Source organism: Micropterus salmoides, unplaced genomic scaffold (genome assembly GCF_014851395.1).
Source record: "Micropterus salmoides isolate LMB-PRFRI ecotype aquatic unplaced genomic scaffold, ASM1485139v1 Ms_hic_scaffold_2, whole genome shotgun sequence".
In the NCBI taxonomy this organism is placed as follows: Eukaryota; Metazoa; Chordata; class Actinopteri; order Centrarchiformes; family Centrarchidae; genus Micropterus; species Micropterus salmoides.
The window spans coordinates 27,215,740-27,349,088 of NW_024041150.1; the positions used below are offsets into that span (position 1 = coordinate 27,215,740).

A 133,349-nucleotide genomic window follows, 5' to 3' on the forward strand; every position below is an offset into this window, starting at 1 on the left:
GTTATATGTGCTTTCTTTACTTTGTTACCGAGAGTTAGATTGATACCACATGTCTGATATGAAGCTGCAGCAGGAGACTGTTAGCTTAGCTTAGCATAAGAACTGGAATGATAATAATTAACATTCTATATCTCTTTCTTTAATCTGTACAAAAACCGAAGTGTTAAAGAAACAAGTTGTGGTGTTACGCAAGCTCATGTGTTTCCCATGACAGTCTTCCCGCTAAGCTAACAGTCTCCTGGCGATTCATAATTAACAGACAGATAATAAGAGTGGTATTGATCTTGAAATGAACCAGTTCATTTAACTATTTATTGATATGGTCTTTTATTACAACTTTTGGCAACTCTGTTTCTGAGTCAAAGTTTCATCCGGCTTCTTTCACGGGAGAAAAAATGTTTTTAAAAAATGGGGAAGCAGTGAAGTGAAAACAGAGATGGAAAGCATTTATGCGGCACCACTGGCCGTATCTTTGAAAATGTCTAGAAGGGCTCTAATTTGCATTTGATGTGTCACATTGTTGTCATGTTTTGTGTCTTTGCCAGAATGTGAGCCGCCATCCTGTCAACCGCAGCCAGAGCGGAAAAAAATACCTCCTGTGTTTTCCAATGATATTCTGAGTATTGTCTCTCCTAAAAGCCTGAAAATGCTCATACCTCCATGCACAGTGGTGGGGAAACTGTTTATACATAAAAACAAGGTAACACACATATTGTAGCCAGACAAGTTATTCCTCTGGTTTTTCAGTTAAAGGAAAATGTCACTTAATTCATGTAAGTTCAACTTTTAAGGACAACCCAGGGTCAAATATGGACAAAACCTAACTCATTTCATCACATTTATGTTATGGTAACATGAGAGAGCACCAAATAAATTCCAACTGCAGCAGGATACCATTCGTAGATAAACTGTTTGCCTGTGCATCTGTAAACACTTAAACCGGTTTTTCAGCTGCGTATCATCTTACAAAAACGGTCAACTGCAAAAACAAAATAAAACATTGGTTCATTTCATATCTTCTACAGAGTGTAACTGAAGTGGTACAAAGCACCACTTCAGTTACACTCATACAATACAGATGAATATTGAACATTTTCTCAGATCCTGTTATTTTATTGATACTTAATGTTTGATCGAGAGCACTTTTGATCGATAATTCCTGAAAACAGATAAAACAGAGTATAATAGATCATACAGTGGAATAATCTTAATTTGCCAAAACATGGCCATTTATTAAATAACAATAACTTTTAGTGTATTTTTTTCAGTGTAAATGTTGGATGTGACTCACAGCCGTATTGTATCTTCGCTTTACTGGGCAAGTTTTGTTAAGTGGTAGCAAGTGTTAAGAGGCGATTTCATTGTAATCGCATCCAAGTCATATGATCAACCGGGAAACTGTGAAAAGGCAGGTCAGGATCAGCTGAGTCAAGCTAGACACAGGTCGTCAGGTCGAGACAGGATGTGAGGTAAATAAAAGCCTCATATGGTCTCTAGATGGTGTACTGTAAATGTGAATGTGGGGAAGTTATGACCTCACATGGTAATTGATATTGGGCAGACATTCACCAATATAACTAAAAAATCAATTTAAAAAAAATACTCTCAGTTAACATTCATTTGTTTGAAACTATATCAAGGTTATAAAATGAGTCCCAGCCTTTTTTAGTAATGAGGACATCAATTGTGAGCAGTTGAATAAAAGTGTGCTTTTTTTATTTATTTTTTTGTCTCAAATTATAGCATAGGTTTTTCAGAAGCTTTAAAATGTAATAGTACCAAGTATTTCATCAAAAAACGCAAAAACAACTTACATAGGTGAGAAAAAATAGTTTTCTGTAACAAACAATCAATTTAATCATCTTTTGACCCTTCAGATTTATCTTAGTGGGTTCCTACCCAAAGGTTGGGAACCACTGTCCTAAAAAGATCCTAAAAAGGTCTATGAAATCTGTTCTTCATAGATAAAGGTATTGTCGCAGAAACTTGATTTCATACATCTACTTTGTACATTTATATTCATGTACATGGTTCTGCTCAAGGTTTATAGCCTACCTGTTTAAAGGACGATTTACCTTTTACCTTTTGCTCTATGAAAAGTGGAATGAGAGAACTTCTGTTATGAATTGGGGCTATATAAATAAAATTTAATTGAACTGAATATGAATTAAAATCATTAAGATTTCAAAAGGTGTATGAAATATGTTATTCAAAGATAAAGGCACACTTTATGTTAAAACACTATGTCTAAGAGGATATAACATTGTTAAGTTTATTTTAGGCTATTTGTTGTGTTTAAACTTCTTTTTCCCCTTCTGCTCCTTGTAAAGCACTTTCACCTTATGATAACAGCTACGTTAAGCACAGTTTAGTGAATTATAATGGGACGTGGGTTTGTTTTATTTTGAAAGTTGTGACAGGACACGGTGGTGTTACACTATTTGTGGCTTGACGGCGGTCCACTGGTTTCCCAGGCTGACTAACCAGACCGCTGTTCAAACAGGAGACATGGGACTGTGGAGACGCCGAGGGGGTGGGGGGACTCTTCATCACAACAACTCAAACCAAAGGAGGGAAGCCATATCCAGCTCAAGACGCTGAATGGAGCCTTTACTTTTTCAACTTTATCTGTCATTTCTACACAGTGAAGGACCGGAAGTGAAACAACTTAAATGACAACTGAAGTTATCCGTGCATTTTTGATACCTAGGGCAAAGTGCCACACCTTCGCTTAGCGCAACAGGTACGTTGAAACAGCTTTTGGTTACTCTGATAGTCTTTTTGGTGTGCTTACATGAAGAAAATAAAATGATGTTGTAAATTAACTTCAAAGTGTGTGAAAAGGGTTGTTGACGCGTTGTTAGACCAGTTATCCATAGCAGCAGGTGGACGTTGGTTAGTGAGCCATATGGCCAGTGGCGAGTAACAAAAGCCGTGTTACAAACACTGCATATTATACAAAACAAGATAGTTATAGGAAACATGTATGTACAGTTAATGAAAATATAGGACAGTTGTGGACAATTGTTTTGAGTAGTCTAGGCAAGATATCAGGCAGTATAAAGGTGAGTGCACACTTGTTGCACATAATGACACACAGGCTATTTACACATTAACTATAAACTATTTATTGCATGTGTATAAACTGTAGGAAGGAGTAAGTAGAGGTAAATGACCGCATTTTTTTTAAAGATCAAAAAAACTAAAATAAAGTCTTAAAGATTTTAATTACTTGGATTTTTCATATATAAATTATAAGTATTATAAGTGTTTCTGTAAATATGATTTCCCAACATACAGGTCTAAATGCGACCTGAAACAAACTCTGATAAGAGAATTGCAGAATTTAGAAAGAAAATTCTTGGCCTACAAATACTGGCATTTAAAAATAAAAAGTCACTGGTATTGGCCTGTAAAAATACCTGCCATGTGTGAGTTTTTAATTCTTGTTGCTAATTTCTCTTATTTGATCAATTTGTTAGTCCATTGTTTTGTCTGTAGAGTGTCAGAAAGCTGTGAAAAATGCACATCATAGAGCCACCTGTAGTACGACTGACACTCAAGAAACCCAAAGATTTACAAAGATATAAAACTGAAAGAAGAAACAAATCCTTACATGTGTAAGCTGGAAACATTTGGCTTTTTTTTTTGCTTAAATAGTGACTCAAACGATTAATCAATTTTCAGAACAGTTCCCGTGTGTGTGTGTGTGTGTATATATATATAGAGAGAAAGAATATATGTATAGTGTATGTGTGAAAAAATAAAGCTGAAACCCATTAGGTTTCAGTGTGTCACGTACTGTGCTGTAAATGAGCCACGCTGTGTGGCAGCTGAGCTGAAAGAAATTTCCATCACACCTTGAGCACACTGCTCATGGGCAGGTGAAGTTAATGAGTGAATGCCCGCATGTTATTGGGGACATTTGTTCTTTGATGGGATGGAGCGGAGAGGTGGAGGAGGAGTGGTCTCAACCAGAACTCATGTACACGGCCTTGGGCTTTGTTTGCACATCTAACACGGAGCCTCACTAAACCCCGGGTCACTTTAAAAGGCATGCACACTTTACGTCTGAGCCCGAAACTGCCATGTCTGTCATTTATCACATGCAACCCTCTCAAGTGTGACGTTTCCAGCCGTGTAGAGCAGCTGTCACACATCAGTGTGTGTCTTCTGACCTCTTTTTTAAGCTGAAGGTAGGCAAGAGTCACAAAATCATGAGGTTTACACACTATGCTAAGTTGCAGTTTGCTAAACCCCATTTTCTTGCCCTTTGTGGCCGACTCAACCCATGCGCCTTTCAGACAAAACGAGCCATTAAAAGTGTATGCAAATAATATTTGCCCAAGGTCTAGTTTGCTTTGCACCCGGGCTGCTACTGCTGGATGACTCGACCTGAAACAGGATATAAACATGGGAACAGAGCTCAGTGCTGTTGTTGAAATGGAAAACAGATTGTACACAGTGTTCTCTTTTAAAACTAAAGGATTTGTCGTGTGACAGTGTAGGGAAACCATAACCCCTTCAATCCCTTCGTGGAGTTTGGCTGTTGTTTTAATGACAGAGGAGTGTACTGTGGCAATAAACACACTTGTTAGATTAAAACAAGAAGGAATAATCCAAGACCACTCAAATAAAAAGACTTTAATATGGCGTGACTGACACTAAGGCCTGCAAATCTTCATTGTTGATTAATCTGCCTTTTATTATTTTCTCAATTATTCAAATAGTTGTTTAGTTTCCATAAATACAAACTGCAGCTCATACCACCCTGTTGTAAATATGAAATAAATTAACCCTGTAAAATGTCAGAAAAATGTGAAAAATGACCATCAGTGTTTCCCAAAGCCCAAGACGACGTTCTCAAATGTCACCCAAAGATATTCAGTTTGCTGTCACAGAGGAGGAAACCAGAAACCAGAAAATATTCACATTTAAGAAGCTGGAATCAGAGAATCTTTCTGACAAAAATGACTCAAACCATTGTAGCTCTAACTGACACCAAAACCTTACACCCAATATACTGAGTAGGCCTGCAAGTATGACTATTTTGATAGTCAAATAATCAACTATTCAAATTAGGAATTGCACAATTACTCTCTGGCTTTGTTTTAGCTATCAGCTTTTAAATGTAGCTTGAGTTTTTTTTTAGGCATCTAAATCTAAATCTAAATGAACTTCTGTAAGTGACAGAGTAGGCTATAGTTACTAGAATTATGGTAGAGACAAATTAGGGCGGCAAAAACCTAAGAAGTGTCCAAGAAAAGTTTCTGACGTTCCATTCCTGCATGACCCCGCAAATCCAGCTGCGTTGCAAGGTAACGTGATCTGGGCAGCAGGACTGCCTTCTAGGGATGAATGAGTAAACCACTATCTGTATCTGTATCTGTTCATAATATTAAAGTATCTGTATCTGTACTCGGAATCGGTGGAGCTTAACCCGGACGTGGGCATGACTAACCGGAAGTTAGTTATTTAAGCCTGAAATAGGTATGGGTTGATCAAAAGTTGCTAAATTTATTAGAAAACTGTTTACATAACAGCCTCAGAATTGCACTTCAAAACGATGTTTTTAATTACAATAGAAGAGAACTGTAAAAGAAAACAGATATAGACACATTTAACTCTGACGATACTCGTAAAAAGTACGTTTTATGTACCGGATACTCATTTCAACCGAGTACTTGCTCAACCCTACTGCTTACCACGCCAGAGCGATAGTTGGTGGCGGCAATGCACCTCAAAGTTGGTTTGCCAGAGAGTAACAAGAAAACAGGGAGGAAAGTGAAATTGTAAATACAGAGCAAGTGGAGTTGTTTTTGTTTATATGGAAGAATTTACAGAACAGTCACTGTACCGTTATATATACCATTTCCATGATAAAAAATTACATGTAGTCTGCCGCAAGAGAAGATTTTGACTTTGGGTGCCTGCAATAGTTCCTTCTTTGCATTTGTTGAGGTAAATGACTCCAAGGACATTTTCCAAATATTAAAACCAACTAATAATTTGATAATTTCTCATGTAGTAAGAAAGTTGCTTGTTTGTCTCCATTTCATATCATCATAAAATGAGTCTTCGTGGAGTTTGGCTGTTGTTCTGACTAGCTAATTAATTTGAAGAACATGAGTCATTATTTTTGACAATGAATCAACAGGATGATCAATTAAAAACAAAACCCAACTGATAACTGGACTGAAACGATAAGTTGAATGACTTAAAATAATGAGCATCAACTATGACAACCACTATAATTGTTTTAGGCATTTATCAAGCTAAAATGCCAAACTATGTCTGGTCTCAACTTTTCAAATGGGAGGATTTGCTGCCTTTTTTCAGCTTTATATAATTATTAATTGAATATTTTGTGGGTTTTGGACTGTCGATCAAACAAAACAAGCAATTTGACTTCACCTCAGGCTCTGAGAATAATAAATGGATGAATCTGCAGTATGGTGAAAATAAGTGAACAAGTGATTTGAAGACATCACCTTGGGCTTAATTAATGAAAACGGAAGTGTGAAGTGAAGTAGGTCTGCCTTTTTCTGATATAAATTCATACTAGCTGTACTTATTATATCAAACCTGGGTAAGATATGTAGGTGTTTTGTTGCCAAAATGGTTGTGTGAATGTTCACCCTCCTTTTTTATTCGCCACTGCATTACCAGCTCTGCATCATTTTGAAAGTGCTCTCTTCTCAGGCTCTTCGTAGGCTTGTTTACTCCCTAAAGTACAATTCTTAGCTCCTGGGTCAGAAGGATCCGCAGGAGGAAAAACAGCAGCCGGTCTGTTTGCAGTGTGAGAGAGGGAGCGTGAGGTGAGCAGGGCTATTGATAAGTGCGGGCAGCTGGGTAATAGAGAGGAGAGACAGGACCTGTTTTCATCAGCCTGCTGCCCAAGGCTGTCTGGAAAAGATGTGTGGACACAGCACATCATATTACACACACACAGAAGCAGACGTGAACACACACACTTCAGGGTACCACCTGACACTTCCAATTGGAGCAGCTGATCAATGACCATAGTCATTTGATTGAGCTCCCGCATTGTCCCATCGTTTGGTTAATGTGACTGTGTGTCAGCATGAATATGAAATCAAAACAAACGCGCTGCAGATTGTTCCTTAACAAGGCCTGGCTTTATAGAAATTGGTGGCCATGGAAACTCACCACACTTGCCTAATCACGTCCTGGCTTCTTCAAATCAGCCGACTGAAGGTCACCTCGTCAAGCGCACGTGTGTCAAGCACTCAAATCAAAAGTTGTAGTGTCTTATTTTGAACTGATTTGACTCTCCCCCTCCTTCCCCTTAATAGCAGATCTTTCTTCAATTTCTTCTCTTTGTGCGAGCCGTAATTGAAAAAGTCACACAGTAACATCACTCAGCTAAATCGCCGGGGCTCTCTCATGGGAAGTGTTATCAGGTGTGGGAGGTTATCTCTCATCTACTGTACATGCAGGTTATTAAAAGCAGGATAAAGCAGTGGGTGAGACGGCAGCACTTTCCTTTCTTTTGTCACTGCACCGACTTAAAAATCGCGTGTTGACATTTCAGCTGGATTTTAAAAGCCTCAGAGCTGATAAGAAGCCTAAATTGACCACCTTATCGAACGCCATTGTTCTCTTCCAGCCGAGAAATGCAAGAGGGTCACACCGTCCGCCAATGACTATGAGGAAGTCCTGCAATAATTACTTTGTTTCCTTGAGCACACATGTGAGATAAAAGCCGGTTGCAGCTTGATGAAATGGAGTTTGGTTGTAGATCAGGTTTGATTTAGCACCCAGAGGGATGAAAGATCACAAGAAGAACGAGGCTGGATGTTGTAATTCAGATGATATTAAGAATACTGGCGACCTGTCCAGGGTGTACCCCGCCTTTCGTCAGCTGGGATTCGCTCCAGGCCCCCCGCGACCCTGTACGCAGGATGGATGATATTAAGAATTGATTGAGCATGTTTAGTGATTCATAGCTTGGGAAAAAAAATATCTTGGGAAATCTTGAGGGTAGAGATTAATTGTAGACCCACATATTCATACGCACAAGGTTCACTTTCTTAGCTATTTGCAGAGCTTTAAACCATATCCCCATGTCTTCTGGAGATACAGTTAAAAGGTCCAGGGCAAAGGTGGCTTTATTTGCATAGCACCTTTCAAACACAATTCAAAGCTTTACATAAGAACAGCATTAAAAAACAAAAATTAATTAAGTAGAATAAAATTGCATGAATGAGAATTAAGTAATTTTTAGGACGAGGCCACTTTTTGAGCATTACAGACAGAATTTAGGACACCAAGGCCAAAACCAGCGGTGCGGACCCTCTGTTGCCCTCGTGGTGGTAAAAACCGAATGAGCAGATTTGCGGTAAAAAGCAGCTGCTCAGATGTTGGTTCTGTCTCTATGGCGCAAACAGGCACCAGCAGTTCCAGTCCAGTGTTCGTGTGTGCACATGATGCGTTCAGGCACGCTACTGTGTGCAGGTCAACCACATTTTGGCAGTGCTAGAGGCCAGCACATATCACTTCCTTATTTAACAGATTATTATTTAGTTTTGCCCATCAAATGTCAGAAAATAGTAAAAAGTGGTGTCTTAAAATTGCTTGTAGTAGCATTAAACAGAGGTTTGTGAAGAGGTCATTATAATTAAATGCCTTGTCAGTGGAGATAGGCAGGGTGCGATTTGCCAGGGGGGATGCGTTGGATTTCCCCCTTTCTCATTTCTATGTCCCTGCCTCTTCTCCATCCATCCATCCATCGTCAACCGCTTATCCTGCGTACAAGGTTGCAGGGGGGGGGGGGGGGGGTTGGAGGCAATCCCAGCTGATATTGGGCACAAGGCGGGGTACACCCTGGACAGGTCGCCAGTCCTGGCTCTGCTCAATATTTTTTATCCCCCCCTCAGAGTTACTACTACTTCTCCAGTGATGCAACGGATCACAAAACTCACGGTATGGATCGAGTTTTGTTAGGGTTTGCTGTGTGTCGAAGGGAAGGCAGTCGATATTACTGAACCTGCAATAAATGTCACAATGTGATGGTCTGTTTCTATGATGACAAGCAGCCCAGTGTCCCTGTTACACCAGTGAACATACCCGAACACACAGCTACGGGGTTTCACTCAGTGACAATCTTGAAGGCGACGGCTTTTAAATCAGTCGCTCTCCCCTTACCCACTCACTGTCTTTTCTATCTTTTCACTGCAACTCTGCATCGCTTTGATAAACTATGAGAAAAGTTTTCTCATAGGGGGGTATTGTCATGAAGAAACCCTCCCCCCTCAGAGAACTTGGGCGGTGGCACCTTTTTTTCGTCACTATTTTAATTCTACTTCATGCTCCACCATATTTTAGTGTTTACTGTCTACTTCAATCTGCTCCCTTTCCCTTCAGCAGCAGGTGCTCCTCATGTGGAGGAGGTTGGTTAATGACATAGCCCATCGAAACGAAAGCAACATGGTAGTTAATGAATGACATCTGAGAGACAACTCTCTCTGTGGTTGTCTGCAGAGTGCTAAAATGGGCCCACCCAAGAAAAGTCTATATGTGGGAAGCACTGGATCGTAGCGTTGTAAAGTCCCGCCGTGTTTCTGACTGCATTGACATGATAGCGCATGATGTGAAAGTTCAAATTTCAAGAAAACTGATGTGTTTGAAACACAAGAAAAAGAGCAGTAAGCAAAAACAACAGCCTGTTAGACTGACGGCTGACCAGTTAGCCCACTTTTCCATCACTGCACTCCTCCTGTGTCACCCAAATGAACACGATCTCCCTTCTCACCATCCCTCCACACACACACATACACCAACACAGACACTCTGACCGGCCCAGAGTAGGTGTCAAGAGATAAATTACGACTTTATAATGTAACACACAGCTTACATACGCCAACCGTTTCACGAATCAGGTAACTGAGCTGAGTTGTAACAGCAGGGTCAGACACTCAGGAGAAATATTCATACCTACACCTCAGGGAACAACTCTCCGAATGTGCATTCAATTACTGCCAGTAGATAAGAGAAACATTTTTTTAGGGATCTACTGGCAAGCCTCTAACGTTATTCAAGCTCTCTGTTTTTGTCTCTAAACCTCTTCTACCTGTATTTAATTGATAGTGTTGGAATGCACAGTGTTTAGACCAGGAACTCAAACCCACAGATATACAGAAATGGTTGTGGATAGATTTCACTCACCCAAGGGCACAACAAAAAACAAGCGGTATCAGATATGCAACAGAGTATCTCAAGGAGGTGACTGTGTGTTTTTGTATTTTGAGGTGATATGAGAGTCCGGAGATCTAATCACTACAGTAACTATCACAAACAAACACCTGGTTCTACATTTTCCACATTAAAGGTGCCCTGCTGAGCTTTCTTGTAAACAAAGTTTACATTCAGTGTTCCTCACCAAAACACATTGTTTGTATCCATAGCCTGTATAAAAGAAGTGGACGTAGCCACTGTGATGTTAATCATTTGTTTGTGTACTGCTGTTTTGAAGCCTCAAGTTTGGTAATTTGACCGTAGCCATCTTGTTTTTTTTCTAACCAGACGTGACCACATTCGGACGAGAAGTTGGAGCTAACTAGCTTGGTTGGTAAGATGCATCTGTAATTCATGTTGCAGTATTATTTAATGCGAATTTTGGCTAGCGAAAAAAAATGTACTTACTGGGGGAAAAAATTTAAAGCCGACTCCTCAGAATGAAAAATATTAATATAGATAGTACAGATAAAAGTACCATAGCAACAGAAAAAAAATTATCAAATAGCTTGTGAAAAATAAGGTGTAAACATAAGTAGGCAACTGAGTTAACAAGAAGTGATTATTACATATCTCCGTGTTTCCGGCAGCGTTTTATAGTGGAGGTGCCTAAAATAACATCTGAGGAAATTCTTACATTTTTATGAAATATAATTTCACAACAAAAGCTACGTATTATATGAGTGAGGTGATTGTTTAACTCGTAATCCAGTAACTACATTAAACAGGAGAGGGTTTAACACCTCCACTAACCACCAAACTCTGAATCATATCATATTTTTAGTTATTTCTGACTCTAGTCTATTGCAAATCTTGAAAGTTAAACCTTATTAAGATTTAATAAGGGATTGGTTAGATTAAGATTAGCTAAAATGCTATTGAACCATAATCTCAATCTTGACTTGGTAATCGTGTATCCATTTAAATTACCGTTTTGCAGTTTTTTTCTAAATGTACAGATGAAACTTTAATGGTCTTTAAAAATGTATTCAGCTTATTAACCGAGGAGTAGAGGTACACACCAACCTTTAAAACTAATAACTAAAATTATTTTTTTCCTTTTCTAATGTTATCCTCATTTCAGAGACTTTTTCAATTGTTACACACAGTAACTCCAGTTTTCAAAACAAACTCTTAACAGGTAAAAGTCAGTTTCAACCAGACTCTTTCCAGAGGAAGAATTATTTTAAGCCTTATCTTTCCTGATGAAATTTTTTCACCTGCAGCAATCTTTCAAAAAATGGCTCTGACTGCCATTTCCACGGGTATCCCCTGGATTTCAATCCAGCCCACATTTAGGGGACACACTACAGCAATCTCACTTTTATTGCACCCGTTTCTCCAAGATGAAATGTTTCAATTTCCTCTGGGGGAAACTCAGAAAGTGAAAAAATGGGAGCTCGGCCAAACTGCCAGCGCTGAAATATCTCTCCCTTTCAGTAATCGTCCTACAATCTTCCCTATCTTAAAAAACAGGAGCAATATATAATATATTGAATGGCACAGGGAGCAGACGAAGCACTGCTATTGCCAGCCAACAATGGCCAATATCTGAATGAATGATAGTCATTTGATGCACAGATTGAATCCTTGATCTCATTATGAGTTTGGAAAGTTTCCAGGGGAACGACACCATTGGTCAGCTGGATGTTCAGCTGTTGGTTACTGTAAAGCCTGAGGGAGGCTTTAGAGGCCCGAGGGGAAAGCCTCATTTCTGACATCTTAGTTTATTGTGAATCCTCTGATGTGCTTTAACGCTTACAGCTCAATCTGCCTTCTTTAACCTCCGTATATCTGGAGACATTACTCTATGACCTCATGTGTAAGGTGCATTCATGAAAAGTTTTATTGCAGCTCAATTAAAGCAACAACTTAACTTATTTTTATACAGTTGTGGAAGATTTAGATCCTTACAACCCAACCATATTAAACACGGTAAGTACAAGTTAAAATCCTGCATTTAAAATTTTACTTCGGTAAATGTACTGCAGGATAAGCAGAATTTACTCAAGTATCAAGAATTTATGCTGACTGTGCCCTGTCAGAGTGAATATTATTATGTCATTTATTACTGATGTATTAACTTGTTAGCAGCATCTTAAGGTTGTAATTGATTGATTGACTACTTAATATACACTGTTTGGTATTTTAATCATAATATTTCGATGCTTTTGAAATAATAATCAGAAACAGTTTTGATAATTGAACAATCATCAAAGCAACTTTATAAAACCAAAACATTAATTACTCTTTTCCACCTTCTAAATTGTGAGGAGTTGCTGCTTTTCTTTGTCTAATGTGATAATACAGAAAGTTGCAGATGAACATTTAATATCCAGGAATTCCCATCAGCTACACGGCAGGACAAACCTGAACTATAAGTGAAAACAAGAGCTGATGTTGATTTGATTTAGATTTTAAACTTGCTGCTTGTTAACTGTAAATTAACACAATAGCTTTAATGTTGTATTTAATTTAATGTTGAACAGGGCCCCTTTTATTGTTTTAGAAAATATGCTTAAAGTGAAAATTGTCATTTTCTTTGAACTCTTAAAATATGTTGTGTATAAAAAGTGTTTGCTTGAGCCAGTTAAAGGCACGCTACGTGCACGGTGATCAGGGTGATACCACCTCTGCCTCATTTTGAGCCAGTAAAAACCCTGGTGTTCACAGCACTAGCATGCAGTTTGCTGTTTTTCTCACTTCTTTATAGCTATTTACTCTACAAACACAGTGAGATGACAGCTGTGAGTTGATACACTGGAGCCAGCCAGCCGTGTTAGTCGTGTTTGTCTTGTCATTTTCTTCCAGCAGAGCTCTTGGCAGTTGTCTTTGACTTTTAATGTCACTTAGTTATCAGTACATTGATGTAACTAGCTAGTTACTCATTGGCCACGGCTGCTTGGAGGAGTGTTGTTAGCTGCTGGGGCTAAGATTCATTGCGTCATCTCTGCCCTGCAGGACTAGTTCCCCTCTGACTGAGAGGTTGTTTTTGCTGACCAGCAGCAGAATGGTTGGCCGGAGGCAGGTAACACTACAATCATATTGTCTGCCAGCCCAGAATTTTGCCTTGCAAATGTGCAACCCAACTTCATGCCGATGCAAAACCAGCCTTTTCCAGCCCAGTCAGCCAAACTTGTTTTCCATCTCGTCCAAAGCTTTTTACATTCCCATGATTTGACACATGAGAGGGAAAGTCATGAGATTGACCTCGGGGGGAAATATTCTTGAAAAGGTCGTGTTGTACCATCTTCTCTTTTACCCTTGTTGGTTGATTCTTATGTCTTTGTAGTGGTCTTAGCTGTGTGATTAATCAACATTTTGAAGCATTATCAGCCAGATAACACTCATAGTTGTGTGTTGTATGGGGAATAAATAGTTTCTTTGCTAGTTTCTTCTGTCTTTTCACTATGTTACATGAAATGGATGGATTCAGCAGATCTTCATGTAACGTGCAGTTAAAAAGCATTAAAGGTTCAAAATCTTATATAGGGGTTATAACAGAACAGGTTAACATGGTTTCGTTATTGCTTGATTACCTCCGTCACAACAATTAATTATCCATGTACTGTCATACAAGTCGAGTTTTTAGTGGTGAAAACATGGTGCCAAGAAAGAACTAAACATATTCAAACTCATGATTAATTTATAGCCATTCACTCGGAGACAGTCATGTCAAAGGACCATTTTAGGACTGTTCATTGCAACAAACAGATATGCAGTCGTATTTGGCAGAGGAGGCTCTGAGCTCCAAGATGCTCCCCTAACGGATCCAAGCAGCCTGCACGACTCCGAGGCCAGCACATTAAAACACCCCCGGGGGTGCAAAGAGCACAAAGCAACAGACACATATCGCTGAGATATGAAATATACATAATGCACAAGGCACAAGGCAAGAAATGCCACCAAGTAACAAGAAAACAGGAGGGGGAGGAAGCTGCTGGCAGCGGCGGAGGGAGGAATGCGGCTGAGCAATCAGAGGATTCAGAGTTGGAGCTTGTCAGAAGATTACTGACCCGCTTGAACGTGACTAGTAATTGTAAAAGTCAGCCGATAGTGACTTCAGAGGTCTTTGGGGACTAATGCTCCATTAATGTGATAGTTCCCGATGCCCGCTGGGAAATTACCTCCTCTCTTGCTCCCCTCCTGGAAGATAAGGGACACTTCAGCTGGGCGGGTGCTTGCCAATGCGGCAGTGTGTTAAATCAGGGTCCTGTAGTTAAAGCACAGCCGGTCGAACCACTGGGCCTCTCAGCCGCTCTGAGGTGCACTTGGCGTGGTACACCCTCTTGGCTTTTTCATGAGTGGCTGTGGATGTGTCGGAGGTCCCAGTGAAAATGCAGACGAATGTGTGGTGGTGATCGTTTCAGCCGGTTTACAGTCAAGCCCACGTCAAATCACAAGAGAAAGTGGAGGGCACACAAAGACAAGCGGACGCTACTCTGTCCAAGTTGACTTTGTCTGTGTCATCTGTGGCTTCACTCACCTCTGGCTCTGGACTCTTTTTATGTGCTGGCGCACAGCAGCAGCCCGTAGGGGGATAATTAGACGCCTTGGGATAGCTAAGTCATGCTTTGCTTTGGCACAAATAATACAGTCTTTCATGTCTTTAAAGGCATTAAAAAGCCTTTAATGCTAACTCGAGGAGCACTGTACATCAAGAGTGTATTCGTTGGTGCATTTTTCAAAACCCACGTGTACATCGTTCCCTCCAGGACTTTGCATTATTAGGTGTAGTCCCACAGCATAACTGAAGGCTGTTACATCACAGTTGCCTGGCTTCGCTACATCTTGAAAATTTACACGACTAATGGGTTCACAAATTAGTGAAGAAAAGGAATGATTACAAGAGCTATGGCACATTCCTTTTTGAAATGATCCAACTAACAAGTATTGCCTGTGTTGTCAAAGCCTGATATATCTTCAGTTGTATATGTGTACATATCCTCTGTGCCGTGAAGCTCCGTTGATGTCCAAAACGTCAATGAGCCACACTGCTGCACTGGATAATATGTTCTTTAGATAAGGTGAACAAAGTAGTGCAGCTCAACAAGTGGCTGAATCAGATATGCAGACCTCAGTGGTGGCAGTAGGCCCGATTTAAAGCATGCAGGCAAAAAGATGGTGCTGATGTTACAAGTAAATGTCCAAGAACAATGCTGCTGTTCCTCAAATCACAGGAAAACTCTAATTGCCACCAGAATTAGATTCTTCTTCCCTGAAAGCAGTATTAATGCAGATTTTACATGAAACTGCATTCCATTAAAAAAAATGGATGAAATGATTCTGTAGATAGGGAGTAGTTAGTGTTGTTAATTCTTTCTAGGCTTCATGATGAATTACCTGCAGTTCTGTTCAAAATCAAACTTTATTTAGTGTGTGGCTAGAACAGCAAGATATTCCTGGGAAGTAATCACTTAAAATCACAGGAAAACTTTCAACACTAGATCCTGCTGTTGTAAATACTTTGTACTTGTAAATACTACTGAAAATAGTCGACAACAAATGCGCTTTTTACTCTCGCTTGAATCAAAACCACAGTGCCTATTTATTTGAAGTAGTAACTTTTAATAACCTTTTTTAAGAGACTCGTTTATAGATTTACACCCTCATAGGTACAAATGGGTAGGGAAGTTAGACATTTTTAAGAGAAATCTTTTAATGAAATATAGTTGCGATAGATCTGCTTTTATTTGAAGCTGCACTCAGAATGTGTTGCACTAGTCCTCTACTGTTCTATAAGTACTTGGAAAACTGTACTTTCAACTAAATGTACAACAAAAGACCTACAGGGTCAGAGAGCTAAGGTTAGGAATAGAAACTGTTTTGTTTCGTGGACACACATCCTTCCTTTTATTCCACAAGATACTGTGTCCTCTACCTCTGTCGTGCTCTCTTTCTCCTTCGCTCGCAGACAAAACCATTCAAGACCCAGTGATTAATTATTTACCCGGGCAATGAAATGCCAAAGCCTAGAGAGACACACCACCAGGAGAGAAAAGGTCGCTCCCTTCGTGCTCATAGATACACACACTATGATACACACTCATACACACACAACAGTGATGGATGGCAATAACATCTTTATCGGTGCTTCAGGTAGACAGAGTTTTCATCCTCATGTCCAAACGCCGTCGGGACCAAGGGCAAAGCAAAAACTTGACTGATGAGGTGAAATCTTCAAGCGAGCCCAGAAAAAAAGCTCTCATTTAAAAACCACTCACATGTCAGAGGTGCTGAACTGTCCGATCAATAGCAGTCTCGGACTCTGTCAAAGTGTGTGTGTGTGTGTGTGTGTGATGATGTGCAGGCCGGCGACTGTGGAGCTAACTGTAACCTTTCCTTGATGAGCGAGCGCAGATGCAGATGGGAAAATGTCACCCGCTGAAAAAACAATAAATGTGCATGTTTTTAAAGAAGTTTAGTCGCTTTCAATTTTGCTGTTTAGTGGAAGGATGTTTGCGTGATTAAAGTTTAATTGCTTTCTTAATGTCCCTCCACAGCTCCACAACACAGCTGGCCAAATGGGTTGCCAATGCTGCAGGATGATCAAAAGGTGAGAAATGTGTCTGCGGTTGTTTGTTTGGTGCCACTTTTTTCTGTCTTACAAGTGAACGTTGCCAGGACACTATCTTATTATTGTTAGATTTCAGTGATTTAAAGGGTCGGTTCACAAGAATTAAATGTTTTTTCCCACATTCCTCTAGTGGTAATTAGCCAGTTTTGGTTTTATGTTTCAAGGACATACGTGTCTCAGAGCCTCTAAAAAAACGTGGAGGTGATTGGAAGGTAATTTGTGACGTCCTAAACAGCGGCCACACTCATTCAGTATATGGCTTTTACTGTATGAAACAGCTCCTCTGCCCTTTTTCTTGCTGGTTAATGTTTTAATTCGCACAAGGGTATAAAGTTTTTATGATGTTATTGGAGGCAGTCTTTATTTCAGGCGGTGTGGCCCACCTGCACTATAAAACCCTGCTGGAACAGGACAGAAATCAAATCGCTGGTTCAGTATACATTCACACAACATACATTTTATGCTATGTCTGTGTTGTTTATTTCTATTTGTGTATTTTGTATTTCTTTTTTTTTTAAATCCAGTGCCATAAACCGGTTTATTTTTTTTATGGCAAAATACGACATTCCCGTCAGGCTCAGCTGTGCTTTGTTTAGTGCTAATAGGCATATGTGAGCATGCTAACACGCTAAATTAAGCTGGTAAACATTAAAACTGCTTATCGCCATGCAGTGGCGGCCCCTGCCATATCTCTCAGGGGGGGCAATTGTTGCAATAATGGCTAAGATGACCAGCTCAATGGTCTAAGTCTGCTATGAGACAAAGATTGTTCCTTAGTCTACATACTGTGCCGTATTTGTGAACAGCTACATCCTGAAATTCACTGTCAATGTCTACAATCAATGAACAGTCCACTGTGAAAATCAACAGCCATTTTTCAGTTCACCCTCAAAGACCTTTAGATATAAAAGCAGCTACTTTAGCAATAATGAAAAAGAATGACTCTCACAATCATCTGATTTAGCTGTGACAAACCTTTTATTTAGGTACAACAAATCCAGAATAAAGCGCAGTGGCACTGGGCTGATGATGTGCAATGAATAAAATTATTTACAATTAATCTTGCATTGCAGCTAAGGAACCCGTCTCAAGTAATAGGCTACAGTGTAATAATGTCACATATATTGTATATGAAGGTGGATCAAACATTGCTATTCTTAAATGTTTAACGGGGAACAGAGGAGCACAGTATTAATTTTCATTCCTTACATTACACAAGACTAATAAGGTAAGCAGAGAGTTGTAAAAATTCTTGAATGTTCTCCACTTGTTATCCTGTAGATACACAGTATTATTAGGGATGTGGGCTGTATTAAAAGGATCCACTGTTACATACTCTATAATCACACAGTAACAACGAGCTATGTGCTGTTCTTAGCTTAGCCTATGGCATTTTACAATCTGAAATTAGCCTAGTGGCTAGCCTACTTTTCCTCTCCTCATAGCTTAACAAATTACATGAATTAGGCTATACTGTATCTTAAGTCCCTGCATCTCCCGACACAACACCTCGGTTAAATTTTCAGCCTGAACGGACATTTTGTACAGTAGCTGATCGTAGTGAGAGCAACAGGCTGGAGGACCGCCAAGTCTTTTACAGGTGGCAGAAGCGAAGCTCTGCTGCTGGGCGCATGACGTAAACACGTAAGTAACCCATAGAGATTGCTTTGCAGCGCCTGCAGTTCGAAAAAAACTGCCTTTACATGAAAGTGAGAGCGATCTGGACGAATTACAACCAGACTGAAATTGCCCAAAAGAAGCGGGACTCCACGGAACACGACTTGACGCTGATTGGAAACGATATTCAGAGACAAACTGTCTGTCAAAAACAGTAACAGCTAACTAACGGTGTGGTAGAAAGTGTGAGAAATATCCCCTGCCTTTCCCGGCTTGGCGGCGCCCTAATGAACAAACCGCCCCTGTCAACATGTTAGCATGCTGATGGTAGCATATAGCTCAAAGTACTGCTGTGCCTTGGTACAGCCTCAGAGCTGCTAGCAAGGCTGTAGACTCTGGCTCTGTTCAAAACGGGAGGCAGCTGCCTCAGAAGGCATCACTTCCAAGTGAAGGCATCTCTTTTAACATGGGTTTCGATCAGCCTTCTATGGCAGCACTTACGCCAACGCACAACGTCAGCTAGCCTTAGCATCAGCTAACTAGCCAAATGGCTAACAGATGCCTCCAAAATCATACTGAACAAACTTGGCTGGTTACAGTCACAGGCTAATATGATAGTTCAGTGTTAAGTTCTCACTAGCTTTTCAAAACTCGAAGCGAGAAAACTACTAAAAACTTTGAAAAACGTATATTTGTATACAAATTCGGCTTGTTTGTCCGTCATCTTGACCGGTTTTCGTAGGCTGCCGCAGCCACACTGGATTGTGGGTAATAGGTGGCGTCAAGTCACCATCAATGCTGCCTTCAAAACTGGCCATTACAGGGGCAGTTTGAAGGCATCTTACGAGACAGGAAGAGATCGTTCGAGCCGTTTGGAACAGCACTTGATGACTCGCTTTCCTGTTTCTGAGACAGCAGTTTAGCCCGTTTTGAAAACAGCCTCTTTGTCTTGTTATTAAATGAATTGTCGGGGATAAAAATGATGAGTCAGTTATTTAAATTGTCATTGTAGATTTCTTTATCTGCAGCTTCGCAGTGCCAATTCACATGTCTCCTTGTCCACATCATTATGTGGACAAGGAGCATGGAATGTCTCGTTCCATGCAGATAGTGAGAGGTTCATTTATAATATGTCTGCACTCTCTGCCTCACGTGGCCTCTTTGTACAAACTGTGAGTCAATATGCCAATAGCCATCACCCTTGGTTACTGTATTTCTTTGCAGGACTGTCTATTCATTAAAAACCTATGAGGCATCGTTGTCAGGGCTCGACATCGCTCTGCTTTTTGAGGTGAACCAGGAGACAGAACAGGGCCGGGGAACAAGATTTTGATTGCAGATTAATGAAAGGGCACGTTGTGATTCGCATACCAGAGTTGTAATCCCCCTCCCCTCGGCACTTTTTTTCTTACCCATGTCAAAGACACACAAGTGAATGCTTGTAGCACACATACACATACCTCCCTAATTGTCTGGAGTGTCACATTTCTGGGCTTAGTGGTGTTTGGGGTTTGGCGGGGCGGGGGCGTGTAGGTTACTGGGTCAACACCATGGCCTCAGTATCAGCAGGCTGACTCTTGCGGGTTCCCAACAATCCAAGGATTTTATTTTGAAAACTGGTACAAATTGAATAAAAGATATCAGATTTTTGTTTTATTACTTATTTAAAGGGACTGTGGGACATGATCAGAAGTTCATTTTAGATTTCTCAAATCTCTCTTTACTTATGCATTTTATGAGAAATCAGTGTCACAGAAGGCAACATTTACTGTAGATTACAGTGCAGCAGGAAACACAACTTCCCAGGTATATTTAATTGGACATCCATAAATGAGTTAGGGGTTCAGTATGCTTCAAATGAAGTAGTTTGTGCAAAATGTGTTGTTTGCGTCTAAAGGCAGAGGTGTTTATACCTGCTCCTCATGGCCACAGGGCAAAAAGCCAGTCATCACTGAGAAGGCAGAGACGTGAATCAACTCAATGTGTTGCATTGTGTTATAGTAAAAGTTGAGATAGGGTTAACTTCTTTGTCAGATGACCCTGAGTTTTTGTCATAGGCACCCCAATTGAGCTCGTGCAGAAGTCCCATTCAAATATTATGTGTTGTACATTATGTTTTGCCACTTAAAGGTGGAAATGTCCAAGAGGACAATGTGCCTTGCATTAAGACAACTAAAGATTAGGATGTTTATCAGAAGCCTAAAAGTTGTTGGTGGCATAAAATCCATTAGCAGCACTGCACCATGCATTATATTTGAAATCAGTATGATCAGCTTAAATCTGTGTAGTGAGTTGGTATAGCAGACACACACTGCAGATGTGGCTAAACAACGAGGGAAACATCTTGTCTGGTGCACCATCGGTGTTGAGAATGGCGTCTTCCAGGATGGAGGAGCTCCCTAAAAAAATCTCAAAAAACAAAACAAAACACAAAACAGAAAGGGAATTCCGACAGAGAGGGCAAAGCAGGAACTCCCCAGATTAAATTGCACCTGCTTATATGCAAAATCATTAAAATCAGAGCTTAAGCCTGAGGAGCTGCTGCTCCTCTCTTTCTGTGGGACTTTCTGTGCCTTTTTTGTCTGTTTTGACTTCATACATTGCAGCAAAAAACAAAAACTGAAATGTTTGCTCTTTGAAAATAGCTTGGAGATGAGAGCTGATGAAAATACAGTTTCTCACACAGCTTTTGTCCAGCTTTATGAATCATTGGTGTTTTATATATATATATATATATATAAAAACACCTTGTGTGTGTCTGGCTTCTCTGAAAGCAAGCTTCAAATTTCACCTTGGCAGCCAGGACTCAGCGGCAGCGCTGCCCAGGAGTGAGAGAAATGGAAAACATTCATTTTCTCAGCTCTCCACTGCAAAGGCAGACAGAGGGAAGGATGCAGGGTGAGGTAGAGGTGCTTAAGTCAGAAAGGGTGAGCATGTGTGTGTTAGCTTGTGGCTATAAAGGCGTAGGCGGGTGATGTGTTTGTGTGTCTGCTTGCCAGGAGGTGAGGAAAAAAAGCTGTTATTGAATCAGTCAATACATCTGAAAGTTATGTCCTTAATTCTCAGGTTCTTGCTAAGTACGTGAATACTGAAGAGGGTGAGATAAAAGCACAGAATAAGGAGCACAGAAACAAGAGTGGAGGGCACAACTTGAGAAAGAAGGAGGAGGAGGAGGCAGGAGTGAGACAGTAGATGGAAAAAGCTCGAGGGAAGGAGCTCAAATCAAGGAGAAGTCAAGTGCAAAGGGATAGTAGATTAGTGAGCTGCGACTACATTACAATGACGCTGAAAGAGAGACGAGGAGGAGGCTTGTGAGGAGGGGAAGGGGAGAGGCACCTGGAGAGGTGTGAGATAGAGGGGGCTCTGCTGGGGTCATGAGGCTCGCATGGTGGAGGAGAAAACAAATGTAAGGAAGAAGAGATGGTAGGCGCTCGCAGCAGGTGATGTCTGACACTATCTTCAAAAAAAAGCCCCCCTGCCAACACTCTGAATACCTTTCCAGGTGCATGTGTGAGATCTGTTGCTTATACCGTTGTAAGAAAACCCTCCAAAATTGGCTATCAGACAGTCATTACAGCCTACAAGGGGCTATTTAAGGCGTAGAGCTTAAATGAGCATTAATTAGCCTCTGACCTTTCAGGAATTGGGTCATGTTATTAAACTGAATCGACAAGTCTCTGGCAGAGCGCACGGTGGCTTGTAATTTACACAATATAAGACTTGCACAGCAGAGGAGCGAGCAGACGACAGCAGGGACTCAACAGAAACACCAGGAAATACATCACACCAATGCTAAATAATGGATCAGTGCTGCTTTATCTGATTGAGAATGGGAGCTCTTATTATGCTGGTTGCAGTTGAAAATGCCCCTTGTCACTCATATTAATGAGCTGAACTATGCGGCATAACTAGGGCTCATTATTTTCTTTAACAAAATGAAAAACAAAATGTGAATTAATTTGTGTTTCTTATCATTTGTTGTTTTTTTTCTTACTTAGACTTAGGCCTATAATCAGCTGCCATTTTTTTTGTCTCTGTTTGTTCCTTCAGTTTCTGTTATCGAAAAGTATTTTCTGAGCTGTAAGACCGTTAACTGTAAACTGGTGATCAGTATCTTCTCACAGCAGGAAACAGCTAATTATGTGTAGACATAAATCTGAAAATCAGTGAAGTATATCTTGGTATTTTTCAGTGACAAACTATGCTACTAACTACTACAATTATTTCTGTGAGCCTAAGAGATAATCTAGTATCATTAACTTCTACCGTAAAAAAAAGTTATCTGACATTTTTAGCATAATGCTGAGTAAGCTAGCATCTAAGAGCAGTCTGATTTAAAGCAGGTAATTGTGGAAAGTATTTGCTTTATTTCTGAGAGTTATAGCAAGATGAGAAGACTGATACCACTCTCACACCTGTGTGTTAAGTATGGAGCTAGAACCACTAAGCTGTTAGACTAGCTTAGCTTAAGCTAGGCTAACTGCCTCTTTCTCTGTACCAAATGAAAATCAAAAATTGATATCAATCTTCTCAGCTAACTCTTGGAAAGAAAGCCAGTAAGCGTTTTCCAAGATGTTTAATCCATCCATCCATTGTCAACCGCTTATCTTGCGTACAGGGTCGAGGGGGGCTGCAGCCAATCCCAGCTGACATTGGGCGAAAGGCGGGCCATACGCCATAGACAGATCGCTAGTCCATTGCAGGGCCCCAAGATGTTTCATTTTTCCTTTAAATGCTGCCGATTGTTTAGCTTTACTTATTTTCCTTTTCTCATTATTTTCCAGCCTTTTTGGCTAGAGCTAGGCCAATAAATAGCCAGGTATCAGTGAATATGTCGGACATAAAAAAACAAGAAATTGAAGTACAGAAATGCCAAACACCTGCGTTTGTGTTCGCATTGTGTTTCATCCTCTTCACTTACATGAATTTTTTCCTGTGGTTCCCTCTGCTCCGTGGAAGTCAGCAACACAAACAAAACATCTGACAGTAAAAATAAGCATTTCGCTGAACCAGAATTGGAGAGAGAAGAGTGCAGTCAGAGGCCTTTGTACAGTCTGCATAATATATCTGACATTCATATGAGCAGTGCAAATATTACCACAGCCACGGCCTGAATGCAGCCAGTATAAACATCAGGTGCATGCATGACTTAGACGAAACAGTGGCATTTAGAAAGGTACAACAGTGTATAGTGTGTGAGGGTGTTTTCATTGATTTTCACGGGATCATCTGACTCCTGGAGCCCAGTCAGACGGACAGAAATAGTCCTGTCTGTCTGCCGCCAAACTGATCCAGGAAATCAAACAGTGTAACTCAACGCCTTTGGAAGTTAAAATATATTGCAAATGCATCTTTCATTCTGTCTCGTCTCTGTAGCAGGTTTGATTCAAAGTCATTTGTGTTGAAATTAGAAGATGTAGGTGTATTTTCTGAACTACTGATTGTTTCCATTGCTTTTAAAGTCTAGAAAATGTTGGAAAATAGTGAAAAATATCCAGACTCTTTTTGATGTGGTCACCATGGGCTATGGTGACCACATCAAAAAGAGTCTACAGCCATGCTAGCATCTCTGTCCGGCTGTATTTAGGTACAGTGAAGGTTTTAGTTAAATGCTAACATGCTCACAATGACAATGCTAACATGCTGATGACCATGTTCTCCTTCTTAGTATTAGCATGCTAATATTTGCCAATTAGCACACAAAGTACAGCTGAGGGTGATGGAAATATTTGTTTTGCTGGCAGGCTATTTGGTCAAAAAAGTACAGGACAAATAGAAATTTTGACTGTATGATGGTGCCAGATCTAAAGTCAGGGGATCATCAAAATAATTCATCCTGAGGTGAACATGAATGTCTGAGCCAAATTTCTATCAAATAGTTGTTGAGATATCCAAGTCTGGACCGAAGTGTCCAACCAACATTGACAGTAGCTACGTACAACATTGTAGTAGCTACGCTGCTACCGTTGATAAAAAAATGTTTTAAAAATATCAAATTACAATTATACAATTACATAAAAGCAACAAATCCTCACATTTTAGAATTTAAAACAATACAATTCTTACTTGATAAATTACCTAAAAGACTAAGAAAGTATCGAAGTTATTCACAATTCGACGATCTGATAAGTCAGCTAATGGTTTCAGCACTGGATGTAACACTCGCTCCATCTGTCTCTTTCCCAGCTACATCTATGACCCCTCTGTGGCGGTGGATGTGAGGAAGACTGACTCCGCAGGCGCCTCGCTCTACCAGCCCCAATACCTCTCAGATGCGGCCCCCAGCAACGACCCGCTCAGCAGCCACAACAAGCAGAAGCAGGGCTTCCGCAACATGGGCTACAGCAAGTCCAATGACAGCACACTAAAACTAGAGGTGGACAACAACCATGTCAACCGCAGGCTGCACGCCGCACCCTCAGCCAATGAGGTGCACAGGCAGGGGAGCGAACCACTTCCAGAGGTGTACATCATCCAGCCAGAAGCTCTGGCACCGAGATGGGGGATGCAGGAAAAAGGCCCGAGCCAGGTGCCCATTTACCCCAACATAAACAAGTACGAGAACCAGACAAGTTATGGTGAGCAGGATTACCGTGCGACAGCGATTGGATGGGACAGCTCCATCACTCAGTGTGTGACTGGCAACGAAAGCCTGTCAGCGGACGAGGTGGACGAGGGCGTGGGAGGGACGCCCGAGTATCTGTGCGACACGGGCGACGAGGGTAGCGTCCTGTCAGTGGACATCCACACCAGCACCACCAGCCTGTCCTCAGCAGACACCAGGGACGAGCTCAGACTGCCAAAGACTCTGGACGTTTCCACTGTTGAAAGCGGGATCTCGGTGATGAAGAGCGAGGATGAAGAGGAGGCGAGGGACAAGAAGGAGGAGGTGCAGAGCGTCACAGACTCGATGGTGGCGGAGGCTCTTGCTGCTTTGGAGGCCGCCACCGCTGGGGAGGACTGTGAGTGACAGACCTCTGCGCTGCCTCTTGCTCGTCACCCAAAAACTTGTGACTTGATGGAGCATTCAAAACCACCATGAAACTTTGCCACGGTTCTGAACAACACCCCTTTTGTTTGGAACAAATGAAGGAAAACTGTGTTTACAACAAAAAAGTACAGATTTATTTTTGAACTCAAAGTCTTGGATATTTTTTTATTTTGCTCACACAGACAGAAGATAATGTCTGCCTTGTGAAGGAGGCGACTTTTCCAATGCTGCAAGGTTTGTGTAAAGCCACAAATGAAGAGACATCAGTTTGTAGACTGTGACTATCACCTTCGGTCTTATCAACCCGTTAGCCCTTTTGAATCTAGTGTATTTAACACTCCACCGCCCTTATATGCCTGTACAAGCTCACACACTGCTTTGCCACGTCCATACTTCCCTTGTACAGGTGCTAGTAAAAACAAACACGTTGCTTTTATCACACTTTTGCCTCATTTCGGGGCAAAGCTATGCTTATTGCTAGCATAGAATCAATATGTCCATTGTGAACACACAGTCCTTGCCATAACTCCCTGTATCTTCAGGAATCTCACCCTCGTTTCACTGAGAGGGTGAAAAACAAAAGGTCATCGCATATTTTTTATACACTACCCATGTTTTTTGTTTGTTCTCTTGTTATTTATAATATCTTTACTCGCATCGCTGTTGATTTATTGTGAGTAGAGACTGGACGTTGCTATAGTCTGAAGCAGAGCAGTGAGAGAGGGAGGATGAGAAGCGATCCTTATTTATAGCTTATTGTGTTGATTTCATCAGAATAAAACAAAATGAATGATGTATGTAGAAAATTAGTTTACACACTGTTCTTACATCATCAGACACATGTACACTGACAATTCTCACTGTTTATTTTGTTAATTCATGTAATTTATCAGAAGATCTATGCACACTTGAAATCTTGAGCAGGTTACCAAAGGATAAAAAAGAAAACATGTACATGTCACTAATATCGCCTTAGTTTCTGCAGCCTTTCAACCTTAACCAAACTTTGAGCTTGACAAGAACAGCTAAGGCCAAATCTTTGCTGAATAAAGGGGCCATCAATTCACCCTACTAGCTCTGTTTTTCTTCTTCTATTTTACTGGTCAGGCTATGTGTTTCTGTCTCAAAATATGTTTTATTGAGCCAAAGATTATACATACAGTATATTGTTGTGTCAGTGCTCATTTTCAATTATGTGAAAGATTTATAAAATGATGTTCATGCACATGTAAAGGCTATAGGATCGTATTTTGGGATCGGAACAATATTAAAAATAAGCAAATTAAAAAGAGAAAGGAACATTTTCAAAATAAAGGAAATGTATTTTTTATTTTTGAATGACAGGGTACCCAGTAAAATAGACATAAAATAAATGTAAATCTAAGAATAGGAAAATAAGTCAGATAAGGCAGTCTAGGAGCATTAATTTCCTGCCTTTATCTTCCCCCTTAGTCTTCCTTATCTTCCTAAACCTCTCCTGTTTCCCTGTCCCCTCTCGCACTCATTTACTCATTAAATAGAGTTAAAGTGCAAAAATATAGACAACAACTCAGGAACTTCTATGTGCAAGGCGTGATATGAGTGGTTGCCAAAAATCGTATTATATTGTGGTAGTCTGCCCTTTTCGAACATAACTTATTCTTCCCAGATGTATTGTGTTGGTTAGATCACGTAGCCACATTTTGGAGGAGGGACGCCGTTGTTTCTTTCCACGATTGTAAGTAGTAGTTTTTAGTTTCTGCTGTGAGGACAAATTGTTGTTGGGCTGTGGTAAAGTCTTCTTAAAGCTTCAGACACACCAAGAAGAATGCAAAAATGCTCGGGTTCTAGTGGTGTATTAATAATTTCTGAGATGTTGTTGAAGATATCAGGCCAAAAAGCGGCAACTAGTATACACCTATAGTACAGCGCTATAAAAAAAGAGTTGCTTCTGAGGAATGGCATTTATCACACATGGTTGATATGTTTGGATGTATGCTTTGTATTTTTTACCCCGGAGTAATGGAGTCTATGTAGCATTTTAAATTGTATAAAACAGTGTCTGTCTTTGTTTGAGACTTTGTGTTCGAGACTTTCTTCCCATATGTAATCTGGTAATCTTGAATACTCATTTCTTTTTTCCAGCTGGTCTTAAAACTTTCAGAAGATGGCGAGGTGGTAGGGTGCCCTACAGGCAGGAGATTAAATTGTCTTGTTGACGTTTTAAGGCAGTTGTCTGTTGTTGATTGTCTTTCAATTTCCAATCCTATTAAATATTAATTTGAAATACCGAAAAAAAAAAAAAAGACATTTCTTTTGCAGTTGTGTGAAGGAGCACTTTCGCGGTCTTTGACACTGTGGATTCCTGAGTAATCTCTTAAAGAATGACTTTGTCAGAAAAATAGGGATGTTATGAATTAGTTATAATATTTGAGGAACTCTTAATGGTGTTCTCTTTGTCGAGTAGTGGGATAGGGAGTTTTCCAGAGCTGAATTTTACTTTTTAATTTGTCCACTAGGAAGGGTGGAAGTTGGCCCGCAGAAGAGAGAGAAGTGTTGTTTCATAATCTCAACATCTAGACAAGTGATTTTTTTTCGTCCTTAAATGGACAGTGTTGTGCGGTATTTGGAGGGATTGAATGGATCAATATAATTTTATTCCCATTAATACTGTACCTTGAAAATGTTCCAAATAGGTTAATTCTTGGTTTGTGGATTTGTTATGTCCAGGAGTATATCATCTGCATACAGGCTGTATGGCCTGTGACGTTAGTTCGACTACTCCGTAGATTGCTTATGTGCCTAATAACAAACTAATTGAGGCCAGACGGTGCAGAGGAAATTACACGTGTTTTTTTAAAGAGTGTGTTAATGATAAATAAGGTGTTTTATTCAATGAAGTTTTAAACTTGTTTCACTGCAACTCCCCTTTTCTTTGTTTTTTTTGCCTGCCAAATCATTTCTACTTATTTTATTTGTATCATAAAATAAAGGAATATACTTTAAAAATTGGAAAACTGTGATGTACTTTTTTATTCTGATGATGATTTCAGAATAAATTTCAGGGGTATACATAAAATATTGTGACTTATTAGCTAGCCTTGAAGGAGAACACCCTAACCTAGGTCTGTTCACAATGTTCAAGACAGAAATACTTGGTGAATAGGCCTACCCTCGCTGGGCTAGTGAAAATTCTCTAGCTGACAAGCTAACCGCTAATTTGCTAGATGGCCGGACTAGCGCTAGTCAGTCACAAGAGCTCCTTGAGATTCTTTCTTAAAATAAAGAAATAAAGCTCTCCGTCATTTAGCGATACTTGTTAGAGCCGTAGCTTAGCTTGGTCACTACCTACACAATAAGTTAATAGGCAATATACAATAATAAAATACAGTAACAATAGTATTTTGAGATTATCTTCCAAACATTATAGTAAATGTTTAAAATGTCAAAAAGCAAATGGACCTTCTTGGAGATTCTGTGATGCTGCAGAACATCAAATGCTTGTTTGGCAGTGCTTCCTCCCTCTCTTGTTTCAACATAAACAAGTGCGATAGCTGTGGGACTTCCGTGTATAAACCTCGCCATCGCAGCAGTTAGAGCCTCGGCGGGTGGCGTCCAGGGCCCCGGGGCCTCAGCTAATGAACACCTCAGGGCATTTTCTTTGCTTGAGCCAGGAAGAAACACAGAGCACCTTGGAAACTTCCACAGCAGCAGTGACTCAAGAAAATCCTGATCGGCTGACTGACTTGGGCTCCTCGCGGCAGGAGAGGCTGTTAGTGTGTCTGTCTCCGTGTCTCTGTCAGTGCAGGAGGTGGAGCAGAGCCCCAACGATACCGAAAATAGCCCTTTCTTTGGATATTTATCTATTCATTTCACCCACCCCCTTCCATCTCCGTCCCTCTTGCTCTTCGCTCGCCGCTGTAATTGCTCGCTATGGCTCTCTCAATTATAGTGTGCTCTTTTCAAAGCTAGAAACTTGGTTCTCCCAGTAGTTGGACTTTGTTCAGGCATGGTTTTTACAAGAGCTCTAGTTTTAATTTTACTGATTTACAGAGAAATGCATGTGTTTTGAACACTATTTGGTCAAGTAGCTTTTGCAAATTATTATTATTATTGTTTTTACTTGCAAAATATTTTCTCTAAACTCCCTCACGTGTGTTTAGTTTAAAACATCACAGCAATACTACATAGGGCCTACAGCATGAGGCCCTATGTAGTGTGTGAATACATTCACAGTTTAGCTGAAGGTTGGATTGGAAGGTGTGTCTCTCTCTCAAGGGGGCTGTTGTGGTTTTATTTTCACTTCTCCCCCATGATGGGCAAAATAAACTAATATATACAGCGAGCGGCTCTTCAGTCAGCAGGGAAAATCACAAGCTGGAGAACAAACAAGCTTGTTCTTCTGCACTGACTCCTTCCAAAAGAGCAAAACCGCAATGAAAACATGTCTGATTTAACAAGTAGCCTAACTGTATCTACAGTATTTACAGTCGTACCACTTAACACTGAAGGAAACAAATCTTGTCAAAGATGATTTGAGGAATCAAATCACACAATCACACTGGTTTCTGCTCCAAAAACTGCTCAAATAACAGTTTCCAGAATTAGATTTTGTCTTTAGGAAATTCTGAATGTCGGTGTTGAGAAATAAGTCACACCTGCACCAAAGAGAGAGAGTGTGTGTGTGTGTGTGTGTGTGTGTGTGTGTGATTGTCTGGAGAAATGAGAAAAGAACATTTCCATCTATCTGTGGAGCGTGATGGCAACAGGATCTGCTGTGGAGTTCCTGCTTAATCAAACCAGTGACTCATCTTTTCATCAATGCACCCTTAAACAACAGAGCCAAGCTCGGTTTGTGCGTCACCAGATTACTTTGATCCTTTCAATCACTTCAAGGATACGCAGAAAAGTAGATTATGTGTAGACTGATTGATAGATAACAGCTGGGGATTTTTTTTGGCACAAATAGAAAATGTATGAAGTTGCAAAATAAGTTTCGGGATAAGCATCAAACTCAATATGCGCCATGAATAAACAACTATACTTTGGTCCCTGTAAACCACAGTTCCATGAGTCCCTATTTTAAGCAAAACATGAGCTTAAAATGAAAGTTTTGCATATTGTTTGTTCATGAATATATATCTACATGATCACGTCACTGCTGTCAGGTTGAAATCCTCGATCTCCAAAAAAGGAACTTAAACCCATGTTTGAGCAGGTTTTGTAAGGATTTGAAAACATTTGAAATGAAAAGCTATATCTTAGGTCACCGTAAGCTCCACATCAATACTGGTCTGCAATATCTTCAAAGTAAAATTCCCTTGTAGTAAAACATCAGCCTAAATACAGATTTTGCATAATGGTTTGTTGCATGACAGTGCATTATAGGCTTTATCTGAAGGGGTTTTAAAGTTTTATGAGTCAATAACGGTAAAAATAAAATGTACCAACCAATGGAGAAGTATTTAAAGGATAAGGCTCTATATTTTTCTACTATCAACATCGCATGAAACGACCAAAACCAAACTTGTGTCTGCCTGTCAACACAGTTTCTGCCTGTGCTTGTTTATTAGCATAAACAAGCACAGGTGCTCTCATGAGCCTCTAAAGACAGACACCATGGCCTTTTGGTTAAATACCTGGATTGGATCAAAGAATCCAGACTAGAAGCTTACTTATTATAAGACTGGATGTTTTTGGCCTTTTAGCATTGCGTTGTGTGTGTACAAAAAATTCTAAAAGCACATAAACAGTGTGCACCAAATGTGTATTGGTACGCCGCTGAAAATTGTCCCCAACTAATGGACTGTTGACTCCTCTTTGAGTAACGTTTGCTACAACTTACATTGCCCAGCTGTTACAGGAAATGTTGATCATTTGACACCGTTCAGTTGACTATGTTGTTTTCCATAATAAATGTTACCTCTCGGTATCCTTCACCGTTTCTCTCTACTGTTGTTGTCATCCCAGTGACTCAGTGAATAAATTTGCCTCAACATAACGGCACAAAAGTAGTTTTGCAACAAGGGAATTTGCACCGTAACCTGCTGTGCGCTGTAGATGGAGTGTTTGCAAGCAAACAAAGAGCACTTGTGTGTCAGATTCCTTCATGTTTTTATTAGGTCCATTAGGCAACTGGCTGTAGAGTCCCCGAGGTGTGCACGCTCAGTTAACATGTTTGTTTTTCTCAAGGCTTTGTTGTAGTTAATGATGTCACTCTTAATTGTGGCACACTCGCACTTCCTTGTCTCAGAGGAGCGGGAAGGACTTATAAGAGGAAATATCCCCTTAAAACAGGATTATTGTACAGATTCTGGGTTGTTAACTTACGTGTAAATCTGTACATAAACACAAATCTGAAGCTAGAAACACAATAAGCAGCATAAAGACAAACTGGGATTTTCTCTGAATTTATTTCCTGGTTTCCGTCTAACACAACACAGGCTGGATTTCAGGGTCAGCTGCATGCTAGCCTTTCAGTGTTTGTTGATTTGACCTCTTACTGTACTGAAAACCCGTTAAGCCATCAACACTAAATGGTCTCTCTCACCTTTAAATGTCTGGAAAAGAGCCCCAAAACAGCCCCTCCCCCCCCTGTTTTGGAACTCACCCAACATCCCTGGATGTGTTTCTGGTAATGTTTCACTCTGGTTAAACATTAAATTCCTTACCTGGAAACTGAATTTAATTATTTTCTTAAAGTGAAACTTCAGCTGTCTAGTGGTGACTAGCACAGATTAACAGCAGCAAGTACAGGTGATTCATAAAGTCAGCAACCTAACTTAATAGGGTTGGACAGAAATTTCAAACGTAAACATTTAAAAAATAATAATAATAAAAAGGAAAAAATAGGCACCATACTGGAAGCTGGAGGTCATCCCAGACCAAGTGTGGCTGTAGCGGCAAAACCACTGAGTGTACTGAACTGAGCAAGAGCGAGTTTTATTTCTCATGAGTTCAGCTTTTCATTTGTGAAAGAATTAATGTCCTATTTGTACCTTCAGAAGAGTCATATTGCTCTTTAGCAATGTGTAAGCCGTTTTCCAGTCATGGCTGCCCTCCCACTGTCCACTGGAATCACACTATTTTAGTTAAAGAAAGGTGGGCAGTGAGCCATTTCAGAAGGTCACTGCGTTTACGGCCATGATGTAGTTCAAAGGTGTTAAACATTGACTACACTTCCTTGCTCCGGTCCGAAATGTTTCCCTAAAAAAATGCCCCCTCCAGAGTTCACAGCTCCATGCTCTGGGCCGATAGCCAGGGACAAAGATAAGAAGCACTTAGCCTGGCATCGGCATGGGAACTCTGTCGCCTGGAGGCCTGAATAATTCAGTGCCTGAGATAAATTTACTGCTTATGAAGCCATGCAAAAGAGACTGAACAGAGCTGTATTATCTATACCGTTTTTATGTGCATACCTAATTCCCTCATGGGATTTTGAGTTGCCATCCCTCACCTGCATCTTTCAGACAGGTTTAATGCCCCAAAACCATCCTTGTATATGTGTGTATCTTTATAAACAGGCAGGTTTGCTTTTAGCCTACAGCCATGGGGCAGAGGGTGGGTGATGTCACCTTGTGTGCCATCAGGGTTTCTTTTCCACTGCATGTAAATCTTCCCCGTCAACACTTTGAAAGTCAATCCTCCCTCGGGCGCTGTCAAGTGACACCAGCGGCAGCCATGTGTCACTCAGGAGCCTTGTTTAATCACGTCCCCGCCGTTGTTCAGCGCGGTTAGGCATCGTGTTAATTATTTAGCAAAGTAATAAGGTAAATTAGCAGCCTTTTTTTTTTTTTTTAGCTCTTCTGTGGTGTCTTTAAGATCAGAAACTCATGCATCCTTTATCAAAACCGGGTATGTTTGAGTGAGTGAACCCGATAACGCTCAGAAGGTCAAGAGGAGACAAAGAGCCAAGGATGGTTAATCCTGTCCTGCGCATAGGCTCAAAAACACTTCTCCATCACCATCTCATCTCCATTATCTGGAAATAACATGGTAGAGAGAGCTCTGAGGTTGGCGGACTGCGTACTCGAGATGAATAAGACAAATTTTCTTTTCATTATGGCACGAAACGGGGAGAGAAGGAGCGAGGAGGGAGCAGGGAGGAAAGAAGGAAATGACAGAATAGATTGAAAATTCACTCAGGTGATGGAGGAGAAGGGGTGCTGGCTTTCATAACTGTACTCATGTCTCAACTTGTATACAGTGTAAGATTAAAGGACAACAATGAAGTGAATTATTTACAGCTGGATATGTATTAGTCATCTTTATTTGCTATATTTATTTATTTCATTACAATACAACAATAAAAACCCAGCGAATGGTTCCAACATATGAATAACAAAAGGTATGTTTTAATAAAAAAAAAATTGGGCACGATGAAATGACATTGACAAATCAACAAACACATGTTTAAAAGAACACGTTTTGATCACAAAGATCTGGGATCATTTGTATGATCATGTCTTAAGCTCGCAGGGGTCTTTAAAGGGCTACACCGGGGATTTCGTTTTGTACTTTTATAACGTTGCAGGCCTCGCATAAGAGATTATTTTTAAAAGAGTGATATATTGACCTTTAGTCTCTAGTATGGGCCCAGCAAAAAATAAACAAATACTGGATACTACATTTCCCATAATGCAATGAATGCATCGTTTCATGAGACACTCTCTGCCTGGTAAAACACCTGCGTCTTTCAAACTCTGTAACTCCAAGTTGTAAGAAAGGCTTTCTGTTTTAAATGTGTAGTCTCTGGGACAATATGGCTTGGTGGAGACCAAAGCAGAGCTAACAGAAGAGTGAACGTCGGACTTCATCAGGCAGACGGAAACTTGGACACTCCACGTGACCGCTGGTGAATGTCTGCTCGATGTGTGAAGAGGCAACTGTTTGCCAACACGGTTGCCAAAACAACATTTTAATAATATGTCATGTTGTGTTTACAGCCACACAGACGGACAAAAGAAAAACAATTAATGCAGGTTTAAAGATTTAGTAATGACACGTGGGGTAATTATAAAAGGTAAATTTGGCTTGGCACAGACCGACGTGTCACAGGATGCAGGTTCACGGTTTCAGGTTATGGTCACTTTAAGAGAAAACAGCCTGTATCTGAAAATTAGAGCTAATTTGTTGTTTGGCCCCGAATGCTGCTTTTATCAGTTTGAAAAGCCGACACGTTGACCTGTTACGATCATCCTGACGACGAGGCACACACCGACATCATGTTCCCGCCGGCACAGGATACGTTTAGTGCTGACCTGCCGATGGTCCGGTCTACTTGCTGGCTCCGTGTCACACTGGCTGTACCTGTTTCTGGGGTGTAGCTTTATCGATTAACTGGGTGACAACATGTAAAAACTCTTCTATACGTCATATATGTACATACACCGTGGAACACATCCGCGAGACAGGCTTTCTTGACGTTAAGCAGCTCCCCTCCTTTAATGCTCCTTGAGCAAGGCACTGTCATAAATCTATTTTAAAAGGACACGGAGTGTATCACAAGCACACACACCTTACCCCTCTTCTGCTTGTAAAATAACTGACTAGTGTGACTCTAAATGTTGCTCTCGCCTCCTGCGTCCTCATCATCAGCAGCACTTTTATCTCCCTGCGGAGCAGGAATGTGGAGGGACGACGCCCCAGGTTGAGTCTCTTGCTTGCTTCGCTCCTCCACTGCTGATGGTTTAATGTTCTTGTTTGGGGTTTAAAATAGATGTCCAGATGTCGTTTTCCTCCTCTCTTTGGTGATCTGTACAACGAGGGAATACATGTTGTTAAAACAGAGAAATATGAAGCACACATGTAGCCGATGAAAACGTGACGCTTTACCTGGATTTCTAGCGTTTCTCTTTGTCCAAGTTGTCCATCTGGATTTAATACAGAAACAGGAATAATTAATCAACAAATTCAAGTGTTCTGTTTATTTGATTTTGGGCAGAAGGCAGAGTCAATATGAGAAAGCTGAAAGTCAATATGCGAGCTAACGGTAAGAAATTAAACAAACACGGATGTTAAATGTTGTTCTAAAGCCGGAAATGGATTCTCTGTGCTTGTATAATCTACGAAACGCGAGTGGAAAGTTTCTCCATTCTCCATCCTAAAACAAACTGGGATGTGATATTAATTCAGTCAAGGCAGGCGACTCTAAACAAACTCTAATCTCTCATGTTACCCAGCTTGAATTTCAGAACCTACTCGGGACGTTTTAGGATGCGAAGGAAACTCTAACAGACTCAGGGAAACATACACAAACATCCTTTTTAGGTTTATGTCCTCACCACGTGAGACATACACAGCTTCTGCTGCAGGGTTGCTGGTTTTGTGTACAGATGTAGAATTTACAAACAGACTAAGCTGAACATTAAATGCGTTTATCAAGCAAAAAAAAAAAAAAATAGCCTCTGATGACCTCGATCTGCATAGAATCTGAGAAGAAATCAAAAACAAATTTTCTGGGCTGTTCAATAGCAGCATCAACAGGAAGACTTTCTCTCTGAGTAAACTGAAAATTGTAGGGTTTTGCAGTGTTGGTTGGACAAACTAAGCCATTTAAAGACTTCACCTTTAGAATATTTTAATCAGGCAATTTTCACTTTTTTTTTTGACATTTTAACCAAAACGATTAAAAGCTTAATCAAGAAATTAACCGGCAGATTAATATTTAATGAAAATATAACACAATTAGTGTATCTATCAGAACAGTGGTAATGTTGTGTGCTATCAATCATCAAAACCATAACATTCTCTAGTTTTTGTGATATTTAACAACTTGTCGACCATGAACACACACACACAGACAAATCATTGTGCATTCATGTGCAACACATTGTTTGTATAGACCGGGTGTCTGCGAGGAGGAGCCTGATGAGAGACAGCGAGAAAGAGGGACACGGATGAAGAAGTCTCCAGGATACCGACCTGCTGGGACTCAGACGTCGTCCGGCTCTTGGGCTCCGCGGGAGATGTAGGAACACTCCCATTGGAGTCTGGTATTAGCAGGGTCCGCCTCTCCCTGGGAGGTTTTTCACACTTCGTCACCCGGAACCTGAGAGGAGACAAAAAAAAATATTTTTTTTTTTAAAAACACACAACCCAAAAGGTTTAGAGTTTTATTGCAGCCAAATGAAGAACGAGGTCTCGAACACTGCAGAGTTGGCTCATTAAAACAAACTCCTACGCTTATATAAAGGGCCGCTGGCTGAAATAACAAATACACACAGTATAGTGTTTACTGTTGAACTCTTCTAACAGAGTTTTTAAAGGGTGTGAACGATGTTTCTAGGTCAAAACAGAACTAGAACTTCTCTGATAATCTGTTTCACTTGTTAAATAGTATATTTATATCATAAGCAGTATAAATAAATCACAGAAAATGGTCCTTTAATGAATGACCACAGTAGGGATCAGTTATTCTCATTTGTGCCTCAGCTGGCGGCTGCTTCTGCCCCAGTAGGACTCTCGCTCACCCTAACTACTTTCTCTCTCTCACACACACACACACACACACACACACACACACACACACACACACACACACACACACACACTTTAATTAAATCAGCAAATTAATATTCGTATCCAGGTCATGCTGACCCTCTGCGTATGCGGCCATTCATCTGCGTGTGCAAATGAAAAGCAACCTCTCTGCATCCCAATCAGGTTGCAGCAGGACATTAAGACTGAGGAGAGGGCTGGCCGCGTGACGGGGACGAGGCTGCACACTTTCCTACGTTCACTAGTGGACTGAGAAATGTTCTCTTTACCTTAAACATCTTGGACACAATTTTGTAATGGTGGCATACTGCCAGGGTTAGTTCCCGATGTGGAACCGGAGAGAAAGGAAAAGCGTCCAGGTCCATCTTTTGTACAAAGAAAATTCCCACAAGAATGTTTGTCTAAAGTTGTACTCCGTAAGATTTTCATAAAATCTAATTTTTGTACATTAAAACACTATTAATGGTCGGCGTTTCTTCAGCAATAGCCACTCAGCGTGTTTACATTCAGTAATTATCTCTCAGTTTCTATATAGAAATTGTCATTGTTAGTGGTGGAGTCCGCCATTCACCTGCTGGATTCAAACTGCCTTCACATGCATGAGGGATTCTCTGGAAATTATGCATGTATGTAATCCAGCAGTTTTATCTCATTGACAACAGCCTCCCTGTTTATAATTCGCTCTCATTTCACCGTGTCAGCACTGCTAACTGAACATCCAGGAGTTCCACAGGCGAAACACACTTTTATTGTGAAGCAGTCACAGTCTAGACAGAAAGAGGCACATACTGAACGGCTGAATAAAGACAAATGTCTAACTTTAAAAGTCCAAAAAGCTCAAACAATCCCACACTCACTTGTACTCACGCTTCTGTACAGCTTCACTACTTTGTGTGTTAAACTAATATAAAACCACTTACAGCGCACTGGGTCACGTTCTTGACCTCCAAGCTGCCTACAAATATAAACATTAAAACTTTTGTCATGGACATGGACACGCTACACATCATTCGATCGATTAGATTCTCCACAATTCAATCTTTCTGTTAATTTTATGGAAACAGTGCAGATTTACCGCTACGGTAAACAAGAGAGACCAAATTTTTTATACATGTAATATTCATACTGGTTGAAATAAACAATTTGATAGAAGCCCATTTCCCATCCCTGTTGAGCAAGAGTTTTGTGCAGAAGGAACTAAAGGCCTGTGCCGTATTGATGCCTGTCCCAAATATAGTCAGGGGGGAGTTCAGTGATTCAAGCAAATAAAAGCCCGGGCTATTCCTCCAAGTTTTACGGTAGATTTTCATTGTTTGTTGCTTTGTGATTAACAGCATTTTGTCTTTCTTCTCCTATTTACTGTATACATTTGTCGCGAGCTGCTGCATGCAATTTCCCTCACAAGGACAAATGGTTTGCTGTATATTAAAGAAAACAGGTAGGATGGCATTCTGTGTGCAACGAGATATTCCACGCAGTATTCTGAAAAACAGCAGGCTCTGCTAGATATCACAAATGTCTCTGTAGCTGTCTCCTGCTTGGTGTGCTTTTAACAGGGATCACTGCCCCGGAGACGTGGCTCCACAACACAGTCTGAACCCTGCGGCATCTATTTTCCCAGGCTTCACCCTGATCGTCCACAACAACCTTTGTCTGTTTGTGACGAATACCTAAGAGTTAATGTTTGATGAATGTTGTGTGTGCACTAATATCTAATAGGCCTCTGGGAGAAACTGTTTTGATTCACCTCTGTTAAAAAAAAGCATCTTGTGTGGTATGATTCTGAGAAGTTTTAGTGGTAGAAAACTCATTGTAAAGCAGCAATAAACTCCTTCTTGTTGCTGCTTACTTGCCTTTCTCACCCACACACACACACGTACCTGCCCACAGCCAGGACCGTGACCTCTCCGAGGTTGCTGCGGCGCTGCTCTGCCTTACGTGCCGACGGCCTCCTTATTAGCGGCCATTTCTTCTGGCTGCAGCGGGTGCAGTTGTTCTTGTGGCCGCTGAGGCCGCCGATGGTGTGCAGGTGGTTGCAGGTGTGCTTGGCGGCTGCTGGGGGTGCACCCGGTGATATGGGAGGAGGCGTGTCGGGCGAGGTGGGGGTGAGTGGAGGACTAAAAGGCAAGAAATTAATGATCAAGATGGAGGGTTTGTTTAATTTTACATTAATGTTAAACCCTCTTGCTTCAGAAATGACAATTATTAATATATTATACAGTACAATTAGACATTAATTGCAATGTTAGTGTGTAATCAAGATAGCTGCTGATGACTGAGGCCTATTATTACTGGCAGAGCACTAGCAAAATAATGTAAATCAATCTCTGAACATTAATTAGACAACAAAGGGAAATATTTTATAGGTTAGCATGCAACATGAAAATATTAAATACAATAAAAAGATTCCTTAAGATCAGCTGTCAAAAGTGCAGCAAGCAAGACCTTGAATTCTGCAGCGCTTCCTTTGTCACCGCCGCAGACATGACACATTCATGTTTCATACTTCAACGGGGCAAAAACCAACAACAACCAATTACTGACGAGCTCTCTGAGAACGATCACTCCAAGTGTTTAATAATGTGGGCAGTTTTCTGTGCGAGCAGCAGGTGAGGTGCTGAACTACACAGGACACAACAAGCCTGTATTAAAAAAAATTATATTATTAAAGGGGGGAAAAAAGCATTTTTTTGTATTTATTCATTATTTATCTTAGAAGTGTGTTACAAAAGGGACTAACGATCTGTTTGCTCTCTCTTCTTCTTCTTTAAGACGAACTGTGTGTGTATGTTTTAGGACCCTGGAGAGCAGCTCTTCACATTGTGCAGATGGAATAAACTGTTTTACTACGCGCTCACATAAACACAATATACAGTATATCTCTGCCTGTGCTTGTGCCAAGGGACAGACAGCATAATCATTCAACAATTGATCTGTGCTCAGCACACTGTTGGATGAAAGTATCCTTGTATGTCGTAGCGCTACAGCCGACTTTATACTTTTGACACACAAGGAAATAAGGTGGAACAAAGGTGTGTGTTGTTTAAACTAGTAGGGAAGCCGACAACAGAACCTTATTTTTAAATATTGACAAATGTCCCCACCCCATCCTAATATTGATTCTGGTTACATACACGTGTAACAGGCTTTCCCTATAGAGTTGTATTGATGATTCTTGGCATGACGTGTCTCCTCTTAAAAATGTTTCTGGTTACGTTCAGCCCTGCAAAGTTCTATCCAGATAGCAGGGGCCTTTTTTTTGACTGAATTTGGTTCCTCAGGGTCAAGTTCCTGAGGTTCTCTAAAGTTCTTGGTTCCCTGGGAAAGTGGAAATGCTTCTTGGAAATGCTGTGTACTGGGCCTTGGCCATGTAGTGTAAAACCAGTGGGTCCCAGCTTGGGGGGGTCGGGACCCCACTGGAGGTCGTAAGTTAAATCGGAGGGTTTGCTTTTTTTTCTTGTGGATTGCTGTATCATTTAAGATGTTTTAAAAAAAATAGTAATTAGTTTTAGATGAACTGGTGTACTGTGAAGTGGTGCACATAAGCAACCAGTGAGAGGGGGAGACATCCGGTGTAAACAATGTATGCAAGTGAGATGCAAGGTTTTATAAGAAATGCACCAAAACAACATGAATTCTGCTCATGTACAGCGTGAAGATTTCCAGTGAGCAGAGGTATGACCCATGAGTTAGACCCAGAGAAGGGGGAAAAGGTGGGAGATCGGCTGATGTGAACATCACTTTTTGTGGAAACCCCAAAAGGGAACTGAGGGATGGTGGAGAGGTGGAGGCTGGAGCACTGAGGCGAGGGGATGTTAAGTACCAAATCTGGAGAGGCAGATAGCGAGCCCTGGCCTCACTACAGTCACTCTCCTTCTTGCAGTCTCTCTCCATCCCGCTCTCCTTTTTCCTCCCTCCCTCTCTTTTGCCTTGCCATTCTGTGTGTCTGCCTCCTCCCCTTAAGGGTCCCATAATTTACCCCCACCGATACCCCGCTTTCCCCCTATTCCACCATCTCTAAGTGATCCACTGGCAGACTGCCCAACCTGGCACAGAGAGAGACAGAGAGAGAGAGAAAAAAAATACAGAGAACAGTTTCAACAAAATGAACAAGAAAGTGAAGGGAGACGGGAGAGAAAACAAGGCTGGAAAAAGAGATTTGCAGAGAGAACTGGAGAAGCGAGACACATGAAAGTGACGCCGGGAAAATGTGTGCGATTGCAGATATCAGCTGATTTTTACAGGACACCCAATGTGACTGAACATTATACCTCAAAACCCAATCCTTGGCAGAGGCAACGCTCCTAACATTCATCCACACCGTTTCTTTCCTAACAAAAGAGAACATCTCTCCTCTCTCTTATCTCTCTCCTTTCCTCCCAGAACAATATGTCGGGGGACAAGAAAGATGACAGGAGGAGAGAGAGGGGAAAACACACCCCGCTAACTCGATTTACTCTCACTCCTCTTCTGTCGCGGGCATCTCCTCCTCCAATCTGTCTATCTGCCAAACTCCCTCTCCCCCTTATCTCTGCGGCAGAGCAAAGCGAAGACGTCTAATCTCAGCCTGTACCGCCAGCTCCCGTTCTTATGATGCAGGGTCGTTTCAAAGTGGCAAGCAGGGCGCCTTAGATTTGAGATGTGAATGTCTAAATGTGAATGACCCGTTGAAATCAATTTCAGGGCCTATAGATTCTAGGGCTGAGACTAGTTCGCTATTGACCGTTAGCCTAGGGATCGCTGCAACTACCAAAAACCTTTCCTTTCTTGCATTGCACATATGTAATTCACAATGATTTACCACTTAACATTTATAGCACAGTAGGTTCTTGATTTTACGAAAGCTTTGTGGCTAATTACAGTTGTATGAAATTACCACTCTAGCTAGCTAATTAAGATATCGTTAGCACCATGAGTCAAAATCATTTCTCTTGATGACTTTTTAAAGTTTAAAAAAATGGAAACCCCGTAAAAGCGTCTTGATTATGCTGAGCTGTATACAGGATGCTGTGCTTTGGGCCTGAGGCTAAAGCTAACAGAGCCCAGGTAAAAAGTATGTATTAGACATGGAAATAAAGAAACAGCCTCGTTCTTGTTTTTCAGGGTAAAGCTAGTTAATCCAAGGGTTATTATTACAAAAGGAAACATGTAAGATCAGACTGTTATTTTGTTCCAACGTACCACTGTTCAGCTGCTTAGCTTATGTACAGAAGTTATATCTATGATCTGTTGTTGGTATTCTCAAAAAGCATGTTTAACTTTTAATGTTAAAAGATAAAAGGCCTCTAGGATCGGCACAAGCCAGCGTGTTTGGTGAAGGTACACACTGCCTGGGGTTGCTTGAGTGTGAACCAGTTCAGCCAGTCCAAAGCAAACAGCAGGTCAGAGCTGCTAACGTTAGCCTTCACTGTGATAAAGTAGCTTCGAGGAGCGGCTCCCACAGTGTGCAGAGTGTCTGAGCTATTGTGAATGTTTTGTTTTTTTTAAACATAACCCCACAAAATAATGTCATATGACATTCTCCTTGGCCCTGGAAGTGCCGCCCGGCCCTTACAGTGGGGAGTAAGCTAGCTAGATTAAATTTGAATTTAGTCATTCTATTAGGATATTTATTTTGTTGAGGAAAAAGATTTTACTTAATTTTACTCATTCATATTTGTTAAAAAAATATTTTATCATAATTATTAATTACTGAGTGTTCTACCTCAGATTTGTTAAGGGATCCACTGTTTGGCATCAAGTGTTTGTTCTGACCATAAAGAAAAGTTTAAAATCACAATTAACCATCTGGTTTGTTGAACTTTCACTCAGTAGCAAAAACCTGCCTTTAAACTTGAAATAAATAATGATTTGACATTTATCCTGATAATTATTGATATCGAATGATATGAACGTTTTATCATGATAACATTTTTGTTCATATCACCAAGGCCTATTTAATACATTAAACTTTTAGTCCATAAAAAGGTCAGAAAAAATACAAATTTCCAAATCCTAAATATTATTATTGTACAGTGATATAAAAACAGGCAAAAGGATCAAACCCTAATATTTGAAAAGCTGGAACTGGCACAATTGTTGGCCAATACTTCCTTCTGAAGTAGAGTCATAGACACACTTACTGTATTCTACGACTAAGAATCCAATAAGGAAACATGCCAACAACTTCACTTAATACAGGCCCTACTTTAATAACCCCACAATACAGTGAGGCACAGTGGCATTTTCGGAATAGTCCCCAGCTGCTCGCCCTCAATCAAACCATGCCAATCTGGATAAGTATCAGAAGAGAAATGTGGCCTGATTGCCTTGTGTGTTCATTTCCTGCACTGGCTACTCTGGCTACGGAGTCAGTCGACACCAACAGGCTTTCAAGGAGGCTTATGGTGCCATCTGGTGGTTGAGAAAGTTAATACTTCACAGCCAGGACAACAACATGAGAGGACACTTACCCGTCTGAATCAATGCTAGTTTCATGAACCATGGCTTTCAGGGCATCTGAGTTTGCTGAGGAGGGAGAGAGAGAGAGAGAGAAAGTTACACACATAAAAGAGAGGGAGAGATAAAAAGCTGTGCTGGGTATTAGCGAGGAGAACGCTCCAGCGACTTCAAAAGCAGAGCGCTTATTGAAAGATGGCCACAGCAGATTAACTCCTTAACACAATTAAAAAGCACATTGCATGCAATCACTGAACACAATTACCATACACAACAACCCCCGGGGAGAACGTGACGGCTCACAAAAACCTTTATCGAAGAAGTCACAAACGCCAGAATGTGACCCTGAGAAGTTTCATTTCTGAGTAATGCTCAGGCATTTGGCACTTCAAGTCGCCTTTATTAACGTACACAGCAAATGAACAACAAACTTACACTCCCAAAAGAGGCATCAACACAGAGCCAACAGCTCAGATACAGATTTACATAATTTGCTCCCAGAGACAGATTTCCCTAAGGTCTGGCCCGACGTGTTCACTGACTTTCACATGAAACTCAGATAAACAAATTTGTGCATACCTTAGGAAAAAGGAGGGGGGTTACTGCAGAGACACAGATGACTCGGGTAGGTCAAAGTAGTAGTTTCATGTACATGGACATCAGACTCTGACTGAAACTACTGTGCTCCCTATCACCTCATACCATCACCACCATCATCAAGCACTGTAGGGGGTTTACGACAACATCCTTGGTTTTTTATTTTTCGTCCGTAAATATTTTATGATTTTCCTTTTGCTTTGGTGATTTTATTTGAACCCCAGCCGAAATGGCTAAATGTAAGACTACCAGCCAAAGGAAATTATAAAAGCATTTTAGTTTTGAAAGGCAAATATGTGATCAACTTTTCTCAATGGTTTGAAGTAGGCGGGGCTCAGTTAGAAAAATATGGTGCCACGTGCTGCTGTGCACCAATCAGGACGTAGGAACATTCAAATCAAAATCTTGAGGGATTGTTAGTTATGTTGGGAGTCAACTGTCAGTCCAATCTGATCAAACCACACGGCCCTGATTACCTGCATTGTTGAGTGTCAAACTTCAACTTTTATTAGTGCTTATTAAGTCATAAGTATTTCTTATAGTGCAAAACGTGAAGAAAAGTATTCAAGGACAAGGAAAAATGCTCCCTTAAAACACCCGTTTTAAAAGAACAACTATTTGTAATGTGCTCTTTATTTCTGGATCAATTGTTTAATTTCTTTATCGCCTACAGATACCTGGCCAAAAGTAGACAATGCGACATCACACAGACACCACGATGCAGCTACAATAAATCTTGACAGCAGGACAGTGGAAAAAGTTAGCAATAAAATTTGTTTTGATGTCAGCTTCTCTGGAATCTGCATCTGGAAAACCCGTGTCTGCCTTGAAAAGACCTTGCTGATGCAGTAAAACTACCTTGTGTCATGTCATGTTGTATGACTTTTAAACAGTAAACTGCCTTCAGCAGCATCACCTTGCTAGCTAGAATTTGGCTGTTCCTCACCCAGTTTTATTCCTCCTACTGTGTTTCAACTTACATATTGAACTTATTAGCCCCTGTAATGTATAATTGTTTAATCACACACCTGACGATATGCCGACAAAGCCCCCGACTTTGTGCAAGTGTACCTAGAAGAGTTGATGCTGTTTTGAAGGCAATATTGATTTTTCTTCTGTTCACTCACTTTGTATTTCATTAATTGATACATATAATCTATTAACATGTCTATTTTTGAAAGCATTTCTTACTTTACACCATTTGTTTCCCATTTATTTTGAAGTTTGTTGAGTAATAATTCTACCTGGGCATCAAATGAAAACATGTATGACTGTTTCAACACTGTGACCTTTATTATGCGATTATCTGTAGATGGCAGTCTTTGCTCAGCCATTAAGACTGCTGCTGCTGCTGCTACTACTCATGGTGAGTATTCACTTCTTATGTTTATTTATACACAAACAGCTGCTGCGGATGCTGGAAACATGAAAAGCACAGATGACTTCCTGTGTTCCTGTCTCCTTGCAAACCTGGAACTGAGTAGCCAATAATAAAGCTTTCCTACGTTGAACGTTAGCCTATGTCCCCATGACTGACACTGTGAGGGTGAGTCACAGCTAACGGACTCCAACTCGACAAACATCGTTACTACGAAAGCAGCGATGACTCGGCTCAAAGTTCGCCTCTTGAGGGTGGACAGAAAAGTCAACACAGCGGCGGTCAGACACCAAGACAGGACAGTGCTGACGTTGTGTGTCACATGTTCTCTGGATAAGATAAGAACGATGGTTTAGACTGCTCTGGGGGTCAGAACTCACAGATAAGGTGCGTATGTCTAGTTCCTGTCTTTAAAAACATTTTCAGGATAACAATATTACTTCAACATGCGATATATTTCAAGTAAACTGATCCCTATAATGAATTTTCAAATAAATTAAAGTAGTAAGTCAATAAAAACTGTCAGACTGTAGCTGTGGGTTTTTGTGGTTTTGGAGGGGCATAATCTAAATTCATAAATTACACTTTACTTGAACCCCCCTGTTTTTCATCTAAAGTACGTAAACATATAATAAAGCAGTTATAAGCAGATCTAAGAACATTTTTAAGTGTGTATTTATGTGCAGCATTTTTTAACAATTATAATTCCCCCTGTGAAGACACATTTTAAATGATCATAACTGTTTTTTACTACATTGCCATTAATTATCTGTTTATATACAAAGAGGAGTTAAACTTGTTGACAACTACATCATTAAACACTTAAAAATACCTACTACATTAGTGTTATGAACTTTTAAATGGTTATACACTCCTGTTAAAGATTGTACATGTTACTGCAAAGGTATATGCATGTTTTGTTCTAACTAAATTCAATGAGTCTTAAAGGGAAAGTTTGCAGATTTTCAACCAGCTTTGCATCATTACAATGTGGGTAGTTTATGCAAATGCACGGCTAACCTCCCCCTCCATGCCACCTGAACCCAGAGCTCCATATCCATTTGCAGGCAAAAGTCTGCCAGTTGACTGATGCTGTTGGACGATATGTTCAAAACCAATTTTGTCTCTTTATGTGTAACATGCAACAAAAACAACAAACATGGTCAGTCCAAGCTCTCCTGCAGTAGCTCCAACTCCTCTCTCCTCCTCTTTCACCTCAGACAGTTCTTTTCTCTAGTGTGTTAAACTCATCTCGAACATGGAGACTCAGTCAATAAACAGGTCTGCTGTGTGATGTGAAATATATACCAAGAACATACAGCCTTCAGTTATTAAGCACCTCTCCTGTGGAACCAGGTTCCCGTTTGGGTTCAAAAGACTTTCCTTTTTGATAAAGCTTACAGTTAGGGCTGTACCATCCCCTAGCTACGCTGCTTTAGGCCTAGACTGCCGGGAGACTATCCCATGTTGCACTGAGCTCCTCTCTCCTATTATTATTGTGGAACTTGTGCTGCTGTGTGTTGTCTTTCCTCCTACATTGAATTGAACGTGTATTCACACTAATAAAGTTGTTATTGTATTTGAAGCATTGATCCTTATCTCTCCTGTTGCCACTTTTAAACTCAGCTGAACAAAGAAAAGCAATTCCTTTCCCTCATGAGACTGCGGTTATTGATTATGAATTAGACTTTATGTTGCAGCTCAGGGAAATAATTTTAATTTACAGGAATGAGGAAGTCAAAAAAGAGCTAAAAACATTTCTGTAACTTCAATGGAAAATAGTTACGTAACCAAACTATTATGTAGTCCCACAAACACACCACTGAACAGAAACGGACACACACTTCCTTCCCGAATGGCGTTGTGATAACGTAATTGTCAAAACAATAGCAGCATGCAGGATGTAATAACTTTCTGGAAGGAGGGCTACTAAAGGCCGGACTTGACCAAGGGCGATTCCCCTCCAAGTCACATGTTCAGAAACCCTCAGTGTTAAATAGCAGGAAGTGAATCAGTCATAACAAAACCTGTTCTTTAAATGAAAGAGGCAGAAACAGTAGGGTAACCCTCAAGTACAGTGTGTATCACAGTTAAGTTTATAAAGGTGGCAGACACGTACCTTCATTTTTCATGATGTAGTGGATAATCTGCCCGACGGTGTCGTTGTTTTCACTAAAGGTGTCATTCATGTCTGGAAGATAGGAAGAAAAACACACACACACACACACACACACACACACACACACACACAGACACACACACCATTAATAAGTGTGTAATAAGTAGCTTTGATTTTACATGTTAAAAGAAAGTCACCAATATTTAGGCTACAGGTTAACACAAGACAGAGTAGCAGCAAATACGTCAGTAAAACAGGTAAGGTAAACTTTATTTAAGTAAATGTGTTTTAAGAGGTACTCTTCAGGCAAAGCCTACGGGCCCCATCAGCCAGGGCCATTTTACAGCTTAAATGCTAAACATGATATCCATAAATCATAACTTCAGAGCACTTAAGCTGTTAATACAACAGCTTGTTGATGTCCCTCGCCTCCATGTCTTTACTGTTCAACTGGAGCAGGAATGTAAACAATGGGCTCTAATGGAAATCCACACATCAGACTCACAGAGCACTTTGTTTGACTGTTACCTGAGATTCGAGTTTGGCATTAGTAGATCCTGTTGGCTGTTAAAATATTAGGAAATATTTTTTTTTGTTTTGTTTTCTGGGTTCTTAAAGTTCATGGCATTTTTGGCCACTTGAGGGCAGCGTAACATCCCCCTATTATCACTGTTGTGGTTATGGTGAACTTACTAACAACATAATTATTTATTTGGAGTTGTGATCGAGTATCCTTTTAGCTTTAATAATAAGTTAGTGGAGACTAAATCAATTATTAATAACCGCAGCTTTAGCTCTATTACAGCTGCCAGTGGATAATTAAGAGGCTATTCTGTGATAGTGTAATGAACAACAAACGTCTCTGCCTGTGTGATCATCATACACACACTGCTAATCATTTAGTGTGTGTAAATAAATATCTTCTGCAAACATCAATTTTCATACAGAAAACTGCAATCATTTAATTTAATGTATGTATTGTGTCACTGGGTGACAAATATTGTAATCTTTCATTTTGTTAATATTACTTAGCTCAGACACTCAGATGTGCACAGATCTATTAGTAACTGTCCTCCTTCAAGACAGTGGACTAAACAGAGACAGTTAACTTGGTGCATGAGCCCTTCCACTCTGCACACAGCCCTGTGAGGCACTTCCTGGAGCTTTCTCTTGATTACGTCCGGAGTTTCTCCTCCCTTCTGATAAACATAACACTCTTTCAGCAATTTGTGGCAATCTCCTGGTATACTGCATGTCATGGCCGATTTTACATAGTAACCTGCAGCTTTAAAAGCCAGAGAGGGAGACAAAAGCGGACACACAGAGACAAAGGTGTGTGTGCTGTGTCAACTGTTTCTACTAGGGCTGAACAATTGTGAAAAAAAAAAAAAATCTAATTGCCATTGTTTGACTGATTTTGCAATTGCACTATGATTTGTGAGGGGGGAAATCATTTTATATCATTGAAGTTGAAGATTTGTCTATAATATGATGTGTAGGCCAGGACCTCCGCAGCATGACAATATTTAATTTAAAAAAGGTATTTTGACACACGTATCACCTTTAACAAATATCCTGTGATTTGAAAATTGCAGTAGGCCATGTTGAAATTTCGCTACGATTTGGATTAATCATTCAACTTGATTCAACATTCAAGACTGGTGTCTTTCCATGCTGTCCTCTGAGGTGCCAGAGGAGCTGACAGCAGTATCCAACCAGATCTGGAGCACCTGGGCTAACAGGAAATTAGGGATCCACCGAATGTTCGGCCACCGAAAAGAAGAAAGAAAAAAAAAAACACTTTCTGTGTTCAGCCTAATAAGTCAAAAGACCAAATAAATTTTACAGAATGATTATGCTGGCATGTCGGCAGTGTGGAAGCATTTTAAAGTGTCTGAGAAAGATGCAAAAATCCCCGTTTGCAGACACTGTTCTGCTGAATTGTCTCCTAGCACATCCACCCCCATCTGTGGCTGACTTCTTAGAAAAGGGCAACAGTCTGACCTGCTTTGGGTGTTTCTATCACTCGTTTCTGAGAAAGCAATTAAGCTAGCCGCACCTAAATTTTGAGTGCACACGTATTCATGTCTTTATGGTAACTGACAGGCAGGTTAGTGACTTTATCCTGTCATTGTCTCTCTTTGCAAAGACCAGTGTGGCGGTATGAGAGTCCCACCTGAAGAGAGGCTATGAAGTCTTCATGTTACGCGTATGAGAACCACATACAACATTATTTATCAAATTGGGTCGGACTTGATGAATTTAGCACGAGGATATACATGTGACAACGTCCAGTTTTCAAAATAAGGTGTCAATACAGGATGGAAATAAGATTAATTGGATTATATTCACAGAAAGTATAAAACATTATTTATTTTACGGGACCCTCCCCTCCGTGGCCTATGGGCCGGGTTATGACGAAGACAAGAGGACAGATAGAAACTAGAGAAATATACCGACTGAAAGTCAGAACACACAAGCAAAGTTTATCTTTTCCTTCTCTTTTGTGTCAATGCCTGAGAGAGATAGGGTTGGGCACATTGAGGAAAGACACACAAAGAGGAAGACAAAGACAGCAGGGCAAAACTTTAATGCACTGCTGACATGGAGCTCACATTTACTCCACAAGAGAAACCAGTTTTACGCCTAACCCAAACACTCACCTCCACCTAACAAATTACGTAATTATTAACAGGATTCGACAAAGGGGGTTCAGGGCTTCGGCCGACATGGGGAACAGTTGAGACGTGATGCGAAAGTGACAACTGTCGAGAGGTCCTAGGTATAATAACAGACAAGTGAGAAAGGCTGACAGTTCAGGCTCTCGCTGATCTTGGCAGCACAGTGTAAACAATTCAATCATTCCGCAACATCTCTCGTGTCTGTGACATACAACAGGGCAACCCAGGTGTTCTTATGACGTAAAATAATGAGACAAAGATAAATCATGTCAGAACTTTTTCCACCTTTAATGTGACCTATAATGTGAACAATTCAATAGAAAAACAAACTGAAATCTTTGAGGGGGAAAAATTAAAAATAAAACCCCTCAAATAACCTGGTTGCATAAGTGTGCTCAACCTTAGACTAATACTTTGCTGAAGCACCTTTTGATTTTATTACAGTAGTCAGTCTTTTTGGGTAGGAGTCTATTAGCATTGGCAATATTTGCCCACTCTTCTTTGCAAAAGCGCTCCAAATCTGTCAGATTGCGAGGACATCGCCTGTGCACAGCCGTCTTCAGATCACCCCACAGATGTTCAGTTGGATTCAGGTCTGGGCTCTGGCTGGGCCATTCCAAAACATTCATCTTGTTCTGGTGAAGCCATGCTTTTGTGGATTTGGATGTGTGCTTTGGGTCGTCGTTGTGCTGTAAAGGTGAACTTCCTCTTCATCTTCAGCTTTCTAACCGACGCCTGAAGGTTTTGTGCCAAAACTGCCTGGTATTTGGAACTGTTCATTATTGCCTCCACCCTGACTAAGGCCCCGGTTCCAGCTGAAGAAAAACAGCCCCAAAGCATGATGCTGCCACCACCACGCTTCACTGTCGGTATGCTGTTCCTTGGTTGATGTACAGTGTTGTTTTTGCGCCAAACATACCTTTTGGAATTATGGCCAAGAAGTTCTACCTTGGTTTCATCAGACCACAACACATTTTCCCACATGCTTCTGGGGGACTTGATGTTTGTTTTTGCAAACTTCAGCCGTGCTTGGATGTTTTTCTTTGTAAGCAAAGGCTTCTGTCTTGCCACCCTACCCCATAGCCCATTCATATGAAGAATACGGGAGATAGTTATCACATGTACCACACAGCCAGTACTTGCCAGAAACTCCTGCAGTTCCTTTAATGTTGCTGTAGGCCTCTTGGAAGCCTCCCTGACCAGTTTTCTTTTTGTCTTTTCATCAATTCTGGAGGGACGTCCAGTTCTTGGTAAAGTCACAGTTGTGCCATATTTTCTCCACTTGATGATGACTGTCCTCACTGTGTTCTAATGCTTTGGAAATTCTTTTTGTTCTACTTAGTTTTAATTCTACTAGAACAGCTGAACTTTATTTGTGATTAAACAGAGTCACTTTAAATGATGGCAGGTGTGTAATGACTTCTATTTAACCAGAGTTTGAATGTGATTGGTTAATTCTGAACACAGCCACATCCCCAGTTATAAGAGGGTGTGCACACTTATGCAACCAGGTTACTGTAAGGTTTTTATTTTTCATTTTCCCCCCTCAAAGATTTCAGTTTGTTTTTCTATTGAATTGTTCACATTAAAGGTGGAAAAAGTTCTGACATGATTTATCTTTGTCTCATTATTTTACATCATAAGAACCTGGCATTTTAACAGGGGTGTGTAGACTTTTCTATCCACTGTAGATGTTGAATGCTTCATTATTGAGTCCCATAGGTCCACAGAGAGCGGTACGCCAATGTCTTGTTCCCATTGTAATTTAATAAGAGTTGTGCGGTCAGGTAGTCATAGTATACATAGTATAGTCAACTTGTATATAGCTGAAACAGTTCCTCGCATGGTAGCAGCATCCCTCAGTTACCCGTCAAGGACACTTTTAAATCCTAATTTGATTCCCTGAAGTGTATGTTTCTTAAAAATCTTAATTGTGCATATTGTAAAAAGGAAGAATCATTCAGGTCAAACTGATTTTTCAACTCAGAAAATGCAACAATATCTCCATCCCTTACAACCTGTCCAATCTGTGTGATATTTTTTGTTGCCAAGTGCTCTTTGCCAATGTTATACCTCCTGCAGTGAACACTGGGTTATTCCATATCGGGCAAGAAGGTAAAAATGCAGTTGTTTATGTACTTCCTTTATTATTTCACAAGAGAAGTCGATAATCTATTTTTGCTTTATATTTGGGATGATACCATAATGACTGTATAGAAATTGATTTATTATATTCAAATAAAGCCTTCTCCTCCAGCCATTGCTAACTACTGACTGCATATTGAGTTTGATTGATTTTGGCCCAAGACAACGGATATCTTACATTAAATGCTAAATAATAAGAACAAACATTTGGGCCATTCAAGTCAAATATCTTACTGCTTGGGTATCTGGTACTTTTGGTACATACCTTTGAGTTTCCAAATAAAGGATGCCGAGCCAAGGTGGGCTGCAAAAGTATGATGATTTAAAGGAATAGCCTCACCTTTGCTGCAATTAATTTTATAGCCAGAAAGTTGGCCAAATGCTTCTATGATTTTCAACAAATATGGCAGTGAGCGAGTTGGGTTAGATATTGTTAATAAAATATCAGCCACGTAAAGACTAGTTTTAATATCATAACCGTTCAGATCAATACCAGTTATATTTGGGTTAGCTCTAATGGCACAAGCCCGATTTCTAGTGCTAAAATAAAAATGGCCGGTGAGACTGGGCAGACCCGCCGTGTGGATCTAAAAAGTTGGAAAGGATGAGATATTACAGCATTTGTTTTAACACAAGCAGTTGGTTCATGATATAATGCCTTAATCCATCATATACATGTTGGTGTAAAACCAAATTTAGACAATACCTGAAATAAAAAGGGCCATTCTATTCTATCAAAGGCTTTTTCAGCATCCAACGATACTGCTAACGCCGCATGCTGAAGAGTAGAGGCTCTTGATTACCTTCTCCAGGCGCACTGCAAGGATCTTGGCAAACGGTTTGTAATCGTTGTTTAAAAGACTTAATGGTCAGAAATTACTTATTTGCATCTGATCTTTAACTGGCTTTGGGATAAGAGAAATGATAGCTGATCGCATCATATACTGTTTGGAGATGATATCATTGTAAAGCATAGTAAGAAGTGTCTCCTTGCTGGTCATTCCGACACATTCAAAGTCATTAACGCTTGTCGTTAACAGGCAGCTCGCTGCGTACCACTTGTAACATTTACATTTTAAAATGCTCATTATTATGGCCTACCAGGAAGATCTTTAGTCGGGGGCAGCGCTACTTAAAACATACAAAAATGTAATGTTGCCAGACAATACCACATTTCCAAGACTCGTGATTTCATATTTTATTTTAAAGAGTTTTTGAAGTTGCCTGTACTCCCCTTCCTCTTTTATTCAGATTTTCTTACCTCCGCCCAGCTCAGAATCCTTTTCTTCCTGGCACTCCTCCTCCTCGCCATCCTGGGTCTCAGTGGTGCACCGGTAGCCCTTCCTCTTCAGCACGTGGCAGATCACCACCCCCAACAGGCCCAGAACGAAGAAAACCGGCACCAGAACAAAAGCAATGTAGTTTGGGTCAGACCCCACTGCTCCAGTTTCAGCTCCAGCTTCAGCTCCAGCTTCAGCAGTCTGATTCACTGCAGGATGGAGAGGGATCAAGAAAAAAGTAATTATCTTGCATACTGTTGCAAGAGGACACAGAAAAACACAACAATGGATCGTCATTTCAGTGCCCTTGATGGCAACCTGATATCCACAGTGAGTCTGAGGGTGCGCTTGAGGCTGAGCAGCTGACAGGATTTAAATTATATCAGCTGCAACATGATCCCGTTCTGGATCAATCAAGTCTGCTTCTGTTTCTGTCCTCTATGCTGCTCGAGCCGGTGGAAGCTGCCCCCTCCCCCTTCACATCTTTGAGGACTCATTTGGTGGAGGAGGCAGAGAGAGAGAGAGAAAGGGCAAGATGAACCAAAAATAATAAAATGCAGCCGAGCATTTCAGCTTGCTTCAGCTCTCACATGTACCAGGTTGATTGTATCTTTTTTTAATGACTGACTGCAGCAAAAAGAGCACAAAGACCATAAACTCCAACTTCATTCTCCCACTCCCATCTGCACACAGGACTTTAGACCCATCATGGTGCTAGAGGCAGCTCAACATACTGTGCTTTCAATTCAAACAACTTAAGAAAGATTTAGGGCTGAAACTAACCATTATTTTCCTCATCAAGTCATTGTTTAGTCTATGATATTTAAAGGAGCAGCGAAAACACAAATCAAACCTTCCCAGAGACCAAAGTAATGTCTTCATATTGCTTGTTTTGTCCGACTGACGCTCCAAAACCCCAGAGATATATTCAATTTACAATCATATTACAAAGAAATCCACACTTCTGAGAAGCAGTGACCAGCAAATGTTTGGCATTTTTGCTTAAAAAAACAACTGAAAGACACGATTCATTTTCAGAGAGAGAGAGAGAGCGCAAGCGGAGGTGCTGAGCGGATTTAACGTTATGCGCTGTGGGCAGCTCTGCAATGAATTATGATTTCACTCCTATTTAATAGTCTATGTGGAGGTCAGCGTTGATATTGTGTCGTGTAGCCACAAATAAATCAGTGAATGGGAAACACTGTAGTGTGGTGCAGATTCTAGAGACTTTTTATGTCATCTTAGTAAAATCGCCTTAATATCGGCGCATGAAAAACCAATCGCTGATCATCCCTTTAATCACCGATAGCCGATCCAATCGCCAATCGGAACAAACCTATGACCAGGTCAAAGTGTCGACCGTGACCTGTGGTCAGCTATAGGCGAAAGGTTCCCGCACCACGTGAGGCATTCCAGCGCTACACACAAGACGTCTTTTGTCTGGTTTCCTGTCCGCATCAGAGTGTGTGTGTGTGTGTGTGTGTGTGTGTGTGTGTGTGTGAGTGAGTTTAAATCACATGTTCACGTCATTCTGAAACGTGCCACGGCGCTGTGTGTCTGCGTGTATACAGGCGTGTATTTGCATGTGCCTCCAGTTGCATGCAGGCATTTGTGCTCTCCCACTGTTCCAGTTCCTTCAGACTGAACACACTGATAGAGACTATTGTCTGCTCACTAACCATCCTGTGACCGACTGCTGTGCGTGCGTTTGCTTATATCTAGTTACGGCCACACTAGCAGGCTGTCCTGGCTCGGTCCCATGCCTTACCCAAATGACTCACAAGTAAGCATGGGCCAATTACAGGACTGTATAAAAAGCACTGAGAAAAAAAGTCTAAACTCTGGCAAATGGGTTGAATAGAGTCCTTGAGGAAGAGTAGAGTCATAAATCTCTCAGCAGCTGGCATATATCAGCTGATTGTTTTTTTCCCCTTATTTTAAGAAACGCATGACATAAACAAAGATTATCCCTAAAATTTTGTTATGCTGAGACCATACCAAGATACCATGACATAATGCAGTATAAAAATAATCTTTTATATTACTATAAATAGCACTTTGAACAAAAGCATAACAAAATATACTAAGGTTTTGATAAATAAGAGTCAAATAAAACAACAGAATTTTTTTAAGTACTACTACTAATGAACATTAAAGTAAATAGTGTATTGTGGTGGCCAGCAAAACAGAAACTATAAAAAACAATTCATACTGCTACTACTAATAATACCGTATATCATATCTCATACCCCTTTACCAGCACTGTTAATTCCATCTAAAGCTAGAGAAACCATTTCAGAACCAGCACCTGGGTCTAAAACATACCGTCTATGATACAGTGACCCAGAGGAAACGCTGCTTTTTTAATAAATGACTGTCTAAAACGAGGACCTGCAACTTTTGTGATTACACACTAAGGTTTCTCATTCAAAAGAAGAGGTAACGTTAGAGAACTTTGTTAGGCAGGAAGCCGTGTTTCATTCTTGTTCGGCTCATGTTTATTCTGCTCTGGTTTAGTCATTTCTGACACGCCGACTGTAACTATAGACAAGCCGCTCGCAGATATATTAATAATACGTCAAACACTATAGTTTAATTGCTGATTAACGTTAGCGCTCCTCCACCGCTAAAGACGGCATGGGCTTTGTGGCTAATTTTGACGGGCAGCGTTGCTGTAAGTTACACTGAATAATATTTAGAAGTAATGAACTAGGGAGAAATGAGAGGACCGTTCACTAGAAGTGACGCGCTGTTTCAGAATAAATCTACGATCACGTCTGTCAGCGTAAGGTTAGCCACCGCCACTCACCTGCTGTAACATTAAACATCCTTATCCATCGTCGACCGCTTATCCTGCGTACAGGGTCGCGGGGGGCTGGAGCCAATCCCAGCTGGCATCGGGCGAAAGGCGGGGTACACCCTGGACAGGTCGCCAGTCCATCGCAGGGCCACACATAGACGAACAACCACGCACGCTCACACTCACACCTAAGGACAGTTTAGGGTTGCCAATTAACCTAGACCTAGCCAATTAACCTTGACACTGGTGTTGAAAAATGCCAAAACGATACTCTGGCCTAGATGTAAAAGGTTGTCTAAAACAAACTGGAGAAGAAAAGCAATGTGTCTGAAATTTTGCGGAGGAGAGAGTCAAACTGCCCCTGGATACAAGGAAAGCGAGTCTTACAGTGAGCAGCAGCTGGACTGAGCACTGTAGCAGGTAACAATAATCTGAACAGGACCTCGGCAAGGTGAGTGGTTCCCTGCCAAAGTACAACAAAGCTTAGAAAAAGGTGCTCGCCTTTCGTTTAATTTACTTCAATTTCTGCATGGGATCATGTAGCAGCTACTTCATCCCACTGACATCCAACAATTGAGGTAAATAGCCAAATACTGCTGTTCGTAGTCATTTAAAACTGCATGTAACTACAAAACATACATCACATCACATCACTTGTAGTAAGGGGGCAACTACTTTAAGCTATTAATAAAATCAAAGTAAATTTGTACGCAGCCTGTGTGTGCTGAAATATTGGACTTTGTATTCCTCCTGCTCTTGCCAGCGCTCAGATTTGTTCATGGAAAACTTCCGTTACCTACCAGTGATTAAGTGAGTGACACCACAATGCCAAGGAAAGGAAAGGAAAGGAAAGAGGATGTTAACATTCCTCACTGCTGATATCAGCTGAAAACCTCATGACACAAAGAAGCACACGGCGTGTTTGTTAACCTAAATGATGTTTTCTATTTCAGATCATTTCCAGCTCAGTCAGTCACTTCTTGGCAAATGCAGCATTAAATAATACTAAAACAGGAAGTCAGAAATGAGTTGCGAGACTTTTACCTCCAACCCCTTAGCTACATTCAGTCAGTCTAACCCTTAACTGGATGTAACTGCATTATTCTCCTCCACTTCCTCATCTTAAGAAGGAGAGAGAGTGAATGGAAACTGCTGGACGTCTCCTCCTTGACCAGTATTTGGCTAGTTATTAGCCACTCCCTCCGCTTTTACAACAATGTCTCCACATTAATCTTTGGGCACAGCACCCAAAACACCACAGTGTCTCAGTGCACCTTTGTTCTCAGAGAATCTACACCTGTGAGACCGGGACATGACTCAACCATCACGTCACAGCTCAAACCTTTCTTTTCTTGTCACATACAGTAATTAGAAGGGATGCACCGATCAGATACTAATATCAGACCGATACTGACTCAAAAAGCTGGATTGAGTATCGAAGACAAGGGGGGTGATCTACGGGGGCCGACCTACTCACTTAAATTATGCGTGTTGAAAAACAAGCATTCAGCAGTTGGGAGGTATTTAATTCACACTTGATCGAGCCTGATGTTGCCTTTCACGTCAAAGAATCAAGTCTCTACCTGACAGTGAGCAATACAACTTATTCATTTTACACTGGTTATAGGACTGGTACTTGGCCAATACCCAAAGCCCAGGTAATGGTATCGGTATCAGGACTGAAGTCAGATTGGTGCGTTCCTAGGAATAAGTCAATAAAAACTTACTAAATAGCTGTAAAAAATATATACATATTATATATATATATACTGCATAGCTATCAATCAAGAATGTTTTCTTAACTGTTGAGAAAGTGGCAGTAAACACACAGTAAAAGGGTTTCATCTGACAACAACTACATTTTAGGATGAGAGTTGGTGGCCTTCAGCACAACACTGAGTATTATACGATATAAGTTCAAAGGTTCTGCGGTCTGTGTCCTCCCCGGTTCCACACAGGAAATTATGTGTAGCTAGGAAAGTAAATCTAAAACCCCACTGTTACACTGACCACATCTCATTTCAGATTACGCAAAACAGCCCTGTCCTTTCAGCCATCGGTCCTTCATCCATTTAGTCGCCAAGTGAGCTCACTGGAGATGAAACCGCCCTCTCAGTCATGTTGACTGGCAGACGCAGCTCTGACACTGTGAGAGATGCGAAGGTGTCAGACGGCACATCACGCCAAATATTCCTCCTGTGCTTTGCTAGTAATGCAAAGCACAGGCAAGCGGGCCCTTGTTGTGCAAAAAAGGGCTGCTTAAACTGCATTCTTGTGCTGCATGCTGATCAGCGAGCGGAAAGAATTGAGACAATTACTGCAACCTTTTTTTTTTGGAAGCACAGATTTAGTTTCATGCAGGGACCAACAATCCAGAAATATGGGGCCGTGGTGTCTTAATTACAAGACTGTCACACGTGGGCTGCAAGTAACTTATTTTATTTATTACTGATTAATTTGCTGATTGTTTTCTCAGCCAATCGATATACAATTGGTCTATAAAATGTCAGAAATGGCCATCACAACTTCCCAAGAGGTGACATATTCAAATTGCTAAACAATGCAGATATAGGAAATAAAAATGGGGAATGTTGCTTGAAACGTGACTTGAGCATCAGCATTGTTGTCTGTTAATTCAAGAACAAGAATAGCTTCTTAATTACCAAGAAGACACAGCAGCAGCAGCAGAGGATCTTCTTACTGCGGCATGCTTCACACGAATAATGGCACAGCTCCAGAGCCTTCGCCAGCAACATAACCTCATCAATACCTGTGTGGTTTGGAGCAACATCCGAGTAGCTCAACTGCAAATATGTTTCTGGAAAAAGACAAAGCAAGTGGACACAGAAACTCCCATTCCCCCCCAGATGGCATTAAACTACTCATCTGTATTTGCAAGCATCTCAAATGCAGTCATAGAGCACAAAGCTACCAGCAGGCTCATTCTGGAGCTGTGAAATAATTTTTGGCATTACAGTTAGTGTTAACAGTCTAGCCGCTTTATAAGCAGCCAGTCCACATAGATCAGTGGTATACGTGTGTTTGTGACTCCTCTGCACAGGTCTTGAGACCAGACATGAGCATAAGTTTTCCTCCAAATATCGTTTCATTCAAAGTATTTTAACAAAATAAAGTTTCACTCAACTAAGAATTTAACACAGTTGTGTGCAACATGTTTCTTTTCTTTTCCCTTTAATCATCTTGTGACCCCTCACATTTAACTTTGGACCTGACCTAGACCACAAAAATATATCCTCAGCCTGCAAATGAGTGTCAAGCTCAACTGCACGCATGTTCAGGCTTTGTATGCTGCAGCCGTTACATGAAGTGGTGAAGACAGCTGAAACTAAAGAGTATTCTTGACACCAAACCCACGTACTGGATGACTTGGTCTAATTGAATGAGCATGAGGATTCTGCAAACCACAGACTCCTGCGGACTCTCCATGGAAAATGGAAACAGGCCTCACTCTTTAAAGGTTATGAAGAAAACCAAATCGTGTGGGCATCAGTTGGAACTAAAAGAGCCCTGACTTGAGTATTTCTTGATGCAGAGATGTGTACAGTGACACACAAACAGTCCTAGCAGTATTTCACAGACAACTAACAAGGAAAATACTCATATATACTTCATTCTGACGGGAAACAGATTACAGAAATCACATTCGATGGGGAAAAAATTTGTGCTACTCCAATATTATTACCCCTAGGCCAGGGGTTTTCAAAGTCGGAGATAAACGCTGGGAAAAGGTGCTCCCTTTGCTTTATTTACTTTGCTTATTTTTACTAGTATCTAGCCCAATATTGATTTTTGACATAACTTTAGACAACACCAAATACATAAAAGGTCTGTCCTAAGTAGGGCTGGGGCGATTCGTCGACGTAATCGATTACGTAAATATGCATCCGGTGTGGGATTCTCCCACACAAGCTCCAGCTACAAGACCGCGCCTTTGACCGTCTAAAGTTTGGAGTATTTCAGACAGACACTCAGCAACGTGCTGCTTCGTGAGCTCTCTGAACTGGAAACAGCTTCACTGCAGCACAGCTGCTGTCCACGAATAGTGAAGCAGCACGAACACGTTAAACGAAAGTATCCCGCAGCACTTTGTCTAGACGGCAGCACCGCAAATCGTGTTTCCTTTCTGTCGCCACACAAGCACATTATCAGCACGATAAAATGTTTATTGCCTCCATGTTAAAAGTAAATTCTGTCCCGCTGCTGTCATGGTAACGTAACGTTACACGCGTGTCATCTAATGTTTGGCCGTTTCATATTTTCTGTTTATTTAACGGCCACTTCAGAGCGAGAAAACTGCTGAAACTAACAGTACAGATGATCTGTGACTGTCTGTGAGTCCTTTCAGGTGTTCACTGATGCAGAAATACATTTGATTATCATACTGCATTACTTAATATTGAAATGAATCCATGTCAGAAACATTTAAAGTTTTAAGTAAAGTAGCCTAATTAATGTCTGTTATTATTATCACAACACATCAGTGACGTGGAAATTTGATTCATTTTAAGATTTGCTGCTATTGTCATTGTTCTAATGTGCTTCATCAGGATGATTGAATAAAATATAGATTTATTGATTAGACATGTTTTTGATATTTATTTTGGATAAATTGGTATGTTAATCGAGTAATAGGCAACTTAAATAAACAAAATTAGTCGTCAGATTAATCGACTAATCTAAAAAAAAATCATTATATTAATTGGCTTGAAATGTACATCCCTAGTCCTAAGGCATTTATTATTTCTGCCTCTGGGAAAGTGGGAAAAACAATCAAATTCCTCAAACCCAGTTTACTGTATCTCTGAACTATATCTTTAATTAACCAACTCGCACACATTTAGACTATTCTGTGTGATCTCCTTTTGATAGTGTAATATTTTTTCACTTCCATTTACTGAACCTCCCCTGAAACAGTTTGGAGCCTGCCTGGTAACCAGCCTGCCGCACACTTTGAATAACCCTGCCCTCCTGTCACTTATTTATTTACGTAAGTTAACGTACATTATTTGGACATTTCAAGCAGATAATATGTACGTACACACACACGTATCGTTATAGGCTATAAAGACAGATGTATATATAACGCTATATATATATATATATATATATATATATATATATATATATATATATATATAATATAAACACACAATCACAAACATATGTGTGTATATAGTTACGGTATATAAAACCTTAACGTTAGATAGGAAGTTACACACATATATATGCTAGCTAAGCTAACGTTAGTAGGTTTCCGTTAAGACTGGCATCAATGCCCCGGGACAGCTATAACTTAATAAACTCCGGCCAACGTTAACTACTTTAAAATGAGCGCAAACTTTTCTGAGGAGGAGATGAGAAACCGTGAACGGCTCCGGTTGTGCAGCAACTGTTTTACATGTTTCAGTTTGCACACAGAGGGTAAAACATCTTGGAAACTTACCCGAGTCGACGGGTGAGCCAGCCATCGATAGACAGGACCGCAGCTAGCTGGTGGCGATGTGTCGGCCGTTGAACGCTGTGGTCATCACAAACCACCCGGGGTCAACCTGAAGGAGGGACTTTCTACAAACACACCAACGTATTTCCTAATTCCCAAACAGGTGACACGCCCTGGCTCTCAATGGCTGTCCCCACTCCAACCGAGAGAGCAGTACACAGGAAGCAGAGCGAGATGATTCACTCACTGCTACTTCCGTCCTCGTCGGGCTGGATGCGGACGATCGGCAGAATACGAACAGTTTAGATTGATTTTGTATTGTGCTATGGCAGGCTTAGCAAATTGCACGGCGAATGGCAATCCACAACAACTGTGTGGTTTTCCCATCTTTTCCCAACGATGAACTTTACCTATAGGTAACTGTGGGGGTTAAAGGACGCTGTAATTATTGAAAACAGACTGTGAGTCACAAATGGATATTACAACTTGTAAACACAAAACACAATCTAGAAATAGATTCAAAATCAGCAAACATAAGTAATAATCCACAAATAGGCTAGATTAAAAATCCATAGGAAAAGCCTGTCTGTTGCATTACTTCACTGCAATGTAAGGTGATCCTTGTTATCCTTGCTTCAATCACTGGGTGTCTTTTTATAGGCTAAAACTTGCTGACTTGTGGTAGGCTATTTTTGTTTCTGTTAATGCTCAATGCTGTTTGGCCATATTGTGAACATTCCCGCCTGGTGACAGCTGTAATTCAAGATTACTTTATTTGTCCCCAGGGAAATTTGTCTTGGACATAAAGGCTGTCACACGTTAGAAGACATACAGTCAGTACAATGACAGACATTGCCTAATAACAGACATGGTAGTAGGCCCACACATCAATAACCTACAATTTAACAGGCAAGCAGAGCTGAAGTCAGAAAGACAATAGATAGCAGACAAGACAGTAAAATAAAATAAAAATATCATAGGCCAACCTGTCTGGGGTTAATCTCCATAATGTTGCACCAAGAAGGTGAAGGGAGGATGCCAACAGGACATACTTGTCAAGCTTTCTTTAAGAGTTAGGTAGGGTTAAGTAAAGCAGTTAATATTAATGTTAATGTAGACTCACCTCTATGATTTTAACCCAACAAGGGCATAAAATTGAGTAGGGACGGTAAGGTCATGTCCCTCCCAATAATACTGATCTAAAAAACTGAAAACACTGTTGTCCGTCAGAGTCTTGTCAGTGTAGGCCTATTTGGTACACAATGAACACAAACCGTGAAAAAAACAAACACAAAAACAAAAACTCTTCCTCTCTTCTAGGAGTCCAATGCGTAAAATTTTTAGAATATTATGTGGTATAGTGGTTTTCATACATTTCAAGTCAAACTGTGATCCCACATTACATTTATTTGGATTATGTGGTTACTTTTTATTGGTAATTGTGTTGTTATCTTCCAAAACCATTAGGAGGTCTAACAAGAAAAGCAGCTGTCTCAGAAGTATTTATGCATCAGGTATTTAAATATAATCAATTCTTATACATGTCGACTAAATTGAAACATTTTAGAGCCATTTTTGTAACTTGTTTCCTCTTTTGTTTTGTTTTTACAAATGACTGTTTACAGGCCCGGTGCAGTCCATGATACACGGGCAAAAAACATATAAATACAAAATAATGTGAAGCTGTATACAGAAAGGATCAAATTACAGTTCACACGTTCATGTGACATACATGAAAACAAGATATATAACAATAAAATAAAGAATGTATATGTGTAATTTGAAGATTACAGAATAGGACAAATATTGTGTCAGGTTAGCTTCAGCGCTGACAGAGCAAATGATGGGAAGTGGTGAGAGGAAAATTACACAACACAGAGACAGGAAGTGAAATACACCAGAACAAAAAACAAGAGGACGGGCCTACCAAAATAACAACTGCAGACATGTAGAATGTTTTGCTGCTGATTTTCCATCTAATCCAGACACACATTGCATATAAAGGCTGCAGTGCACCTTTCAATCAAGCATAAAGGCACAAAAAATCTGTTTGTATTCTTCATAAATTTAGATTTTTGGATAAAGAATTTTCCAAACAAAATTAACAACTTAGCTAAATATTGCATAGATGGATTGGAGTCTGAAAAATAATAAGTCAAAGGGAGATAGACTTATATTAAAACCAAATTGTCTGTTTAAAAACATTGCCGTTCTCTCCAAAAGTAGGCGCTGTGTGGACTAAAACATAATTTCCGTTTTCCAGCGAACAAAGCTGCATTCTGCATTTACAATGGGGATATATTTTGAAATATCATTGCAAGGATAATAACAGTGAAGAATTTTGAACGTCTTTGGTCACCATATCTAATTCTTTTTTGGTTGGGCATGAAAGTTGATTTTAAGTGTTAAGTCATCATAATTTTAGATTTGAGTCATTTAAGATTTGGAAGAACCAGTCCTGCATAAAAATGTGTGATTTCTGTGTTTGTCACAATTAGCTAAGTGTGCACACAGGAAAACATGCAGACACAAAGGCTGAGCAGGTTCTGTTTTTAGAGGTTATTAACAAAGGATGAAAATAACTCACAAACAAGGTGTGGCAGGCAGTTCAAAAGGCAAAATACAAAGTCCAAAGTTAATCACACAAAGGGCAGGCAAGTTTGCTGTATGGACCACTCAGCAGTATTTATATATATATGTATTTAACTGTTTTTTGTACTTTTTTAAAGGGATAGTTTGGGATTTTTGAAGGGGGCTGTAAGAGGTACTTATCCATAGTCAGTGTATTACCTGCAGTAGATAGCGGCCAGAGTGCCCCAGTTTGGAAAAGCTGAGAGGTGTACCAGGGTCAGCAGCAAAACGTATTTTACCCACCTAATAGAAGGCCCACCAAAAAAATCTATATCAGTTCAAGTGTACGCTACATTTAGAGTACCTCATACAGCCTCACTTAAAAAATCTCAAACTTTCCCTTTAAAAACAGATTGCAGCCTGTAATTAACAGGATTTATGCTGGATTATAAAGAAATGATCTCTTTTGCAATTATCATTCTTACTCTACATTATTTTACATGCTCTGTGCCAACCAATTCAGTATATTTTACCTGTTTAATTACCTTTAAAGAGCCAATACAACCTACAAAATACAGTTTTGCACTTGCCAAAAAGTGATTACAGCCTCTACTTGTTGACTGAAAGGTTCATTCTGCCTTAAAGTGGTCATATTATGTTCATTTTCAGATTCCTAATTTTTTTAGGGGTTGTACCAAAATAGGTTTACAATGTTTAATTTTGACCATATTTTGTGTCATACTGCACCTCGCTGCGGCACCTCTTCCCCAATCAGAAGTAGAGTAGCGGGTCCTGACAATCTGGTAACAACGCATAGGTTATGTTCCTGAACCAGCTTTGCAAGTGCTATGTTCGCAACCTAGACTAGAGCAAGAGGTTCAGAGTGGTAAGTTATTAATTTGTAACAAATTTATCTTTCATATGTAAAGTTTTAACTGAGCTCTGTCTCTACATCACAGGAACAGCTTTATGTCCATTGCCTAACGAGAGGGTGGGGGAGGGGAGACTGCAGGTGGATGTCTGTCACTGAGTGCTGCAGCTCAATGTGTTTCTCCACCAGTGTTTTTGAGGGCGTGTCTGACCAGCCGCCAAGTGAGCATCATGACAGGTGGACTACAATCAAGCTGTTTTAAGGCAATTCAGGAGCAGAGTTTTCTGTGGGAGATGGGAACTGACTTAGGGGGGGACTTTGGTCTTTTTCACTTTGCAAACCTTTGCAAAACCAAATATATCACAATAAAGGAAAGGGAAGGGAATATGACCTCTTTAAATTTAATTCATGAGGGATATATTTGACAGCCCACCTAGTCTTTTTTATCTAAGACAATTTAGATACATACATACATAATTACAGATGGCTAGTTGTACTTTGTAAGGTACAAAGGGACACCTCAGCATCTTAAGGCAAAAGTGTTGTGTGGCGAAATAGAGGCAAAATTAGTCTTTGTCTTCACGCCAGCTGTGGAGGTGCACATTGTGGCCAGAAAAAAACAAGAGAGGCAATCTCTAAAGATTTTACTGGCCCTGAATGTTATAGGACACACGTCAGTATGCACTTACATATTATATTCATACTGTTGGTCTCACAAAAATGTTGCCTTTCTGCCAAGACAATACAATAAAAAAAGTCACTGTTTAGCTATATTGCAAAGACTAAAACTGTTGTTGATGTCTAACACATTTAATTGAAAATATAAAAAAGAAATCTGCATGAACTTTACAGCATTCAAAATGGCACAGCCAGTGAAAAAAACAATACTTTTAAATAACTTTTTTTCCCTGTCAAGTGAGTGAATATGTGACATGCCAGGCCAGCAATGTAATAATTAAAGAGGAGGTGGAGGACACACCAATAAAGGTAACATTGGATGTGTATTGTCTTTGTGTTGTCTTATACTTATAGATAAAAATAGTCATGAAAATCATGTCCATTGGAAAACAGCAGGTACCTATGATTGACTAAGTGGCCACAGGGAGATGCTCTAAAAGGGAAGGATTCTGTGAATAAAGTAAGCTTAACTAATTATGTAGGTCAGAACATGTTTTAATAAAACTCATTGGCTAGCACAGTTTAATCTTGTTTTACCTGTGACAGTTTTTATTTTTTGTATATTTCTTTTTTTATGATACAGATCAATAAGTAAGTTTGCAAGGTACTCAACATTAAGAGAAGTCTCTGTGCCTCTTACCACCTGCAGACTAATGGGTTAGTTGAGAGGATGAACGGGACGATACAGAGGTATAATTCAATTTATATGTTAAATATATATTATACATATCCTTAAAAACATACTTATTAATAAATGCTTTGTTATTATTAGTCTCTCTCTGTTTTCGAGAGCTCTGTCCACATTGGTGAAAAACAGACTGGACGAATGGGATTGGACGCCGTCAAGTTTGGCTTGAGGACAAAACACTAAATGTCAACAAAACGTTTTCACATATCTTTGTGGTAGAGAGGCCCCTCTCAAATCCCAGCTGAACACAGAGTGAGTTACACTTACAAACACATCTTAGAAATAAAGAAAATGTTAAATTTTGATATAATATAAAATATAAATAGATAGATGGCAGTGTTGAGGACAATTTGTCTGTTGAAGCAGGAACAGAGGACATTCTGAAGCTCAAAAAAGTCCTTCAGACTTGTAATAATACAAGAATAATACAACACAGTCAAAACAAAATAAAAAAAAATGCTACATGAAAGTTTGAGGTAGCTTATCCCTTTGTTTTGCTGTACAAAGACAAATTGAAAGTGAGGTGAGGTGCCAACATTTGCCCAGTGTGTTTTTATTGCAGGTTATTAATGCATATCTGAACCTCCTGGTGAATGAATAAAGAGCATGCAGACAGATCTTTTGCTGTTGACATGTTTGAAATGACCAGTTTGATTTGTTGTTTTATTATCTTACAAATTTACCCGGGGATGTACAGATACATCGTGGGGGTCGTCAATGAAGGTCTTTTCCTTAAATATTTGATGTTAAACTCAAGTATTCTAGTCAACCATGCGTGGACACAATAACATTAAAACCATGACAACTTTACACAGAACAAGTGCAATGTTTTTTGTGTCTGTCTCAGGTACAGCATAGTGTGGGATTCAGAAGATAGGTCATTTCATATCTGTCTATATATATATGATTTAAGAAGGTATAGCATATAAAAGTTAATAAGAATGTCCAGGCGTAACTTTAAATAGTTCAAATCACACAAATAAATACTATTGCTGCAGCTTATTTGCCTACAGTGGGTGGTTCAACGTGTTCCTTCTCATGATAAACCCGTTCTTCATACATGTTTTTGCTGTACATATGTGAAACTTACCAAATAATTTAACTATTGCAGTATTTAGTCAGACAAACATTGCTTCTATATATTAAAAGACAATTATTACCCCCTAGTTTGTAGATGATTTGACTGACCTGTGTCATTAATGTGGGGAGCAGGATGATGACGCTCACTGGACATGCTAAAAAAAAAAAACTTACCTTGGCTGTATAACATGATGGCCTGCTTTGTAATCGGAGTCATTTGCAACCATTACTAACACTATTGTATAACTATTTCACCATTATTTTTTGGTTTCCTCTTTTGTCTTATTCTGATTGCTGACTACTGTGACATTTGCCCACACTGCTACCACAGGAGCTGCACCAAGAGGCCCTACACAAGCAAAAAATAAAAAATATAATAACCACCTGACTACTACTGTTGTGATATACATACACTTACATATATATTGTATATAGTTATACATAGTTTTTATTATTGTGTGTCCTATGTTTTATTTATGAAAGATAAGAGTACTTCCAGAGATGTACCTTTAGGGAGAAATCATATATCCACTGAATTAAGGTAGAGGACACCTGAAGTCTTTGTGGTTATGAGCCAAGGTAAAAATGAACTCTTGACAGTTAAACAACAACTTAAGCAGAGGAAAAACTCTGCAGCCTCACAGCAAGCGGCCACCTACTCTCTTACCAATATAGACCAGTGTCTGGCCTTTTTCCATAAGTGGGACCTACCATCTGCTTAGTTAACCATAGGGTGAGCTGAAAGAACACAAAACTCCTACAGAATAACAAACACTGATTAAGATGCCCCTGTTACTGCTTACACATTTGCACACACATGATGTTGTATGAAACACAAATAAAACTATGTACATAGAAATAAATCAAGCTTGGAAACTACTAATTTAATTTCAAATTATATAATTGCAGTTTCAGTTGTGATTGCACTCCTATATTAGTTTAGCGCTCCATGTTGGTTTCCTTCCTAACATCAATCTTATGCAATGCTACCCTCTACTGGACACTGCTTACACTTAAACCTGCTCGTCCACATTTCTCAAGCAACGTGCTGTATGCACATTATAGTATGTGCAAAGTTTTAGTATGAAGATGTATCTAGCTACATGTTCATTAAAGGATTTTAAATTTAATTGGCGTCTACGCATTGTTTGTCAGAACATTCAGAGGTCGAGTACATTTACATTCTCCACAAACATGACCATGAGTTAGGCTAATATGTTATGTAGCAGGTGAAATGATCAGAACTTGAGTACTCTGCCTAATATTTCAAATAAAGTGCGTTTAAAGTGGCCAACAGCGCAGTAAACTGATGTGCCACAAGATGTGGACATGAGCACCTGCCAGTAGCTGCTGCCAAATGTTCAGGCCACACTATTGGCCAGATGGCTGTGTGTGGCTCAACCAATGAAATGCTGTGAATACAAATGAATATGCAGCCAGTCCAAAAGAAAGACATTGCTGCGATGTAAATCTGCTTGTTAGATTCAAACATAATGGGGAATATACAGTACATTTGGCTTGTCAAAGCAGCCAAACATGAATGATAGATTAGGCATACGCGACTTGAATGGATTTAAATTAAAAATCTGTTGTTTTGCAGTCATCCTTCTCTGTAGTCATTTGACTGTATGTTAAAACATTCGTTAATGAAGATTTCATATTATATTAACACTAGTCACACAAAATCCTGCAGCTGCACATAAACCTAGTCTCAGGGCTCAAGTGCAAAATACCAGCCAATGGCAGAGAGCCCAAGTAAACCAGTGACTGGTGCAGAAAGTGGGGCATTTACACGGGAGAGGTTATAATATTTTAAATGGAGGAGGCAAGGCACCGCAAAAGACCAGGTATTGGACATAGTTGTGCATACACTGATATGTATTTTCATATCTGCAGTTAACTGCCACCTAGCGAACATGTGCAATAAATGTACTTCACACATTGCTCACTGTATGGTGATTATGACTTAATAATTATGAAGAATTAATACTTTCTTATTATTGTTGTTCATGTACATTCTGGCTTAATAAATCTGCACCCCTTAAAGAGTGTTTTGTTATTTACTCCCTGGCATGTGCCCTACATCTGCACTGTTTACAGCCGCTCAGAAACCACCCCGTCGGCCGCGTGCCTTCCGAGAGAGCAGGCTGAGCCAGCGACGTCACCGTGTTGGGATCACGTTGAACTGTGCATGCTGAGCCTTGCCGCAGCCGTAAGTACGACGCAAGCGCGCAACAAAAATAGCCCTGTGCAGGTTTTGGATCAACAACAGATGAGTCAACAAGATAGGGCGGATTTCTTGTGTATCCATGTAGATACTCAAAATAAACTAAAAAATATAGGCTTAGTAGATAAAGCCTATAGTAAATATAGGTCGCCAATTACCTTGGGAATAAATTAATTTAGCATTTACAAACCTGCATTTTGTAAGTATGAACAAAATTGCTGTTACAGGCAATACTTTAAGGAAATGATAAGAGGAATAATGCTTCAATGCACAATGTCTCCGCTGAAAGCTATACAAAGAAAAACATCAACACAAGATGAGCTTTTTCTCGAGTTTTCAGTATCTCACAGTATGGGGGACAAGATGTCCTGAAAAAAATCGAGACAGCCGAAATACGAGCAGTTGTCCCTAATCATATCCTATTAGTCCCGAAAATTAGACTAAACCTGAGTATTGCCTCATAAAGCATAATAGCCTATTGATCATTGTGAAACATTCTTGTGGTGTAGCCCACAGATGGCAACAGGCACTACAGGTTATCGTGGACACCGTGTCAACAGCAACGTTATAGCCACAAAGTAACAGGCGTGCATGCTGTTTTACCTTTTTGTGTACTAGTATGGTGGTTGAAGTTGCAGTGGAGGACACGGGGAGTATGGCTGCATGCAGCCACGGAGAGACTTCTTATCTGGTCACCCTAGCTCACAGTCTTCACCAGCTGCTTATAGTCGGAGATAAAATCGAAATTTAAAAAGTAGTATAATTAGTAGGAGCAGAAACAGCTACATGTAAATAATAAGTATTTGCCCATTAAAGTCAAAGTATAAACTTTATTATTTTACCATGTGCAAGGCACACAGACGATTCAAAGTGCGTTTCTCCTATGACCCACGGTAAATATAAGACAAAACAAATAACAGAAATATAAATTTAAAAGTCAAACAGTAATTAACAAATCATTTACAACAGTTAAACAAATCAAATTCTTTACAATCATTCACAATCAGTGCAATGACAGTAGTCATCAGGGTTGATGAGGAAGATCGACACTTAACATTAGCCTACTAGGTTTAGACCACAAAGGAACGCCTCTGAAACTGTAGAACTATAATAACATTAAATGTCATTGCGAGGCTACTACACGTATTACGGCCAGCCCAAGTAGGCCACATCTAGTGTGGGCTCGCGCCACGCCCTCCAATGTTCCAGTATGTTTAGAAGTGAACTCAGGAGCAGTCACACTGCAACGTGACCACCGAGCCCCGTGCCACTAGCCCCGCCCCTCCCAGCCTATCAAAACGCAAAGTGGGCGTGTCTAAGGCGGGGAAATCGCCTCATGCTGACCAATCACGGTGGCAGGTTCAATATTACTTGCCTGACCACGCACCGGCACGTGTATCCCTGCGTGTAAACTACCGTTGGAGGGGGAACCGAAATGTCTGGAGAGCAAATACAGATCGCTAAGCAAAGACAGTCGACGCTGACGGGATCTGTGCGCTTTCGTTGAGACTTTTCAGTACCTCATCGTGGGAATTTAAAAGCCTTTTGTCATCGTGAAGCATATCTAAGGTAAGCTGCTCGGGCTTGTTTTGTCTGTAGCTGTTGCTTTGTCGCTAGCATGCTAACGTTAAGTTACCCCGCGCTATCACTGCACCAGTGTGTCCTTAACGATACAAACTGCAACCTTTATTCAACTGCCTCCTATTATAGCCTTCGTGTAGTTTAATATGAGCTAAAAACCTTTTGACGGAATTGTCACCATATACAGGTAAAACTTGTGCTCTGTTTTAACCCTTAAATGTTGCGTCGTGCAAACGGACACTACAAATAAAAAAGCATTTATTAACGTTGTTACTTCTTTTGAGGTAGAAGAATTCAACACTACTAAATATCTAGAGACCTCACAACTATTAGTGTTCGTCTTTTATTATTATTATTATTGTTATTATTATTATTATTATTATTATTAAGTGAATTGATTAGTTTTGGTTCCTGTGTGTTAGACATTGCACAATCAGGGCTGACAGGTCCTTACTGTAACGTTACAGTATTTACCTTAAGCTCGCTACCGATTACATTAAACATGTTTTGTTTTGGCTATCAAACATAAACGTTAAAAACATGACATTATTTACCCTATTATTATTATTATTATTATTATTATTATTATTATTATTAAATGTATAAGTCTGGCACGCCACGTTTGATCCATTTGATCCACAGCAAATGTTTTCATATTGTAATCACACCAGTTTAAACTGTTCATCTAATGACTCCTCCTAATATGCACATGATGTGCCTTTGTACAAATTGCATGCCTCTAGCCAATCAAATGATGTCCCGTGATTGACAACTGTTGCGCTAATGCGTTTACTGCAGTAGCTGCATATCACCTAGACATGCTGCATCCCTGCACTCCTCTGTCCCCCCACCTCTGACTGGGTCTGGACTGCTGATGACATGTTGTAACGTTACCTGTGTTGGCCTTTAGTGTGCTCTCAGCCGACCACTTTGAATACGTGTGTTTTTGCACCTAGAGAGTGACAAGTAGGCATCCAAACACCGTCCTCTTGTGATGTACACCATTCAGTGGCATTTGTGAGAAAAGTACGTAGAATGTCCATGCAGCACTGTAGACGCTCTGTGTGGTATATATTCTGCTTTACAGAAAATATGTGGCACAATAGCTTATAGGAATCTGTGCAGATGCAACCCTGCAGGTTCCTGCAGATATCTCACCCTACTGAGTGCATGAGCGTGCATAGCAGCTGCACATCAACATCCAAAAGATTTGCAAAGGAATGTCTTGGACAAGGCTGTAAAAGGAAGATAAAAAGGAGGTCTTCCTCTCCCAAAGTGTGACCCTCTAAGAGTTGTGGGTGTGCATCATAAAGATGACTCTTCAAGTTTATGCATATGCAAATCAAACTTGACAGTGTTGACACTAGTGAGCAGTTATCACAGCAGCAGTTATCAGCAGATTTATGACTGAAGAGGTGAGATGGCTGGCAGCTGCGAAGGTGGTGTGATCCCCAATTAATCTGTGTGATCACATGTATGTCGGGGACTGACTGCGCAGGAGACGGGACAAGTGAACAGTGTATAGTTTCCATCACAACTATACTTTTTAAGTGAGAATGAGTGTACAACCAGCAGGTCTGGGCTTTCATTGGTAAAGTTCAGTGTGCCTCCTGTTTTGGCTTCAAGGGCGCATTGTTTGTGCCTTCAGAAAGTCACACAGCGTTTCCCATTAATCTCTTTTCCACTATAAACTGAACTAAACGGGTGAAAAACAAAAAGCTTAAAGCTAAGGAGGACAGGGAGCTTGGTGATAGAGGGTGTGTGTTGTGTCCTTGATGTTCAGAGACGACAATAAAATAATCAGGGATACCACACTTACCACGGCTGCTGGGAAATAGTAATAAGTGGGGAGTGGGGGTCGTCTGTCTTGCAATTTAAAATGATTAATCCCAAATTTGGTTGCAGGATTTGGAATTCAAAGAGGTCCTAGTCCTAGTTGTACAACTCCTACGATGTTTTTAGCATGAATTACTGTCATATTACTGTGATTTTGATACTCAAATGGAATATTTGGTGTTTCATCCTTCATTTTACTGTGTCAAGAGATGAGTCTGCTGGCAGGCTAACCAGATTGCATTCTTTATCATGTTAAATTAATCTGGATAGTGGATTTACGCTGTTCTGGTTATCTTTTTTTTTTGTTATACGTTGTCTCCCCCTGTTTAGGTCTTCATAAAAAGTCTTGTGAAAAGCATTTTGTCTCCATAATGTGTTATATTTATTGGGGAACACATTTTTAGGGATCAATTACAGAGAGACAATATTATTTCATAGAAGGGTGGGACATGATTCTTTAAAACATTTTACTGGTCGGGATAGTAATAGTTTTTGCTTTTATTACACCTATAACTTTGCTGAACACCAAAACTAAGGTAGCAGAATGCAATTACTAAAGTCTTTTTTTTATGGTTGTGGGTAGTTTTAGCCGAAACAATGAACATTTGTGTCACAACATGAGCCTACTGCCATTAGTCGAAGATCAAGGGACAGAATAAGCTGCTAACTTGTTACAGCTAGATTCAGTGAGAGAGAAAGTTGGCAAATAGTGTGCATGAAATGTGAATATGGTGTAAGGTTGCAATATTACCCGCCCCAAAAAATTCTGGAATACAGGAAGAACCAATAACTGGATAGTGCTGGTTGTGGTCTGCTCACAAATGCCAGTGCGAGTGAGCGTCCAAGCTGCAGAGCTTTGCACATAATCCAAGTTGTTAAAACTTAATGTTACAATAACCCAGTTGGAAGATTATGAACAGAGGGGGGCTCAGCAGCAGTGGAGCAACAGAGGAAGGTTGGAGCATATTCAGAGGTAGAAACTGCTGATTAGACCGTCAACTTGATTTCACTCCACTTCACAATCTGCATGTTTTTAAAATCAGCAAACATATGCCAGTTGGTGGAGGATTTAATCCACCCACCCATGGCAGAGATTGTGGTTGTATCCAGGTTTGTTTGTTTTTTTTTTTTGATCCTGGGGCATCCAACAATCCCCTCCTTTAATGGTGCCACAGAAGTTCATTTAACAAACTTAGACTTTAGAGTAATTGTATTGTAAGACATTGGGGGAGGCTTAAATATTGTTTCAAATTTCAGTTTTATAAATCATTAAAATGTTGTTGTTGGCATGGTATACTTAAGGAAGTACAACAAAGGCAAAGAAAATCACATATAGGCATTTAGCCTGTAATGTAGTGTAACCCTTTGTTTATAACAGTGTAATAACTTAATGTTATGTAATTCTTTCTACCCCCTTTAAGAAGTCATGTGGCCACGGTGTGAAGAGATAGGCCAGTTTTATGTACCCCCTCACCCCACCCCCCCTCGCATGTAAGGGTGGTGTCTTGTATATGTACAGTAGACAGAGTGCCCGGTCTCTCACAGGCCCTGGTCCTGAATCAGCTGGCGCACCTGCCCCCCACTCACATATTTGAGAAGAAAAAACCTCGAGGCAGAGCTGAGACCAGTCTCTGCCAGGCGGCTTTACAGGAGCCAGAGTCCCCCGTCGCAGACGGCGCAGCCTCTACTGGGCTCGCTCTCTCATTGGTCCGGCGAGCCGACCAATCAGCAACCGGCTGGGTTCGCGGAAAGCACGGCCGCGTACACGTGCAGAGGTGTGTACGCAGGGAAAGCGAGGCTGCGCAGAGCTGCTGCGCAAGCACGGTTAATTATAAACGGGACAATTGCCTCGGATGCTCAGGCCGGCGACGGAAATGAAACGGTACTACTTTTTTCTGTAACAGTGGATGAATCATAAAAACATGTCGCGTTGTGGGGCGTTGTGATGGCGCTGAGAAGTAACACACAATTTCACCCACGGAGCCACGCCACACCTTCCTGCAGCCTCCGTCTGCACAGAGCAGTAGGGAAGTGTTTCACATTGTCTTGTTTTGTTCAGGCGTGTCTGTCTTTTTTTGACTTAGTACTTTTATACAGACATGATATCCTGTCATGTGCTCAATGCTCTTAGGCTGTATACTGATTGTTTCTGCTATTGATCAATCTGCGAGCCCATCAGTGTTTCCCAGAGGCCAAGGTGATGTGAATGGTGTGCATGACATGTGTAATAGATTGTAAATTGCATCATGGTGCTAGTTTTTGGCCTGGAGAGTGTGCCTCCACTAACGCAGGTGAAGTTACTGGACACTGACAGGTATAATAAAAACTAGTCTCCAACAAAACTGTTCTGCTCTCAGCCCTAAAAAAGGAATTGATGTCAGGGTTCTGATGAATAAATACTGAGCAGAGTAGAGCTGCAACTAATGGTCGTTTTGAGTATTACTTAATCATTTAGTCTATTAAATGTCTGAAAATAGTGAAATGTAGCCATTAGACGTCCACAGTTACATTTCAGACAACATTTAAAACATCTCAAAATCCAAAGACTGTTTACGCTTTTTCTTTTTCCTTACTGTGCAGTGACAAACTGGAACTAGGAAATGTTTGACATTTTTGTCAGCTGGAATATGACATCGCAACGCAACCTTGAATTCTTTCGCCGTATAGGCTTCATTTGAAGTGCAAAGGTAACAGAGCTAACAGAAGAGTAATTAAACCTCACCAAGCAGGAGGTGTCACAGAGACCCAGGTCTCTGGGGCAAATGTTTTCCCACTGTGTCACTCGCTACATGCATTTCTTCCCATAGTTCAGTTACAGAAGCTGACATGAAAGCTGACATTTCAGAAACAGTTTCTTTGAGTCATGTGTGCTGAGTTGAGGAGCGTACTGAAAAACATCTTCACAAAGTAGCATGCATGTTGGCCAGAGAACGAGGCAGCGCTGAGCATCGTGTAGTCAGTAAGCCACTTTCCACATTCTTTCTCCACACTAAGATAGACTCTGTGTTTCATAATCACAGAGTGGTCTTACTGAGTGCATTTCCTGTGAATGATTTGAGCGAGTGGGCGGCTCAGTGGCTAGCCCCGTTATCTCAGTCATGGGCTCAGACCTGACCTGGCTGGTTAGGGCATGGCAGCGTAGAGTTTACATGCACGTCAAGTGAAACTCTAAACTACCTGTAGGTGAGAATTTGTCCTCAAGCCTGCTGGGATTGGTTGCAGCAGCCGTGCAGCAATTTTACTTTAGTGTCTTAAGCAAATGGCCCACTATAGTTGACTTAGCCTGGGTGGTTAGCACCCTGAGCACAGATCCCTACTACCACCTCCCCCCTGAGCCATGTGTCACCCGCAGAAGTTTGCATGGATGCCAGCCTGCCTCGACGCCCACTCACACCCTGCTTGTATATTCCCAGATCATAATTGCTCCTTCTCTCCCCCACCCAGTTCTTCCGCAGCGCACCCTTGAGTTTGTCATGTGCCAGCGTGCCTCATCCATCTGACCAAACATAATGGTGATTAGCATTTCCATGATGCGAGGCAGCTTAGTTGCACCGAGGCAGCGTCACATGAATTTGTTGAACTGAAACACCTGCAGTTGTTCACCTCTTTCCCCTCCAGTGCTGTTACGTTTTTTTTTGCTTTAGGTATTTACGTGTGATGAGTTACATTTGTCATTAGCCGTTTGCACCTGTTACCTTCTTGTCAGATCTCTGAACGTGGGCGTATTGGGCGGTTGCGTCAGAATAGGAATCAGTCAGTGCAGTTAAACTTGTCCTGAACAAAATCTGCATCTAAAGCGTCACTACGTGCCGGGAGGTAAAAGGGGGTAAAGGTGGTACCGCTAGGTGCATAAAATTGAAAGCCTTGACGACTGAGGACTGGCCTGTGTCTTCTTCTGGTTGCCTCTGCAGGGCTTAAAAGATTATGTTGCATCTCCCTTGTCCAAGGAATAAATAGCCGTAGACTTTTACTTGCGTAGGTGGTGGCCATATATAAACGTGGAGGTACTTATTGACATGCAAACCTTAATTTATAACAACCCTCTGATGGTGAGCTTTGTTTAGCCTCCTGGTGTTGGGTTTGTTTTGACCGGCCTTTGGGTAAAAGAGGACTTAACTATGACGACCAACAAATGTCCCTTGTAATTAGGGCATGTTCACCTGTTCTATAATCAGATGCATTCATACGCACTTGCTGCATGCAAATAGGTATAGGAGATTATTGTCCGTCTGTTCTCAAGATGGGGTGATTGTTTTTTTTTTCTGGATAATCTGGGTAAAAGGCCAACAGCTGGGCAACAGCCACAGGCTCTCCTGATACACGTACACTCAGTGAAAACATTTGAATCCTTCTTTGTGGCCAACATGATAAACTCATGACAAGCGTTACTTTTTTGTTTTCTTTTCCGTAGCTGTTCTCCTCAGGAGATTGCTGGCAACACCATGACAAGTGTTTTGTTATCCCGCAGCTAACATGATTCCTTCTCTCTCTCTTTCTCTCCTCTCAGGTGGCCTTTAGCACCTAGAGCAACACATCTCTGAAGAGGCGAGAAGACCAGATACGGAGCGAAGAGTTGTTGTTTTTTTTCTCTTGCTTTCACCAAGAGCTGTTTTTGTCACGCTCCCTCACAATCTCTCGTCCCATCTGTTGGAGCACTTCTGCCAAGGCGGTTTCATAAGCAGAGATTCATCTCTTGTCTGCATTCTTTGAGTGACACGTTTTCTCAAGATAATAAAAGATAATTGCCGCGATTTTTGGAAAGGCGGCATTTGCTTGTTGCTCATTTGCAGTATTGAAGATCTGCACCCTTTGAAAACCCTCAAAGAAGGGCTCACAGCCCAAAACTCTTTCATTTCCCTGCTTTCCTTGGTGAAGAAACAATGAATTTCTCTCCTTAGTTCTTTTAAACAACCAACAACAACTATGATTCACCTGTGTGTACATAGTAGTCCCACTTAAATTAAAGTCCTTCTTGTTTTTTTTGCCTTGGCTGGCACCTTAATCAAAGCTGTTCCAGCCTCATCCTACTCTAGTATGAGTTATGACAACCCTAAATCTGCGCCCAGCAGCAGCACTCGGGGGCGAGTGGCGAGGGCAGAAGAGAAAGACAACAACCAGGAAGCGGAGTCAGAAGGGTTAAACTCGCCGAAGACTAGCGGTGGTCAGTCTGGCGCCAATGATCCCACTCAGGAGCAGGGGCGTGGAGCCGGAGGCGGCTCATCTCCCGGCCAAGGGTCGGGATCCGGAAGTTCGTCTGGAGGCCGAAGAGGGCCCAACTCCGATGATATGGACGGACTCTCCAGCGGGAACGACTCTGGGGAGAGGGAAAGCGAGAGCGGGATGGAGAGAGAGAGCAGCCCACGCGGACGCCAGTCCACACGCAGCTCCCACAGTTCATCAAATGGCAAGGACTCCGGCATGATGCTGGAAACCACTGAGAGCAACAAGAGGTAAGAGGAGAAGGACTTAACATAACATTGAGACAGATGCCCTTGACATGTGACTGCATGCGCAGTGTCACATGTCATACATGTCACTTCATCTGTGTGCAACATGGTCGTTCACTGTGATCTTAACCGTCTCTTCTTTTCCCAGCTCCAACTCCCAGAGCCTCTCGCCTCCCAGCAGCTCCCTGGCCTACAGTCTGCTGTCGACCAGCTCGGAGCACGACCCCCCCTCCACCTCTGGCTGCAGCAGCAACCAGTCGGCGCGGGTCCAGTCCCAGAAAGAGCTTATGAAGGCCATCAAGGAGCTGAAGCTCCGCCTACCAACTGAGCGCAAAGCCAAGGGCCATGCCAGCACTCTAAATGCACTCAAATACGCACTTCAGTGTGTCAAACAAGTCCGAGGTGAGCGAGGTGTTTTTGTTCGTATCTTCCTTTAACCTGACCATTTAGCCTTTTTTATTTCTGGTTAGTGATGAATTTTAAGCAGCTACCTCTTTCTTCAGGCTTTGGTGCTTGTTTTTTTTCTGCATACATAAAGTTCACTGCAATGTGTAATTCTATCTTGAGGTATATTCACACCCGGACTGATTTTTATTTTATTTTGAACGTTTCCAGCCAACAAGGAGTACTATCATCAGTGGAGTGTAGAGGAGTGTCATGGCTGCAGTCTGGACTTGTCTACCTTCACAATCGAGGAGCTGGACAACATCACCTCAGAATACGCCCTCAAAAACACTGTAAGATTAAACAGTTTTATTTTATTTTTTCATTTAAAGTACCACCGCTGTCTTAGATTGGTGTTTGAGAAACTTTTAATACAAGTATCTTATTACTGCAGTTAGTGAGCCATGGATATTATCATTTTATTACTTTTTCACCCTCGGGTATAAAATGTAACTGAATGCAAAGGAACATTGGTTCAATCACGTGGCCCTGAATGCCACAAAGAGTTCTGAATAACACACATTGATCCTGATTAATCAATGCTGCATTTAATTTGCTGCAAGCTTTGTAGTGAACTGTGATAAGTTGAAAAATACTTCATCCATTTCATTTCATTTTGCCAGCCCTAGCTTTAAAAAAACAAAAAAAACAAACCCTATTTTTACAAGGAGCTTGTGCTTGGCTTGTGTTCAGAAAAAAACCCTCTTCACACCTTCTTAACTCGGTAACAAAAATTTACACCACCGAGCAGCCAAACACAACCGTGTCCAAACACCCATCTCATTGGAAACGTCTCACTAAATATCTCTTCCTTCCTTTTTTTTTTTTCCTTCAGGACACGTTCACCATGGCCGTGTCATTCTTGTCGGGGAAAGTCATATACGTGTCGCCCCAGGGCTCGTCCCTGCTGCGCTGTAAGCCCGAGTGTCTCCAAGGGACCATGTTTTCGGATCTTCTGGCCCCGCAGGACGTCAGCACTTTCTACAGCGGCACAGCGCCCTGCCGCCTGCCTAACTGGGCCTCTTGCATCGGATCAGGTGAGCTGAGTCAGAGAGAATCAGGGAAATGATGGCACTGAAGAAGGTTTCACATAATCCAATCAGCTAAAATGTGTATTCTATGTTCTCGCACTGACTCTTCTTCCAACTGTCTTTCCTCCCAGCCTCTCCGGTCGATTGCACTCAGGAGAAGTCCATGTTCTGTCGAATCAGTGCCGACCGGACGCAGGGCCGCGAGATGCGCTACTACCCCTTTCGCCTCACGCCCTACCAGCTCACCATCAGGGACTCGGATCTCGCGGAGCCACAGCCCTGCTGCCTGCTCATCGCAGAGAGGGTCCACTCTGGATACGAGGGTATTTGTCATATTACTGCCATCTGTATTCACGTGAGCGAAGGGACACCTGACTTTACGATCTGTACAGCATATAACACCCTCTGTCCCAAGACCCTCGGAGCGACAGTGATGTGTCGTGTCAAGTTAACACACATGTTCACCCTCATTAAGTTATAAAACGGCGGAGCTGTGAAGTCCCTTCCTGCTCAAACTGAGCAGTAGTCTGTTATTATTGAGACAGAGAAAAGAACTGAGAAAGCCAGCGCTGTCATAAAGTAGTGCTCCTTGCCATGTTTGTCGTTGTGGCTGTGCAGCGTTGATAATGTTGTGTCAGAGTAACCCAGGCAATCTGACTTGACTTATCTGAGTATCAAGAGGAGATTATTCTTTCACGTAGCAGGCGGACACATAATTATGAACTTTACCTATTGTATAATTTAAACTGGTTGAACATACACTTAGAACTGATGACTGACTGCATCTCACTGCTTTGCTTTGGAATACCATAATCCTTTGAATATGGGTTATACGATTGGATGCCTTTCAGAATTGCAAATAAACTTTTATCATATAAAATGTCTTTTTGGGCTTAGCACTCAAAACATGCTTTTAATCTGTTGGATCTGTGTCCTCTGTGTCCTCTCAGCTCCTCGTATCCCTGCAGACAAGAGGATCTTCACCACCAGTCACACACCCAGCTGCCTCTTCCAGGAAGTTGACGAGAGGTCAGTGATCCAGCCTCTTGATACCACGGTGTCCGCTGTGTTGCCTTCTGGCCACACCGTTTTGAAACGATTGAAATGATCGAATTATACCAGATTAGGGACAGCCAGAATAATGGAAGCCAACGTAAACAGAAAATTAAATTAGTAAATCATTATGCAGTAAATTGGCTCAATGCTTATATGATTTTAAGTCTTTATGACCGTAGTTGTAAACTGATCTGTGTACAGCTCTAGAACAGTAATGAAACGTTTGCCGTGTTAACAGTGTGTGAATATATTGTGTTTGCAGGGCGGTGCCTTTGTTGGGCTACCTGCCTCAGGACTTGGTGGGAACCCCCACCCTGCTCTACATCCACCCTGAAGACAGGCCCATGATGCTGGCTATACATGAGAAGAGTGAGTCTATTTAGCACTGAACTCTGTCTGAACATACTGTAGCGGCTGTTCACACACGCATTTTCTTAGTTTTGTTTTACCATTGAGTCAGAACTATTGAAATGAAAGTATTTTTTGCATCTTGTCCATATAAATCTCTTTATTCCACCTCGTTCTCATATATGTCTGCATTGTTGTCTCCCTTCAGTCTTTCAGTTTGCGGGGCAGCCGTTTGAATATTCACCCCTGAGGATGTGCGCCCGCAGCGGGGAGTATCTGACCATCGACACCAGCTGGTCTTCGTTTGTCAACCCCTGGAGCCGCAAGGTGGCGTTCATCGTAGGGCGCCACAAAGTCAGAACGTAAGCTTATTGTTGTGCTCACTTAAAAACAAAATCCCGCCACAGCATTCATAAACACAGATAAACATGTGCACACTTTAACAAAACATAAATAGATTCCTGAGGTGAGGCTGGAGAGATGTGAAGAAAAGTGGCATAAAATGTTTAGTGTTTACATATTTAGTAATAGCGTAGTTAACTAATCTCAAACCCTGAGAGGCGTTTCTCTTATGCTAAATGGTGCTCCAACGTTATTCCCCATCTCCAGGAGCCCTCTGAACGAAGACGTGTTCACGACGCCGCAGGGCTGCGAGGGTCGGGTCACCACGCCCGACGTCGTCCAGCTGAGCGAGCAGATCCACCGGGTGCTGGTGCAGCCGGTGCACAGCGGCAGCTCTCAGGGCTACAGCTCGCTCGGGTCCAGCGGCTCGCGGGGCTCCCGGCGGTCGCACCAACAGCACCTCAGCGCCTCAGCCGGCTCGTCCAGCGACAGCAACAGCCCCGCCATGGACAAGGCCAACGCCGCGGTCGCTGTGAACAAACCTGTGAGTCTTAGCTACCAGTGGTCTAGCTACATTTTAGTCTCAACAGGTGTTCTCCACATATAACAGAGATACTGTAAGAAGATTTGTAGAGAAACGCAGCAGAGGAAAAAAGCATAATTGATCACATTCTGATGGCTACTTATGTGACTTTTTCCTTAGTCGTGCTACATTGCACTTAAATATCTTGCTAGTTCACCATGAGGAAAATGGAAAATGATCCACAGCCGTGTCTCTTTAACAAGCCTGATTCTGTTTTATTTCTCCAGATGACGTTCCAGCAGATCTGTAAAGACGTTCACATGGTCAAGACTAATGGACAGCAGATGTTTATTGAGTCCCGTAACCGGCCACTACCAAGAAAAAACAACAGCACAGGTAAAATAAAAGGACAGTTGCACAGTATAGTAGAGTTAGTCAAAGAAGCTTGCCTGTTACAGAGGAGTAAAGTGTGAAGGAGAAATTGGAAATACAAAAGCAGAGAACCAGGTCAACTAAAGTTTGTATTTAATGTTCCTCACTACTCTTCATCCAGGCCCAGCAACCGTCAGAGCCGTCACTAGTGACCCAATCAGAGGCTTGATAGCTGACCTGACAAAACCACCCAAAGCTTTGGTTCCTGCACCGCTTGCACAGCAGGATCCCCCTACCGGCTACTCCTACCAGCAGATCAACTGTCTGGACAGCATCATAAGGTGTGTGTGTGCGCAAGCCTAATGCCATTCTGTCTAGTCATTGTTTGGGGTTATTACTTCGTTACTCATCCAGCGACATCGCTCTGACTCTACGCAGGTACTTGGACAGCTGTAACATTCCTAACACGGTTAAAAGGAAGTGTGGCTCCTCCTCTTGCACTTCCACGTCTGATGACGACAAACAGCAGGAGGCCAGCGGCAACAACAACGGTACTTTTTTAAAAATATCTTACAACCGATATATATATATATATTTTTTTTTAATGTAGGATAAGCCAGGTGTTTCTCTGACATTTGCCTCTCACACATCTCTGATCCACTTATTTCAGTCCCACATTATTCCAGTTTTTCCTTTTCTGCCAGTTTTGTATTTACCAACAAAAATACTGATAGAATCTTATTCTTGTTGTTGAATATGGATTTTCTTTGATGCAGCATCATTTGATTTGTCTTCATGAGAGCCTCCTAGCACACCAATAAGCATGCTTGTCCGTGTGTCTTTGTCTGTGCTAGTCCAACCGGTGTGTGCGATCATGACTGCAACTGAACTTGTTGAACTTGTTGTCTCTGCAGGTGGTTCAGTTAGCCTCGTAGGTGAACCACCTTCTCTGCCCCCACTGACCTTGGCCACAAAGGCAGAGAGTGTAGCCTCAGTCACGTCCCAGTGTAGCTTCAGCAGCACCATCGTGCATGTGGGAGACAAGAAGCCTCCTGAGTCAGGTGGGAATCATCAACACTCACACTCTCTGAACCATCTAGTGTGTGCTACTCAGCAGGTTGTTTCTTTTGAAATGGCAAAGGAGGAGGTCCTTGCATGTGTTAGATGTAATTTAAAGGCCTTCACCATAATTAAGGCTCGACTTTGAGTTTAGTCTCAAAATCTTTTTTCTTTGGAGCCCTGCTTTTCATGTTGACCAGTAACACTGTTTTCTTATTTTGCAAAGAAACTGACTCAAAAAGTGTTTTTATTACTTTAAAAATCTCAAGAATTATCTTGCAGAAACCTGTAGCCGCATGATAAAACTACAGATTGGAGGTAATCTGGTTTATGCTTTTTGTTTCTCATCTTGGTTTATCCTGGACATTTCCTTTTTTGAGTTTCTCTGTGCCGTCTCTCTTGCTGTCTGTTGTTTTGCTTTACCCAAAGATGTGTTCTACACCTTCCTTCTTTTTTTAAAGTGAGACTGTACAACCTTTGCTGGATAATGTTAAATGTGAAAATGTAGTGTAACAGAAGAGTCTTAGAGTCAGCAAACTAACACAGTACTGTCTTATCTACTGCTGTCTATCTTAACATTAGCCACCAATAGCTACCGGTCATATCAGACCAAGTAAGGCTGTAGCAACAAAATTCATTAATGTTTTGAACTGAGTGCCGTTTTTATGATTTAAACTTTTCATTTCTCAGAAGAAGAATCTGTCTTTTGTTCATTTCCAAAGTTACATAGTTTCACTTCAACGCTTTTAACACCCCTCCGTATGTCTTCTCTATCACAGACATCATCATGGAGGAGGCTCCGACAACTCCTACGCTTGCTCCTCCTACAATAACGCCAACTCGTCCCACCATCACCCCTCCCCCTCCCCCGCCTCCTCTACCTCAAGCCACTCAGCCGGAGAGGGACAGCCGGAGAAGTGGAAGTGTAGGAGGGCGGATGGGTCTGACAAAGGAGGTGCTGTCCGCCCACACCCAGCAGGAGGAGCAGGCGTTCCTTGACCGCTTCAAGGACCTCAGCAAGCTGCGTGTTTTCGATCAGACAGCGTCTTCAAATCTGCACTGCCACGCCCCGGCTGCCAACCCTCTGTCACGAGGTAGGTGCACACTGCTCCCACCAGTCTAACACACACACACACACACACACACACACACACACACACACACACACACGTGTGTATACATTAATTGATTATTAAAATGTTGCTTAAGTCAGTGTCTCCTTCTCTTTCCCAGGAGTGCGTTGTTCTCGGGACTACCCAGCTGCAGCAAGCAGCTCTGCTCGCAGACGTGGCCGCGGAGGTAAGCGACTCAAGCACCAGGAGTCGTCTGACCAGCGCAGCTCTCTTGGCCTGAGCGGGAGCCGGGGTGACCCCCGAACCAGCACAGGTCCCATGCCCCTCAACATACCTCTCGGACCCCCAACAAACTCCTCATCCTGGCCGTCTGTAGGCTCCCAGGCCAGCATTCCCTCCGCCCCTTTCGCTCCCGGTATGCTTCCAATCTACCCCGTTTACCCACCGCTCGCGCAGCCCTTCCCCCAGGCCATCCCAGATCAATCACGTTTTCCCCCTAGCCAGATGATACCTCCCATGATGGCGCTGGTTCTGCCCAACTACATGTTCCCTCAGATGGGAGCACCCATCTCTCAGCCAGGTGCCACCCCAGGACACTTCTACAATCCCAACTTCCCGTACCCCGTCGCCACCCCGGCCGCTGCCCCCAATGTTCTTTCCAACACTGTACCCATCCCAGGCAACTGCGTCCCGTCTCGTAGCAGCACCCCCCAGTCCTACACTCAGACGCCTGCTGACCGTGAGGGTGCAGAGTCCCCCCTCTTCCAGTCCCGATGCTCCTCTCCTCTCAACCTGTTGCAGCTGGAGGAATCACCGAGCAACCGGTTAGAGGTCGCCACGGCCCTGGCAGCATCACAGCAAGCCACGCCTTCTGTGCAGGGCGGGGCAGGCGGGGGGCAGAGCTCAACCAATCAGGGGAGCTCTGATGATATCTCCAAGGAGAATGAGAATGTAAGTACACAGACGTTTAGGATTGAATGTTTTTAAAAAACATTCAGCAGTTAAAATGTGTCTTAATTTCATTGATTTACATATTTTTTTTGTTTTTCTTTTGTCTCTCATTAGGGTGAAACTAATGAGTCCAACCAAGATGCCATGTCCACCTCTAGTGACCTGCTCGACATGTTGCTGCAGGAAGACTCCCGCTCAGGCACCGGCTCAGCCGCCTCTGGTTCAGGGTCCTCAGGCACGAGGTCCTCTGGTTCAGGTTCCGGCTCCAACGGCTGCAGCTCCTCTGGCACCAGCGGCACCAGTAAGTAGATTTTTAGTAATTTGGGTAGTAATTTGTGAGTCATGGGTTACCCTGACACTGTAAAGCAGGCACTGTGACTCTTAGCTAAATTCAGTTCTTCCAGGATATTAGATGTCAGGAGGCAATCTTTGAAATAAATAAAATATTTCTTTGATAAAAATGAAACAAATGGATAGAAACTAATCACAAAAACAAACCAGGGAAGGAAATGCCACCATAAAATGAAAGATAACCCCCAAAATACACATTTTAATCTTCATCTGCTAAGCAACCAAAAAAACAAAATTGCAAAATTGCAAAATTCATTATTTGCATTTGACTGCAAACAAAACCACATTTTAAATCTTATCACAGTTAATTCTCAATTTTCCCTTCTTTGTCCATCCAGGCAGCAGCCAGGGCAGCCACACCAGCAAGTACTTTGGCAGCATCGACTCATCAGAGAACGATCATTCCCGCAAACAGCCTGCAGGGGGCAGCAGTAGCGCCGGAGGAGATGGTGGCGAAGAGCAGTTCATCAAGTGTGTCCTACAGGACCCCATCTGGCTGCTGATGGCCAACACGGACGACAAGGTCATGATGACCTATCAGCTGCCTGTCAGGTACGACACTGGGCAAAATGTGAAAATTTGTACATTGAATTGAAAGCTTCCCACAGCTGCCATCCAGCAGACATACAACAGCTTGTTGGTCAACCGACTGTCAAGAAAGACTCAATGACCCTTTCACCCTTTGCTCGTACAACAGGGACATGGAGACTGTGCTGCGAGAGGACCGTGAGGCCTTGAGGAGCATGCAGAAACACCAGCCACGCTTCACCGAGGTGCAGAAGAGGGAGCTGAGCCAGGTGCACCCCTGGATCCGCACAGGACGTTTGCCCCGAGCCATCAACATCTCTGTAAGTAGACTGCAACTCAGCCCTGAGCTCTGAGAAGTTCAGAGCATGAATTATTTAGTAGATGACAGCACATAGAAAGGAAAGGAAATAATTAGCTTCTCTCTGTTTTCTCTCAGGGCTGTGCAGGCTGCAAGTCTCCCACCTCCGTGCCTCCCGCCGCTCCGTTCGATGTGGAGATCCACGAGATGGAGCTGTGCAATGTGCTGAAAGCTCAGGAGGAGGGCGCCGGTGACGGGAGGAAACTTCTTTCAGAGACCGCCATGGATGAAGCTCACCCAGACGATGAAGAAGAAGAGGTAGAAGAGAAAGGACAAAACGGCAACCAGGACATGCCAGCAGAGGAGCAGAGAGCGACCTCAGAGGCTGTGAAGGAAAATGAGTCTCGCATGACCCACTGAGAGGGCGGCCAAAGATGATGAACACTATCGTGAACTTTCTACGCTGATATGCAGAAAATTTGCACCTTCAAGGTCTTTGTGCGCAAAACATCTTTACACAGGGTGTAAATTGTTAAAATGGGATTTGCAGGGACACGACAAAAGATGCTCATCGATCAAGACAACTTCCATTTGTTGTTTGACAGGTCAGTTACTTGTTCATGAAGTCTGACGTCGGTGAACGCACACCAGGCATGTTTTATGGCTGCATATTAAACGCCTTGAAAACCACAGGACATCATGTACACTCAGTTTTAGAGAGTGAATTACAACTCGCCCTCACCTGTTGTTGGCATATTTATTTAAAGTTGTTAGATAATCAGAGAGGACTAAGGTGAATGTGTTTTAAAAAGAGGCGCCTTTGCATAAAGATGGATGTTCGTCACCGTTCTCCTTGACATTTTCATCTCTCCTTTTCAGCTTGTGAGGAAAGAAGGGAGTTTTATCTGAAGACTTTCTTGTTGAATGTTTCACAGGTTGTCTGGGGTCCTGCTCCCACCTAGATTCTGTTTCTTTAGTTTTTTTTATATAAAAAGTTTCCCCCGATAAAAAAACAAAAAAACAACTAGGTTTATTTTGTAAACATTGTGTATATTTTTATACTTCATCCACTGCAAATAGAGAGGATTAATGCCCAAAAGAGTGTCCGTACACCGTACATATGTGAAAATCCAGGATGGAAGTCTTATCAGGCGGAAAAAATCATCAGTCTCTGAAACGAAGATGGGGTTTCTCGTGACACATGGACAGCGACGTACAGTTAACCGTGGGGCAGCGTGGCAAAGACACTGACCTGGACTTTTAAGGTTTGTCTTCAGCCACGCATTCTTTAGAAATGAAAAACAATGCCTGTCTGAGAAACAATTCTCTCACAAACAGTATTTCCCAAACTGCCAGCATCCTAAGGAGCCGTGGCAGAGGGAGAGCGTTTGTGTTGCCAGTGCTTGCCCGTGGTGGAACGTGGATTTGGAAGAGGCGGGACTGAAGTCTTTGAAATAAGCCTTGAGAGTTTGGAGAGTGTTTACTATGTTCTCTTTTCCTCTCTGTCCCATTTCTCTTCTCTCTGTGGCACTGTTCTGGTCATGTGATATCCTATGCTTTATGGCGTCAGTGGTGTCTGCAACAGTTTATAAATATTTTTGTGAAATTCTTTGTACAAAAATAGACAATAAAACTAATTCAAATGTTTTTAAATGTGAAGTGTGATGTTTTTTGGGGGTTTTTTTCTCCTGCAGTTTTATGATTACATCTCTTTGCAGTCTATTTTTGTCAGTGGGTGTTTTGCAACAGTTGGCCGGGATACACAGAAATGTCCAGAATGAACTGGTAGCAGGGAGCAGATCGGGGCAGCTACTTTCTTTACCGAACCACAGTCTCCTTAGATTCAGCTGTGGTTTCTACCCAGAGTGGTCACCGCAGCTTAAAAAAGACAGGCATGCCCTCGTTTAGACAAACTCAAAGCAGCAGAGTTGACTTCATTGCACATTGTGATTTTAACAATGACAACAATTATTGTGATTCATGTGGGTTATTTTGTGAGATAGCTGATGTTAATAAAGTACCGTGAAAGCTTCTTTAAAGTCACACCACGAGTATTAAAACCAACTTTATTTTTATACAGTAATGTAGGGCCTTTCCCTGCCAAAATAAAATACATTTTATTGCAGAACAAATGATATATTTGCATTTATAAGTCTGTAGGTCTGTTTTGGTTGAACCTGCTGCACTTTTCATTCTTTCCTGCATTTAAACTGAACACCATCAACTACTTACTTTCCACCACCGTGACTTTTGTGTAAAGGAATTTAATCCTCATAATCAAGAGTAAATTGAGCGTTTGTGCCTAGGTATGTTTAAAAAAAAGACTACAGACATTCTATCAGTGCTGTGAGGCATAGGCATAGCTGCGCTTTAAGCTAAATGCCAACAGCCGTCGCTAACTTGCTCACAGTAACAATGCCAACTGTTAGCAGCTAATTAGCACTAAACACACAAGTTTTATGGTTTATGACTTGTTTAGGCCAAATATATTCAAAGTTTGGGCAAAGTACATACATAATAAAATGGTGGGTGGTAATGGTGCAGTGGATAAACACATGCCTTTGGTAAAAATAAGTATAGAGGGGTAATACATTAACACCATCATAATGTTAAGAGCAGCCATTTGCTTCCATTTAAATAATGAATGCTGACATTGCCTTAATAATTTCAGATGTTATTTTTTGCTGATCTGTTACACATTTTAGGGGTATGAAACAATTTACAAAATGAATCTTTCCAGTTTGATGGTGGCACTAGAGGAAATGCCAGGAGATCACCAAAGTCATAGTGCATTGTAGTTTAATGATACTGAAAGTTGTATATTTTAATTACACTGTACTTGTAAAAACATAAGCAATAGCTATAAATTCTCTGTTCAGCACCTTAGTTTCATGCTCTGTATTGGATACAGTATGTTAAATTGCATTGTCCCTATCGAATAAAATTCTAGTCAATAAAATAAAATGACATTAATGTAACAAATTTCAGGCAAAACCATCCATTTCAACCTCATGGTGGCACTCAAGGAATTGTGAGACCAAAGTTGAGGTGTGATCAGTCTCTGTACATTTTTTGCCTTTATCTGATAGATCAGCAACCAGCAAAAGAGAGACAGAAAATGTGGGAGAGAAAGGGGATGACATGAAGTAAAGGGCTGTGAGCTGGAATCAAACCCGGGTCACTGCGTTAAGCACTTCAGCCCAATAGACCAACATTGCCAAACGCAGATGCCTGGCTTGTAGCTCGTGGTGCAGTGATGAGGTCATTATGCACAAGCGCAACAGTGGCCCTCTGTCTATCAGCACACATACCTGCAGGAACATACGTTTTCCAAATATTCCATTACTCTACCTGTTAAATAGCAACACACAGCTGGAGCATAACAAGCACACTGTACTCTGACACTGTATATACATTGCTTTTGGCCATGGGTCAGTGTACAGTGTAATTAATGTTGTTTTCCCTGTTAGCCTGTGTCAAACAGCCTTCTGTGCTCTCAAAATCACATTCACCTTTTCCTTTCTTCTCCTTTGCTTCCATAACACACCACCTCCTCGGCCATCACTTCCACTTCCCTCCTCTTCCTCTCTCCCCTCCCCTTTTGAACCTTGCGTCTCTCCACGCCTCTGCTTATGATTTTCCTTTCTCCAGCCTCTTCTGCTCCTCTCTCGTCTTTCCTAACCTCAGCAGGATGGAGGACAGGGTGTGGACTGTGTGCCTTCTTGTCATTCTGACACTGGGATGGACCAAGGCTCAGAGTCAGACCAACTTCACCAGGTAAGTGGGAGATTTTAGATATACTGAATGTCTTCAGGTATGTGTGTCAACTATATGACTATCAATGTCCCTCTTGTGCATCTTTTTTTTTCTCTACATCCTGCGTGTGCACATGTGGCATGCCATTTTCAAGCCCACATCTGTGTACATTAACTACTGCGGGTGTTTTTTACTCTCCTGGTTACAGTATTATGATTACAGAAAGCACAGTAGTAATAGAAGGTTGCAGTGTTGTTAGGAAGATGTGGTTGGCATCCCATAAACACAAAATGACAGCATGCGGTAATTGATGTGGAGATTCATCTGGGTAAATCTACAGTAGCTTCTCCTCACGTCAGATGTTTTTGTCAAAACTGGCAATAAATTCAGACTTTTAACATCGGAAATCCAAATTTTAGACTCAGGAAATGTTGAGATTTTCATTTTTTCAAATTTTCTTTTGGAAGCTGGTGTGTGCACTGCTATAGCAACTTCCACAAACACACACACACACACACACACACACACACACACACACATACAGGATGTAAATTGAACATGAGAGACAAACAAATGCCTGTGGGCTGTTCAGCTCCAGAGGGTCAGAAGGGAGGGACACCACTGGGATTTTTTGGCCAAATGTGGCCTTATAGTACCGCGGAAGACACACAATGCATGCCTGAAGAGCACAAGAGCAAAGAAAAGGGACTATAATGGGATGATGATTACAGACAGAGTGCTCACAATGTAAAAGTTGATTCATTTTGGCATTTTCCCCTAAAAGAGATTAGCACAAAAACAACAAAAACTGAACCAAGTCAAGTCTGAAAGAGGAAACAAACTGTCCAAAGTAGCCAACATCTAAAACTAACGAGTGCGAGTGCTGCCAAATTAAAAGTCAAGGCTGGGCCGTCTTTGATCTGTGTTTATCTGTGTGTGAAAGAGTGGGTGTGTCACTAAACTCCATGTGTGAGCTGGGTTGTTGTACAGCATTTAAAAGTGCCTGTCTGCAAAGTCAAAGTGTGTGTTAAGTCTACTGACAACTTTCTTGTAGCACAGTCAGATCGTGGAGAAAGCTCACAGCATATATACTGTATGTTTGACCAAGCTTCATGAAAAAAAACACAAACCCGGAGAGTTGGGAACCTCCCTGGACTCAGAGAACAGAGACAGACTGTGCCAGCGTGGTTTTCAGCGTGTATGTAAAGTGTGTGTTTGTGTGCAGGGGCTCTGCCTCAATATTCTCGGTATAGCAGCGTTTTCTTCCAGTGCTGCGCGTCAAGTTAAGGGGATAGTAAATTAAATAAAGTTTTTGTTAAATTCAGCAAATATTTCCTCACAGTTTTCTAAAAATCTGGTTTTCCTACACAGCTCTGGCTCTGTAAACGGAAAACAAAGAAAGTGGTGTGGACCTTGCCACACAACGTTTATCCAACCAATCACCAACAGGTCGTGTTAGTGCTCAGGAGTGATGGGGGGAGGGTGGGGGCAGTGGGAGAGAGAGTTCTATACATCAGCACATTCGAACGTGCTGGACTCCAGACGCTGTGAAGAAGGAGAGCTGGCCGAGAAGCAGCCAAATAGGAAAAGGTCTGAAGAGTATGAACAGGGAAGAAAGTTATATGACCAGACAAGTGTGAAGGAGTTTCAACACTGAAGAGATTTTAAATGTGGGGGGCGGAGCTTCTGAGGCAACATTGAAGGGATGGGTGTATTTGTTTGGCAGTTGAGTTCAAATATCAACAATCCTTCTGCAGAATCACATACTCTCCCTTTAAATGTTGAACTACATTTGATGGTGGTTGTGTGATACTCTTTCAGGCCCATCTTCCACTGTGGAGGCCACCTGGTCACAGACTCGGGCATCGTGGCCAGTGAAGGATTCCCCAGCCACTACAAACCCAACAGTAAATGCATCTGGTACATCACTGTGAGTCCTTTAAAGTTACTACACCATAACATTGAATCCAAACTCAGTGTGTCCCAAAGTGGCTACTACCATCAAATGTCTCCAGACTTTCTTGGAGTGTGTGAATAATGCGATTATCAAACAAATTTGTCTTTTCTGGTAGATTATGGATAAAAAAACAAAATTCAGTTCTTTGCAATGTGAGTGAAAAGGCAGTAATGCCCTGCACGATGATGGTAGCGACCTCTTCACCTCCTCTTGGGACTTTGTGGGGGTGTACGGACAGTGCTTGATTTACCTTTCCCCTGTTACCTTTCCTTTGTTGCACCGGTTAGGGCAAACAAATTACACCTATATCATCATTAGTATATGGATTTTGCAGAAACTGCTGTCAGTGATGCCGCAAAATGATGATTTATTAGTGTCCGAAGTCTCAATTTACTGCTCACTGTAGGGGAGAACTACTCAGTGTCAGTTTGGAGAGTAGTGAGTGATTAAACTAGGACTAACTCAATAATGTTAGTTACACAAGCTGAAACCTTGTTACACAGCAACTATAATCAAATGTTTAGCCACCATTAGCTACTGGTCATACCAGACCAAGTAAGGCTGGAGCAAAAAAAAAATCCTCAGTGTGTTGAATTGAGCAAGGTTGCATTTTATTGCTAACAAGTTTTTTTCAACTTTTCATTAGTAAAATAAGGAATGTCTGATTTTGTCTTACAGAAATCCCTTTTTCCCCCATTCATGCATACAGTGATACATGGCTTGTGAGACTTTTGTGGGTTGTATTCAGTTCCTGTTTTATCTTCCATTTATTGTGTTGAAGATCCAGAAATGTGTACAGTAACTAAAATGTTAATTGGTGTTCAGTTCTCTTTTACTTAAACCCTTCTCACATACACCTTCCCACTCATTGTCCCTCTTAAGTAGCTTTAAAGGTTAGAAGAATCACATATACATCATCTTGTTGAGACTGTAGTGCCAAGGGGCAATTGTTTTTGTGTGGCACTGAAACAGGAGGTATTTCTTAACATATATAATTAAACCAGAGGCAAAGCTGCCCCTGGGAAGTTCAGCAAAGAGAAAAAAAAAAAAAAAAGAGTAAAACCTGCAGCCTCACAGCAAGCTGCCACTGCTAACACTCTTACTACAGATCAGTGACTGGCCTGAACTGGGACCTACCATCTGCTCAGGTAAACATAGTTGGACTGATGCAAAGCTCTCAAACAGTACAGAACAAATCAAGCATTCATTTAAAATGGCTTTTGTAACTGCTGATCATCACAATTTATCTGTGGGCACAAACAAACTGATGCATGCATCAACTTTAACAGAAAGTTATTTGCTGCAGTTTTACCGTTCCTCCTCCCACAACTTGGCAGTGCCCAGTCACTTACTGCTTAGAGCACCTAATGACGCACACCTGTTTTCACTTTGACTAATTAAGCTGATGATCTGCACTAACATCACAAGCATGACGATGTCTTAAACTATCCACTTTTAACCTTGTTATCAGAGCATAACTCGAACAAGCTTGTATTTAGCTACTTTTATAACCCAGCTGATAAATGAACAGATTAATACAATTTATTAACATTGGGTTCAAATTGATTATGTAACACACAAAAAAACTGTTAGTGCTGGAATAAAGGATCTGGTGAAAAAGGATGGGAGCATTTTTTCTATCTTGTATTTTTTTATATCTGATATATGGAAATTTGGAGATATTCACTAGAATTTAAGCTCTGCTGCTTTGTAAGCTTAATAAGTCTGTAACCCCTAAAGACCATATTTATAACAATTCAACACTTTATATGCAATGTAGGATGGTACAACAAGGTTTATTTTTCATGGAAATGTGTGAAATTAAATGTAATCATAAACCTTTACACAGGCTAGGCTAAAAGTGCTCCAAAAAGGAAATTCCTCCTGATTTCTATTCAAGCACCCCACCTTTATTAAGGTGCGACTCCTGTAACTACTTTTTGTAGTAGTCTTTCCTCAAACATCACCTGTCACTCCCCTCCAGGTCCCAGAGGGCCACGTGGTCATGCTGTCTTTCCGCCTCTTCGACATGGAGGCTGACCCCACCTGTCGGTACGACTACCTGGACGTCTACAATGGTCACTCCCGCTTGGTGCAGAAGCTGGGTCGTTTTTGTGGGACGTTTCGGCCCGGCGCCCTCATCTCCACCTCCAACACCATGATGTTAGAGATGGTGTCAGATGACGGCACTGGTGGGAGAGGCTTTCTGGCTTCCTTCAGCGCAGGGAAGCCACATATGGAAGGTGTGGACAACAAGCACAGAAACACATAGACCAGGATGAACTACTGAATTTGCTGCTACACAGTTTTGTCTTGTGATTTTCTAGTGATGAATGGTAGCACTATTGTTATCTTGGCTTGCACTGGCACAATCTGGAATAAACAAATTAATCTGTCAGGTTTTTTTGCTTCATGGGACATTTGAAAAAGATTTAAGTGTGGGGTATTTCATTTCCTTTTGACTCTGTACTCTTTTTAATGCCCACAGAGAACCAGTTCTGTGGAGGACGCCTGACCAAATCGCAAGGCTCTGTCAAGACGCCCAACTGGCCCAACTCTAATTACCCAGCAGGCATCAGCTGCTCCTGGCACATATCTGTAGAACCGAGCAATGTAAGCCAATTATATGTATTTTGTCTTGCATACTTGTTGTGTCCCTAAAACATTTTCTTTTTATCATCAACAGACTTTTGTCGAACTTAATTTTTAATATATTTTTGCAGTCTATAAATCCTTGGTGTGTGTTTTGACTTGTGTACTTAGTTAAAAAAAAAAAATTAAAATCAGTAGTGTTCTCCAAGTGGCGTGAGAGCAAAACAAATGAATGTCTTTAGTAATGTTAGCAAGCTAGGCTAAATAGCTAGCCTGGTTTTCGACAGGTCCTCACAAATGTTGAATAATGTAAAGGAGCAGACCTCTTAAATTACTAAAGTCTTGCTAGCTAGCTGGTTATCCTAGCATGCTAGCTTTTACTTTTTGAGTGGAATACAAACTCAACAGCACGACGAGTTACCCCAAAGTGACTGCTGATTGTTGTAAAGAGACAGAAGGCTTAAATCTGGCTGATAGCAAACGCTATGTGGGCTTGTTGGAAAAAGGATTAAAAATGTATTGTGTCAACATTCAACAATTTAGAGTCATGTTGTTCTCCAGTCAGTAGCGCGCTACCAAAGTTGACAGTGTGTCTGCTAGCAATGCCAGCTCTCAGATGTCAGTCATCTGCTGAAATGGGAAATGCCCCCTTGGAGGCTTGAAGCACAGACGCGGCTACATGGTTTTATCCTCATAGGACAAGTGGAAAAATAGCCACAATATATCATTATGTTATGTTTCCTTTCACAGAAAGTGAGGAGTATTCTAATTTCAGTTTGAGCTATAATGCAGCAAGGTGTGTTTTATAAGGCTGGTTGGTTCAGGAGAAGGAGGAATGAAAATAGTAGTGAAGGGGCCCATCACAAGGAAATCTTCTACCTCATGTCCCTTATGTAGTGTGTGTGACATCGGCCTTATGACGAAGTTCAAATGAAAGACTTCATTGAGTGTCTGAAGCTGTGTTCATGTGTGCCAAGAGATTGGACGTAGGGAAAGAGCTAAGGAAGCTAGAGCGAGGGAGAGAGTAAATGCCCTTCTGTATTTCAGAAGTCTGGCCCTTCTCCACCAACACCACTACCAATGTCTGCACTGCACTTGATTCATGAGGAGAAAACCAGCTCAAATCATTCCTCGTCATAAATTTTATTGTTTGTGTTGGCATGTTTGTGTGATCGCCACCTCTTCCCCAGGTGATTGAGGTGAAGTTTGAGAAGCTGGACTTGGAGCCTGACACATACTGTCGCTACGATTATGTGGCATTGTTTAATGGAGGAGAGAGGGATAACTCGCGGAGGATTGGAAGATTCTGCGGAGACAGGCCACCAGGGTGAGATTACTGAAATAGGCTAGATATTAAAAGAGGCAAAACACTTGCTAAAGTTGCTTTTCAAAGACATGGCTTGCAGCTAAACTCTGCCAGTGTTTCTTTTGCACTTTCCCGATTGCAATTCACTCCTCCTGATCTCTCTGTTTCCCTTATCCTTTACATAGAACTATAGTGACAAATGGGAACGAGCTCCTTGTCCAGTTTGTCTCAGACCTCAGCGTGACCTCAGATGGCTTCATGGCCTACTACTCTAGTGTGCCTCGAGGGTCTCGGACGCCCACCGCTGGGGGAGACTTCATCTATGGGCCTCAGACCACCTCAACGCCACAACAAATAGCCGTGAAGCCAAGCAAACCCACCAAACCAACCCTGAAACTGCCTAAACCCACCCCCAAACCAGCCAAGAAACCACTGGTGAAGATATCTCCACCACGCACGCTTCCACTCAAGCCAGCTAAATCCAAAACAGCTAAACCCGCACCAGCTAAACCCGCACCAGCTAAACCCGCACCAGCTAAACCCGCACCAGCTAAACCTGCACCAGCTAAACCCGCACCAGCTAAACCCACACCTAAAGCACCTGTGAAAAAGCCTGCACCTAAACCGGGATTTAAACCTGGAGCTAAATCTACACCCAAACCTAAGATTATTAAGCCAACGCTCAAACCAAGCATCAAGGTTAAACCCACACGGAAACCTGCACCGAAGACCAAGCCCACCTTAAAACCTATTGTCAAACCAGTAAGGCCAACCTCTAAGAGCGGAGTTAAACCAACAGCCAAACCGAAGTTTAAGCCTACAGTGACAACCAAACCTGGAGTAAGCAAGACAGTGACGAAGAAGCCTGTTGTGAGCAAGAAACGTGAGTGAATTACTTGATTGCAAAACTAAGAATCTGTTCTTTCGTGTGTGTGTATGTATGTATATATATATATATATATATATATTGTCCACACTTATCAGGTGTTTGTTTGTATGTTTTCTTCAGCTTTACCTCTGAACCCACTGTGCACACAAGCCTGTAACAGGACAGGAACTCTCCAATCCAACTTTTGCCCTCATGACTTCGGTGAGCCACATCAGCTGCCCTTTAGTCTTAAAAAAATCTCCCCTCTATTTTCACATCTCTTTCACTTATTAAAATGTCACTTATTTCACCACTTTACTCATTTTGTCCCTCTCTGTGAAACTTGTTTTGTGATGTGATCTTGATTGTTTTAGCAAGCGGCTAGTTGAAGAAATGGACTTCCAGAATCTCTTTGTTCCGACAACAAGCATAATTATTTAGAAAAAGCCAAAGATCAGTGACATTTCACCATTTCCAAACATTTTTTTTCCCATCATTGACCATGCAACCTCTTTCTCTTTCTTTGCATTCTTATTTTTATATTTCTCTCTCTTTCAGTGATTACGGGCAAGGTTACAGCTTTGACCCCTGGTCTGAGGGGCTCAGTGACAGTTGAAGTGTTCCTAATCAAGACCTATAAGGCAGGACGCCTGAATATCACCAAATCAGGACCCGTCCTGTCTGTCACACTGACCTCAACCTGCAAGAGATGCCCCGGGCTAATCAAAGGTACAGGACATCTATTTGTATTTACTAGGCTTGAGCCAGAACTTGGCTGAAACAAGCATCCGGTACAGATAATAGACTTTTAACGAGTCAGAGTATCATCAGAGAGAAATGTGCACAATTATGAGGCTGTTCTGTAAATAGTTTTCTACAAAAGATTGCAACTTCTAATTAACCATAGGCTATACATTTTAAATGAACAACTTCCGGGTTAAGCCCCATTCCAAGTACAGGTACGAATAAATATATATAGATACAGATAATGGTGTACTCGCCCATCCCTACTTTTTACAGCCTTTGTCTGTCTCTGGATCTTACACACTAACATATCATCAACTGCATAGCATCATCTGTCAAGTACTGAAAGAGACCATCAAGTGCTTGGTCAGTTTCTTAGTCTTAGAGGATCTTAGATAAAGAAGGTAACAAAAGTAACGACTGCGCTTCATCCAGTGCTACTACTAAATGTTGACCACAAATGAACCTGGTGTTTGATATATTATGACACCTTCTTTTCACGCTCTGTCTCTTGTCCAGGCCAGAACTACGTGTTGATGGGAAAAGTCGATGCACAGGGCAATGGCCTACTCAGCCCCTCCAGCTTCACTCTCCTCTACAAGCCCATCCATACCAAAGCACTGGCCAACCTCGCTCGCAAACCGTGCTGACATCACAGCCCAGCCCTCCAATCAGATTGACAGCCGTGACTATCTCTCTGAAAACATGTAACTTTGCATAAAGAGTGAAAATATTATTAGTATCCAAACATAATTTTTTACATGATGTAATACAGTTGTGAAAACAGTTGTGAAAGAGTAAACATACATTATTATTTGTTTTTTGTATGTAAATTATAATATTTCTGTGATAAAAGACGCACATCAATAAACGTGACTCTGGGGTGATTTTAATATCTACTTTCTGTTATTTACCATGATACCCAGGGCTCTCTCACCAGAGAAGAGCTCATGAACATCAGGGAACATCACTTTTCTCGCGGCAGTAGTGGAATTATTGGACCTTTTGGTCCAGGGTACCGCTGAATTGTAAGAGGAGAAGTAAACGCATCAGGCGCTCGTGCGTCGCACTATATATACTGTGTGTCTGGTTGTATTGTATACTCATGATTTCTTAGTTTGGAATATACGATTGGTCAAAACACACTTACAATGACATAGATGTTACACAATCATATGATTTCAAAAGATTAATAACAGGAGAAAAAGGAAGGATATCTCATTTACATTTTCTTACAGACAGATATTTTAAACATCATGTTTGTGTAACATCATTTCTTATGATCTCAACAGGTTTAATGGATGTGAATCAAACACAGTCATAGACAGTTCATAACAGTAATTAATAAACTTAAAAGAATCACATTATTACTCTTAAATAAAATGTTAAATAAAAAAGATACAAAATAAGATACGATAAAGTTACAAAACAACTCCTACCTGCAATTATTGTTTCAAACATAGTTTCTACTGATGAGACAAGATAATATGACAAACTAATTAAACATGCAAAACAGACATATAATAACCAAAATTAAGCATTTCGAAGTTGGAAGCAAATATGATCACATTATGTCATTGCAATATTATTTTACTGGGATGTTTTGACATCTTATAGCTTCTCTAACCTAGACAAGAGAAGTAACTGAACACAATACTAGAGAGGGGCTAACTAAACAAATACAGCATATGTATTATACTAGGGGATCATTTCAGTTCATATGGTTTAGTTTTAATAGAATTGCAACTTATTCATGTTAGACAGTACAAAACTGAATTTCAGCATCAAGATTACATTTCGCAATTGAAGTGTTTTTTTTAGATTACAACAAGTTGACAAATATGGTTCCAAAGTTTTTCTGTCAGTGTGTGTTTTGGGAACGCATCTCAAAGTGTTCAGGAAACCTTTGTAATTCAAGAAGGAACAAGGGCTCTTCACGTCTCTTTTGGTTTCTGTCTTTTGGGATTGAAACTCACTTACTAATTTGGATTTGGAACAGAGCTTCTGGTATGTATCACTACATATCTCTGCAAGGGTCTTTGTGCCTCATCATCAGGTTCTTCATGTGTACAACAGCACCAAGAGAGAAAAAGCACACCGAGCAGGATGTAGGTTAAGTTGTTGGTCCAAAAGGCAAACAAGTAGAGTGTCTTGTTGCAGTAGGGACTGACTTGTGTTGTGTTCTTGTTGTAGTTGGGCTCATAAATAGAGTAGATACCCACATTACCTGGAGAAAAAAAGTCCCAAGAAAAGAATGATGTTTTTGTCTGAAGGAAAATCACAACCATGTTAATTGTAGTTGGGTTCATTAATAAGAGTAGGTCAACACATTACCTCCAGACAAATGAGCCCAAAACAAATATAATACAACATACACTTCTTCTACACTACTTCAAAGATGGGTAAGTGAGCTAATTTTATCACTGTGAGCCATCCCTTTCATTTTACTCACTCACTTGATGTGTTAATTGACAACATTGATTTGGAAAGCTCTGCCTGCTTGTGTAAGTACAGTTATTAATCTATGACTTTTAATTAAGGACTGTATGCGATGACTTGGGCCAGGAAAAGGGGGGGCGAGACCCTACCCATCTTTATTAGCCCCTTGACTGCAAAAAACTGAAGCATCCTCTCCCCAGTATCTTAAAAAACAGAACTGAGTACATCTGCAACTACAAGTCCACCATTAACAACTAAAGAAGGCAAAGCTTTAATGGTTTAAGATGTGGTTAAGATGGTGTCTCTCATTTAAACCTCCATGTTCATACAATAATCGTTTTCACAACCAAATTAGAAGAGGAAGTGAAGAAAAATTTGAACTTATAATGTAGGCCAACTTTATATGACAAATAATGTCTGTGTACAGTTCCTCACCAGCGATGAACCAGATGAAAACGAAGAAAGAGAACACTCTATAAAGGAGCGTATTGCACTTGTTAAGGCACCAGCGCTCTATGATGCTGCACACTCCTATTAGCAACAGATAGATGGGGATGAATGGCTGCCTCGGACAGTCATTCATGTATAATATTCCTGATGGACACAAGCACAAAGACAAAGGTCAGTATTACTTCACCTGCCTCCTCCATTAATGATTATTACATTTTATTGTTGGTGAATAAACAATTCTGGCTGTTTGACATTCAAAAAGATGCTTTGCTGGTACAATACATCTTCATAATGTTACTTACCAACTACCCCCTGAGCAAAGGGCATGATGGTGAAAATCCCCACAGCACATACTGAGTGAAGACAGACAAAAAATATTTTACAATTTTTTTTTTTACAATCACCTAATAACACTACATGCCAGATGTACTGTACAGTAGATGTTTAATTTAACACTGAGCACAAGTTTGCAAGAAATTTGCACATCACTATCTCTCACCTACTGTTAATGCTAGAAGTCCATTGGTGTGTTGAGGTCTGTCACTTTCTGGCATCGTTGCTGATGATATATGTAACCTACACCGATACAAAGAGAATAGATAGTGTACAGCAGCTGTCAACACTGTTTGCCAGGTACATTAAACAAGAGCTGAGTCTGGAAGTTGCTCTTCATTAGACAAAAAGCTACTGTACAAATACAAACACTAAACCCAAATATAATGCAGTAAACCTCTCTGATTGGTTTTGTTGTTGTTATGTATAATAGCAAACAACTCAATATCCCACAGTGGTTAAATCTTTTAACAGCAAGTAACACTGGACACAGTATAATTCAGCCCTACAAAAAAACAAAAACGAAAAAATACAATCTTAACAATTTGATGAAACATTTTCAAAACTTCTATTACTAAACACCAAGAAACAACACCTATGTGCATTCACATACATGAATGAACACTATTAGTCACTATTGACTAACAAATAACTACCAAAAAGAGTAATATAATAATAAGGTTCTACAAGAAATAAGGTGTTTACAAAATCTTTTTAGCAGGTCATTTAAACTACTACTACTACTAAAATACAGTAAACAATACAGGCTATAGCTCAGTATCAGATATGTCATGTCTTACCTGTTTGTGTGTCTCCTGCTAAAGGAAAGAAAAGAGCTTTTGCAAAAGAACTTGGGAATATATATTGTGCCTGTCTGTGTATGTCTCGACTTCCTCTTTCAATGTGCTGCATCTTGATGCTTCATTTTAGTTCCCTTTCTATTACAGTACGGCTAGCTATTTCCCCCTGTTTCCAGTATTTGTGCTAAGTTCAGCTAGCTACAGCTTCATATTAGACAAACATGAGAATGACATTATTCTTCTCCTGGCTAAATGGCAAATATGTAATTTCCTGAAATGTCAAACTTTTAAGGTCTGGAGGAAATCAGAAGAATTGAATTGTATTTTGACATTGTAAAAAAGAAACAGCATGTGGTTTGTTTACCAGTATCTTGTGTATCTGTCTGGTTTACAGTGCTTTCTGGCAGGCTTTGCCCATGTCGACTTCAAATAGAATCCCTCCAGAATTTTCTCCAGGTGTTTTTAGGAGCGCTAATTTCATGTACTGGCGACCCCTCAGAGGCACTTTGATGTTGTATTTTATGTCTTCATCAGCTTTCCCATCTTTCTGGCTTGGTTAAAGAAAGGATCAGTCATGGCCCACTCATAGGTGCCAATATTTATTGGATTTTGGAAAATATTCCGACTTTTCTGGAAATTGGCTTTGTAATTCAATTCAGAATCAGTCTCGTCTTTTTCTCTTACTTAACTGAGTTTTCTTCAGGAGGAGCTGTATGTCTTGTGTTTTTTAACCACACTCCTGCACAGTTCCTATTTTTATTAAGTGCAAGTTTGATTCTCTTTTGATTTCTTTTTCCGATGCATTGCTTCTTTCTGAACCTAAACTAGTTCTGCCTAATGGATTACTATATAATTTATAAAAAAAACTAAATGCCCAACATTAAGTATTTTTTCTCACAGTGACTACATCTAATCTCTTTTTTCCCCACTCGGTAACAACCGTAGACCGTTCGTGCCAATGTTTAATGGAGGGGTGTGAGGAGGGGCAAAGGTTGTATTAACCATGCCTCTAAATATGTCCCACATAAGCATATCCTACAATAGCACCCCTACCAGTGGCGTTTGTCCTTGAACCAGGGTGACCAGATGAGAACAGGTGAAATTCGGGATAGGGAAGTTAAGAGTGGGTGTGGCCTCCAATAGGAAACTGTTAAACATTAAGATTTATTTAGGTGGAAACCTGTGAAATTAGATTGAATCGTAAACCTTTACACAACCCGATGTGGTTTCTTTTCAAGTACCCCACCTTTAATAAGGTGAAACTCCTGTCACATCACCTGCGTGACATCACCTTTCGCCCTTCTCCAGTTCCCAGAGGTTCACGTGGTCATGCTGTCCCACAAGCATAGAAACACAAATACTACAGTTTTGTCTTGTAATTTTCTAGTGAAGAATGGCAGCACCATGGTTGTCTCAGCTGGCACAAATTTTTCATCTAACTGCAGCATATTTGTTTGTTTTTTTTTGCCTCACAGGACAAAAACACGTCACTCCCTTATTTGAAAATGGTTCATGCCTAGTAAATTGGCCTTTCCTTTTCTTTTGACTATATCCTCTTTTTAATTGCCACAGAGAACCAGCTCTGACCAAACCCAAGGGCTCTGCCAAGACACCCAACTGGCCCTACTCATATTACCCAGCAAATGAATCACATTTTAGAAGGCCTAAATGTGCTCGAAAACTCACAAAACCGTGAACACAAGTGGCACACCCTGACACTCTTCAGGCACGACGGCCGGTCCAACGCTGACCCTTTTGAAACTGAAGGAATTATTTTTTCTTACTTTCTTTTGAATTTAAATTTATTAAAAGATAGCCCCATTTTTGAGGGGGTCCTGCAATAAACATGCATGTACAGACACAACACACAGTACAGATAATACACAGACATACACACAATACACAAACATATAAAAAACAATTACTCGCTCACCTACTCTTACCCCACCCACAATTAATATAAGAGAGGAAATTAGCACAATTACATTGACCAAGTGAACAACAGAGTGCAGAAAACAACTAATGTGTCACTTATCAATATGCATTATAACAAATGCAACATACAGGAATTTCAGGTCTCATCACCACAGGAATGGAATAAATGAAAAATCAAGATTATAGTCATTCAAATGTACACTCCACATATACAGAATTCATATATATATATTCTTAGTACAGTTGGTACCCCTAATAAAAAGAGCATGTTGTTTTAAGAAAAGAAAATAGAGATGATTTACAGAAACAAAAAGTAGAAATTGATCTCAAAGAAAGAGGAAGAATGTTCCAGTCTTGAGGGGCTTTGTATTGAAATGCTTTACGGCCAGCTACAGAAATGAATCTGGGTCCCATAAAAAAGTGAGTATGCAAAGTTTTAAGGAATTAAATACTGTTTCAGGTACGTGAGACAGTTGAAATATGCCATAAATCACGGTCAGAAGTAAATGACAGTGTCGTCAGAATAAAGCTCAACTGCGCAATGTGAACAAATTTATGCCAGGTAATTTATAAAAATGGAGAAAAGTAGGGGGCCTAAGGTTGAACCTTGAGGAACACCTTTATGAAGAATTAAATAATCTGACTGGGATCTTTGATAAATGACACAATGGCATCTATTATGCAAGTAGGAGTTAAACCAGAGCACAGCATGTTGATTCAGACCAATAGAGTAAAGCTTGTCTAATGAGATAATGGTCAACCATGTCAAAGGCAGTTGAGAGATCAATAAAAGCAGCACCAGTGAAATGACCACTATCAAAACCAGAGAACAGATCATTTGTAAATCTTAAACGAGCTGTTGTAGTAGAAAAATTGAGTCTGAAGCCAGATTGATGTGGAGACACAATATTGTAATTATCAATGTAATCAGTTAATTGGTTAAAATCTTATACAAATTTCTCAAAAGATTATGCTACTGCACAATTGATAGAAATCATTCTGATAATAATTCACATTTGATTTTTTGACATTTGACCTTTGAAAAGTGGTGTAACTCCTGCAGATTTCAGAATATGTGGCACAGTACAGGTGGACAAAGACAATAAGCTTCCAGATCATCTGGTCCTGCACTGCAATTAACTTTTTGGTCAAATAATGCTTAATAAATATCAGTAGGCGAGAGGATTTTAAATGAAAGGAGTTATCGAATTTTGATCTACACACAGATGAGAAATAATTATTGAAAGCATGAGCTATAAGCAAAGGATCTATCATTGACCTTACTTTTTTTTTTTTTTTTGCTGAGAATGTTATTTAGATGATTCCAGATATGCCATCCATCCATCCATCCATCGTCAACCGCTTATCCTGCATACAGGGTTGCAGATATGCCTGGGATGTTAAAATCATGAAACAAACAGTCTCTATAATAATTAGATTTAGCAGTCCTTGTTTCAGTTTTGCACTTATTCCTTAACTGTCAATGGATTTCCCCGTCAATGGCGTCTTTTGAGGAGGGATTTTTAATCCAAGCTTCATCCCTTTGTTTTGGTTGAAATAGATTAGAGTTATAATATACCTTTTACTTAAGTTGTTTTCACAGGAGCATGTTTATCAATTACAGTTATAACTTTGTTATAAAAGAAGTTCCATGCCTCATCCACAAGTGGAATTCTTTGAAGCCTATGTAAAAATCAACATTAATAAAAATCAACATTAATATTTGTACATTGCTTATTTTAATTTATTTAAATATTATGGAATGACTGAAGAAATCTGATAAAACACCTGATTTGAAAATCCTATATGGATTGGAAAAAAGGATCAAATCTAGCAAGGTAGAAGACTTGCCACCAACTCTGGTGGGTTCTTTAATAAGCTGAGGGAGGCTTTCATTGCCTAAAAGATTTCTATCACCTGACAAACACCGATCCAACTAGTTACTGTTAGTCTCTCAATATGATCAATAGGTTGTGTCTATCAAGTGAATTAATAGTAGCCAAAGCATCTTATATGGAATACGTGGGAGCAGAGGAAGGTTAAATATTTCCTATTTTAAACTTCTTTTCATAATGATGATGATGTGAAAATACATTCTAAATTACTTGGCACAGCATTTGTAGAGACACACTCAGAGACTAGATTTATATCAAATCTCCTCTTCTTGATGTCCCATAAGCACTGTATGAAACATTTGTCATGAAGCCACGATTCAGAAATAGCAAACATGAGCGGCCGATATACCATAGCACAGGCTTGCACCAGTCCAAATAAAAATTGAGCACGCATAGTATGGAATGCTGATATCATCACGCATGTCCTGAACTCTATTATGCAGTTCAACGTTGAAAAACAAGCAGAAGAAAAAGTCATTCCACAATGGGGAATAAAGTAGAAATTGCTAGAATCCAATCCATTGCCACAGGCAACACGAGTCAATAAAGATAGTGTGGTGTCCGAACAATAATGCTGCAATGATGTGTTGAGAAGAAATCTGCTTGACACTGTTCTTGATCATAAAAGTTTATTACATCAAGGAGTTCAGCATCAATTACAAGCTCTGCAGCAGCTTGGAGAGTGACCCAGCCCGATGACCACTCTGTCTCTCTGTACATCAAACATAGCTTATATAGGACATGTTTAGGTATCTGTTAGATACCATATAAGGGTCTGAGTCTGCAAACCAAGGCACCTGTTGTGGTGGCAGCCCAGCTGACGGCGAGTGTCCTGATTTTTCTCCTTTTTATCAGTTATTCTACTTTTTCCTTGGTTTTCTGTTCCCTGCCTGCCTCCCTGTGTTTTCTCCCCTGTGTGCTCTCTCTCCCTCTGCTCCTGAGCCCAGCCAACGACCCGCACCTGCACCTCATCAGCCACCTCGTCAGCCTGCCACACCTGCCAGTAGTCACCTCATCCCTGCCTGTATTTCAACCCTGGTTCTCCACACCATCCTTTATCGTTGTTGCTCCATACCCGCTGCCTCCTCCGTGTTCAGGCTTTCATGTTTTTTCACGTTTTCCCTGTGCCTTGTTGCCGTCATCCCTAACCCTGTCTCTCTGTCTGTTTCCCTCCCATGTACACTCACTCTCGTCCTCCGTTCAGTCGGCTGGGCTCATCTACCGGCCCTCTCCTCCTCATACTTGCCTCACGGCGTCCTCCCTGTTCTCGGCACAGTCCTATAGGATAAGTGTGACATCTGTTAGACACCATATAAGGGTCTGAGTCTCCACATAACCACTGACCTCTACTCCCCCCCTTAAAAGGTCACTAATCCTCTATCCAGCTGCTACAGTGCTATGTTAAAGTGTTATGTGTCAAATGCACATATGTTATACACCACACTAGACATAGCATAGCTGAGGTCAGCATCCCCGAGCCACAGGCTATGCCAAAATATAGCTTCAACTTCCGGCAGCCAGACTGGTGGAGAAAACAACTGGGTAGCTAATAGCAAACTTGTCAGTGGTTAGCGGTGATCACAGTATATTCATGCTAGTTAGCTGTGGTGCTGAAGGAAGCTAATAAGTCAATGGCTTCTTCAACAGTAGAGTATTCTCCTACCTCCACGTTTATCCGTTATTGTTAGTCTAGCAGGATACCACAATGCAGGCTTGTAAAGTCCAGACATCACTTCCAGATATTTGGATCGCTGCTGCATTACTTCTGGCGTGTAGTCATCATTAATGGCAAGTGAAGTGCCATGGTATTGCAGCTTACCTCCTTTGGACCTGGCTTCACAGATAACCAGTTCCTTGACTTGACACGACACATGATTACCGCCCTTGGACGCTGTCCTGGACTTGGTTTGGCTCCGGGTGCCCAATGAGCCCTGTTACACTCCGGGACTGAAGGAAGGACATCCTTGCTAATAACCTCATCCAACAGCTTGTCAAAAAGGTGGTGGAATAAGTTCCTTCAATGGTTTCAGGTAAGCCCACAATTCTAATATTATTGCGGTGACTACGAAAATCATGGTTTGACACTTTCGCTAACAGCCTAGCATTTGCCTCTGAAAGTGCAGCACGTGAGGCTTTAAAGGCTAATATGCTTTCAACCTGCAAGTTAGCATTAGCTTCCAGTGATGTAACTTTCTGGTCATGGTCATTCACAGTTGCTTGAATTCCATCAACCTTTGCTTCAAAAGATGAGAGGGAGGTTTTTAAGTCCGCCGCAAATGCTTTCCTGTGTTCCTCCAGTAGGCTAAATAGCCAGGCTGAAATTGTTATTTGCGTCCCCAGTAGCAGCAGCGTTTTGTTATTTTCTAAGACTTGTAGACTTAGTTGTTCACTATAAAAGTTCCGTAAAAGTTCTGTACACAAGGCAAGTTGTGGTCTTAAATAAGGTGGATTAAATACCAAGACAAAAAGTTGAAGAGTCCAAAGACAGGCGATCAGGACTCCTACATGTCATGTGTTTTTGTGCAACCATCTGTAGGCAAACTATCCAAATAAAATGTAACCTAATATTATTATACTAACATTATGCTTTTTATTTAATGTTATAATATTTAATAATACGCTAATTTATACTTCTTACTCCTCCTCCTGGTTTGGAATATAGTATATATTGTTTATCAAATGGTCAGAGGTAACAAGGACATGCATAGATTTCGGTCATAAGGTGACTCATTGCCACTGTACCAGTACCGATCATGCTTACTGTTGTGAAAAGTCACCCCCCAAAGTACTATTATGAGCCAGGAAAAAACCCTGCACATCAGCTTTGCCCACATAAAATTTACCAGGTTTTATCAGCAGCTTTCATTTCATGTACTGGCAACGGATCATGCTTTGTGGTGGCACTTGGGTGTTGTATTTTATGCCTTGTCATCATGGTTCCCATTTTTTCTGGGTTGGTAAAAGAGAGCTTATTTTCCCAGTATGAGGTGTCGACAGGGTAAGGTGAGATATTTTAGGGGTTTTTCTTTCAATTCAGAATCATTTTTTATCGCCTTAACAACAACAGCAATTTTTTTGACCACACTCAGCAAAAATACTATACAATTGCCTGAAACCAAAAGTAGATAGAGACTCACACTTTAACAGTTTGATATAATGTAAAGAGGTGTGGAAATGACTCAGGGTTTTGGGGTACTCTCCGAGTGTGTTGGTTGTGCAGGCCAGGCTGGCATGGCTGGTTTGGCTGGTTGAATGGTGAGCTTGTCCCAAAGGCTGATCCAGCAGGCAGGCAGAGGTGAAATCAGATTGTTTGTAGTTCTGCAGGTGGAGAAGTCAAGAATGATATAGCAGGTAGGTAGGCATTATGTATTTTATGTTAACATATTCTAATATACATATATTCTAATACGTTTAATCATCTGCTCTTTGTGTCTAGCTTGAAGGGACTGCAAACTTTCACTTCATTGTAAAACCATGCGTTGTATGATAAAAAACATTACAGTGACAGCTTTAAATGTCAACCTCATGGTGGTGCAAGAGGAAAAGTCAGGGGATCAACAAAGTGATGAAAATGCATCCTCTGGGGACCATGAATGTCTGATGAAAAAAGGAAATGTCAACCCATCCAGTTGTTGTGGAGATATTTCAGCCTGGATCACTATTCTTTACAATACAAAATAGTATAATATCTAAACTGATGAAAAGAATAGTATATATAAAAAGATTATATATATTATCACATAATGCCATTTGACTTTATTTTATATAGCTATGGCTTTAAAGGTCAAATAAGATACACTCCAGGCAAAAGGGTAATATGCACATGGAAACAAACAAGATTGTATCCACCACCAGTGTGAACTATTAGTGTTTTTTTCTATAAGATACAGGAAATTATGGAGAGAGAGTGGAAGACATACAGGAAAGGGCCCAAGGATGAACTCGAATTCAGGCCACTGCAATAAGGACTCAGCCTAGTACATGGGGCATGCTCTACCAAATGAGGTACCTGCGCCCCACCAGTGGGATTAGATTGTCATCTTGGCAACGCCATGTCACTCGGAAGGTGACGCTTGCAACAGCAGCAGACACAAAGGAGCAGACCTATTAGGATGTACTTCATGTTGGTGGTCCAGAAGGCAAAAAGGTAGAGCGTCTTGTTGCAGTAAGGATCTAAGTCGGTTATTGTCTTATTGTAGTTGGGTTCATAGATTGAGTAGATCCACACATTACCTACAGTAGAGAAAAGGAAGCCCATAGTGCACAGCGTTCAAAAATGAAGGGCTGTTTTACTTCTCTTCATCTAATAAATGCAGATGTTTCACCGTTACAGCTATTGGATTTCATTTGTAACATGTAGAGGCATGATGGGGACATCTAGTGATTATTAATATTATTGCAGTGCGTGAAGAGAAAGCTCTGATGTTGTGGTTTTTCATATCATGTGCATCACTGATGTTTCAACTTGCAAATAATGTATTTACCTTTTAGATTTATAACTCCTTTTAGTGCAGTGTTGAATCTACTGCTCTTTTTGAACTTACCGGTGATGAACCAGCATAAGAGGAAGGCAATTGTCAGGCCTCTGAAGGAAGTGTTAGACGAGAGGTGGTTGAGTCGCAGGAAGGGGAGCCAAATTAACAGCAGTTTGTAGCCTCCCATTACCTCCAAGTAGATGGGGATGTAGTGCTGCTTTGGGCAGTCATTTTGGTACAGTGCTCCTGTTAGACACGTGGACAAGGATCTGAACTTTGGGAAAATATATTTTAAATGATGCAAAAGACTTCTAAAGTTTGTGATGTAGTGATGCATTGTTTGCAATAAGAAAAATAAAAATGATCCTTAAGCTTTAAAGGATTTAAAATGATAGATACGATCTGAAAAAAACCTTGTTAGAAGGAAGAGCACTCGTAGTCACTCACCAATTGTTATCTGAGTGACCGGCAAGATGCTGAGAATCACCTTGGAGCATGCTGTTGAAACCCAGACAGAACATATTTTAAAGTAATCACTGACACCTACTGCTGTTACATGCAGCAACTATACACACTGTGAGGATGATTCAACTATGACCACAAGCATACATCACCATCCCTCACCTACTGCAGCTGTTGAGGGTCTGCGGGCGTCTTCACTTGTGCCACTTTCTGTCATGATCACTAATGGTAAGTCTAACCTACAAGCTGAGGATGTCGAGTCTGAAAGGTGACAGAAAAATCCTGAAAAATGTTTTTCATTTAACAAAAGACAAGTGCAAAACAGCCCCTTTTACTATCCATGGTTACAGTTTGTAGGTTGTGGTTTGCAGATTGCAAACTTTCTCTAGCAGAAAACCTGATAGAATAGCCAGATCTTTTATACCTTTCTGCGTGTCAGATGTGCTGTATCTCCCCGATGGCTGGAAAATAAAGTAAAGCGTTTTCAAGCAAGAACTTGTTATGTGTTGCTGGATTGTGACGTCTGCAGGTCACAGAAAGTGTGCGTCAGCCATCCTGGTTTCAACATCCGGCTTCTTGATGCTTCATTTCAGCCCCCTCTCCATTACAATGGTGGGAATGAGGACGATTGGAGTGAAGCCAAACAGCAATTCAGGTCCCATAAATAATTATGCATTATTTTGCATACGAGACACATTTTAATATTGTGTAAAATGTTTGTTGTTTGCATTGAGTCAGTGCCCGTATCAGTTAAAATGTCGCCCCTCCTTTGGAGAAGATGTATCCAAATATAGATTTGGAGTCTAAATTTTGTATCAGAAGAAGTATACTGTGTGTGGACTTTGTTGTGGTAGACCAGCACTTAGATATATCTGCTTACTAGAGGTCCCATTTCTACACAATTCCCATATGACATGTTTGTGAATGTTTCTCTTTTCGTGTGTGCCTCACTTTAAATGTCCTTTCACTTCTTCTTCCTGAGTCTAAAACGTAAACAGATTCCCAGATGCCACAGGACAAAGAAGTCAAACACTGGATTGTCTGTTGCATTTTGAGAAGGATATTCTTGTGAGCTAGCCAATTCTTATTGAAGTTTTCAGGAAACTCAGGATGTCTTAAGCAGCAAGATTAATTGAAGCCCGGCCGAGGAGGAAAAGGCATCAGCAGCACAGAGTATCATGCCAAACCAAATCTGCTGCTTCCTTTCTGCTCCAAATATTTATCCCTTTGCTCCCATAGGGTCTACGACGTATCTCATACAAGGTCATTCTACTTCTACACCTGTAAGTGATCCCGAGCAGGACACTTATATGACATGACTCCTGTGTACACAACTTTAAAATTGATGTCTATAATTTTGAGGTACATTTAATGTTTTTCTTTGTATACATTCTACCACTCCACTACATGTATTTCACAACTTTAGTTATTATATGCTTTGCACATTTCAGTACAAAATATAAATCAACTAATAAATGATGACATATTATTATAGGTTAACTACCCAGCAGTAAAGTCATTAAAATGAGCCCCACCTTTACCAGCTGCAACATTAATGCATCGTCATGGGCCATCCTACATAAAGAGTGATTGTACTTTTAATATTTTAAAGCATATTTTCTGTATTTTTAAACCTGGGCCCTATTTTTTTTTTGTGTGTCAAAATAACTGGTAGCTACAAAAAGATTTGGAATCCCGGCAGTGGATGGCTACAGTGAAATGGTTCACCACTGCTGGTCTGAAGAACTGAACATTTCTAGACCTTGGCCATCTACAGTTACATTCACAGTGTCTCTCTCTCTGCATCTTAAATACACATGTGCAGCATGACCTCAATACGCAAAACATGTCCATAGCATCAAGTATTGAAACCTGGTCATGTACTGAACATTGCATTAAATGTGTGGGAAAACTTTGTGATCAGACATTTGATTGATCCGATTAAGAAACTTGACTTTAGATTGCATTTCATTAATAGTTTGTGTATTGCCGCTTGTGTTAAGGCAACATGTAACGCTGATCATTGGGAAGTTTGGAATGTTTTGCTAAATGAGAAAAGGGCGTTTCTACAAAAAATTAAACTGAGGTATTGACAAAACATTTTGTTTTGGTATTCACAATGAAACTCAAGTATTGTGTTGTACTACCACTGAAAAATGTCATAATATATTAACCCTAAAAACATTATAAAGAAAAACCTCGAGCTCTTTCATTATTCGTTGTACTTTGTTTGTCTGAGAGATATAACTTTATATACACAGAAAACTGTATATGTTCAAACATACTTTTTCATAATACTGTTGTAAAAAATTAGAACTGTCAAAAGAGAATAAACATACAATAGTAAGTATTATACTGCATTTTGAATGTAAATGATAATATTTCTGTGATAATGATGGATAAGAATAAACCATGTGATGCTGGTGCTTCATTTAACGATCTTCTTTGCCACTCTTTACATAAGAAATGTGCATCAAACCAACATGAAACACGGATATATTTATTGTCATTAATCCAAATGAAAACCATTTCTACATGTTTGTTGGGTTTTTGTTTTTTAATCACCAGCACACAGAAGGCATGTGCAACAGCTAGAGAAAAGGAAGAGCCCTAACAGGATGTAGTTCAGGTTGGTAGTCCAGAAGGCAAACAGGTAGAGAGTCTTGTTGCAGTAAGTGTCCTTGCTGGACGTTGTCTTATTGTAGTTGGGCTCATAGATGGAGTAAATCCACACATTACCTAAAGAACAAAAGAATAAAGTACTTTTCACATAAGTAAACTAATTTTCTATTGTGTAACAGTACATCACTGTGGCACAAGGGCAAAGCATCACCGTCACATTTACTTATTTTAGCTTAATAGCTTTATGTTAATATAAGCTTTCAGCTTTTTAGAAATGTCAGTATCACTGATTCTCCTTAAATCTGCTGGAATACATTTTTCAGGCCGTCTGGGGGAAGCAGAACAAACCTTATAAAGTTGATATGTCTAATGTGTTAGCATATAGTTATATATTTATACATCAAGCCACACGATAAATGGAAGTCCAATGTTCACTCTTCTTTTAGCTCTGTTTTTGATCTCCACCAACTCCTGAGGGAAATATCTTGTAATTTAGCTAAATGATCCACCAGCTAGTCCCTAACTTTGCTGTTTGATGCTGAGCTGCTAGCATACACTGGGTTTATCAGAGTTGTTTTGCCAGAAATGTCTGAAAATGGCACTGATGAGAGAGGGGAAGGTGAACCAAAAGATTAAAGTTGCAGATCATAAAACAAAATTAATGAGTTGAAGGATGCTAAAACTTTCTGTAGTTTTAATCTTGGAGAACTACAGATACAGGTGATAATTCCCTCCATTCACATCAGTCATTTGGTCCATTGTTTCAATAAAATATTAATTACAGCAGCTGCTTAAACAACATCTACATGTTCTGAATACACCAACATGAAGTGATTTGTGTTTTTCAGCTCACAATGTCCATATCTTGGTAAGACACAGCAACAGTGGCAGTTAAAAACACAGATCTACATATTGATTAACTTTAACTGCCTGTGCATTGATTGTGCATTGGTTAGACTGCCATGCTTTTAGCTTACCAGCAATGAACCAGCAGAAGAAGAAGAGAGAGACGAGCCAGCTTTTCGGGTCGGAAATAAGGACCGGCCGGGCCAGTGAAAGACCTGGTCCCTACCCTAACCAACGTAATAAAAACTTCACTGGAGACGGTCAAGAGTCGGTGCAAAAGAGTTTATTTCAATAAAGGACAGATAAACCCGAGCAACATTCCTGCAGGTCTCAGGATGGAACTGAGTTGGTGGTCAGCGAACATCGCCTTATATTCACCTTAAGCTCCACCTTGTCTCCTCCCTTCAGGTGGGCGTTACACCTTAACTCCACCTATAGTGTTCGCTGACCACTCCTCCCCTTTGGTGAATTTCTTATCCTCTACTGCCATCTAATGGCCGTTTTCTTGTACTGTTTTACCAAATTAACCCTTTCATTAATGTTACAATTTCCACTTTTTAGCTATTATTACATGTAATTATTGTTACCATTTATCTCTCTTTATATTTTTTACATTACTGGATTAGAAATTCACCAATATGTTTCAACTTCAGTCCCACTGTATTTTTTAAAAGTTAAACAGGCATAGTTTGACACCATTAAAACTCAAACACTTACAATTGTATTTTTTAAAAGAATTAATAAGGAATAACATATTTAATACATGCATAACATGATTCAATGAACAAGTACATGATTCAACAATGCCAACCATGAGGGTGCTGTGTCTCATACAAGTTTAGTTTCGGCAGCTCAAAGCTTGGTTTGTACATTGATGTACATTGCTGCTTCCAATTGCTCACAGCGTTTCTCCAGTTGTTCACAGCAGGTTTGTAGGGTGTAATAACATTCTCTCAAGAATAGAAGGTCATGTTGCTTGGCGGGCGCTCTGCGAAGTTGTCCCATCTGCTGACGGAGCACGGCGTCTGTCTTTCCTACGGGCGTCGATTTTTGCAGGCTGCATCTCACTCAGGAGTTGGTTGAACTCTTGCAGGGGTATCTTGCCCCAATAATCAGGATCCCCATCAGTGGTGGCTGGGGAAATGTCCCCTGGAGTGGACTCAGCAGGTGTTTGTTGTGTTGTAGGTGTAGCAAGGGAATAGGCCTGAATTTGTGCACTTCGTCGAAGGGGTTGTTTGTCCTCCGGGAGGTTGTCTAGAAATGCTGGTTGCTCTGCGAGTGGTGAGTCGTCATTGCATGGCTGTTGAGGAAAATGGAACTGTGGGAGATTTCCCTGGCACTGGCATAGTATCCTGTGGTCATGGATCAGGCGTGGTTGGACTATATTGATATATTGAGTCCGTAGAATATCCATCAGTGAAGCTCATGTCTGAGGTGTGTGAGGAAACTGAGCGTGGGCGTGCACCAGTGGGGGTGCGAGGTCCTTGCTGCTCCGTAAACCCCATTGCAGCTTGTCCTGCTGCCAGGTCGGCTTGGTGCATCCTCAAACACTCTTTCTGTGCGTATGAATGTCATGAGCCTCTGTACACTGGGTAGAGTACGTGGTACTGCACGCCAATGAGGGGGTGGAGGTTCTTGGGCGTCGAGGAACTGAAGCGATCCCTCAGAGGTAACAAAGAGATTCACCTGCAGTGTGGGTGGTCTTGAGGGTGCAGTTGTCATTATCGTGGCCGATGTACTTGGTTGCTCTGCTTCCTGCTGTGCAAGCATCGCTCTCAGATGACAACATGGTTGGGATGTCATATCCCCTGGTTCATCAGTATGAACTGGTGGTGCAACTTGGTTCCAGTGAACTGGTGGGCTTGTTGGTTGTGAGCGTGGTGGAGCTGGCAGGGTCCACATCTGGCCTGTAGAGTGTGGCGTTAATGGGTGAGTAGGTGCCTTAGCATGGATCTTGGGGGTGGCTGCAGCCCAAACCCTCCTTGGGTCAGCATAGCTGGCGGCCATGACCTTGACGTTGATGGCAGTGCATTGTTAGGTTCCATGGTAGACCATGAGTATGGAGGTGGCGGTGGACGCTCCCCATGCACTGACTGTGCGGTGAATCCTGTGCTGGCCAGGGTAATCTGATAATTGTTGATCAATGGTGGCCTGGGTTGAGGTTGTAGCCCTAGTGTATAATTCTGGCTTCTCCAGGACTCCCAACTTCCCTGACTCTGCCCTAACTGAGGGGGATAATTCGGCTGGTTGCCTGCTCCGGCATTTCCTTGTCCTTCAGCCATGTTTGTATCTATTAAAAGAATAACAGACAGTTAGTCCTCTACTGGCACAACGTTATGTTTTGGGCAGGCTCGGTACTTAGTAGTGGGTTTCTTCCCTGTGTGTAAGAGGCGCAGACATAAGTGTCGTCTATGCAGTGACTCACATTTTTCTGACAATTGCCTAAAGTGATCACTGCCCTGTCTTGTCAATGCTGGATAGGTCGTAAACAAAGTCGTGGTACCTGCCTGAATGCTAATTACTTCCTTCTCTGTTGTGGTAACTAGGGGCATGCAATAGGTCTTATTTACTAGCTCATAAGTATATGATAGCTTTATCTTGCTACATCTTATAACTAATCCTGTAGCTTCCTGATATACTCTTGTTGTCCATCTTTCGCAACAAACGGCAGTTAAACAAAATCTGTAGGGTGGAGGCAACAAGGGGTAATCTTTAGACTGAACTGACGTGTGATAGTGTTGTAATTTTGTTTTGGAGTTTGCTAGTGTTACTGGTCCATATGGTAACATGTCTAAAAGGGGTGGTAGTTTTTCATTATATTGTTGGGCTTTCCCTCTGTTTCTTTTACCTGGTCTATTTCTACTTCGTTTTGGTTTTTGGTCTTCTGTTATTTTAATTCAATTTATTCCTGAATTTGCCAAATGTCCTGATCCACGACGATGTACTCATTCTCACTCAAAGATGGTTTAGGTGGTGCGGATGGAACTGCCGGGTTTCCGTATGCTGATGAAACTTCCATCCCGACTTTTATGGGCCTCATCTCTATCCCTACATCCACATGGATGTGGAGCGGATACTGTCCTGTGACTAATGACATCATTCTGCCTATCATGATCCTGATCAATGGGAATACACAACACATAATCACCATAGCTATCAAAATCAACGAGCCAACTACCATTCCTATTGTTTGGAGAATTTTGATCCAGGACATGTTCTGAAACCACTCCCATATGGATGTCTGTTTCAATTTGAGTGTTTAACCTGTTCATCCCTCATTTGTTTTAATGATTCTAAAAGCTTAGTAAGATTCCCTTCTTGCCCTGTGTTCATGGATATTACTGTGCAGCACTCATCTCCGAAGTACTTACATACACCCTGTTCTTCTGCTAGCATTGTGTCTAGTACAAACCTGTTCTGTATCGCCATCAGTGATGTAGTATGTAGTTGCTCGCGGACAGTTTCTATGGCCGATATTGTCCAATTCACATATCTTTGATGATTCCACCATAGATAGGATACCCAACGACTGTTTCGCGCTATGTATTGTGCATTTATGGCTTGGCCAAGTAGGGGAACTGACCCTGCTATTTGTCCAGATATAATCCAATCTTCTCCTAATGCTCGATGGTCTGACGGCACACCGTGAGGTTCCTGATTCCAAGCTAAATATACCTCGTCTTCTTTGTCAAACTTCAAGCTCCTAGCGATACATTTTGATTCTGCTATGTTTGCTTGACTGAGCACTGTTATCTGTCCTGTTACCATGACTGGAGCACATATCCCAGTCAAATGTGGTGGCAACTCTACTTTCAAGCGGTCACTGTCATCACATAACCAGAAAATGTCTGCCATAGCATACGTGCCTCCACCTAGGAACGGTATGGGGATGTCGGCATCACTCTGATTTCGCTGAAGCAATGGAGCATAGTCTGCCACCACCTGTTGGCATTGAAACTTAGCTTTAGCGGTTGTATCGCATTTATCGTGTGCAAGTACTGTTTTGCCATTCTCTACTTTTCACTTGCGGTGACACTGTACTTTGGCCTCTGGTCCATTAACCATCATAGTCTTAGTATCCACTACGCAAAATGGGAACACAGTGCCGTCGGTGGTACCCAATGTTCCAATAAAGGGTCCATGTAGGATGGACAATTAGTTCTATTCTGTGACCATCCGTCAAGTTTCTTTGCCATCATTCTTAGCATGCAATAAGCAAAACAATCATTGTGGTGTTGGCACGCATCAAAACTTATGGGCAATATTTGAGAGACACTTCTGCCATTGTAACAGGCTATGCAGGACTGAGAGCTAACCTGCTGAGCAGAATATTGTAGCCATTGACGAAACATACTTTCTCCCTGTATCACGGGTTTTATTCTCGGTTTGGTCCTAGTCTGTTGTATACTGGACTTGGTCTTCTGTAATACCCTGGGTTGTCGTCTGTTAGGGCTAGGCTTCAACGTTGCTTTTGACTGATCATCTGCCAGTCCCCTTCGTTGTTGGCGTGGCAGGGACTTAATCAGCTTTCGGGCTAGTTGTCTATCTATAGTTGTTCCTGTCACTTCATCTGTACACCTGTTAGAACTACAGCTTGCCGTTATTGCCACCACTCCTTCAGCTTTGCAGTGTTTATCAGCTGGTTGATTTTCTAATATGTGACCTCCTGGTCCTTGAGTCAGAATCTTTTTTAGCATGGTCAAATTTAGTTTGTCACTTTTTGGCCATTTACCTTCCTGCACTGCTACTGTTGCTACTGCTAGTGCACATTCAATGATCTGTCCCTGTCTCGAGGGACCGTTCTCTTTCTGAGGAATCATATCTGGAACCTGACATTCTAGTAGTACTAGGACTGCTGTCACTGCTACCCACATCACCAGCTGCCTGTCTTGGAGTTTCTGTCTGTCCCTCTTCTGGGTCTGTTTCTTCAGGCTCTGTTTCTGTTCTTGCATAGGGACTGTCTCGCTCTGAACCTGATTCTCCTTCTGATCCTGTTTCATGTCCTGCTTCAGGGCTGCTTTCTGTCGGACTTGCGTATGTACACGATCCTGTACATGACCTTGGGGTTGCTCTTGTACTGGAACCTGAATCTGACCCTGGTCCTGACTCTGTGATTGGGCTTGGTGTTGGTCTTGGGATTGTGTCTGCGTAGGGACTTGGTACTAGGCTTGGCTGGGTTTCTGCAGTTCCTTGTTCTGCTCTATCTCCTTCTGAACCTGAGTCACCTGATTCTTCTGATTCATGGGCATCTCTATCTGATCCTGACTGTCCTGCTGAATCAAGGGGTGTACTATCTGCATCTGTGACATCTTCTCTTGGAGGTAAGGATCCACTACTGGTTGCGCTGTCACTGGTTCGTCTAACGCTGGTCCGTCTGGCGGCCAATCTGTCGGATCGTCTCTCCCTTATCAGGGCGGGCTCACCGCTCCTTTGTCTGTCTCCCTCTGGTCTCTGGGATCGTCAAGCTCCCTGTGGGGCGGTGTCACCGTCCCCAGTGGATCCCGTGTGCCCTCCTCCTCTGACTGCCTCAGTTGCTCCTTCTGGCTCATTTGCTCTGCAGCAGTGGTTTAGGTGGAACCAAACGTTCTTACTTTCTACTTTCAAGGCTGATGGTGTGGCAAGGACAACTTTAAATGGGCCTTCTCGTCTGGGTTGGTTCCACTTTCTTTTGAACACCTTGACGTACACCCACTCACCAGGGCGTATTGTTTGATGGCGCTCTGGTATGACAGCGTCTCTTTCCTCAGTGGCTCCTTTGACCTGTTGGAAGATAGTTCTGTGGATTCTAGTTAAATGCTGGACATAACTTGAAAACTCATTTTCTAACTGTTCAAGAGATGGCCCTTCATATGGACGTCTCAAATATGGAACAGGCATAGGCCTCCCAGTGCACATTTCATGCGGTGTTAGATGCGTTATTCTGTTAGTCTGCGATCTCATTGCGATTAGTGCTAGCGGAAGAGCATCTACCCACTTTAGCTTACCTCTGCTGTCCTCTATTATCTTAGCTAGTTTTGCTTTCAAAGTTCTGTTAGCTCGTTCCACTGTCCCTTGTGATTGTGGATGATATACACACCCAAATCTTTGTTTAATGCCCAACATTTGGAGCATTGTCTTTATGACCTGTGCCACAAAGTGTGGTCCGTTGTCTGAACTGATCTTGTCTGGTAAGCCGAATCGTGGAAAAACTTCCCTGCATAAGAACTTTGCCACTGACTTATAGTCTGGGCTGGCGGTTGGTGTTGCTTCAATCCATCTACTGAATCTGTCAACCACTACTAGGATATACCTCATTCTGTTTACCCTCTCTGTCATGTCCACATAGTCTATTATGAGATGTCTAAATGGACCATCTGGCGCTGGTATGTGAGCCAGAGGGGCGGAGAATGACTTTCTTGTGTTGAAAAGAGCGCAACCCTGACATTCGTTCAATGTCCTATCTACGGTGGCTGCCAGATATGGTGACCACCATACTGCCTGTACGCGCCTAAGTACCTGTCCCCTGGAACAATGGTCTGGTCCATGAGCATTCCTTATAACAAAGCGTGTTAAACAAATAGGCAACACAAAATGGCCATGTGGACCCCTCCATAATCCTTTCTGGGGTCCATCCTCAGTTACTTGTCTGGCCCCTTTCTTTAGCCACATGGACTTCTCATACACGTCAGCTGCTTCTTGTGCTGCAATGAGAGATGACAAATTTGTAAGTGGTTCACAATCCTCAACTGCTACCATTGGACCCATACTGTAATTGTCTAAATTGGCTTTAACCATTTATAAACAGTCAATGATCAGCATTTAATTTGAAAATGCACACTGGTGACATCATCTTTGTAGACTTTAAACCCCCAAAATAGCCATGCAAGTATATATTTAACTGTCTCAGTCCCTATAATGCAATAGTTCATACTTTACACTTCAGTGGGTGTAAAATTAATATATTAGTGCCACAAAAGTCTCACAACTGTAACAAGCTCTGTAACGGTTCAAGGACATACCGCCATGGCCTGTACGTGACCCCACTTCAAACTTGGAAGCTGTAATTGTTTTGTGTTGTTTTACTGTTTATTTTAAAGGTTAGCTAACTTGACGTTAGCATATTGCACATCTAATGTGGCTAGCAGGCTCTACAATGTTGGACTAATGTTGTAATCCCAAGGGACAGTCGAGAGAACGAACAATGTGACAGATATTTACATGCATTACTCTGGTTTGTGTTGTGCAGACGTATTTCAACGGAAGAGGATATTGTGTACATAAATATACAATACACAACAAATATGTGCAATGTGACAGGTTTGTGCATGATATGAAATGAAATAATATTTACATGTGCAGAGACATTTGCGTTATTTGAAAGGGGGGAGTGTCAGTGGGGGACCTGGGCCTTGTTGATGAGGCTAGCTGCAGATGGGTAGAAGCTGCTTTTGTGGTGATAGGTTTTGGTCCTGATGGACCGCAGCCTCTTGCAATATTTCCTGTTCGCCGCAGAGACCTGGAGGAGTACAGGTCCTAAAGAGACTGAAGATTGCAGCCAATCACCTTCTCTGCAGAGCAAATGATACGCTGCAGCCTGCCCTTGTCCCTGGCGGTTGCAGCAGCGTACCAGATGATGATGGAGGAGGTGAGGATGGACTCAATGATGGCAGTGTAGAAGTGTACTATCCCTGACTTTGGCAGGCTGAACTTCTTCAGCTGCCGCAGGAAGGACATCCTCTGCTGGGCCTTTTTGGTGAGGGAGGTGATGCTTCCTACATGCTGCTTCCTGTCCGTCAGGAAGTCTGTGATCCACCTGCAGGTGGAGTCTGGCACGTTCAGCTGAAAGAGCTTGTCCTGCAGCAGAGCTGGGATGATGGTTTTGAAAGCAGAGCTGAAATCCACAAACAGGATCCTGGTGTAGGTTCCTGGGGAGTCCAGGTTCTGGAGGATGTAGTGAAGGGCCATGTTTACTGCATCATCTACAGACCTGTTGGCTCTGTAGGCGAACTGCAGGGGGTCCAGGAGTGGGTCTGTGATGGATGTACGGTGGGACAACACAAGGCGCTCAAAGGACTTCATTACCACAGAGGTCAGGACGACGGGTCTGAAGTTGTTTAGTCTTGTGGTCCTTGGTTTCTTGGGGACAGGGATGATAGTGGAGGCTTTGAAGCAGGCTGGCACATGGCATGACTTCATTGAGGTGTTAAAAATGTCTGTGAACACCGGAGACAGCTGATCAGCACAGTGCTTCAGGGTGAATGGGGAGACAGAGTCCGGCCCAGCTGCTTTGCGGGGTTTCTTCCTCCTGAAAAGACTGTTGACTACCCTCTCTGTGATGGAGAGAGGAGGGGAGGGGGTGGAGCTTGCCAACTCTGAGGAGAGGGGGGAGGAGATGGTGGACTGCGCCTGAAGCTGAGCGGAGGGGTCACGGGGGATGGTGTCTAATTGACTCTCAAAGCGGCAGTAGAACTGGTTCAGCTCATTTGCCAAGTGAGCGTCGTTGATGGGTTTATAGTTTGTGATCTGTCTGAACCCCCTCCAGACAGAAGTGGCGTCATTTGCAGAGAACTGGTTCTTCAGCCTGTGTACAGTCGTTTAGCTTCTCACACCTCCTTGCTAAATCTGTACTTTAACACCCTGCACCCTGTCCGCACTCCTAAATGCCTCTTCCTTTTTCAACCTTAGCTGTCTGAGTTTAGCTGTGAACCAGGGTTTGTCATTGTTATAACTCACCCTGGTCTGTGTTGGTATACAGCTGTCCTCACAGAAGCTGAAGTAGGACATCACAGCATCAGTAAACTCATCCAAGAGCTTCACTGGTCCACTGCTTAGACGTCCTCACCACAGATTTATAGAGTTCTAGTTTCTGTATGTAAGCTGAATTCAGGTGGACCATGACGTGATCAGAGTGTCCCAGTGGAGCGCTTGTGACGGCGTGATAGGCACTGCTTACTGTGGTGTAGCAGTGATCCAAAGTGTTCCCCTCTCTGGTTAGACACTTTATAAACTGTCTGTATTTTGGGAGTACTTAGCTGAGGTTTCCTTTGTTAAAGTCACCAAGAACAATAACAAGGGAGTCCGGGTTTGTCTGCTCCACACACAGTATCCGGTTGACCAGCATGCACTGTGAGTCGTACACGTAAACATAGGTGCTGAATCACTGTCACGTCGGTACACCAGCCGTTATTGATATAAAAACACCTCCACCTTTTGTTTTGCCAGAGAGCTCTGTGTCGCGGTACGCTTTGTACTCTGCGGAGTCCGGTATCAATCCACACTGCCACGTCTCCGTGAAGCACAGAACAAAAGAATAATAAAAGTCTCTTTCCCCACGAAGTCCAGTTTGTTGCACAGTGAGCTCACTTTGGAGAGAAATATCAGAGCATATAAACATCACACAGACATCTAGTTCACTCTAAAAGGACAGCAACTAACCATATTACACACCATACTTTTTTCTTATAACAAACCAGTCGAATACGACTACTATTAATGTTACTTGTTCTTCTTGTTCCTATGTATTCAATGTAATGACGAAACACACTCCGTAGAGTAGTTTGTCCATTTGGGCTACTGTAGAAACATGGCTGCGCGACATGGCGACTTCCATGTAAGAGGACCCGTGGTGTATGTGTCTCATTATGTCAGGTCTTTCAACAGCACAGGTCCACACTCAAAACTGCCAAGGATGACATTTCACAGTAAGAGCTCTTCATTCAGAATGTAGTGGTGAAATAGCTCCTCTGACGTAGCCCGAAAAATGAAAATGTAGCCTAATTCCTTGGAAATGTCGTCAGCAAGAATGGTAACAATAACACAGCTAAAAATCACAGGAACAAATACAGTTAATTTATGTAAAAGCTGACAAAAGGGCAGTAAATTCTGCACAAGCAGAAAAAGATAGTTCATGTATACCTTCCTGTTGCTTTTATATTTTGTGTAAAGCACTTTGAAATGCCTTGTTGTTGAAAGGTGCTATACAAATAAACTTGCTTTATCATCTACTGAACAGAAGTTTCCAGGTTTCGACAACGCCAGCTTTAACCTGTCTTACTCGGAGGAGTTCATCACAGTTCCTGTGTTTCCAAGCTAGTACCAGACAAAGCCTTAAGACTACATAATGATTTCCTCATTATTGGGTGAGAACTGCTACATGTTGGTTTCATGAACAGACAACTTCCCCTTATTGCTCTCAATCTTAATATGACCTAAGTGTTATACGTGAGGTAATGCATGTCTTGTGGTCAAACAGCCTTAGCTCAGATCTGATTGCTTAACAGCAACATATTTTCTTTTTCTACAGAGTTCCCATCCCATAGGAAAAATGTGTTGCTCATCTGTTGTTCAATCTCATCTCTTGAGATCAATTTGAGCTTCTCATATTCATATCATTCTGTGATCATTTGTTTCTGAGTTACTTCTCCTAAGGGTCCCTTAGGAGCAAGACATAAGCTAAAAAAGAGACAAGACACCAGTAAGACAAAGGAGGTTAAATTGAGAAAACCATTTGAGCAATACTTGAGAAGTGGGATAAACAGCGGAGATCTCATAATTGTATACCCCTGATCTCAATTATGTCTTGGTTATTTGAAGGAGAATTAAAGAGAATAACATGAGATGAATCTGAGACTTTTATGAGACAAATCTGAGAATTAGGAGCCTTAAAAGAGATCTTGTTATTGTGTGTCCAACGTCTCTTCCATCTCTTGATTTTTTCTCTTTAATGTCTTACTGAAGCTATATATGAGAATGATATCTGAGGTATATTTGAGAAATACAAGAACAAATTGAGAATGCAATTTAAAGATGAATTATCTTTATTAATTAGAAATAACTGTAAAAATAATACTCAACATTGAAAAGTTGAAAACTGTATTTGTGTAACACCAGTACAACACTTCAAGACAAAAAACACTGACCAGCAAGTGGAACGTGGGATATGTGGAACAACAATGTTAGGCTCACGCATGAAAAGTATGGTGGCCTGGAGGTGCAAACCAACATGAAAAGATAACAGGGTTTGGTTAGAATGTTAACTATAGTAAGGCACACTTGTACCAACTCAACTCACTCCTCAGATGTAGGTGCTAGAGTGTGGGGACATCACTAGTACAGTACCATAGAACACTTCCAGATTGTAAAAATAAAACACTGACTAGCACATGGAACAATAATATTTGGCTCACACACATGAAAAGTACGGTGGCCTGGAGGTGCAAACTAACATTACAACTCAGTGGTTGAACCAGAGGTCATTGGGAGCAGCTAATATGACGTGATATGTCGTTGATGGTGTTCATTCTGACCCGATCGGTGCCGTAGCCGGCAGTAGACTACCGTATGTGAATTTGCCACGGTCTGGCGGTCCTGTTGCCTACTACTACTAACTATATTAACATATTACCATGAAAATGAATAAGAAAAATCAAAGAAGGGGTAGAGAGAGAGAGAGATAGCGGTCCACATTGGACAGGCTATATCAGTGGCCTACTCCTTGGAGCCTGCTCTGGTCCTACATTTGTTCACAAAGGCTTTCTTGAGCTTGGCCTCCTCAATTGGTTCCCAGTCCGGTAGAGTTGCACATCTCAGGACATAAGCTGTAAGACAAGAGCATTAAAATCTGTCATGAGTAATTTGACAAAAAAAATTACCACATAGACCATATACAACTGCACTTCAGGATAAAAGGAAATAACACCGCGAGACGTCCATTTCAGTTCAGAGAATTGCGAATCAGCAAGTAAGATTTTTTGGCCAATCATGAATATAAATAAAACAACAGTGTTATCCTTAAAGGTGCTATAAAGTGATACTGGATAAAACTTCATTTCTGGTTTTAAACTTCTATTCTGACAGTTTAGTCAGACAACTCTGAAATTAGAACAAATAATTTATAAGCATTGCAAGCTGAAGCACAGCATCCTTGAGCATGGATGCAGCAGGTTTGGCATCAGGCTCTGACTCAGTAATTTGTTCCCTGAATGATCTGCTTTGCAAGACATTACAGGGAATGAAGCAGACCCCCTGCAGGGGATCATGAAGACAGAGCTCAAAGGTGGATGCTGGGGAGAAGGTGGGTTTGCAAAACCTAATCAGTCCCTCCAGGATTTCGCGATCGCAACTATTAACGCAAATTCAACAAATCCCTGTGAATTCAGTGCGATTTGCAATTTGGACCAATCACCGCAACGTTTCTGCAACTTTGACCAATCATTGCGGTCTCCTGCAAAGGGCGTTGTCATACGTCAGCAAACTCACTTCCTTGTTTTGTTCAGAAGACGCCGCAGACATGTATGTGTGCTACCAATGTCTCACATTTGCCTACAAAATTACAGCAAAAGGCGGTGAAAAACAGTATCCAGGGGGCTATTGCACAAAAGTAGAAATTAACGAATCCAGGATAACTGAAAAAGCAAGGCTTGACCAAGTCTAGTATGTACATCTTGGCTTGGTCACAACTTTAAATAGTAATAGTGCTTAACTGAACATCAATTATGCACCTATTGTATTTTAATACAGGCTGATAACAATAAAATAAAACAACTGCTGAGTGAACAGAAAAGGCCCCAGGATTAATAAATCCTGGCTTTTAGCCTGGTCTGGAGCAGGCTAGCTGCACAGAATAAATCTCCATGGTAACTAAGGTGACTCTGCTTTTGTGCAAACAAGTAAGACTAAATTCATCCAGCTTAATCCCTTATCCTAGTTTTGTGCAATACCCCCCAGGTGTTCTTTACGAAAGCGGGGGTAAACTGTTTTGAAAGATGTGCAATATAGTTGTCAAACATAAACAGAAATCGACAATTAAAAAACACTTTGCCACGACTGAATATACATGGAGAATTCATTAGTTGTCAGTTATAATCATCAAAATTAAAAGAAATAAAACACTTGATATATATATATCACTCTTTGTGGAATGAATGTATAAATTATACATAAGTTTCACTTTTTGAATGGAATTACTGATATAAATTAAATATTTGATGATATTCTAATTATATGACCAGCACCAGTATATCACAATAAAGGAAAGTGAAAAATACAAAAAGCATAATATGAGCACTTTAGGTAAAAATCTATCTACCTTTGCAGTTTTAACCTATAAAAAAAATTGCAACTTTCATCACAACTTTTTAGAAAACCTGCCACAATATTAGGCATTTTAGCCCGCAACAATCACAAAAAAAGCCCGCAAAATCCTGGAGTGCTAATGGGTGACAGCAGCAGCAGGATGTATGCAGCAGCAAGGCAGCAGAGCAGGAAGTAGCAACGGCAGCAGAAGCATAGCCAGGGACGAGAAGGTAAGCTTGGGGGGGTTTAAATAGCCCGCCCTATTTGGATGAGGAGGGCATGTGACTGATCAGCATGGGCGCAGCTTGAGTTGTCTGCCAGAAGTAGTTTCGCAGACTTTGCATCAATCATTGCTACACTGTCATGATTGGATATAATCATTCCCACTATCGTGGCGTAAAAACACACAGAGCCTAATTTTGAAAAAACTTAGGATTCCGTCCTGAGGGGTTGTTGCCAGGGCGACCAAAGGGCACTGCATTTTGACACTCCTCAACAGTGAAGAAATGATCAAAAAGTGCATGAAACAGACGTATGCAATTTGGTTTTGATGCGTGATTCATGGCAGCCAGGCGGAATGATGAGATGAATATGCCGCTCCCAGGAAACAGCTCCTGCTGGCCTGATGGTGAAGCTGGGCTGCCACAATTTCTCTCTCCAATTAAGTCGCAGAGAGTCTGAAGCTCTCTGACCTGGCCTGGATCTGAAAGGGAAAAATAGTACAAACAATACAGGAGTGAGAAAATACCAAGCTACTCTTTAAAATGGTTAAAGAGCTTTAAATGGCAGGCAAGTTTATTTTTGAACATAATTAAAACATGCCTAGATAACCTTGCATAGGCTACAACACCACAAGAAAAATAAATATTTAGAGAGAGACACTTTGGAATATGTCTGTGGGAGGTATATAGAATGAACACTTGAGGGATCATTAATAAAACCAAGGCTTGACAAACAAACCATAATAAAAAAAATAAAAAACTTAATTCTTGTCACAAGAAAACAGTTCCTTTTCATTTTTTTTTTCTTGTCATTTTTTGTCAAGCCTTGATTATATTGATTACAGCTGATGTCCTGTGTAATTCTAAACATCTATCTTCCAATGATGTATACCTGAGTATTCCCCTTTTCCACAGCTGATGGTTATTATTGCACTTATGGGACCAATAGATGCATATACAGTAGCTTGTTCGTGTGGTGTCATGTCTTTCTACATGGCCTGAAGAATGGCTATGTAAGGCCAAACATAGGCATGTTTTAATATGTCCCAAGACTTAAGTAGCCCACCATTAACTAGTGTGTCCCCTACAAAGGCTTTACTTGGGTGGCCCGTCCAAGAAGATGAAACAAGAACTCAAAACTAATACTGCTGCACTTAATTTATATTAATATTGAGGAAAAAGGAGTGAAAATGGATTTTACTTAATTGTACCAGTTCAGATTAATTTGATCACCTTTAGCCCATTTACGCACTTTCATTAAACTATCACAATAACAATTAATATAATGAATTGTTGTGCTGTTAAATTATGTTCATACTATAATATATTATTGCTATAATTTAATTGTTAAGTGTTATTTCTAATTTGCTAACAATATCAAGGATTACGTGCAATAAATAAGCTTAGTTTATAAACCTTCCCATACCATTTATACTTTTTAACGCCACAACCCACTTTTCTGCCTTTTTTCTAGGATGTACGGTGATGGGCTGGGTGTATGGCCTCCACCAGGTGATGGACCAGAGGTGTTGAGGCTGTACGGTGATGGGCTGGGTGTATGGCCTCCACCAGGTGATGGACCAGAGGTGTTGAGGTCATACAGTGATGGGCTGGGTGTATGGCCTCCACCAGGTGATGGACCAGAGGTGTTGAGGTCATACAGTGATGGGCTGGGTGTATGGCCTCCACCAGGTGATGGACCAGAGGTGTTGAGGTCATACAGTGATGGGCTGGGTGTATGGCCTCCACCAGGTGATGGACCAATGGTTCCACCTTTGGCAGAGCTATAATAAAATTACATGGAACCAGAAATGACATTTCTGTAAACACAAGTTGCCAAGAAGAGATTTAACCAATAACTACAAAGAACTGACTGGCATAGACATAAATGAAGGGTAGATGCTGCCATGACAACTAGGGCTGTCTACTCTTTTTATGCATATGATGGCCAGTACCAATAATGAAAATAAATGTACTATGACCACAATCTGCCATATTTATAATCATTTTATATACTTTAAAAACATAAAACATTTCAATACTGGAAATAGCTGATCAACAAGATCACAGTATGTTGTGACATGTGAGCTCGTAAAAAGATGAACGAGTCACGAGTCACTCACATACTATTTACTGAAATACAGTAATGGGCTCTACGCACAGCTCCACTACTTCCTGAATTTAAGGCAGCTCCTTTGTCTCCTGTCTTACATTATTGGACAAACTGATTAATCCACTTGTGTCTGACCATTGTGACTCAGACACACGTGGATTAATCAGTTTTTCCAATAATGTAAGGCAGGAAATAAAAGAGCAGCCTTAAGTTCAGGAAGTAGTGGAGCTGTGCATAGAGCCTATTCTATTATCATATATTGGATAACAAAGTTATCCTAATGCTGTTTTTTTGTTTTGGTTTGAACTTTGCCAAATCTGATCGGATAATGATAAAAAGTGTTGAACTCATGGGCCCAGGCGATTATGTAATAATTATGACAAACCTACCCATAGGGTGGTGGTCCAGCTGTGTTGCGGCCTGTTGCATGTCCCCCGTCAGGTGATGGATTCAGCGATGGGATTTTCTCGCCATGCTCAGACAGTGGGCTCCTATCTATTATAATGGTCAGACCCTGACGTTATGTCTGATGGCTCATCGCCTTTTAAAATATTTAAAAAGGACTCCTGTGGAGTTGGGTGGCCTTTTGGCAGCTTAGCCTGATCTTCCCCTGAAATATATTCAACAGTGGCCTTATAAAATTTACCATCTGACCACTTTGCTAAAACAGGGTCTCCTGATCTAAGATCTTGCAGCTGCACAGGAGCCTCATCTCTTGCCAAAATTTCAGATCCTTTAAAGATTTTGCCGGTATAACCATCCTCCCATCTGACAAATGCAACACACCCTGAGAGAGAGAGCGAGAGAGAGAGAATATGTTTAATTTCTATTTGGCCACAACAATTTAGACTGGTATTTTTAGACATTATTTGGACAGTAATGTTATGATTATTACCCCCATATGTAACAGAAACTATTACGTTAATACTTACCAGATTGCTCATTTGGGGGAGGGGAGCTCAGGTCCTTCATTTTCTGAGTGGGAACCCGTAGCCTCTTTTTTGCCAGCACTTTGTTTTTCTCCATCCTGTTAATGAAAAAATACATTTTAGATCATTAACGCTAAGTATAATATAAATAGACACTATTTTAACCGTTTTATAACCTATAAAACCACCAAGATTAAAATAATTTAAAGATCATGAACCATGATAGCATCCCTATTCTTGGGTGAGCTTTTGCAGAAAATCTGCTCACAACATACGGACTCGTGACACAATACTTATGAACTTGCAGATCTGAAATTTCAGAGATATTTAACTAGTGTAGAGCAAAAATAGGAGGGCGAGTCCAGTCAACTAAGTCAAATTTAAATTTAATTAAATCATGACCTTTATTTTTTTCACAGCTTTTCCTCATATCGTGCAGCCCTAGTTCGGAGTTTCTTTGTCAATTAACTTACTTGTTGGACAGACACCTAATTACCTAAACCATTATTATGATAACGTCAAAAGAATTTCATTCTTACCTCTTCGGCGTGGCAGGGGCAAAAGCCAGCAGGTGCAGCAGTAGTGACCAACAGACTTCTCTCACCCCAGCGAAATTACGAATAGGCGCCAAGACCCGCCCTCCAAACTTCTTCTTCTTCTTCCTCATTTTTATCTGGCGGTTGACAACTTGTTGTTGTATTACCGCCACCGCTGGACTGGAGTATACCCACAGATTATATTTCCTTTATACTATTAAATTCTTTTTAAAAGCCCTGTATTCTTTAAAAAAGATAACAACATTTTTATTTGTTCAGGTCCTATCCCCTGACCAATCCGCTAATCCTAACCTTAACCACTCGAGGTGAATAGTCTAGTGAGCCATGCAGTGAGCTGCTTCGTAGTGCGGGTCTTGGCGCTACCGGTCACGTCTCCCGCGCGTGCAACGTTCAGCTTCTTCTTCTTTTTTTCGGCGGTCACTGCACTGCCTGCCGTGTAGTGTGGGGCAGAAATGGCCCGAGTTTGGAAGAAACAGCAAAGCTGTCTGTAAAGGATAACGATTAACGTTAAGTAATAGTAGTGGTAATAGTAATAACGGACACGTTTATCACACATGAGGTAGGATTCTTGGAGTAACGTCACCGCATTGCGAATGCCACATTCAAGGGGCTACCACTAGCTATGCTAACGTTACTTATCTACACCTAGTGAATAGGCCTACTGTAAATGTTTGTCTACAGAACTCTAGTCTGGCTCTACTTCAGAGACTCTTCAGAAATGTCAAAACATACGAGAAATACACTTGTGTATTTGTGGAATTATTTGTCACAAAACATGTCTTAGTGACATTGAAACTCTGGTATTCATTCAGTGGTGATCATAAGCCTAGCTGTATTTGTTCTTGATCATGTATGTTTCATGCTGCTACATAATTAATAAATTATTTATAAAAATATTAGGGGTATAATTTACATGAGTTAGTAATACAAATAACTTGCATTAAATTTACATTTTGGTGATCAATTGATCATTAATGATCAATACTTTTGGTACTTAAATAATATGATGTTAATAATTATTTTGTAGTTTGACTTAAGATTTTGAAATTGTGGTACATAACAGTGCAGTAGCCGAGTATTAATAAAACAGCTCTATATTATTTCTGATACCAGTTATTGCTATTATTGTTAAAATGACTGTAGTCTCCCTGTTTCCCCCTGCTGTTCAGTAAACAGAAAATGCATTTTCGGGATATTCATTTTATCCAATTAGGAGAGAGTGGAAGTAGTGGAAGTAAAGTGAAAGTAGAAGTGATAAAATAAGAGAAACTTTATCTATCGTAGGGGGAAATCAAAATGGTACAAAGAAATTAACAGAGAAAATTGGAAGTGGAAGATTGACACTTTCTAAGAAATGTATTTCTGTTTACTAAAGAGCTGATTAGATGTAAACCTCTGTTACTGAATAAACGCTTCATCAGAATATAGAGTTTTACTTTTACAAAAAGTTCCACTGTATATTCCATCAACTGGGGTCTGTATTTATATAGTATTGGAGTGTCAAAATGACCAGACGAAAACCTGGAAAACGATGGAGAAGGACTGGTAATGAAGAAGACCCAAATAAACGACCAAGACGGGCTGCACAATTGGTGAGTAGCCTGGCATAGTTGTTTTGCAGTAAATTTGCAGCAGATAGGATATTTAATGCCTTATTTTCCTCCCTGCAGTCATCCCTCCCTGCAGCCACCAGTGTTCATGTGGAGACTGATCAGCAATATTTAGGTAACTTATGAAATGTGTTGGTGTGTGTTTAATGTTCAAAAGCCACACCCAGTCCCATGTGCAGAGGAGAGAGAGATCCTGAACAGAATTAGTTCTG

General features: G+C 41.1%; 6 protein-coding genes and 1 long non-coding RNA gene across 11 annotated transcripts; 3 read left to right on the top strand and 4 right to left on the bottom strand.

The window, feature by feature from the left end:
* The first annotated feature begins 2,487 nt into the window (after positions 1-2,487).
* Positions 2,488-28,438, top strand: zgc:194930 (uncharacterized protein LOC557813 homolog). Of its 3 annotated transcripts, none has more exons than XM_038732663.1 (4): positions 2,488-2,743; positions 10,546-10,591; positions 16,761-16,813; positions 24,638-28,438. In XM_038732663.1, exons 3-4 carry the CDS (start codon positions 16,782-16,784, stop codon positions 25,419-25,421), a joined length of 816 nt encoding a protein of 271 aa, XP_038588591.1. In that variant the 5' UTR covers positions 2,488-2,743; positions 10,546-10,591; positions 16,761-16,781; the 3' UTR covers positions 25,422-28,438. The 3 variants fall into 3 exon arrangements, with proteins under 3 accessions (XP_038588591.1, XP_038588592.1, XP_038588590.1); XM_038732664.1 differs by having other exon boundaries at positions 10,546-10,587; XM_038732662.1 differs by lacking the exon at positions 10,546-10,591.
* A 5,231-nt stretch (positions 28,439-33,669) lies between these two features.
* On the bottom strand, positions 33,670-62,042 carry rell1 (RELT like 1). Its single transcript, XM_038732665.1, has 8 exons — positions 61,823-62,042; positions 53,540-53,767; positions 47,453-47,524; positions 43,373-43,427; positions 38,801-39,037; positions 36,345-36,471; positions 35,256-35,293; positions 33,670-35,175 (listed from the first exon to the last, which is right to left on the bottom strand). The coding sequence occupies exons 1-7, from the start codon at positions 61,845-61,847 to the stop codon at positions 35,264-35,266; spliced, it is 774 nt and encodes a 257-aa protein (XP_038588593.1). The 5' UTR covers positions 61,848-62,042; the 3' UTR covers positions 33,670-35,175; positions 35,256-35,263.
* A 7,692-nt stretch (positions 62,043-69,734) lies between these two features.
* Positions 69,735-71,005, bottom strand: LOC119913210. Its single transcript, XR_005446407.1, has 3 exons — positions 70,926-71,005; positions 70,777-70,815; positions 69,735-70,652 (listed from the first exon to the last, which is right to left on the bottom strand). It is a non-coding gene; the product is annotated as an uncharacterized LOC119913210 (long non-coding RNA).
* Positions 71,006-71,328: 323 nt separating this feature from the next.
* On the top strand, positions 71,329-88,821 carry per1b (period circadian clock 1b). Of its 2 annotated transcripts, XM_038730811.1 has the most exons (21): positions 71,329-71,503; positions 77,859-78,801; positions 78,947-79,200; positions 79,414-79,535; positions 80,078-80,279; positions 80,405-80,596; positions 81,224-81,302; positions 81,592-81,698; positions 81,886-82,039; positions 82,287-82,563; positions 82,830-82,938; positions 83,096-83,255; positions 83,353-83,465; positions 83,829-83,975; positions 84,256-84,291; positions 84,753-85,067; positions 85,207-85,997; positions 86,112-86,298; positions 86,687-86,900; positions 87,046-87,196; positions 87,313-88,821. In XM_038730811.1, exons 2-21 carry the CDS (start codon positions 78,386-78,388, stop codon positions 87,592-87,594), a joined length of 4,308 nt encoding a protein of 1,435 aa, XP_038586739.1. In that variant the 5' UTR covers positions 71,329-71,503; positions 77,859-78,385; the 3' UTR covers positions 87,595-88,821. The 2 variants fall into 2 exon arrangements, with proteins under 2 accessions (XP_038586739.1, XP_038586740.1); XM_038730812.1 differs by lacking the exon at positions 84,256-84,291 and having other exon boundaries at positions 71,330-71,503.
* Positions 88,822-90,794: 1,973 nt separating this feature from the next.
* pcolceb (procollagen C-endopeptidase enhancer b) lies at positions 90,795-99,290 on the top strand. The gene is made up of 9 exons (XM_038732546.1): positions 90,795-90,951; positions 92,752-92,860; positions 94,872-95,130; positions 95,376-95,500; positions 96,670-96,806; positions 96,971-97,668; positions 97,795-97,875; positions 98,212-98,382; positions 98,917-99,290. The coding sequence occupies exons 1-9, from the start codon at positions 90,866-90,868 to the stop codon at positions 99,045-99,047; spliced, it is 1,797 nt and encodes a 598-aa protein (XP_038588474.1). The 5' UTR covers positions 90,795-90,865; the 3' UTR covers positions 99,048-99,290.
* Positions 99,291-99,613: 323 nt separating this feature from the next.
* LOC119913195 (transmembrane protein 272-like) lies at positions 99,614-102,894 on the bottom strand. The gene is made up of 5 exons (XM_038732547.1): positions 102,420-102,894; positions 101,786-101,862; positions 101,589-101,639; positions 101,272-101,430; positions 99,614-100,624 (listed from the first exon to the last, which is right to left on the bottom strand). Exons 2-5 carry the CDS (start codon positions 101,838-101,840, stop codon positions 100,377-100,379), a joined length of 513 nt encoding a protein of 170 aa, XP_038588475.1. The 5' UTR covers positions 101,841-101,862; positions 102,420-102,894; the 3' UTR covers positions 99,614-100,376.
* Positions 102,895-109,385: 6,491 nt separating this feature from the next.
* Positions 109,386-111,697, bottom strand: LOC119913461 (transmembrane protein 272-like). 2 transcript variants are annotated; one of them, XM_038732890.1, is made up of 6 exons: positions 111,611-111,692; positions 111,349-111,447; positions 111,172-111,222; positions 110,794-110,970; positions 110,259-110,482; positions 109,386-109,567 (listed from the first exon to the last, which is right to left on the bottom strand). In XM_038732890.1, the coding sequence occupies exons 2-5, from the start codon at positions 111,401-111,403 to the stop codon at positions 110,286-110,288; spliced, it is 480 nt and encodes a 159-aa protein (XP_038588818.1). In that variant the 5' UTR covers positions 111,404-111,447; positions 111,611-111,692; the 3' UTR covers positions 109,386-109,567; positions 110,259-110,285. The 2 variants fall into 2 exon arrangements, with proteins under 2 accessions (XP_038588818.1, XP_038588819.1); XM_038732891.1 differs by lacking the exon at positions 110,259-110,482 and having other exon boundaries at positions 111,611-111,697.
* Between the last annotated feature and the right edge of the window lie 21,652 nt (positions 111,698-133,349).

Bases quoted from the DNA above. Each gene is read 5' to 3' on its own strand.
- zgc:194930 (XM_038732663.1), top strand. From the start codon at position 16,782: ATGGGTTGCCAATGCTGCAGGATGATCAAAAG. The intron at 16,814-24,637 runs GTGAGAAATGTG...TCTCTTTCCCAG, and splicing joins TGCTGCAGGATGATCAAAAG to CTACATCTATGACCCCTCTG.
- rell1 (XM_038732665.1), bottom strand. From the start codon at position 61,847: ATGGCTGGCTCACCCGTCGACTCGG. The intron at 43,428-47,452 runs GTACGTGTCTGC...CTCCCTCCTCAG, and splicing joins CTACATCATGAAAAATGAAG to CAAACTCAGATGCCCTGAAA. The intron at 35,294-36,344 runs GTCGGTATCCTG...TATTAAATCCAG, and splicing joins CGACGTCTGAGTCCCAGCAG to ATGGACAACTTGGACAAAGA.
- per1b (XM_038730811.1), top strand. From the start codon at position 78,386: ATGAGTTATGACAACCCTAAATCTGCGCCCAGCAGCAGCACTCGGGGG. The intron at 82,564-82,829 runs GTGAGTCTTAGC...TTATTTCTCCAG, and splicing joins CGGTCGCTGTGAACAAACCT to ATGACGTTCCAGCAGATCTG. The intron at 83,256-83,352 runs GTGTGTGTGTGC...GACTCTACGCAG, and splicing joins TGTCTGGACAGCATCATAAG to GTACTTGGACAGCTGTAACA.
- pcolceb (XM_038732546.1), top strand. From the start codon at position 90,866: ATGGAGGACAGGGTGTGGACTGTGTGCCTTCTTGTCATTCTGACACTG. The intron at 96,807-96,970 runs GTGAGATTACTG...TCCTTTACATAG, and splicing joins TGCGGAGACAGGCCACCAGG to AACTATAGTGACAAATGGGA. The intron at 97,876-98,211 runs GTGAGCCACATC...TCTCTCTTTCAG, and splicing joins CTTTTGCCCTCATGACTTCG to TGATTACGGGCAAGGTTACA.
- LOC119913195 (XM_038732547.1), bottom strand. From the start codon at position 101,840: ATGCCAGAAAGTGACAGACCTCAACACACCAATGGACTTCTAGCATTA. The intron at 101,640-101,785 runs GTGAGAGATAGT...GTCTTCACTCAG, and splicing joins ACTTCTAGCATTAACAGTAG to TATGTGCTGTGGGGATTTTC. The intron at 101,431-101,588 runs GTAAGTAACATT...TGTGTCCATCAG, and splicing joins CTTTGCTCAGGGGGTAGTTG to GAATATTATACATGAATGAC.
- LOC119913461 (XM_038732890.1), bottom strand. From the start codon at position 111,403: ATGACAGAAAGTGGCACAAGTGAAGACGCCCGCAGACCCTCAACAGCT. The intron at 111,223-111,348 runs GTGAGGGATGGT...GGGTTTCAACAG, and splicing joins ACCCTCAACAGCTGCAGTAG to CATGCTCCAAGGTGATTCTC. The intron at 110,483-110,793 runs GTAAGTTCAAAA...TCTCTACTGTAG, and splicing joins CTTATGCTGGTTCATCACCG to GTAATGTGTGGATCTACTCA.